Below are 122646 nucleotides of genomic sequence, written 5' to 3'. Positions count from 1 at the left end.
GGTCACCTGGTCCAACCTCTCTGTTCAGGCAAGGTCATCAGAGAGCACGTGGCACAGAACAGTGTCCAAATGGAAATGCTAGAGTCTGCATTCTCAGATGAGAGATGGACTGATCCTTCTGTGAGCTCAGCCAGCACTGGGGAACCCCCTTCACTCTACTTTCATAGTTCCTAAAGCCTACCTACAATCTTCCAGATTTTAACCTTCCTCTTGAGAGTTACAGGCTGTGTTCAATGTCTTTTCAGTTCTCTCAGAAAGCTTTTACTGTAGTGTGATCTATAAGAAACACTGACAATTTCCTCATTTGACCACCTTCACTCCCAAATGCAAGATGGGATGCACCTTGAAAGCAGGAAATTTTTATGGAAGAGTTGGCCTTTGAGACATAAAATCAGAGAATGATTTGTCATGTTATCCCATGGACTTGTTTCAAACCAGGTTTGGGAGGGTCACCACTGTTAGGGGAGAGAATTGAGCCATCACATGGTCATCCCACAGGCTGTTCTTAAGGACTGGAATCAAAGTGGTGATTCCAAGAAAAATTGCTTTTCACCTTACTGCAGCTTCCTAAATAACCAGACTTGCTGTCTTGATTGTTTGCCATGTTACTTGACCTGTCTTTTCATTCTGTACAGTGAATTTGCACTGTTAGTTGGTGCTTCTGCTGCCTTTTGGAAGCTGTTCTCCAGACAGACTTTGTGTCTGGTGCAGCTACACACATCTGCTTTGTGTTCATAAATGCTAAAGGCTTAAACAGAGAGTCTTTGTCACCACCAGACTAAAACTGGCATATGGCTATTATGGGGGAGCTGTCAAACAACAGAGGGTCTGACTCTTGCTGCTCAGATGAAGTTCCAGAAACAACTCTGTCTCTGTGAACAAAGTCCAGTCCACAATTGCACCACAGAAAATAGTCAGATACAAGATCTGCTCTCTGCCCATGTAAATGTGGTTGTACATACCTAAAACACTGTCTGATACTAAATTTTGTGTGCTTTTATTATGGGAGGCAAATGAATGTTTATAAAACTGACATTTTTTAAATTTTAACTTAAGTTGTAGACCAAGAATCTCTTAAGCCAGAGAGGATGTGAATAAGCATAACTGAATAACTGAAGCAAAGTGGTAGTTTTGGTTTTTTTGGTGAGGGGACAGAGCTGTCAAAATCTTGGGTTATATTACACCCTCACTTTTTAAGCAGAATTGTCCTTTGAAATCAAGGACCTGGGGTTTGATCAATGTGTAACAAGTTGCTGCATTTAAAAGTAAATTCACATCAGTAACTAATCTGACATCCTGTCCAGAAGGAAGAATTATTTTACAATTTGTATTCTTTGATCTTTGTCAGGTTGGGCTAGGGTGGCTGTGAGGAGCAGTTTGCAGAGGTGATGGGGACTGCTGGGCAGTAATTCAGGCATTGAAAAACGCAATGCTGAAACTGCTGCTGCTGAAACCTCACATAAGAGACACAGATCTGATTGTTGTGTTGCTCTAACATGTGCAGATTTACAGTCATTACTGTCAAAACAAAAGTCAGCATCTCACAGGGAGGGGACAAAAACAAACAATTTCCATAAGCATAAAAGTAAATGTCAAATATTTCACTTCATTGGTTCTCATAAGGATTAGGGAGGCAGGGAGCATGTCAATGGGATTGAATAATTATGGCATAATTAATCTTTTTGACAATATGTGTTTCTCCATTGGGCAAGGACCACTGAGAAGAGGTGGGCTCAGCTTGTAACTCCAGCCTCCTATTTTTTTATTTCTATGGATATGTTTTCAAACACCAATTGTGGAATGAACCTGAAAGTTGGTGGAATGTTTGTAATTTGGAGGATTAAAGTGGGTGAAGACTTCAAGAGGGAATAGTTCAATCCTGTACTGTACAAAAGCAAAACAAAATCCTTCATTTCAGTGCGTGTGCTCCACTTCTCAGTGACTTTTTTTTATTGCAGAAATTACCATAATTGTAACAGGTCCCAAGTAATAATAAATTAGCATTTAATTTATTCCACAGCATTTGCAAACACATCTCTCCAGGTCTGTTCCATCCCTACATTTCTTACACTAAGCTTATAGCAGATTGCTGTGCCAGTCTGGATAGGACTCTGTATAGCAAATGCCAGTGACAACTTGAGTTTAGTCAAAATTAGGATTTGAACTAACTCTTCCAGAGGTTAACCTGATGTACCTGTAAGCTCTCCTGAGATTTGTGTGGCTTACAAATGCTGTGTAAGTGACCACAGTAGGACATGTTGCGAGTTAGAATCATTTTGCTCCTGTGGAGTGTACACAAAACAGTAATGTCATTTTCCTCAAGTGTTTTAGCAGTCAGGGTTGCAACCTTGTTCCAGTGGGAGACACATTTGTCAAAGCAGAAAAGGCTTCCCACCACATGCAGCAGCCATGATTCTTTGCTGCTTTTTTAGTAGTTCCTGTGATTAGCTTCTACATTTTATTGACAAAAGAAGCTTTATGTGAAATCTTTACTTTCGGATGTCCTTTCATTGTTTGGGGGAAGAACATGTGAGTGTTCCGTAGGATGCATTTGCATTCTGGGTTGATTTCGTGTGAATATGGTCCATGGTAGTGCAGCTCCCTAAGCCCCTGCTTACCTGGTGCTGTGACACTGTTAACAGCAGCTGAGGTTTCTGTTTGCATGTTCCTAAGGAAATAGCAGTTCCTAATGTATTTGGTAATGGAAGTTCTGCTTTGCAGTGTCTTTTTCCAGACTGGTAAAACCTCTGAGGCAAAAGACTGTTTTCTGTACTATTTGTTTGCACGGTGAATTATTCTGAGAGATAAACCTGAAATTAAAACTAGCCAACAGCAATGGGATGTTCTTCTGAAATGAAGTAGGTATTTAATATGTATTCAGAATAGAAAATTATTTGCATGGGTTTAATATCCCAGAGGATCAGAGTCTCATGATATTTTGGGAATCCCATGTTCTTAATTGTGCTTCTAGAAGCTCCTCAAGTGGAAGACAGATGAGGTACTGGCTGAACCTGCATTTTAGCCCCATGAAGTTAGCCGTGTAATGAGATTATAAAGCTGTGGACATTTTCAACTACAGCCATAATGCTAGCAGCAATTGCAAGAGCATAGCATGTCTGAAACTGGAACAAAGAAATTGAAAGCCAGGAAATAAATCTGGGACAAAATTCCCTGGGTTTTGGAGTGTTTTTATTTTCTTTTTTTTTATAATCTAGGCACTTGGTAGACCCTGAGGTCTCTTGAGAGTTGTGTTGAGGAAGTTTGTAAAAACATAGATTGTACCAAAGGCAAATTAAAGTATTTAATGTATAATCACTAATAAATACATTTGTTTTCATCACATATAAAATGTTCTGTTTCAAAAACTGGTTCAGTAAAACACAGGATTAATCTGACTTCTTTGTACACAGAAAAGGCAGAAAGTCCCTTGCTCCTGTTACAACTGCTTGGGTATAAACCCAGTTTATGTAGAGAAATGTTGAAAATGAATGTTTAGATAATGATAAATGATTGGTATTTGCTTATTGCTTCTTTGAGACAGTTGAAAATTGAAGCAGAACTTCCAAAATCATACAAGATTTTTCAACTTATGTATCTCCATTCTTTTCTGGAGTCAAAGTTCTTCCTTGGGGCTTGAATGAAAGACTTGTCAGTTTTGGGAAATGTATTGTGAAGTCAGTTGTCTGTGGTAATGGAGGAGGTCAGATTTCTGATTCATTGGTGGTTAGAAGGGGAAAAGTATTAAAAAACAAAATAAAGGAAAAAATCTTTTTGATGGGAGGAGGACAAGAAGTTATCTGCAAAGGATCTCAATGGAAAATCCTGCCTTTTTAAATATACTGATGAAGCAAAAAAGGACAGTTAAAATCCATACACATGAATGATGGCCCTCAGCCTAAATACAAAGGTACTTTGTTCAGATGTAAAATAGTGCTGCTTTTAATTTTCCATAATCAGAAGCTGCTGCTTAAAATTTGAGATGCTTTGGACTCATGTTTGTCAGGGTCTCATCTTCAATGCTGACACTTTTTTTCTCTAGGATAAAAGCAGCCATAATCCAGGAAAATTCTAGGCTTGCCAAAATTTACAGACACACCATATTTGTATGTCTAGGTGTCCACAGCCCCAACATACTGTATTTTCACATTTTTGCAATACTTGCAAATCTTTACAAGTATTTCCTTATGGAATTGACAAATTTTGCTGGGTGGCTTGAGTGCATTGGAGGTCCATAAATTTTTTGCTACGGTAATCAGCAGGACAATACATGGACTACGTTACAGGCCAAAACAGGTGTCTTTGGATACTTTGAGTTGTTTATGCATTTCCTCTCAGAGAGAATTGTCCCTTGAGACACAGGATTAGTTCTTTTCCCTGTATATTGAGTAGGGTTTTTGGAAGAAAACTTTTTATTACCTTTTGTATGGGAAATTATGTAGAACTTTGGGGCAGCTGCAGGGTCACAGTTTGAACTGCTGAGAGGCAGCTTGCAGGACATGAGGAGTTTCTGCATTATGCTAAAGAAATAAAGTCATGTTTGGAAGGCTTTGTACATTCAGGAATTTGTTCAGCTGTGGTAAAAGGACTTCCTCTAGAGGCTGGAACTGGTTTTCAGAGAGGAAAATCAGTAATTTCTGTAAGCAGCCAATCTTAATGTAAACACTGGTAGTTTTCACAGGACTAATTGATGTATTAAGCTTGTTTTGCTGAGCCATATGCAACAGATTAAGACCAGCAATCATTTTTCAAACAGAAAGGACAAAAAGCAAGTTATATGCAAGGGTAGTTCTAGTGTGTAACTGGAGTTGGTGATAAGTTTCACAATATCTTGCCACTGTGACAGCGACACCATTTAGAGTCCATGACAAGTAATTTGTAACAGAAATCACTACTAATGAGCAGGGCAAACTCAGCTTGGTGAATAATGTGTTCAGGGACTACCAGCATATTTTCTGCTGTGGTCTGTGAATGAGCAGGCTTGGGATGCAGATGCTGCTTGAGGGAATTATGCACATCTGCTCCCGTCACTTCTGTAGTGCTTCTCAATACTCCATAGTGCAGTATTGACTAACATGGCAGCCTGTGGTTTTAAGGGTCTTCTGTAGCTTTGCTCCAGATCTACTGTACTACTGCAAATTGATGTAATTTACTGCTACAGTTTCATCACAGAGAAAACCCCACTTTTCAGACTGATGTAAAGGCTCCCCTGAAGGCTGAGGAGCTGGAAAGAAAGAAGAGTGCTGACATGCTGATTTTTGAATGCTTGCTGGTAATAAAGCCAGCTGCATTGCTCCAGCAGCCATGTGGCTAACTCAAAGTTTGCCTGGCATTCACATGGTAAAAGTGCTTTTCATGATAAATTTCCTCTGCTAACCTCAGCACTTTTTAGTCTCTGAGGTGCACTTCCATCTCTGATAAAATTGAAATTCAGTGCCATTGGAGTTGTTCTATGCCCAGAGAAGAGTGACTGAAAGGAAAGAATTCATGGTTTCCTAGCTGTGTTGAGAAAGAAAATTAGCTGAATATGAAACAGTGGCAGTAAACTTCCTGTGTTCCCAAAATATTTAATAAACAGATATCTAATACTTTCAACCAGAAATATGGCAGCATAGCATGAAAATCTTTGAGATGAAGCACGCTGGCCTAATGCAGTCCCTTGTGAAACACCACATGATCACATGATAGAGTCAGGCAATGTTTAAATATCAGCAGAACAAATGGCCCCTCGTGCAAAGGGCAGGGTTTCTTATAGCAAGTGGAGTGTAGCCAATGTACATCATGGACACCAGATTTGCCCTGAAGTAAGATACAAAGATCTGTCCACCCAAAGATCTGCTGTGCACCTGATATTTTCAGAATGTGAATGCTAAAGTTGGTGGTATCCACTGGGTGGCCAAAATTATTTCACTTCAATTAATCTGCTTTGAATAATGTCATTTATCTATTTAGTCCTTAATGATTACATTTTCTTGCTTACTTTTTCACATGACTGTCTTTAAATGTTTGTTTGAAATAACTATGAGTATGTATTCAGGTATGCTGGATTTGGCTGGAGTACAGTTGTTTTCCTTTGTGGTGGCTGGTATGGGGCTGTGTTTTGATTTCTGCTGAACACAGTATAATAGTAAAAAGACATTTTTGTTATTGCTGAGTAGGGCTTACACAGAGCCAAGGCCTTTTCTGCTGTTCATACAACCTCTCATGCAGGTACCATCCCCATGTGTGAGGAGAGCAGAGCAGATTAGCAATAAGGGCACAGCTTCATATAGAGGTATTTGCAGAGGGAATTTCATTGGCTAAGGAGAATATGTGATGACCACTTGAAGGCATTTTTATGACTCCTTTCATGCCACCTAGTTGTTGCAGGACAAGCTTGTCTGGAAAAGAGCAATAGTAGATTATTAAAGCCAAAAGATAAAGAATAAACCAAGTTGTTGAGCTCTGCACATTTTACATTGTCTGCATGTTACATTTGCAAGGGGAATAAACATAGAGCATATCACTGATGTGCAAGCCTAATTAATTAAATTCAACCAGATAAACAGGACAAAGCATGAGACTGTATTATATCCACCAAAATTCCTGTTTCTCAAAACCTCACACAAATAAATACTGTCTGGCATCATGCCAGCAAATCTGAAGTGTTCTGGATTACATAATTTATCAGGGGTAACCAATTACCTCTTCTGTGATTTCACTTCCTAGTATGAATAAGCAACTTTGATATCTCTGTTTATCCTAAAATACAACTGAATATCATTGCTTTAAAGTACAAGAGCCTTGAATCTCCTCTCCTTCGGGGACAATCTACTGGCTTCTGCCAACTGTTGTACTCTGATAACTCCTCTTTGCAAAGATCTCCTTTTCTTAAAAAGTGCTTTATTATACATATGCTTGGAAATAGGTGTTTTGAACTCAATTATGTAAGCAATCTGTTACAATGAAGACTCTGGGAATTAGCTGTTTAAAAAAAAACAGACAGTGAACCAGCTGAAGGCCGTTTGCTTTCTAGGATACAGAGAGCTGTTTTAACTCTCTTTTCTCTGGCTTTTAATTAGCAGTATAGCTAAGTGTCAGTTTGGGTGTGAAGGAGTTACTTGAACCAGATCTCTGTGTCTGTGGTTGTTCACTGCATGCTTTCATTGCACTCTGCATAGAAAAATGCTTCAAGAACCCTTTCACCTGTGTATCTGCCAGTTTAGAGGATGCTTCTTGTAGCTTCCTAAGCAGAGTTGTGGGATGCACCCATTGTTTAATCCTGTGAATTTAATGTGTGCTGTTCTTTTAGCTGCACTGTGGCTTTGCACAGTGAACAGCAAACCCAGAGCGTCCAGCAGGGTGAGGGTGAAGGTGACAAACACGGTCTCTGCGCATTGGGGGATTCAGGAGCTGTTCCCCAGCTGGCAGGAGTTGTGGTTTCTGCAGCACGTCAGCAGTGTCGGCCTCATTTTTGATGGCAGCTGCACGGGTGCAGGGGGAAGCTGAAGCAATGCATGCCTGTAATTTACCTCTTGCTTTTAGCCTGTAGCATTCCAGCAGAAAATGGTTGCAAAGAATGAAGTTTGTGATGCAGATGTAAAAGGGGTCTTGGCTCTGCCCTCGAGCAGGGTTTGGTTTGGGCATGGGCCTCTGTGTGAGCCAGGCAATATGTTATGTGTTTCATGAGACTTGAGGGAGTTAACATCAAAAAAAGCCTACAACTTTGTCCTTGCCATTTCTAATATAAAATTACTTTTTATTTTCTCTTGTCATTTATAAATGTACCTCCAGTTTCTTATTCTTTCTCTCCCCTATCTAATTATGTTTTTTTTTTTAAATATACCGTTTTCTGTCGATTTTGAGAGGCATTGGCAGCTCCTTTTCTTTTGGCATCCTAAATAAGATGAACACTCCCTGATAGCGGTATAGCAGTGGGAGGTTAACAATCACCCACTTTAATCAAAAAACTTTACATTTCAAATGTAATCTAGATCTAGGCTGGGGAGAGCTTTCAAAAAGATGTGATATTGAACTAAATGGCTGCAGCTTAGATATTATAATTGGCTATTTTGGGTTATATCATCACTAATTTCTTTTCTGTGGATTCTTTTGATCAAATAGGAAGAAAAGATATTTAAAACAACTGCTGTAATTAAGATTAAATACCATCATTTTATTGTATTTTTATCTTCTAATAAGCTATTACATTTTTGGAGTCACTTTCTGTCTTACTGTAGTACCTCCATTCTTGACCATATCCATTCAGAAAATATATTGGCAACATTTTTTAGAATAGAATCCATTTTATTTCTGTTACTTCAGAATTTGCAAACTATCATATTTTTATGGCCTTTTTAACACTTTGGATTTATAATGGTCCTGTGAGCTGTAAATGAGGACAAATGGAAGGCTAGAAAAATCCCTAATGGAAAAATTTGTTAGAAATTCATGTATGGGTTACACTTCACTATGTTCTGTGGCTTGAGGACTAAAGCCTCTGACCACTGAAGCAGGCATGAATTTTGCCACTGACTTTGGAAGGAGTAGCTGGAGTTCTCATAGCTCTGCTCAGACCCTAGTACTTTCAAATTACATTACTCAGTTCCTCACAAAGAGCTTCTTGGTTTCTTCCACATTTTGGCTTTCCAGCAGGTGATTTGGTCACTATCTAGAAATAAAAAATATTTTTCCTTTTGAAAATTAGGAATTAGTCTCAGGAGGTAAGTACTGGCTTCATGCCACTAAGAATGGACTTAGAAGGATTTAGTAAATCCATCCATGCAACTCTGTTTTAATTGCTCCTGCATTGCTAGGAGTAATATTTTACTGAAAAATATTCAAGTGCCACCATTTAATCTTTATGACTTCTCTTGCTAGAATGATATGTGTGCAAATTACATTCTCTGCCTGACAAAGCAAAGATCACTCTATAAGCCTTCCTTGTCCTTCTTATCTCAAAATGCTTTTAGAACCACAGCCAAAAAAAATATGTTCCATAATCGGAACGTAGCTTCAATGTTACACTCTTTTCTTTTAATCTCATCCTGTTCTTACTAGTTCTGAGGCTATGAAGGAGTCAGGGTTCTTTGGGCTGAGGAACAGAGTTACAGACCATGCTACTGCTGCAAGGACTGCTCCTTTCATGCCATTGAGAAAGGCAGCTACTGAGGGACTGTATCTCCCATCCATATTCTGGCTCTGGGACAGTTGCATCAGTCTCATGGTCATGGTGGTTTAATGTTAATAGCCATTTGTCTCTGGGTGAGAGAGATATTGTTCAAAACAAAAGTCAATTAAACTATGTTAATTTTGGTTTTCATTACATGCTTAAAGCAAAAGGGCTCCTGTACTCTGGATAATTTTGCCATTCATTAATCACCTTTGGATTACTCTGATGGCACTTACTTTGTGTGGTTTAATTGCATTTTCCTGTAGGTTTGACTTGTCTAATAATACCAATGTTCGGTTGTGTTTGGGATTTTTTTTCAGTTAATGTAAAATATTCCCTTTATTCTCCCTTTATTCCTAAAGCAACCTGTAGGAAGAATACCAGATACCTTGCAGAAAATACCAGATACCTCACTTTTCTTATTAATTCCCTTTCAGAAATCCATACTGACTATTCCAAATCTCTTGCTTGTTTGTGTATGTCTAAAAGTAGTTTCCAGGATTATTCACTCCATCAGGGATTGAATTGTGGTTGACCACCCGACAGTTCCCCAGATCCTTCTCCTTGCCCTTCTTCAAGAGAGGAATGACATTTGATTTCTTCCTGCACTGGGGAGCTTCCTTTGATCACCATGACCTTTCAAACATAATTGAAAGTGCCGTTGTTATGACACCAGCCAGCACCTTTAGCACTTGGGGGTGCATTTCATCCTAAATACATCCTCATCTTTTCCCATTTTTATCTACAACTTGCAAGTAACACTAGTTAATGAAATATATGACTATGTCCGAATGGCAACTATTTCACAACCATCATTTTCCCCTTAAAGACATAGTTACCTCTCTGCTCATCTATTGAGCTCTTGCCCAATGGTACTTTATCAGGTGCAGAGTTTAAAATCTTTGACAAACATAACAGAGAAAGTCAACTGTTTCTCTTACAGTAAGGAGGGAGGGAAGTTTGCATTTCTAATTTTATGGTAATAATCATCCTACTGTCATTATTCTGTCTCATGCTTCAGCACAGTTGATATCATAAAGTTGATATCATATGCCTCCTAGGCTGGCTCTCTGAGAAGTGGATAAAATTCTGTCTTTTTACAAGCCTGCAGGGGAGAGCTAATTCAACCAGGTTAGTCATGATTTATGAGCATTTATCCTAATCAGCTTTTCTGACAAGCCTCCCATTGGGATCCCACTAGGTTTGAAGCAGACACAAAAATCTAGTTTCATTTCTCATTCTGAGATGTGCAGAACTTTTCAATTCAGAGACTTCCATGTGAACACTTGGTAAAAGTGACTTCAACTGTAACTGCCATGGAAAGTTTCTATCTATTTCTAACCTGTTTCCAGCAGCTTCCCAGGGCCACTGAATATTGTGTATAGCTCATCTGTGCTTAGTGTTAGGGGTGCTGCTGAGCATTCAGGTAGTGCTTCACATTTTCAATGAATAACAATCTTAATGTTTATTATCATTCCAAAATCACCCTTTTGGGGTATTTTTCTCTTTGAAATGTAAAGAAATGGAAGCAAGAAAATGAAATATTCTATCAAACAAGCAATTAAAAAAACAGAATTTGGGGCTGCTCAATCTTTTTATTTTCCCTGTTTTCCTTCAAGCAATGGATTTTTTAAAATAATGTAAAAAAACCTAAAAATCCATCATTGCACACTGAACAGTTGCTGACTTTGGGGGACACTTGACAACAGTTTCACAGATGGAGAAATAATTGAAGGGCTTCTATGATGTTCTGAATAATGATTTTCCACCTGGACCTAGTGATGGTTTTATTGCCTCGTGTCCATGAGGGATATTATCTTCAGTGACATTTTTTCTGGTTACTCCCTTCAAGAGTGACATTTAGAAGGAGGTAAATGTTCATTAGATGGAAGCTGTAATTCTGATGTGCTTAAGTATGTACATATCTCCTGAGAGCACTGGACTTTGTTTTTTGAGGAGGCTGATGAGGTACTGAGCAAATTCAATGAACATCTTACCACTGTCTCTTAATGCTTCAATAATAATTTCCTTTCATATGCTTTTCCTTTAGAATTTGGCTTTTAATACTCATTGTGGCAAGAAGCACTTTTTTAAAAACTGGAGGTGATAACAAAATTCACATGTAAATTGGGAGGGCATGAGGAAGCATTTGTTACTTTGAATTAACAGACCTAGTGAGGTTAAGGATTTTGGCAATATGGTTTATGTTATCATTCCAACCACAGTTCTCCTCAGATGTATATGGAATCTAACCTGGGGGAGACAAGCTCAATTTGAAGGATAATTAATTTGTAATTTTACTTTAGCTCTGAGTCTTCCATGTGCAAACCATGACATTTAAGGAAACACGAAACAATGGGTCAAGTCGGGTGCAAAGAGCATTGTTAATATTCTGGAGAATGGTGGAGATTCTTTGGTGTCAGAGTTATTTTGTGACTCTTACAAAGGAGGCCCAGTTCCAGCAGGTTTCACTGCATCTTGTGTCCTGTGGTGGACAGGCTGGCATCTTCCTCTCCAAGGAAGCCTGAGGCGTTCAGCTCTTCACAGCTCCTTCTGCCTGCTGATGTCTGGAGTTTCAATGCCAAGCAGGGTGGTTGGGATTCAGCTTTCTGGAAGGAGGGCAACCAATATTTCTAAACAGCAGAAGTGATCATCCCTTTAAACCCCTCTAGCTGATGCTTACAGCCTTAGCTGTACATTTTCTCTTAACCTGCACCTGAAAGCTTAGTTGCTTAATAAAAGAAGAGATCTTAATTAATTAGAGGAAAAGCTCTTACTAGCTGGAACAGCTTTTAAAGCAGCAATAATAACAGCATTTATCTGCCAGGAAAACTAGAGGTGAATAAGTTCCTATAGCCAAATGAATTAAAAATAAAAAGGATAATGAAGTAGGTTTAGCCACATTTGCAAAAGTGTATGGAGCATAGGTTCACTGAAAGCCATGTCCTTGTCTAGATTTATACTGCCAGAAGATTTGCTGGTATTATCAGTGTCTCCATGAACACACTTTTTCACCTCATTTGCAGTTCTTATCCTTGATGTTCTTATCCTTGCAGTTCTTATCATTGATGGTATTTTTATTTTCAAAAAAAGCATTGCTGCTTTGTAGTGGGAGAGTATACACTTTAAAAAATGTTTCAGAGAAACTCATGATTCCCACTCACCACTCAGGCAAGGTTGAAATATTTGAACTGCTATCTACTTTTTGAGTAAAATATGTATTTCTTTGGTTTCCTGGGCACAGTGATAAAAGCATTCCAAGTTTTTTATAGCTTATGCAGGCAGAGAGTGTTCCTTCTGAAAACCATATTTAGCTGAAAAAGGGGAGAGAGAATTAATCCACAATCAAAGACCACTTTCAGAGTGTGGGCTTATTTCAATAATGCTTTTTTATATTCAGTTTTCATTTACATTTAGAATTAGCTTCTGCCCACCCCTACTTATTGTCATAAAAATAATTGGTGACTTGTGAAAAATGAAGTATTTTACCCTGTAAGCCTTACAAGCAAATACTTTTTACTGGAAGAAGCTCATCTTTGTCCCTGATGGAAAACATTTTCCTCCACTGTTCTGTGTAGCTAGGAGCATTCCTTTTAACAGGTAACAAAGCATCATGCCAGAGTCCAAAACCTGCCTTAGGACAATGTAAATATTCCTTTTTAAAGAAGAAAGAAAGAAAAGCAGACATTGGCAGGTATTTAGAATACATCAAATGCCCCAAAGCATAAATTTGCAACTCAGGAAAAATTAGTGTCCTGTATTATAAAAACATTGATGTGAATTTTTAATATCCTAAGGTTCAGGGATGTTCAATTCCAGAATTGTGGTTCAGCCCATCAAAAATAAATGAATCATCTAGAAATTGTGATGACAGATTCATGCTCAGAATATTTATACCACGATTGTGATTGATACATGAGTTTAGACAGTTCAGTTTGTAGATTTGCCAGTGCTATTTCTGTGACACCAGTTTGGTGTTTGTGTTCATTATTACAGAGCATGAGGTGTATTCCTGAGTACACAGTGACCTCCTGTTAGCATCTGTATCTGAGAAATTTGCTATGGATTATTATCTCTTTTTTCAACACCTTTTATTCTCCATTGGGGTAGGTCTTTCAAAATGTTGTGCGGGAAGCATGTCCTCAGCTAAGAGTGAAAAAATAACTTGCAGAGCACATAACTTGTGTGTGTTAAAAAGAGCCCAAATAATTTTGGATGTGTTTAATGAAGTAGCCAGCTGATGTCATTGCAGGCAGCAGAGCAGTCCCACCTGGCGTGCTGCCACAGCTCCAAACTTTCTCAGTCAAAGCTGCCATGAGTGTACACACTGATAGACATGGAATTACGTGCTCTGGATGAAATCCTGCTTCTGCTGAAGTCAGTGGCAGATTTACCATTGATTTTTCTGGAAAGCAGTAACCTTGTTTCATACACCCAGCCTGTTTTATGTCTGAATCTCCTGAATTACATTATGCTAATGTTTTCACTTTGCACATACTAAAAATGGCACCTTGTATTTGTAGTCTTTCAATAAATATCAGGTTAGGTCAGCTTGTACACTACAGGTCCTGCAAATTCAGCAGAGAATTTGCCAGGTCAACAGACTTGTACTGACTTGGGCAGTAGCGCCTATAAAAATTTGTGGTCTGTTTATGCCTGAATCCTACTTCCATTGATGTTCAAGCTAGAACAAGCTCAAATTTTGTTCACCACCACTACCAGGACCACTTAGAGGCATTCACTTCATCCACTTACAAATGGATTCAAAGCTTGTCCAAGTTGAAAAGGAATTGAATTGTAGCTGCATGATTCCAGGCTGAGTTGGAAGATTAAGTGTCTCAACCAAGGGTTGAAGGTCAGTGAGTTTGTCAACACTTCAGCTTTTCATTGTTGCCCATGTTGATTTATATCAGTCAAGCCTTGATCTAAATTATTCCTCCATTCTTTGGAAAAAGGCTCCTGTCCTGGAAGTAGTCCTACCTGTACCTGTAATAGTCCCAGAGTAATTTCGTGGTCTTCTCTGGATTTATATCCTGGATGAGCCAACAGGAATGAGTTCCTTAGGTATGATAGGCACAACAGGCAATAAAAGCTGTATACAGGGAGACACACAAAAAAGTCTACAGTTTTATGAAACAGCTTCAGGAGCAGTATTTGTCTAACCCAGAGAAATGAATTGAAGGCTGTCAGGAGCACAGAAAGACGTTTGCAGTGGCAGCAAAACAGAAAGACAAACAATCCAACTATGGCTTTTGATCTATCAAAAGAAAAGTCTCATGAAGAGCAGATGAACAAAGCATATTTTGTGCTTCCTTTCCTTTTAGCACTGAAAAGCAAGGAAGATTTATGGATGCCTGACAGGTATTTTCTTTATGATGAAATGCACCAAGAAATACTTTAATACCGGTTTAATGAAAACACTACTGGTTTTCTTTATTTTACAGTTTGGCCTGTGTTTGCCTTTTGTTCAAGTTTCCAGCATAACTTTTTTGTTTAGGGGTGATGGGTTTGACGATTTGTTCCCCACCCTGAGAAGTTAGATCTACATGAATCGAGGTGTACATTAATTGTAACATTAAAAAAATCAATAGTTAAACTAAAATGGGATGTCAGTGTGTAATGGTATTGAGTAAATACACTAAGCAGGGAAGCTGTCCTCTTTTTGGATGCCACTTATGTCTGGTAACTTAATGAGCATTTCTTACAAAATGCTATAGAGTGCTATGGATAAATAAAAAGTATAACTGACTTAGCTCTTAAGTTCAGTTGTGATATCAGTGGTGATCTGTGAGCAGCATTTTATTCAAAATGAACACTGACTGAAAAAAAAACGCAGTCTATAATGTAAAAATATTAATGCCTAAGCTGGCAGAAAGTCTGGAATTATTGCTACCTCAGTTCATTATATTTTTAGATAAAGTGCTGATCATATTTACTTCAAAGAGGTTATTTGTTACTGTCCTTAACAGCCCTGGCCTACGTTAGGTTAAAAAAAAAAAAAAAAAAGAGAGAGGAAAAAACCAAAAAACAAACCTGAAAAAAACAACAAATCAACAAAAAGACCCGACCAAAAAAGCCTCAGAACCAATCTTTCTAAAAAGGAGCTTTTCCAAAATAGGAGTTGCTGTAAAAAAAATTAAATATACTAAAGTGTCTCATATGTTATAGTTTGAATTATTTTGGACTTAGTTAAGGGAAACATAATTAAAAGAGAAACTTTCTGAACACACCACCTCATTTATTCTATTAAAAATGATTACTTATCTTCATCTAAATCAACTTTACTTCATTTATAAATAATCAGGGTTATGATGTGCTGAAAAGAACAAGAAAAATGTCAAGTTTGGCATCCCAATTCATTTAATTCATTCAAATGAAGAACTACAAAGGCCTCTTTTGAGCTGTAGAAGACAAATACTGTAAAGATAAAAGCAGAAATAACAATCCTGAAGTATTGCTAGGTAAATGAGGCTAGGCTGAGCAATGGTCTTTGTTTCCTCAGTTTGCCACAAACTTTTAGTATTGTTTAAGCTGAGAATATTGGGCATTGTTTTCTCACTTCTGCAGAGATGTACGTCTAAATTTATCCTGGACAAGGGCTTGAGCAGTGCACTCTGAGGTGCACTCCCAGCTATTGGGGTGTGGAAGAAAATATTTTAGGTATCATTAGTAAAATATTATTTTAATTGTGCTTATTTCACCTTTATCTCATTCAATTTTTATTTCCTTTTTTATGTATGTTTTCATAATGAGAATAATATGTTAGTAAAGTAGCACATGTACATTATTTAAAAATGTAAATGTATGGGAGGCATATTCAAACAAGTTTACTGATAGCAGTGTGAGATCAAAAACTATTGATCTGGAGTGCAATTATCCACATGACAGGTCCACCCCAGATATGGTTTGTGATCATACAATTGTCTGGTGGTATTGATCATGCATGGTTGCATGCAGAACGGGTGCAAATGGAATTAAATCAGACTCAGTGCTTGCAGTTTATGGAAAGGCTCCTGTCCATTTTTAGAAGATAAGGCTAAAGATGTTAGAGAGGTGATAGGAAGGTTAGAATGCAACTCAGAAAAACGAAACAGAACTGTTCTAGGAAAAATAATCCAAATAATCAACAATGACACAAGAAATCTGTAAACCAGATGTGCAGATAGAGAGTTATTAGATGGGGTGGGGGGGGAATGATTGAAATTTGAAACAAAACAGCACAAATGGTCAGAAGGATTTTGAGTAGTACTGTCGATACATGCATTATGGAATAGGAATTAATCATTTATGTTGCCTTGGCTCCAGTATGGCTCTGTCTGGAAAATTGCATTTTTCCTAGGGTATTGCTGTATCAGAAACCTATGAACCCCAAAATGGAAGGAGTTTAAGACCAGTAAACTACTATGGGAAAGATCACAATTATGACAATATGTATAGAAATTCAAAGATTTATTAAAACGCACCTGTCTTGCAAAAGAAAGGAGGAGAAGCAGACAAAGGAGAATAGTGTGAGGTGATACGGCTTAAAACATTGAGCGGCTCAGTGAAGAGCAGAAGAAATGAGAGAAGTGTTAAGCAAAGAAAAGTAATGATGGCTTCTATATAAAATTTTTAATAACAACAGGATGGTCAGTTGCTGAAATTTTCATGACATCCCTTGTGCTACGTGTTTTCCAAGAACATGAAAAGGTGTTTCACAGTTTAATGTTTCAAAGATGGACAAGAGCTGAAATAGCACAGGTCTCTGAGATAACAGGGAGTCTGTCTTGGCACTAGATTAATTTATATTTTTGGTTGTGGTGTTCTGGAAGGAAATATATGAGACATAAACACTGAAGTTTAGATGATGGCTCCATGTCATGCAAGGATGACAGAAGCACTCAGTCCATTCCTATGGGTGTGCAGGCACACTGGGATGGTGGATTGTGGCAATCTGTGGGGACTGAGACTGCCTGGAAATGCTTCTGCCTAGTGAGGTTGTTATCCAGGGGCTTGCTATGAATAAGACAAAGCACCTGTGTAATTGTTTGATAGGATCAGCACAATTATTTTTGCATAGGGAATTGTTTTCCAGATCAGATTCAAGGTTGCTTTTTATTAAAGTCAATGATTTGTCTTTCCTTGTCCTCGAGAAATTAACTTTTTTAAAAGAGCAGTTAAGTGCTGATGTATTTTTCAGCATGAAGTACAATTGATTTAAAATATAAAATGAGCAACCCTAAGTGAAGCATTTTTATGAAATGATGTAATCCTTTTCTACTGCATTTAAGTCATGCTATTTCTGTTATTGCACAACTCTCCACAGAGCTGCCCAAGAACAGTTATAATATGGTTTGAAGGTCTTGTGGCTTTTGTAATGTACTAGACAAATGTAGACATCAATCAAACCTAATTTGCTTCTGCCAGCAACTTCTTATCCCTCTGAATAAAAAACTGCCACAAACACACCACAAAACGAATCAGCTTAGCTTCTGCAGTTCTTGTGTCAACCCACTAAAATTGCTCACCAAAGTATGTCTCACAGAAGTGTTACTCTCATGCTGATCCCAAGGTGCTGGTTGTCTTCTATCATTAAGTTGCACATGTTGCCTGTGTCTTAACTGGCTTAAAAGACTTTTTGTGACATAAAATGACAAGACTCCCACTGACACCGTTCTAAACTCAGAATGCAGATGGCTAACCACAGGAAATTTAAGCACTAAAAAACTTCCTGCTGCAGGCATGATCAGGCACTGGAATAGGTTGCCCAAGGAGGTTGTAGAGTCTCCCCCCCAGAGTTATTCAGAACTGGAGTGGACTCAGTCCTGAGCAGCCTGCAATGGAAGACCTTGCTTTAAGGGAGGGAGGTTGGCCTGGATGATTTCCACAGTTCCCTGCCAGACTCAGACCTTCTGTGATTCTGTGCAGAAGCCAAGTATTTCCAGCAAGCAAATGTTCTGTTGTACCAGTTGTGGTATTTCTAGTTTCTGTGTGATCTCTGGTCTTTTACATCTCTCTCACGTAAATCATGTGCTTAGTGCTACCTGAAAACCTGGCTTTGTGTTGAAAATGGTGAATTTCTGTATTCACTTTAGATTACTTCTAGCAGCTAAGCAATGGTCAGAAGACAATCGTGTTATATACACAGAGCTTTCTTATTATTGACTGTGCAGCAGATAAACATTAGTAAAGAACATCCTTCAGGGATATTTTGGATGAAAGAACCATGCAAAGACAAAGTGATATAATAAAGTGCTGACCTTCCTTTCACTGTGTTAAAGACTCTTGTGTGTGTTTCAGGATCTCAGAAAGAGTAAGAACATGAGAGCTGACAGTTGTATTTAAATAAATTGAGTAATAATGCATGCATTTTATATAATGCAATTAAAAAACAGCTTCAGAAATTTTTCTTCTTGCAGTAGATGGAAAAAAAATGCAGAATGGCAATACTAGGAATAATTTGCCTAGGAGGACATGCTTACATTGAATTCCCACTGCAAGTCTTCACGCAGGATTCAAATGCTTTCTTTGCCAGTGCTCTTGAGGCAATTTCCCAAGCCCACAAGCCATTCCAAAGGAAATCCTTTTGGTATAACCCACATGCCCTCAGACTGGATGCATAAAGGAGGTTTCCAGAATTTCAACGTGACATGCCAAAGTCCACACTGGCACAATTAAACTGCCTGGAATTGTGTTTACTTAGAAGAGAATGAAAGCTCTCATGAATTTCAAAGTTTTGTAAGTTCTTGAGATCCTTAGATTCCTTGCAGATTTTAGATATATCCTCCATTATGGCCACAAAAGAACTCATGCCCATACTCTTGCCTGTTTATAGCTAACCGCCCCACTCTGCAGATGCAGGAGGTATCGCACTTATCCTTTTCTGATTTACAGAGCAATATTTTGAGGACCTATTCGCTTCAAAGGGTATTGAATGTGTCAGAGTGTGAATCTTGTGCTTTGATTTTTAAAAAGTGAAAGCTGGATAGAGTGGAAAACCATAAATCATTGTTTACTAAGGGTCAAGTTGGCAGAACTGAATTGTTCAGTTGTACATATGGCTGGAAGCTGCTGGTGTGCCAGTCAGGAAGGAGGCATTGACTGGCCAACTGTTATTTGAATTAGGTATTAGACATCCCTGTTTTTTCTAGCACAGATGTCATGGAGACACACAAAAAAAGATGAGCGCCCTGTAGGGAGAGGGGGAAATGTACACACCCAGAAGCTTTATTTGTCCTACTGCATGTGAAATGAATTGCCTAATGTATCTCTCTTCATTCTGAGAAGGAACAGTACTCCCATTCTGCAGCCTAGAAGTTTAGGACAGCTGCATGAGGTCCCCTCATCACACTTCATTGGCTATGTGCTTCAAAGCAGGAGAGTAAAACCCAGTCTCCAGAGTCCCAGATTACTGTAGGAACCACTTAATGAACTTCAGGCTAGTGTCTCAGTTGCATGGTAATTCTGTCCAGCTCTACTCAAGTCCCATCCTTTGGGTGGTTTTCCATATAACTCTAGCAATGTTTCAGTGGTATTGTTCAGATATCAGCTGATAGACACCTCAAGAACATTGTTGAAAATTGCCTTTCAGGAAAATAGTTGTATTTATAAATGGGGACTATTAATTCTTTCTAAAGGATGAGTTTGTCCACTTAACCTATTGCTAGTGCACTTTGAATATTTCAGTGTCTGCTGTAGACATGTGAGTTAGTTAATGGCAAGGTCAGTCAGCACTTATTACCATTAAAAACTCATTTAGACCTGCTGATCCCCTTGATGGTGCTTTGGTTCTCATGGCACACTGGGTTTTATACTCCTCTTCAGTGTTTGGAACCAAGGGTGTTTCACTGCTCCTTTTGAAAACTGGTAACAGCACTCAAAGGATGAGTTATGTGTCATGGTGCACGTAGATCATTGCTGCTATGTCTGAACTGCTCTTGAACCTCACCCCATATTCCTGTACTCTTTTAACTCTTTCCAAGTCTCTGGAAGGGCAGAAGAGCTGTGAAATGGAAGGGTTTTGATGTGGCTGCCACACAGCTTTCTTGGCTTATTGCCCAGCTTCCAGAGTAACCTTCAGATGCCCTGCATATCATTCCTGGTGGTCAAGTAACAAGAAGCCAAGGTTCAAGTATAGAGAGGGAATCTGGTCTGCCTTGTGCTGTCAGCAGACAGTAGGGGTACAGGCTGTAGAAAGGTATAGCCACAGTATTTCCTGTCTGTTTAGGTTTGTGGGGTTTTTCCCTGCTGTATTTTTTTTTTTTTTTTTTTTTTGAAAAGCTGTTTGCTAAGACTGACAGAGAGATATAATGATGAGACATATTTGTAAACTCTTCTGGGTTAATCAAGCATGCAAGTTACCATGAGGGCAATATGGACTGTTCCAATTCATACCTATTCAGCTGATCTCTGTGGCTTGGAAATGTTTGAAAATGTGGTTTTAATTGTGCAAATTCTGCAAATGACAACATTCATCCACAGTTTCTGTGAACCTGAAAAGTTATGCTTTCTATCTTGTTACCAGAAGTTTCTTTGTGCATTCCCAAGAGAAAGGCATAGTTAATATAGGATATCTGTTTGCTGCTGAGCTGACCTTACTTGGCATTACAAATCAATAAATCACAGACAGACATTTCTGTGTCACCTTTCTGAGGATATGAATTCTCCTACTTGGGAGAGCATTTCTATTTTAGAGCAGTGTAACTTACACAGGCATGTAAATGCCACAGTCAACACCACAGTACCTCTTCCTGAAGAACCCGTAGTGGTACAGGCACTAATACCTGCTGTTTCTGGCTAGTTCACTTGTCTCTTCTGCATTCAGGTACATGAGGTCTGCTTGGTTTTAGCTTGATTTTCTGATTCCATTAGAAAAGTAAGGTTATAATTTCACATTGTGTGAAATATTTAAGCTTGCATCTGCTGCTGTTTATTAATAATAGCATAGTGACATAATTAGCTTTAGGAATATAGGTGTGTGTCTTTTTTTGTTTATTGACAGAATGCCATACATGATTATTAATGAAAACAATAATAAAAATCTTCATTCTGTTTCCAGCAGAGTGGAAGGGTCCTGGTTTTGCCATTTTCATCTGCCATGTGAAAGATAAATAAAAAGATCTAGAGTCTAAACCTAAATTAGTTTATTAGAGGGAAACCCAGTAATGTGTACCTTATGTACATTTTTAGCTGTGTATTTTTAAATCTATTTTTTAATCTTCTTTTTTTCCCTCTCATTTCTCTGAATGTCCAAATCAGTGTTTGGATTCTGTGGAAGCACCTGTATATTGTACAAAATCAAACTCAAATTATAGCTGTCATATCATTCTCATTAGTCTGTGTTCCAAAACAATTCGATGAACTAATAGAGATGCAGACAGCTGAAATTGATAAAGGTTTAATCTGGATGATTTTTGAATTGCTTTCCTGGCAAACAAGACTGAAATAAGCCAAGACTTATTTCTTCCATATGAATGAGTGTGATACTCCCTGAAGGATGGTTTTGGTTTTGAGCAGTTCTATTCCTGATTTATATGTCATTCTCCAGAAACAAAGGATGGGCCAAAATTGGCAATTGCCTTGTTTTAAACTGTCATGTTTCTCTAGCCTTGCTCAGCTGACAGCAGCAGCTGTCTTGCCAGAATCTCCAGGTTTAATAATTAGAGGAGTCACTTAAGATTCCTGGTCTAGGAAAAGGTGTCCCTGCCCATGGTGGGGTGTTGGAACAAGATAATCTTTAAGGTCCCTTCAAACTAAAATTATTCTCTGATTCCTGCATGCATTCTGAAGTAGTATTTGCTGAGTGCTGCCTAAATAGGTATCTTCATCTGCTTAGGTGTGTTTCTATTTTTAATTCCTAAGGAAGTGATTATCTGCTTTTCAGAAATATCTGACCTTAAGCTGGGTTGATGTGGTTGATGTGTGACTGAGATGCACAGATGGGTATCTATCATAGAATTACAGCTTTCAAATGCAAGGACAAGATCTGCTTTCAGAATCAATTGATCACTGAGGTTTGTACTCCTTTGGGGTTTCTCTGGAAGGTTATATTGGTATCACAAAAATGCAGAATGCCTTTGGTGCAAATGACACCCGATTCAGACTGCTGCAATATATGGGCAGAAAGTTTCATGCCTTATTCCATACAACCACTGGATTCTTCTCAATGAATTAAACAGAGGAATTGCTAAGTTTTAATAGGTTCTTTAAAATGTAAATTTGAAAATCCTCATACTATTTGTTGTGTCCTAAAAGGCATTCTTGTTGACTCTGAACCTCCTTTAACTCCTTAAATCTAACCTGCCCTTCATACTGGCAAAAGGGGTCAGTTCAAAATTCTCTGCTTTTATCAGTCCAGCTGTGGAAGATTGAATTAACAACACAAGCCTAACAGAGCTTCTTGAACTGCAAAAACTAAGCCAAATACAGGTTTTATCAATTTGTTTTGGAAAATGGAAACGCTAATTATTTATGGAGTTGTGCAGTATTTCATGACATGCATTTTCATTTCTGGCAGATCACATAATTTTATTATGGGGGATGGGATCTGCAAATGCAGGGTACGTATCTAAGCCCCTTCACACCAAACAGCTTGGATGGTTGATAAGAATTAACTTCAATTTTTTTCTTTTCTGATCCCTCTTCTTATAAGTTTTTATGAATTATAGATATGTTCATACATGTGCACAAGTGTAAGAGAGTGCATATTTGCTTGAAGCTTTTTCATTATGACTTTCATTGAAATGACCTCTATGATCTAGAGTCTTGAAGGGAGTAAAACAGATCAAACTTTCTGTACATATATTGGAACAATGAGGTCTTTAATGTCTTTACTGCTTCACAGTGGTGCCTCTTTTGTCCAGATAAAAAGCTTCAAACAACATGGAAAAATAACTTGTTCTGAAAGTTACTGGTTTTAATTTTTATACTTTTTTTTTTTTTAAATCTCAGATATTCTAACCACCATTAAACCATGTTCCTAAGCACCACATGTACACACCTTTTAAATAGCTCCCAAGTGTGGATAGATAGAAGGTAGGAGACTAGAGGTAGTGGTGAAAGTAATCTCACCCCTAAAGAGTTACAGCTGTGCCAATTATTAAGCATTGAGAACAAGCCTGCCCTTAATAGGCCACAGCTGGATCCAATTAAGACGGGTATTATAAAAGAGCAGGTTGGCTGGTCGAGAGGGGAGATGGAGTTTGTTGGCTGTGCAGAGAAGGTGGAGTCAGTGCTGTGAGGAGCTGCGCCTGAGAAACCACCGAGAAGGTACGGAACCTTGGCGATAGAAGTGGCAACACCCAAGCACTTCCCTGGGCGGCCTGTTTCAATGCTTAGTAACCCATTGGCTGAAGAGATTTCTCTTAATACCCCACCTAAGCTTCCTCTCGTGCAGCCTGAGGCCATTTCATGTCATCACTTGTAGCAGATTGAAGCCCCCATAATCCAAGGGGAAATGGTCAGCATTCTGCTGCCCATCCTTGTCTCCCAATTTAGGAAGCTGAGTACCTGTGCAACAACTGGCCTTACTGTGAAGGACTGAGGCAAAGAACACATTAAGTACTTCAGCCTTACCTATTGTTTGTCACTGTGTTTCCCCATGAATCCAGCATAGGATGAAGATTTTCCTTTTCCATCCCCATGCTGGATTCATGTGAAAACATAGAGTCATTTTGTCTGTCTCTTATGGCAGTAGCTGAATTAAGTTTAGCTGGCCTAGAGATTTCCAGTGCTCTGCTGAACCGTATAGGAACAATTCCACACAACTGTATTTTTCCTTGGTAAAAATCATAGATGGCATGTTTTAAATGACTGTCTCCTTTCTTCCATTTATATTAAGTGTGACCTACCTTAACTTATGCAGTATCTTGTCCCAAGGTAAAACCAAACAAAATAAAAAGAGCAAGAATGTTATCTTTCTAAAGGTCATGTCTCTTATGATTAATGTGCTGTTTTGAACAAAAATATCACTTAGCAATTATAATGTGAGTGCAACCACCACATTTTTAAGAGAAAACCAGCATGCTTGTATATTTATTTAGAGTTATGCTAGCCAAAGCCATTTGGAGAATGAATGTTTCCCACTGGCATCCACACTTTATTTACAAATCAAACCGAAAAAATTGTAAAGGCTGTGAGTTCGTTTGTATTTTTACATCCCAACCTGTGATTTTAACCTGACATTTCCCATCTGCCTTAGATGAGTGGCTTGCTAGCTTTTATTCCATTGCTGAAAACATGGTTAATAATGTGGAAGGTGAAAGGGGAATGCTCACAGAATAAGAATGAAGGCAGAAGGAGCTTTGTGTCTTTGGTGATTGTAATTACTTTCTTTTTTTATTATTTCCCCCCCCCTCTTGTACAGCCTGAAAGGTCTGCATGGACTGTCCTGAAATGCCAACTGGCTGTCAATGTCATCCATCAAGGGTGGAGCAAGGACTCACTGTGACCCTCAACCTCCTAACACTGAAGTAAGCATTGGTTAGAAGGCAAGATGCTTAAGGCCAGCATGGAATCTATGGTTTTACTTCATATTTATTTTGCAGCTGCTTTATTTGCACTTTGCCATATACTGATGACATAAATTAACCTGCTTGCTCTCTTTAGAGAGCCTGAACTGGCTGTACTGATCAGAGTGGTGTTACCTGGCACAACAGCAAACTGCATCCATGTCAGTGCTCCTGATATCGGCAGTCAAAGGAGCACAGGCTTGGAACTCAGGCAGATGGCTCTGTCCCTGCCTCTGGGTGACCTTAGGGAAATTCTTTCTTGCCTCTCTGCTCCAGAGTCCTTTCTTCTACCTAAAGAAATCCAGTGTACCTGCAGCTGGATAGCTGCAACAAAGATACAACACATCACTTGGGACCTGTGATTTAAAACCAGGTTTTCTTATTCTGTACTAATTTCACTGACTATCACAAATCTCTATTTTTTTAGTCATATATTTAAAAATCAGAAGAAGGAGACTGGGGCTGGAAGGATTAATATGTTTCCTTTGATACTAGAATTCTAGTATTTTGGACTGTGCACTGCATTTCTTGTCTCAAAGACTGCATATAAAATGCTATTTGCTGACTTCTCATCTGTATAATTAAAGCAAGCTCTATTATCAGAAGGATTCTTATGAGGCTTAGCTGCTCTCCTACATATTCACTGTTTTACACCCATTAAAAATTATCTTCTAACTTTCCCTTCTAGAGTAAATATATAGAAAAGTTAGAGAAATTGTCAATTTATAGAGGAAAAAATTAGGGAAAAATAGGGTACATTTGATTTATGTTTTTCCAAAATCTGTAGTTATCTAAAGAGCTATAAATTTTCTAACTTGTTTGATCTGTGAATGCAACCAAACATTTCTAATCTCTATCAGATGATGTAAAGCTATGCTTTTTCCCTCTGCACTCTTTTGAACACATCATGGTAATGGTCTCCTTCCTCACAACCCTTAGCAAAGAAACATGAGGGGGCCTGGCCACATACATCCAACTGCAGATTTAATTTTGAGATTGCTTTCTTATCTTAGTGAGGAATTGCATCCTCCATTTGTAGTGGCCATTAAATATTGCACAGCTCTCTGTGAGAAGCCTGCAGCCCATGTTGCTAAACAAAGTGCCTCTGCACAACTTCAGTGTAAGAGGCACAGCTCTGCCTCTGCCTGCCACTGCCTTTCTGAGGCACAGCCACTGCAGGAAGTACTGAACTTGTCAGTAGCACTTCTAACACGTGCAAAGTAAACAGCCAAAAACTGGTAATGCAGTCTGCTTTCATGTTAAAGCAGGATGAACAAGGTTTCTCCTATTTTGAAAACTGATCTTCCACAATAATCTGTTTATTGCCAAATGCAGAGTATTTTTATGCTGCTTTCTCAATGGGGAAGGCCCAGGATGGGTTTTAAAGTAATCAGGAATACAAGAAGACTTCAATGGCACCAAGTATGCTGGATAAGCTGGAGCTTAGCAAATGGTAGAGAAGGCAAATGGCACATGGCACACTCTCCTATGCTCTGAGCAGAAAAGGACCTCAGCTGGACCCAGTGATTGCTGAGATTTCAGCCCAGCAGCTCTGGTGGCCTGGACAATCTTTTCTATATCATTAAGAAGAAACTCTCCAAATAGAAAGATTTGTTATTATGTAAATGTGAATATTTGGGTTGATTAAAAGAAATGAGAAAAAACTTTTCCTGATGCTCTTTCATAGTTTGTTTCAGAGGTAGTTGAAGCTGCCTGTAGCCTTTCTGAACTCTGCCTGTGCCACTTTGCTGAAAGGTGGCTGCATTGTTTGTTTGATAAGACTCCTCTAAGTGCCAAAGTAGAAGAAGCTTTCAGATGTGAGCATAATTCAATTTCTGCATGGAAAGTGCCTTGACTCTTTTTAAACTCTGCTTTAACTTCCTCAGACTGAAATTCCAGGTAGTGGTAGAAAATGCAGCTTCATATTCTCTGTCTTGTCCTCTTACCAGCTTTGTCTGATATTGTACTGGCCTGTGAGGAAAAATGGAAGGAACTGGATTTTAGCCTAAACATCTGAGAGATACAGCAAGCTTTAAATATTTTAAAAGTTTCTGCAAGGAGGAAGAGGAACAAACTGTTCTCTTCAAGTTGTGAGGAAAAATGTAATATGCTTAAACTGGAACAAAAGCAGTTTTAGGAGGAGCTTTGTAGAAAGAATGCTCCAGTGGCAAAGATAATTAAGGACTAGAATAGATTACGTATAGAGGCTGGGGAAGCTGGAGGTTTTTAGAGTGGTTACAGAACCATCTGTCAGAAATGCTTTAGTTGATTTGGGGCAGGTGGATGCACCAGCTGATCCATTTGGGTCTTTCTTACTTCCCCCTAGGATTTAGCAGTAACAACCTAAAGAAAGGGGAAGGACTACACCAAGCATCCACAGCAGGGTGACTTTCATATTCCAGTGTTGAAAATACAGCTGTAATAACAAATTTTGTCACAGGCTATGCAGCTCTAGTCAAGCAGGACAAGTATTCTCTGCCACCTTCCCATCAGGCACTTGCTGATTGCTGGATCGTTTGCTCTAAAGTAATAAGGGATTTTTTTGGAGTATTTGTTGGAGAGATGTGTGTGGGTTTGATTTACATTGAAACATTGTCAGTTTGAAAAGGATTGCCATTATGCACATTTGTATTAAGTTAAGGAATGGCATAGAAATTCTCATCTCGGATCATATGGTTTCCTTTGCTTTATATTTTGTGACCTTTGAGTAATAAAATTACCTGATGGCATAGAGGGTTAATCTAGTTTGCTCTTCCTATAATCAGCAAACTATTTTTAACTGGAGGTGAAAGGGTTAGTTAGTGTGTAATATCTGCATAAGTCACACAGTGTTAATTTAAAAAGTTAATTTATTTCATTTCACTAGAAAATATTCTGCCTCCAGGAATTATCCTTTTGTGAAAAATGTTCTGACTGTTTTCTATTGTCTATTAACATGATGCTTTGAGGATATTTTCTATAGGAATGCTCAGACTTAGAGCTGTGCCCACCTGCACTGATATAACTAGAAAAGCAAATTGCATTATCCTCTCAGCAAGCATTTTAGTTCTTTATTGTTTTAACCTGAGTTCTTGTAAATCAGCCAGAGCAATCAGTTTTAATGACTCCTCTAAGAGAAAAACAAACAACAATGGAAAAGCTCTGCTTTTTAAGTTTAATCCAGAAAAAAAAACCAGAAGCACTGCATTTTCCCCTCATCAAAACCCCTGATAAATAACCAATTCTCCTTGCTTGCCCTGTGCTGGAGGTTGTGAGATTCCTGAGCATATGAACAGTAAAGCTGAGAAGTTGTTTTTCAGTGTTTGCTGTGAGCAGCAGTAATTCAGCAATCTGCTCAAAGGACGGCACCAACAGTAGGGCACAACATGGCCGTGGTCCAAAATAATCTGATTCTGGTCATTGCATATTTAGTGATCCCCAAATAAGTTTGCATCAATTAAGGGCTCGGTTTGTTTTCACTGAAACCCAGTGCATGACTTCTCAGCTTAATTCAGCTGAGCCTTCCCTTCTGCCAGCCATCCCTATAAAAATGTATTTCTCTGAGATGCTTTGGTTTTCTAAAGGAGAGAAAATTTGGAAAACCTTTAAGGACTGAGTATAAAACCAAGATGACTAACTGACTTTCTGATTGCCAGTCTGCTCCTTCCAATTGTGGGGAATTCCCTCAACAGTAGTGTTGCGAGCCCTAAAAAGGAATGGCCAAGCCAATGAATTGTTTCTATGTGCTAGCAATCTCTCTCTTCTCAGCAGACAGAATGTCTTGATTCGTGAATTTTTAAGATTATAAATTATAACCATAGAATCATAAAATAGTTGCAATTCGAAGGAATAACTGGAGGTAATCATCCAAGTCTTATAGGGGTTCTAAAAGTAATGGGTTATAGTAACTGTATTCTAAATCTGGTAGCTTATTTAATTGTTAGATGATTGTAAGACAATATTTTTGACATTTAAGGCCAGGAGCCCTGTTGTAGGGTGAGGAGGGAAAAGTACATTAAAATGACATCCTAAAAGCTGGAAATAAGAGGAGAGGAGAATGAGAAAGGACATGATTTAAGGACATTATTCCACCTGAGAAGTAATAAGGTACAGGGAAAATGGACTTATTCTTTCCAACCATACCAGTTCCTCTAATAATATAGTACCTACTGTGAGCAGTGGTTCCCTGTCCTGAGAGCACTGGTGTTACAACACTACTGCCTCAAAGACAGGGTTTTTAACCTTGCACTCTAACAGTGATTTCCTTGTTGAACAGCCTTATTCAGTAATAGCAGTGTGCGCTGTTGTTACAGAAACAAGCTTGAGGCCCATTTCCTTTCAGACTTCACTCTCCCTGCTTCCTAAGCCTTCTCTCCTGCCACAATACTCCAGGCAAGTCTCCATCTCTAGAGGGGCAGCATTTCTGCAGGTGGTGTTAATGTGTGCATGTGTTAATTGTTAAGCTGTCATCTGCCTGATGACCAAAGCCTGCCTGCCTTGCTCTCAGTGGTGGCAGTGTCTCGAATCTCTTACCTGTTCAAGTCTGGATCTTTACAAAACCTGGAGGAACAGCAGTGGCTGGGCAGCAGTGATAAGAGGTGAATGAAAGGGCTCTCTTTCCAGAGGACATCTTACTAAACATTTTTTAAGAAAAGCATTTCCTCCTAAACATTTAATGTCTGCACTCAATCACAGTTGTTATATGAAATCTGTATTCTTTGCCAATAAAATGTTTTCTATAAATCCAGAACAAATCCACTGGAGGTGGACCAAAGCAAATTCCAATGCTATAAATCAAGATCAGACAGGTTATGGAGGATAATAATTTTTTTTTTCCTAAATTGCTGTTTAATTAAGATATGCAGATGCCAAAGCAGGTCTCTGTGGCAATATAAGAAAATTTTAAATACTAATAATTAGCTGTTTGGTGAAGTTTCCTTCCTATCATACATCTCTGCATGAGCCTGCTATTTATTAGCAAGGAATAAAACACCTGTACACAAAAAAAAAATAGTGGGTACTTCTGTATCTGTAGTGTATTTGTAATTAACATATATATATATGGAGTGTTACTGTTTTAATTAAAATCATCACAAATGAAATTATTTAGAAATTAAAAGAAGAACCTCTGAGATAAAAGGAAATGTGGGAAAATGTACAGAAAAATGTACTTATATTGAAGAGTTCTTTTCCTTATCATGGTTCTCAATACATTTTTTATTTATTCATATGTTTTGTTCTTCAGAAAGGAAATGTCGGTGAGATGAGAGACTGTTTGGAAAGGAAGGGACACTTTTGTGCCCTTTGAGCTACTGAAAATGCTGTTGGGAGAGCAGCTCCCAGATCCAAGGGAGCCCAGCAAGGGAAGCATCATGGCACAGTGCAGACTGGTGGAAGATACAGGGACAGACAACCTGACAAAAGTGCAACGTGTCAGAGACACTTCTCTGGTGCATAGAGGGAACTGTGGAATCTGCTGAAACCCAGAAAATGACTGAATCAGAACTAAGCCAAGCCTAAGAGGATTTATTGACCAAAACCACAGTAAGATCTTAATTTTCTAATTAAGAAATTTCTAATTTCTTATTTCTAATGCTCTTGTGCTTATTGATCGGTTTTCATTTTTAAGGTTTGCCTTCAGTTTGTACTTAGAAAATAACTCATGTTTTCTCCTGAGACCCTTCTGCATATTTCTAGAGGGTTCAGGATGATTTCATGGTTAGATTTGGACTTTCACTGGGTCTTGTTGTGCACTGTTCTGTGGAAGTACTTTGTCAGTTCTTCCAATAACTCTTTCACCCTCCACAAAGCAGCAAGCAGACTTGGCATCTGCTGTGTGCACAGCAGCAACTCCTGCTGAAGTGGTGAGTACAGTTCTAGTGAAATTATGCAAGGAGTGCTGCTGAATTAAGATATTAATTGTCTGTTTTCTCCACTGATTGGTAGTCAGATTTTGCTCTCCTTATGTAATGCTTGGAATTACCATATTTTCTTAGTATGATTGAATTGTGGATGAGGTACTTTTCACACCATTCAAGGTAGAACCAGTATACTATTTCATACTGGTTCAAAAGCCTGGGTTTTCTATAAAGAGTTCCATGAATTACCCAGTTTTTGATATCTTTATATTCTTAAATGGGCACCTGGGAAATTTTCTATGCCTTGAATGGCCAGTGAAACCTCAAAAAGTTCATGTAAAAGCAGTAGTTATTTCAGATGAGCAAGAAATTCTAACCTACCTCAATAAAAGCTACTGGCCAAATACCATAATTACAGCAAAGGTAAGTAACTAGTTGTCAGTCATCTCCAGTTTCTGGTTGGCTTCATCATTAGAAGATAGGAACCTACTCTGTTCAACTGCTTTATTTTAGGAGTGCTTGATCAGCAAAACTGCATAGTAAAATGCAAGTGCAAATTATTGACGGGATTGAAAAGAAAATTTGATTTCAATAAATGTTTTTATTTTTGCTGTGCTGGAGCCCATTTAGATTCAGTTTATACTCTGCTTCCTTCCTTTTACTTTCGTGACTACGAACAGCATCTGTGTCAAAATCCACATCATAGAACTAGGCCTGTGGAGACACTTTCTGACATGTTCCCCTGGATATGTGTAAAAAGAGGAGAGTCTCCACAGCATAACTTGAGATCAGCTAGACAGCTTCCCACTATTAAAGCTGTCATGCCACTATCCATAAAGGGATCCAGGGTTTCCCTCAGACCTCGTCTTTTTGAAAACTTCCCTCATTGTTCCACTGGATGTTCCCTGTTTGAATGGCCTCAGGATAAAAGATGCTTCCAGATGACACTCTGAACTTCTGTTTTTCTACTATGAACTTCTATTATTCTACATGTAAAGACATTTAAAAAATCCTAGCTCTAGCATATCCATAATGTCTTTCTATAGGCAAACTACTTACAATTGAGAAGATACTTGGTTTTTTGCAGTGAGATCAGCATTATGTAATATCACTAGATGTCTTACCTGGCCTGTAAAATGTATGTAATTTAACATAAAATATGGGATATAGCAGAACAAACAGAAATGTTTAAATGGAAACAAAAAGTTTGTCATCATCAAGCCTAGCAAATAGAATTGTTTATTCAGTGTGGTGAATTATTTGGACTGAATATTGTTCATGAACATTTAATTAGACTGACAGTTTAGGTGTTGATGTTCTGCAAATCCACAGCTTGAACTAAGAGGAAAGCACACCCAGAGTGGCCTCATTGGTGTGAATACACCCACAGAAACTATGTGCTTACTGTCTCTGCTGTCTCACATAGTAGCTACTGTTTGAGATGTGAAAGGTTGATACATTTAAATGGAAAAATCTTTCTTGTGAGAACTGTCTAACCTGGTCCTCAGGAGGACTAGCAAAGACTAGAAGGCTACTCAGCATGAGCTTGAGGTTGATTATGACACATATTGGCATTCTGTCTAAAAGCATGTTTGAAGTGAAACATTTTAACTGCAGTAGACTGAAATCTGTCATTGTTACCTGAGCACATGTAACAGTCTCTAGGCAGCCTTTAGAGCAAAATGGTTTGGTTGCAGAAGGCATGGTTTCCTGAAAGCCAGGTTTTTCACTGGAAAAGACTGGCCAGTCCAAACAGTACTGGAAAGTACAATCCAGCCTCTCTTGAATTGCTAAGTAGTAGTTCACATTTAAGCAACAGTTCATGAATAGAAAATTATTTACTGGTTTTCTTTTTCGTTCAGTCTGTCTTGAATTAGCTATTCCACAGTCAGAAGTGGGGGGTGCGTGGTAGTCACAACTGGGATGCCCTGGAAAAAGTACTTTTCTCCTCTGAGATAGTCTTGATTTAGGTATGGTGCTTACTTGCGGTGTTCCCTGTACTAGGGATTTGAGGGCCTGGATATGAGGGATATGAGAACCATCAGACCCAGGGAATGTCTATAGAATCTGCACTGTTAAACCCTGTTAGAAACATGGATGTAGAGCTCTGTTAGGTGGGCATGACTGAACCTGGTGGTGGCATCTGCAGCATAAAACAAATAATGGATGTTGGCATCAAGATGGCATCCTTGATACCAAGAAGGGAGCATCTCACAGAGCACACATGTGGCTTGTTCTCACTGACTGAGTAGATGGGAGTTTTGGTTGCATGTAATATGGATGGATTTGTTAGCCTGGGTCAATATATAATTGGTAGTATTTCAAGCAAGATCACTTGTTTAATAGACCAGATCTCTTATCCAGACTGTGCAACCAGAGAAGAATTATGGCTTTCCATTAGTAGGGGAAAATATAAATATTTTGCACATAGGTGTAAGAATTTTTAGGAGAAAAGGAATCAGAAAACTTGAGATAAGAATTTTTCACTTTCTGTTAATATGACAAAACCATGATCGATTGCTATTTATATTCACCTTGCTATTTATAAAGCAAATATTTTTTCATATTTTTATTCCTCCCTACAAATCACCTGCAGCAGTTGTTAATTGTGAAGCAACTCAGAATGTTAATAATTACAGCAGAGAGAGAGATAAATTCACAGGCCCTAATGCCAGCTCAAAACAGTGAATGCTTTAAATATATCTTAGGTTTACATTTATTCAGACATTATAGATTATGGGGAAAATACAAGACCAAAGAGGTACCTTAGGAATATGCTACTCTGTGGAGGAAATATGTTACATCAGATGTGTCAGACTGCTACTATGAAGTCATATGATTTTTGTTTCCATTGCTGGTTTTTAATTTTACTATTGTAAAAGAGGATGGTACAGCTAATCAGAGGTGTTCAAAACCTATTTTACCTCAACAAAGAATAAGTTTCTAACCCCGTCCCCTATACATAAAGAAATAACTATCTTCCCTTAACACCAGCTTTCTGTAACTTTCTCTTTTTGTTGTTTTTTCAATTCTATGAAATAGAGGGACTAATGTATGGACCCAGTGCTCATTCCAGTGATGTGGTAGGTAGGACCTGTCTTTGAGTGTGTGAATAGACAGGGAAAACTAATAACTGTGGAAGAGGCAGGAAAAGGGAATCTGTTGGGCTGTGTCAGGAGCTGGGTGTCTGTATCCCTAAGATTGAAAAGCTTACCAAGAGCTCATTGCAGTCTGATGATTTTAACAATTATCCACTCTTCTTCTTGAGGTATTTCTGTGGTAGTGTGGCTCTACTATCTAAGAGCAGAGTTCCTCTAAATCTAAATACATTTGCATTTTTCAAGATTCGCCTCCTCTACGTTTCTCTGCCCTGAGCCAGGAATTCAATACAGCTGTGACTTCACAGCCTGGCAGCAGCACTTTGCTGTCCTGTACAACCACCACGTGTCTGTCTTGTCCTTTTGACACTATCAAGGAATCCTTTCAAGAGCTCAGCCCTGTGTGTATGTGACCATGTTCCAAACTAGGTCCTAATCTCCTGCCACCTTCCCTCTTATCTGTTCCAACATGGCTGAAAGATTACTCTGTTCAGCCCAGCTCAGGGCTCAGGTGCCACATTCCTGGCCCTCACCATCTCCCAGAATTCCAGCATTCACTACCAGCACAGAAAAGAGCAGTGAGGAGAAGGGAACATCTCCCATGGCATCCTGGATCTGGTGCTGCTAGTCTTCAATGTACCATGGGCAACCATGGCCCTGCTGAGTCCAGAGCTTCTTCTGGATCTATTCATCAGACATCCCTCATGTTCCATTCTTCCTAGTTCTTTCCTGGTGACAAAAATAAGAAAATGTGGAAACAAAAAGGAGGTCACAAATCGGGAATGCAACTGAATGAAGATGAGATTAAAGTAAAGAAGGAAAAAAGAAGAAGATAGAGTTCTTAATATTTCCTTCATGCTATGGGGCAAGGCATGGATCAGTCCTTATGTTATCCTAACTAATTTGTCTTCCTTTAAAATACAGCCCTTTTATAGAGATAAGCTTGCTTAATCAGTGTTCTTTAGATGAAAATATATCTAGCTAAAGTGCTAATTCAGTGAGCATTTTCTTAACAGTGCCATTGTTTGAAAAAATCTGGTTTAGTCTGTGGTACAGAAAAGGTGGAGTGCCCTGTGGAGATTTCCCTATTAGTATGCCAGGCAGTTGCTTATATTTCTCCATTCAGTAATCCCTGAGCTGAATCCGTAGATTTACCATAGACAAATAGAAATACTCACAATACATGTAAATCAACTTGTGGTTGTGAATAGGATTTGTTTGCTAGCTGTTGATCACTCTCTTTCTTTACTGTTCTTTATGCTATTGCTTTCAAAATTGGTGTCATATAAAGGCAGGAAATATGTATTTTGAATGGATTCTTCACAATATGATACCACTTAAAGGCTAGATATTGTCAGAGGCAGATGTTTAATCAGAGCTTAATCAACAAACTAGAAGAATCAAAATTAGTTGATGATCAAAACAAAATATAAATGTATTCTCTAATTGATTAGAGTGGCTTGGGAGGTTCTGTAAATTAAAAGATTTTGCTCAGCTGGAATGAAAATCAACCTTTCCTCCTATTTCCAACCAGAAATAATATTTAATAGCAGCTCAACAATCTCTGCTTCTGAGGAAAAGTAGGAAGAAGATAAAAGGAATAAAAATGTCTCATAGAAAATACCTGATAATATAAAGAGTGCTACTTTGAATGTGTGCATTTGATCAGGACTGGGCTGGAGGCAGGACGATGGCGAAATTCTTGCAGTTAAGCAATTTTTTGCCATGTATTTTCTTGCCTGCCACAGAAAAACCAATCTGTTAACACTTTATGTGTATTTTTTGAAGGAGGCACAGTAGCAGGGAGGTGGGGAGAGCAGCTCTCTGTGTCCAGAGGTGTTCTCCTTTGCCCTACATCTACCTTTCACTGTGTCCCATGGTAGGACTTGTCACAGAAAGTCTCATCCATGAGAAAAGATGGCCCACGTGCATGGCAAGTGTGTGACACAAAGAGGGACACTGGCCATCCTGGTGGATAAAATGTCTCTGGCAGGTGTGCAGGGTCTCAGGTGCAACTTTTCCAAAACAAAATATTTTGATTCTGGAATAATTTTGATTCTGAAATTCCAAAATATTTCAGATTTCAACTTAAATTTTTTATATGTTTAAATATGTCCAGAAAAAGAAGTTTTTTCATAGACTGGTTGTAGGCCTAGAAGGGCTGAAGGTAAGAAGTGTGCAAAAGATAATTATTTCAGACTGGTGATGCAGAGGGAATGTAACACACTGCATCAAGAGATCAACACATCTGAAGTCTTTCTGCATTTTTATTCCAGTTATGTTCGTCTGTTTGTCAGTGCCTATGGGAAGAGAGGTGTTGACAGATCGAATCTGCACCGAGTGAATTGGCTTTGGCCTTAACATAAGTTAAACAATCCTTTAATTATTTTTAAACTATTTTAAGCAGCTTTTTCTGTTTCCCAGTTACTGCTGCTACCATAGGAAGCCTGAGAAGCCCTCCAGAATGTGGATGCCTCAACACAATCCCAGCTCAGGCAATTGAAAGGCAATTTTAAATGATGAGGTTAAAACAACACTGGCTGGTGCTATCCACAAAAACCTGCACCTATCTTATTGAAATGCAGTAAAGATTTAACCATCAGATTTAGTAGTCAGATAAAAGTCACAGGGAAAGGCCTCATGGAATATTTTGTCATTAGAGAATTAAAGAATAGTATTTTCTCTGGGAAAATTAATTGTAGGCATATTTACAGATAACTTATTTCCATATTTAGTGGGATGGAGGTTATTGTTGGAGACCTTCCCCCTTGCAATTGTATTTGACATAAAATAATTATTTTTCATTTAAGAACACATCCAGTAAAATGAACATGAAAAAGCTGTCAGGCATGCAATTGTAATGGCATAGGATGAAAAGCTGGGAAGCGAAAAAGATGGCATATTGAGAGAGACATCTAATTTCTGAGTCCTGAAGTTTGTCTTGGCTGCACAGTGCACTCTTAATCATAGTAGAAGAAAGGGAGGAAGAAAAGAAATCAAATAGAATTTGCCAAACAAAAGTTTGTGCATCTCAGAAATGAGAAGCAAAGACTTACAGCGTGCATCCAAGAAACTGGCTTTTGTCCTCTGAAGGTAGGGCAGTTTCTCAAATTCTAGACTAATTCTCTGCTTCCCATATCTCAGGGGTGTATGATGACACACACACCTGCAATTCAGCAGCCCAGTAAAAGGAGTGATTTTCAGAACTGTGTAATTTTTCAAGGTGCAAGCAATGAATGCAGTACAGCAGCAGCTGCTGGGTGTGCTGCCCAGCGTGGCACATTGCAAAGTAAATCAGCTAGCCTGCTGCTTGGAAAAACTTGCCAGGAACATTGTTAGATAGAAAAATAAAAAGTAGGAGAAATTGTTTGTGAAAACATGCCATGGAGAAAATAGGAATGCTCTATTAAATGGGGGGGAAAAAAAATCTACTGATGTCACATCAGAATATCCAGCAACTTTAGAATATTATTGCTCTTGTCAGTTCAGCTGCCTCCAATTAAGTATTTACCATATGTGATAATATAAAGATTCTCAAAAATTCACTAGGCATAATTTTTTTTTGGGAGAAAAACATAGTGTTAAGTATATTTTAGATTTTCTCTTTTCTCCTTGCATCCCACCCTCTTGGCTGGAAATAGTTTTCTTCCAAATGCCTAAATCTGGATTTCCTTGCCACATGGAAGTCTAATAAATTAGCTGCCTCTGCCTAGCAACTGTAGCAACACTTCAGGGACAGTTAATGATTTACAACAACTCCAAGTAATGGAAAGAAAACCTCACATGCCAGAGAGGCTCTTACTCTATCCTTGAGAGAACTCATTTGCAGGGAAAGCTGCACCACTGAGAATCTTTTCTAGAACTCAGATCACTCTTTCTGTTGACAGCTCAATGTTCTAGTGTGAAAAAAGGGCAACACTTGACACCCCAGCAGCCCTTTATTGCATTTGCAGCTTTGAGGTCTACTGCTACAATATTTGAAGATCGGTCACACAAAGAAAGTGGGATTTTTAAAAATATATTTATATACAAAGTTGCATAGCCACCTTAACCAAGTATATTTAGATTTATTAATTTTAAATGCCTTAATAACCATCATGGGTTTATGGTTTTCTGAGTATAAGGAAGTGAAGCAGACCTATTCTCCTACCGCTTTGTCACCTCAGATGCCAAAATAGCAGTGGGGAGGTGTGCATGTGCAAGCAAAAGGGACAAGGCAATGACAGGAGTGGGGGCTCTAATGCACTTGGAGGCTGCATGTTTGATGCTTCTTTCCCCTCTTTACTTTGCTGCTGCCAGTGGGATGCTTTCTGACACTTACTTGTTGTCTTCTAGGGCAAGCCTCTGAGTCCCAGCCCTCAGAGTGCCACACAAAGAAACAGATCACTCAAAGGCTATCAGAGGGGATCACATAACTGAGAAAGCAGATGAATGAAGATCATTTGAAATTAAGACGTTCTTAAATAGATCTCATCAATATATCTCTCTTGAGCAGAGGTTAAAATGCTGAACTATAGGAGTCAGAAACATTTCCATTTTAATTAAGTAGGCATTAAGTAGGACATGAGGCAATACCCTTGAATTTTTTGCTACAGTCTTTGTCTTCTGAATGGGAGGGGCTTAAGGACATGAGAGGTTCATATTTTCTGACATTTTTGGGGGAATAGAATCTAAGAAAATAAAGATGGGGTGAGGTTACTTTCTGCACTTAGGAGTTGCAGCTGGGCCAATTACCAAAGATTAGGAACAGGCCTGACTTTAACAGGCCACAGCTGTAACCAATAAGAAGAAGAGTGCTGTAAAAGAGGGGGTTGGCAGGTTGAGAGGGAACTGGAGTCAGTTGGCTGCATGGTGAGGAGCTGGAGTCAGTGCTCTGAGGAGCTGCCCACGAGAAAACACCAAGCAGGTATGAAACCTTTGTGATTAGGAGATAACAGTATGAAACTTTTGCAATAACATGACAACAAACACTGACTGTACCATAGAACATCAGTCAGGGACTAGAACACCCCTGGGACAGGAGTTGAACAAATGCAAAAAACAAGAACAAGGAACCCTAAACCCAAAATAATTATGTGGCTTCAAACAGCACGTTCTCGAAGTTACCATAGAGCAGTTGTATAACAACAGCCAAAAGATAATCAGTAGGATGACAAAGTCCTTCAGTATAATTGTGTCAAGAGCTTTGGAAAGGTAAGCTATGGAATCCTCAATAGGCAGCAGAAATCAAGGATATTGTGGTGGGTAAGTCAGATAAGGCTGAGTGCAGCAGGACCTGACATAGACATATCCCACACACTTTGGCTATGGCTCTTTTCATTACCATTGCTTTTTTAGTAACACTAAATTCAGCCACAGATGTTTTAAAACTGTGATTAGAAATTCTGTGCTAGGCAGAGAAAAAGGAAAAAAAGGAGCTGTATCAGCCTTGTCTTTCTCTTCTAGCTTTCATGCAGCATTCATAGGGGAGCCTCTTGAAAAAGAATCAGATTTCAGTGAAAATGCACTGTAAAAAGGCCTTGATGAATCCTGGAGCTACCCTGTTGCTTTACACCAGCTAAAAAATACATGTTACTAAAGGACAGTAATCATGATTGTATTCTGATGGCATCTTCTTTCCAAAAGGTGTCATATGTCTGTGTCCTATCTAAGAAAATAGCTGCCCTCCAAGCCTGCCAGTAGGTAAATAGCTTGTCTGGGTTGAGCAGCAAATCTCTGAGACTGTGGAATTTTCTTGTTGTGCTGTGCTTCAGAAACACTGAGAATAAAGGGCAAGGCTTTCATGACATTCCATTTGATGGTGCTTGGAAAATAATCAGTGTATGTGTGTTTATGAGTCATTAGGTGAAGCCAGTTGCAGACTTACGTAGGCTGAAGGCTGGTATTTCTGCCACAGTTTCTCTCATGGTATGAGTTAAAGTAAATTCAGTGATGTTACTAGAGCTGACAAGCTGGAGGCCTCAGCACCAAGAGGCAAAATTATTTAGAAAATAAAGGATTTAGTGGTTTAAAACTGGAAACAATATCTAATTTTAAGTTTTATCACTATGATTTAATTTGGTTCAAGCATAACAAAGATTTTCAGTAGTAATTTCTGCAGTCAAAGAACTAGTGTCCTACCAGATCCCACATCCTGGGACACTTCAAGAGAAGAATCAGCTAAAATGGAAAAGGTGTGGGATGGGCCTTCCTGTCTGTGAGCAGTAATCTTGTAATGCTCTAAAATGTTTGTTTCAAATCCTCTAACCCACAAAATGTGGTTATTGTTGTTGTATTTCTTACCTTGCCATCCCTAATGCCACTGCCAACTATTGTTAAGGGTTTCAAAAGAAAAAAAAAAAAACAAAAACACACAAGCCTCAGATTTTGAAACAGTTCCATCTGTATTTGGCAGTAGCCAATTTTTCTTCTTCACAGCTACCTTGGATTTAGACAATGTGTTTAAGTAAATAAATAGAGTCCACCTTTCCAAGAGACTTTAGAGTATGAGCAGAGGCAAATATTAAAGTGCAATAATAAAGGAGTAGGAGTAGGCAAATTTGGGAAGCTTAAGAGATTAATAAAGGCAGAGGATTTTTTTGTAGCTGGAATTTATTTTAGCATTGTGACCTTTGTGGTATCACCATGGCATGCTGCAGGTCCAACAGAACTGGGAAGCCTCGAAGCTCCCACTTTGCATGGCCTCTTGTGGTATGTCAAAGCTACTGGAAATCATAATTTGAGTAGTTACTGCATACAGTTTTTCCTTATCTTGAGTAAAATTCATCCTTGTGCAAAAGGCATTTGCATCACTTCTGGATTGCCAAATTTTCAGTGCTGTAGAGATCTGTGGCACTGAAAAACAGACTAGAGAGGGCTGAGTATTCTGGGGTTTGTCTAGTGCATATAACCATAAAACCTTGAGCAATTATACTGTTTAGCATGGTGTTTTCACATTCTTAATAAATTTTGTTGCAACTTGCAGAATAGTTAGTGTTCACTTACAGATTTATCTCCTGTAGTCCAGGAATTTGGTTTGGAATTTCAGCTTGCTTCTTATTTTCTTGTGGTTTTGCAAGGTTCTAATGACAGGCTGGCAATGAGACTGTTAAAAAAATAATTTACTAAGACTCCAAATAGAATAAAATAGGAGAAAATGAGTCAAATATCCAGCTCATTAGCTTTTGTGAAAATGAGAACTCATTACATTGTATTTTTTGTGTGCTTTTAATAATATATTTCCATATATGTTTGAGAACTATATATGAATGCTACTATATTTCTTCCTCCTTACATCACATCTGCATGACCAGGTGGACATCTGAAGTGCAGTGAAACTTTTCACTTGTGTAGGAATTGCACTGTGTATTGAGATGGGAAGAAGAACTAGAGTGTGGTCACCACTATCCTTTAAGCATTTGAAACCTTGATTCCAACCTTGTCTTGAATTTCAAATGAAAATAAGTAAATATTTCATCTTTAAGCCTTAAGTTTTTAATGATGCCCTCAATGTAAGTATCCATCCCAATAGCTGATGTAATTGTGTGGCTCTTCCTGTGTTGAGGATTTCAGAACCCCTTGCAGTGTTATTAATGATTAAGGAAGAAATGTATGTCTCATACTCGCTGCATAAAAACTTCCACAACAGCAGATTTGTTCAGTCTGGGAACAGGGCACATTTTCAGAGCAGTTAGAAAAAATGAGACCATCGAGTCCCTGAAATGAGCTGCTGGAATCGTTGTCACAGTTCCAGGTTCAGTTTGGCACCCACCGTGGCTGCACCTGCTAATGCCATTATGTTGACAGGTACAAATCACCAGTCATGAAGGAGAAAACCATGAAACAGGCGACAACTGGTGCTGACTGCATAAAGTAATTACCAATGCCAGAGCCCGAGGCAGCAGTACCTAAAAGGAAGCAGGTGGACCACCAGGGACTGTGTGTTTTCTCCCCACCCCTCCAGTACAATAGCAGCCAAACATGCAGAGACATTTTGCAAAGTGCTTGCTAGAGAGACTCCCAGGGATGTGACAAACCCATCTCTCTCTCTTCTTTTACACACATCTTTCAAATGCCTACACGCCTTAAAGAGATTTTCCACTTGTATTTTGAAATTGAATGTATTTTGCATCTTTTATGAATGTGCTGAGTGTAAGCAGAGAAGGATGGAGTTTTTGTGTGATGTTGAGCAGTGTGAGCTTTAGTTTTGCCATGTGTCTAATTAGGTGGCTTTTTTAGTGTGTGCTCTGTATGGGCTAATTAGAGGAGTCTGGCCTGCAGCCAGGCTATTTCTTCCTTAAAGATTTGGTTGCTCTACAGCATTGTTGGAACAGATTTGTCTTTCTGGTTCAGACTGGGAATGAATAAATACCACAGGTGGCAGAATACGAGCACAGAACGTTACCTGCCTTGTTGATAGAGACAGACTGTAAGTCCTAAATGGATGATATTGGCACTTGTGAAAAGTCAGTCCTGTTCCTCGCTGATTATCAGAGACATTTCAGCAAAATGTCCAGCAAAGCTGCAATCACAGTAATTGCATAACAATTGCAATCACAGGTCTGTTTGGCCTTTCTGGAAGAAGAGCAGCTATTTGTTATACAGTGGGTAGGTTTTCAAATGCCCTGGCAGTGTCAGGTTTGTTAGTGAACTGTGTGCCTTGCTGAAAAACTGCCTGGAGATCAGGAATAAGGCTCAGACAGAAATGAATGGCATCTATTTTAGCTGAGCTTGGCACAGCACAGAGGGGTACCCAAACAAATCCCAGCATCTCGGAGGCAAAGAGAAAGTAAACAAGCTTTCAAAACTGAAATCTTTAGAGCTGTTTTCTCTCCTCTTGATTTTCCTGATTTCTGCTTTTACTCCCCATATGTATATCATATTTATTACTTCCCTTCTACTCACTTCGCTGTAATACTAAATAAGAAATGTTACATTTTATTGTCGTAGATAGTGACTATGGTCACATACACACCTCAGAGCACTGTAAAATAATGGCTGAACTTGAGAAAACTCAGCAAAAAAATTATTGTTCCTTGAAAAGTGGGATTTTCACCAACTATGCAAAACGTAAAGTGACCAGAGCAGGAGAATAATGTTTTGTAACTGTTCCTCTATCAGCAGGCATATTCTGCCCTTCTTTCTTACCCTTGATCATGGTATAGCACTCTTTCTCAGTATTTCTTGCAATGGGTGATAGAATTCTTTATGCTACACATAGTCCCAGATGCTGACCTTATGAACTCTAATCCTCAGACTAGAACGGGGAATTGGTTTGCTGGAATATTTACACATAAAAAGGCAGAATCCTTAGTTCAAACTATGCAGCTAAATGGAGCTCATCAATTGCAGAGAGCTGTGAGACCTGACCCTGCATCAAGTCAATAGATTGTGGCCTAGAGGTGCTGAGGCCAAGCAGGCATTGGGTGAGGAAGGACATGTGGTGGTATTACCAGCCTGCAGTAACAAAGTGCATGTGAGCCCTGCACTCACATGATAATTGGAGGAGAACTACAGAGGAAGAAAGTAATTTGGGCAGGTGAGTTTCTCAAGCAACCCCTGGACATGTATTTCAGCTTCCCTCTTCCTCTTGTGCGAACTGGAAGTGCTGCTGCTGCCCAGCTGGCAGGTGCCATCCCTCCCTTGCCTGCTGGCACTCTGGTCAGGTGTCCTGGCTGTTGCCTCCCTCCTCTCCATTTCTGTCTTGTTTTAACTCTGCTTCTCATGTTTTGTGCTTGTTCTCATTTGCACTCTCAGCTGTTTTTTGGCCCTATTTATTTTTTCACCATTAACCATGCTCCTCTTGAGGTATTGAAGGTAAATCAACAGGTCTAAGCCAAATATGAGTTTGGTACTTCCCTGAGGCTGGGAGCAGAGCAGCCATCTGGGCTGCAAGCCCTGCTCCAAGGCTGCAGGGCTGTGTGTGGTTTTGGGGAGAGGTGCTGTTAGAAGATGAGTGGGCAGAAGGCATCAGCTGCTGCTTTTAATTACATTCAGGGGTGTACATGGTGGAGGTCTAGAGTAAAGTTGAATTCTTTGCTGTTTTTACTCTACATTTTTACCTCACTATTAGAGTAATTTCTTGCAAACCTGTGAGGTGCCCTGAGAAAACCTGTCCCAAACCTTGAGGGCCCTTCTCAACTTCAAATCATATATTTCAGTCGGGTGGCCTCAGGAAGAGTTGGGGTCATTGTCCTGTTTTCAGTTGGCTGTGACTAGAGAAGAAGCACATGTAGTTGTGGCGGTGGAGAAAGTTTGGCTCAGTGGGCTTCCAGCTCTTCCCTCTGCACCCACGTGCTGGCTTCTAAAGGGACAGAGCTGCAGGAATGTGCCCTTCTCTGTGGACACAGTCAGCAGGGACATGTAAAGGACACAAGGTGACCAGAGGCAGCATTTGTCACTGCAAAAGGGGAGGGATGGGACAGCCACGGAGTTGTCACATGGGGTCTTTTGGTATAGAGGGAATACTCTTTCTCAGAATGTGGCAAAATATGGGGAGAACCAAGAGAGAAAGTCTATGCATTCCCAATAAAGCAGGCCCTCAGTGTTTAGCTCATGACCTCACAGACTTGTGTTGTCTTCAGTCTTGCCCAGAAAGCTGCATGATTTCCCAGGTGGAAGTTAACTTTTCCAGGTTTCCCACACAGCACAGTGAGGAAGCAGGAAAGATGCAGAAAATAACAAGGGAAATTCCTGTAGGAGTCAGAAGACCAGTCCCAAATAAAGTCAGAGAGCCGCTGTAAGGCACTTAATGGGATAATTCTGGCTTGAGAGCCAAAGGGCAGCATCACTCAACATCATCCTCCTAACTTCTAGGAAAGAGAGTAGGAAAATACAGTGGTGGGTGAGAAAGCTGATTCTGTGGTGTCAGAGTGCAAGAGCCTGCAGTTAGAGCAAGAGACAAGATGGAAATAGAGCCAACAGGGACAGGAAGAGATTGTGCCAGCAGTAGGAGACGAAGCCTAACCTTGAGCAAGGTGTAGGAACACCAGCAACTTCAGCAAGAGCTAGAGCCCTACTCCTCAAGAGAAAAATGAAATGCATGCAGGTTGTCCTTGTGTTATCATGGGGGAATCTTGGCACAAAAATCTTTGTTATTTACTACTCCAGGTGAAGGGGCTGATGCTCTTGGATAGAGCAGTTAACTGAGAGTGGTTTCTCAAGTTACTTTCTGGTTCCAGAAGGACTAAGAAGGTGATCTGTTGTATGTAGGGAAAAACACATGGTCCTCAACCTCACTATTTAGCATTTTGGGAGGGACACAATGCTAGTCCCAGGGAACTTCAGACACAGCTTCTACAGCTCATTATATTTTTCACATTATCACAAATTAAGGTATTTTTCAATGGCTGTTGTTGGCTCTTTGCTCAGCTTGTTTTATGAAGGAAGCAGAATGAGTTTAAATCTCTGAATAGGTAAAATAAGTTGTATTTCATTTCTTGCTGTTGATAATAATAATGTCTGTAATGAGTTTGGGGGTTCAAATCTTCATCTTCAACCCTAAGGAATAAAAAGCCCTTAAACCTCTCAGAAGAGAGTAAAAGCAAGGATGTGTGGAATTTAAAAAAAACAGCCTCAGAGGATAAACTGAATTATGATTCATGCTGCAACATGGATTGGAGCTTGTCTCACACAAGGAATCATCAGGAAGCAACAAGCAGTTGAGGATGAACCCAGAGCATGCCTGCAATTTTAATGACAAGAGCCAATCCTCACCAGGCCCATTTGTTTGTTATGGTGAGCTCATTTTGGATGCTGCCACCCAAAGAGCATCATTCTCTTCCTCTGTGACTCAGGCACAAGCACGTAGGACGGTGATCTTGCACGAGGCTTAATGTTTCAGGCAATGTGTATCCTGTTTGGAGTAACATTAACAGAGCATTTTGGCACATGCAGGCGCACCAACAGATTGCAAAACCACAGCGAACTCCAAGGAAAAGAAGCTGTTCCCTCAGATGGCTCTCCATCCGTTGATGTAAGCCAGCCAGCTCTTCTCCCTTGCATTTCATCCCAAGATTTGTCAGGGTTTTTTTATCTGCCTCCTACTTACAGGCAAGGTGATGGAATGCTGCTGGGTATGGGAATTGTTCCAGAATTGAATCCAGCTGCTCTTTAAGGGCTTCATTATCAATTCACAGCTGTATAACTTAGCCAGAGGAAGAGCAAGGCAAGCATAGCTTCTTCTCTGCTTCTGGTTCCAGGTAGTTAACTTGTGCACATTACTCCTGTACTCCCATTTTCTGAGACTAAGACAAATAATGGTCCAACACATGGAAATGCTAATGTGCCTCTGTTCCTGTGACCAGCCCTGCAAAGCCCTGTCACCCTTGCTGTGATCATGCTGGTTACAAGTTCCAACATGGCATAACCTGATTTGCTGAAGGAGGTGTGAGTGTCCCAGAACTGTGTTCTTGCACTGATCAGATTTGCCTGAGAAGAGATCACACCTTCCTTCCTTGTCTCTGCTGCAAATCCATGGCAGATTGACTGACATTAATGATCTAGGAGAGAAGGTTCTCCACATCCCTTTTCATTAATGGAGAAGGTCCTGCTCTTTGTATAAAAATTGCATTTCAGTGGTTTTAGAAATTCTGTAGTTTAATGAGGTGAATGTTCTTCCTAAGAATGACAGGTTTGCTACTGGTGCTGTTGATTTTTATGATGTTTTATGTCCTTGACGTTTCATAGGTTGGAATAAACTAGGCAAAGTAGAAAGCCAAAAAGCAAATAATGTTTAACATCTGTCAGGTGTTCTGTTGACACAGTGAAAAGAGAATGTGGAGTTACAGGTACTTTTTTTTTTTAAATGGAGGTTTACAAATTGAAATAGCCCAAGTGAAAATCTTGAGATGAAAACTAGCTTCAGCTTAATGGGTTAGGAGTAGGGCAGTGGGTATGATTCCTTCCTTCCTGCCCAAAATACTCTAGGGACACTTAAGCTTTCTAGTGTGAGGTGTATGGCTGGGGCAACAGAGCAAGCAAGAGCCTAAAGCCTTCTTTATCCTCCCAGAAAGTGTCTGACTGAAAGGTGGCAGCCAAAACTTCTCTAATGCTCCATGGAGACATTAGCATTAAGGATGGCCTGATGTAGTAATATTTATCTTTCTCTTACAAGCAACTTTTTGTTATATTGGCTAGCATCACATCCCCAAAATCAGGAAGATCAGGAGCTGTGCTAATGAATGGTGACAGAGAGTGCAGCTGAAGCCGTGGGTCTCTGCCTGCATACAGCTGGTTAAAAAAAAATAAAATCAGCTTGAGAGAGAAATATCCTTATCACCATTTCCACTGGAACTTACAAGATCCCAGAGAGTTTCTGCCCCTGGAGAATCTCCTTCGTGGAGGTGCTTGTCTTCCTTCTACCCTTGTTGTCCCTCAAAATGTGTGCGTTGAGGAGCAGCCAGAGCAGGTGTGGTGAGAGCCTCTCTGCTCTCCCAGCTGGGGAGCACTGCCTGCTTCAACTGGGGGTTGATTTGTCTCCCATCACACCTGTGGCCAAGGTCAATAAGACCCCAAGCACTCTCTCCACTCCTGGTTTTCACTGAGGAACCAAAAAAGGACTTTAACAGGGAGTATTAAACCATTTCCTGCCTGCAGGTGAGTCAGGGTTCATTGGGGTGTTCTCAGCAGGGCGCAGCAGTCCCACAGCTACTCCACAGGACAGGCCCAGTTCTGCTGGGATGCCCAGTACTGCAGGGAACTGTTGTGCAGATCCCATTTTCTATCCATGTGTTGGCCACAATAAGGATGCACCTTGGCACCAGCTCCACATTCCTTGCTGGCCAAGGCTGGCAGCTGTTACTGCGACAGATATGATAGCCTACAAGGGTGTGAGTGAGTAACATTGGAGAAGTAGCTTTATTTCAGAAAAAGATCCATATTGAGCAACTTGACAATGCAAACTGCTTTCTCCTGGCAGAAATTCCCAGTAGCTGGGAGATCTTGGTTTTACTCAGTGATTTTTTTTTTCCTCTCTCTTTGTATTAGCGCTCATTTGTTTCTTACTGATTAAAAGAAAAAAAAACTTTGGAACCAGCAGAAATGATTTACAGTTTAGTTCTTTAGAATAGGAAAATCAATCAAAATATTTTAAAAATAGAAGATAATAACTGGAGCCGCTCATCAAGATTTAGGACTAACTGCAGGCTTGATTGAGGACTCTAAAATTAGCTTTTATTTTATTTTTCATGTAAGCATGTGCAAAGCATAACTCAGTAATTATCAAACTGAAATGTCACTGAAAAATAGCTTAACTGGATCTTTGTATTAGATTAAAACAGAATGTCTTTTCCTGCTGTAAATCTCTTCAGCAAGAGCTCTCTCTCAGAACATGTAGCTCCTTGTTTCAGACTGTATTCACTTCAGCTATTTGGCGAGGCATAAGCCTGTATATATACTCCACTTCAGTAGGAATACTCTGATTTACAGCAGGTGTTGAGTTGGATCTACATTTATTCTTTGCTAGTCCATTTACATTCCTTTCTCCATGGATTTAAGGTCTGCTGAAAACTGGTGTCACCAATTAGCAGACTCAGTGCTGTCCTGAGCTGCCCCTTGTCCGTGTTCTCCTTGAATCTTCAGTGCTTGTGAGCAAGGGTGGAGCCAGCTGAGACATGGAACTTAAAAATGCATTTGCCTGCCCTAAGTTATTGTGCCACTTCTTTCTATAGCTCTCAATCATTCCAAGGTTAGAAAACCATCCAAAAAAAATCACTGTGTGCAGTATGGTTTGCCCCATTCCCATCCCTGCAAATTGAGGTTATTTAATGATATAAAGAACAAAGAAGCTGTGATTGTATGCAAACATGCAGTTTTAGATTTGATTGTAAAACATTCTGCATTGCTCCCAAATTGCAATAAAAATTGAAGTCTTTATGCATCCTGATGAATAAAAACGGGTGATTTCTAAGGTAAGTAAGTTTTGCATAACACCTTACAGGCACCAAAGGGGACTCTGGAGACTGGGTCCCTGTTCCAGTTACTCATAATGCTGGGCTGTAATGAACTCACTTAGCTCTTAGCTGCTGTATTGCAAAACTGAAAATACTTTAATAGATCATCTAAATGGGGCATCTGGGCATCTGTTCCAAATGTTGGTCTCCTTCCTTCCCTCTTACAAAATAATGGTACTTCTCTATTCAAATTACCTTATTTTGTACAGGGCAATGGTGTTGTCATGAGAAGAAAGCAAAAATTAATTGCCTAAAATAAAAGTAGAAGAGTGTTTCCAGTATGGCAGGGATAGGGATTTATGTAAGAGCCAAATTTGCCCTCTCTTGCTGTTTTTAAATTAATATTAAATAATACATGTATGTATGAACATTTCAGAATGAGTTAAAGAGTTTCTTCAAATTAAATCATTGCCAAATTTGGGCTAAAATTTCTGTTCAAAAATTCCTTTAAAGCAGGAAATGCTTTAAGGTAGAAAAAGAATTAAACCTCTCATCCTGGAGGCATCAAACCAAATGTCTTCATTTCAAAGTGGTGTGGGGTTTTTTCCCAGCAGAGTTTCTTCCAGAAGCCATCTGATTAAACATTAGCAAGGCTATTCAGTCAATCAAAATACCTGGACATTATTTTTCTTTGTGGGGGGAAAAAAAAAATCTGAAAATGTTTTCCTAGCTCTCATAGTTGCATCAGGCAGAACTTTGTTATCCTCCTATGACCTCCAAGTCCTGGATGGCTCTTTCAGTTTAGTCTGAGCTTCTTCTAAATAGAAACTACCAAATCCAGGGCTGCTTCATGAACCATAAAGTACATTAGCCATCAAAAGAAATGGAAACTTTCCTCCATTTGCTGAAGAATTAATAAGCAAAGTGCAAGGATGGTTACAGTTTAAGAGGCAGGAGCACAGACCTGGTTGCCTGGAAACAGGAGGATGCCTTTGGAAAGTCACACCAGGCTTGCTTAGGAGAGCAGTTCCAACACAAACTGATGCACAACTTGTCCTTTTTACAAACATTATTTTTCTTATTGCTTTTTAGCAAGTCTTTAATAAGTTCCAAAATTAATTCAGTGTTTACCATGTATTTCAGTGTGAGGCTATATCAAGCAGTATCCAGGAGTTAGAATAGTTAGGACCCTTATCTGAATAAGGGTCCCACATCCAAACTTTGAGGAAATTATTCAGATTTCATAATTGCTCTTTTTCTTTTACTGATCATCAAACTGCTCAGGGGTGCTCAAACCTTGGTCAACCTATACAGCTAAAGCAAGAAGAACTTTGGGTGTTTTGCCAGAGCCATACATGAAGCTGGGCTCAGTTTAAAGCCTGTTGTACATCTCAGCCAAGCTTATTTAAAGCAGTGTGCCTAAAATAAGTTCTGTGTCTGCAGGAAAACCAATACCAAATCCTGACCAGCTGTGGGAAAACCAAAAGTAATAATTGTATTAACATTGCCAATACATTCAATTTTCAGGCATGCTTTCCGTGCAACTTCATCAGCAAAACCACATAAATAATATCCCCTGTGCTAAAAAGACCTTCAGGATCCAGCATATATTATGGCTTATGAGTATGACATTATATTTAAACCACAGCTGACCTAAACTGTTCTGCCAGTTCTCACCTGTGACCTTTTCTAGGCATGTGGAGCTCTGGGGACATCCTCAACAGTCAAAGGAAAAATGGAATTTCTTTGGAATTACGCTCCTGGACTCAGCTTCACAACAGAGCCCCAGCTTTGTGCTGCGAGGACCATGTGAGAAGGAAATGCACGTGTCCCAGGTTCTGGCATCACAGCCCTTTGAATGTGATGACTAACTTGATGAAAGCATCCAGAATACTGGGTAAAAAAAACAAAATTAAAATCCAACACTTTGTCTAAAATATGTCTCCCTTCAATGATTATTTGTGCCCCTGGAAGTGAGCGTGGGAAATATCTTGCCTTTCATGCTGTGTTTTGCAGAACATTTGATGCTCCCAGCATCTGAGTAGCAGAAGTAGACACACTAAGAACAGGCTTTTTCAGAGTTCCCAGGCATGGAAAGAGTTACTTTGTTCAAAAATGAGTTAAAAAATACTTTAAAGGCCAGAAAAGAATAGATTCAGGATACCAGCTTTATCCTTACACCTTCACCCTCTGATAGCTTGAACCTTTCATTACCACAGTTTCTCTGTGTGTTAAGGTGGAGATAATGCATTTTTCCTGGGACTATTGTGACAGCAAGTGCTTTGCCAATTGCTTTGATGTCTTTGAAGGAAAAAATACTCTATCTGCTTAAATTTAGACTGACAGAACATTTGAATCAGGTGCAGGTGGCTTTGACCAGATTTCTGTAGAGGCCTTTATTGCATAAGGTATGGTGCTTTTATCAAACACGGCTTTCCTTTTTTCATTGCTTCCCAAACGATCGTGATGTCCCCCACAATGTGACACTTTTGCTGAGAACTGTTTGTTCCTGCTTAACTCCTGTGTGTGCTGAGAAATAGGAATATTTCATGAGCGTCTTTGTGCCTGGTAATTTTATCAGTTCTTATCAGGTTGCAGAGAAAGAAGTGGCAGTAAATTGGATGTCTTACCTTGAAAAGCTTTCAAAAAGGAAACGTGACATGGTGAATAGATGCCTGGAGGGTAAGGGTTTTTTTCTTCTTGGGTTACAGGAACGCAGACAGGTCAATATGACAGAGCTGTGTTAGTATTCATGAGACGACTTTTCCTTTGCCTCGAGAGCTCACTGTAATGGCTTGAGAAACATGCTCCACTGTGGTGGCTAAATGGCAGATTGTATCCAGCATCACAGGCTGGGGGAATGCTGACAGGTCCCGAATACCAATAAAGTAGGAGCTAGCTGATGATTGCTGCAATTTGCCAGTGGCTGTGAAGGGCCTGAGACAGAGACCAAAACCTTCCCTTTTGCTTCTCTTGTGGGTGTTTGCCAGAGTTCGCAGGGAATACTGCACAGCAGCTCAGACAACTAAAGAATTTTCTTATTTCATTGGGTCACATGGCACTAGGCCTAGGCAAGCATAGCTTCATTCTGTGACCCCAGCATCCTGGAATCTTAAAAGGGTTCTTCCCAAAGACATAAATTAAACCTTGTATTATCAACCAAAAGGAGGAAGGGGGAACGAGGGCAAGGGCGAATCCCTTAAGTATAGCTGGTTGTCAGCAATGGTCTATTTGTATAAAATCTGAATGTTAAAATTGGGTGAACATCCTGCTGTGGTTAGATTAAATTCTTTACCTTGTTTGAAAAAATACTAGGTTAAACATCACCATTTCATTATTTTACCTAGCACTCTTCAGTACCATGGGCCAATACTTAAATTGGCATACATCAACATCATTAGGCATATAACAGCAGCTGAGGCCCAAGAGCTTGTTTGGATGGGTAGATCTGCATTTAGCCTTACATTCTTGGTTCTTTCTCCCTGTGTTGTTTTTGGTTTTGTTCCCAGCTTGTTTCTCTATTTGTGAGATTTCTTCCTAAACACTAGAGAAATAAGCATGTCACATCCATTATGAACAGCCTGCTTACCATTTCTTCAGATCCCTGTGTTTGGGGCACTCACAGCAAATCTGATGCAGCCAGACCTTGGCACATAGTGGTTCCTGTGCCATTGCTTTTCCTTGAGGCAGCATCCCATCAGTGCTGGCACGAGCAGCTCTGGAGGCAGCACCACCTGAGCTCTGTGCACGCTGTGCCCAAACCCAGCCTGCAGGCAGGCAGGTCTTGCTGTTCTTCAATCAACAGATCAGCAAACAGAGGCCAAGAAGAGTCATCAGTCTGCCTGGTCCTGATGTTTGCAGCCTGAGCATGGATAGGTGCCCAACCTCATGAGCTCTCTTTGCTGCTGCTTTGCTGATGAAATTACACTTCGTGACAAGCACAGCCAGAGAGGAGGCAGCTACTGCAAACAAGAAGCAGGCATAGACATGCTGAGGTACGTGTACAAATTATGGACTCAGCGACTGTGGTTTTGTACTGATTTAAATGGAATACACTTGGAGAGGATGAGAGAATCCAATGGATTCAGGATTTTGTCATTTGTCTGCTGCTGGGTGAGGCACAGAGGGCCTGCCTGGAACAGCTCCCTGGAGCAGAGCAGCCAGGTCCTTTCCAAGCAGCTTTCCTTACCAAACAGGAGAGTAGGAATTGTGTCCTAGCTGATACTGGGGTGCCCTACTGGACATAAGCATTCCCCAGGCACTATCATTCCAGTTAAATATGTTACCATGGCACATATTTTGCAGGCAGATGATTTAAGCTTTTTTGTTAATTAATTATTATTAGGCTGTACTTCGGCTGTAGAGGAAGAAGTGTGAAAAGCCCTTGTTGCTTCAAGCCTGGAGGTAATTATTAAAAGCAGACTTTATATGGTGAAAAACACTGAGTCTGCTCCCAGCTCCTCTGCAATGCCTTCACCCATGTTACAGCTGGGGTGACTCACAGGAAAATGCCACAAGACACCCGGGGCTGCGTGTCTGCGAGGAAGGCGACGCCAGGTCCTGTGTCACAGGGACACCTGCTGGAGCAAAGCCTCGCAACAGCTGGAGCCAGAGCCCTGCACTGTGGTTATGGTTTGAAATACAGCTGAACTCTCATTTAAATGCAACTAAGCTCTCATTATTTTCTTTCCTCAGCTAATTGTACTGCTCTGTGTCTTTGTTAAATTTCCCAAGCATCAGCACATATTGAGCAGAGGATTAAAAATTCTCTTTGATTTACATGATAACACAGATGACTGACCTTGTGCCATATTACAGCACTTGTCAAAATGCTGCTTCTGTAAGAGAGTTTCTTGCTCCTGCTGCTTCTGTGAAGAGTCCTGGTTTAGTCCTTAGGGAGGTGTGGGGCTGCTTTGTCCCCTCTGACCAGAATGTCATCTGGAGCTGACACTGCTGCACAACCTTGAGGAAAGAGGCTGTGTGCTTTGTTCTGTGGCATAAGGAGAGCAGCATAATACTCCTTTCACACTATGTGTTACAGTCAACATCCCACGCGTTCCTTTCTCTACTCCTCAGGGGCAACAAGTACCCTTAGAAGCAAATGGAAGGAGCACACCTTATTCCTTAGGATCACTCTGATAACAAGCTTGATTCCTGCCATGCAGAGCAGGGGACACTCCTTTGTGTGGTGGCTATTTCTGTCCCTCTGCTGTGGAGCTGTTAGTACTGGCTTTAAGAGATTTACTGCTTAAGCATTTAGGAATAGTAAGTTAATCACTTTAAATCGCATCTCTAACAAGGAAATTTCATTCTGAATTTTGAAGTGTTGCAGTAATACCCTTGGGAGCAGTATCATTGGGGACTGCTAAGGGCGTAAAGTACAGTTCTTTTCTTGACAACTAAGTAAGCACCATTGATTCACTCTGCTGCAGCTGGGGTATGGTGTTGAAGTATTGATAATTGTGCAACTGATGATACCAGGTCATCATCTCTCTGTGCCTCTAGTGAGCTGTAGGACAAGCAAGGGAAATTGTCATGTTTTCGGTTCCTTCCGTTCAGGTGAGTTTGATGATCATCAGACAATTCATATCCCCAAGTACCCAAATCCTTCTGATTGATCAAAGAGTGGTGATCTCGAAGATATTTGAATTTGAGATCCCTTCTACATGGCTGCTCTCCAGCCATTCCTCCCAATTTATACTTAGTTACTCCACCCTAGATACAGAATTTGGCATTTTGACTTGTTCAGTTTCATCCCAGCTGTCAGCGGTCAGTGAATGCCCCAATCTACTCATATCCCTCTGCAAGGCATCTTGAAACTAACAGCTAATGCAACATTTTCAAAAACAAGCGTAAGATTCTGTGAACTACTAATGTCTAATATTGTGATGCAGAAGTTAAAAATGTGGGGTTGTGTTGATGTGAGTTCCTCAAGGAGAATGGCATTGTCTAGGTCAGGTTTCAGTCTCAATCAATAATCGATGTGCCCTGGGAAAAACAAAGCCATTTGCCAAAGAGGAATTTGGTAAAGCTTCTGCTCTTCCATTCCCATGTTACACCTACAAGGCTGATAACTGATAATCCTTCTGTGGCAAGAAATAAGTGTAAATACATGCCTATTTATGCATACATATAAAACAGGGATAAAATCTAGCATGTGTTAACTATTGTGAGGCCTTTCTTCTCCTCCTGTAGATGTAACCTTCATCCATATTGTAGATCAGGGACAGAGAGGCCCTTTGTACCACTGAGTTCTGCAAACACGGCTCCTAAGTGCTCAGAGGATGGCTATCAATCATTAGAACTTAGATTAGCTCTCAAGTCCATGCAAAGACAAATCTCTCCACTCTTCTTTCTTGTCACCACTATTGATGAGCATCAGTCGGAAGTTTCACTTCCTTTGATAATGTCATTTTAGATGTTTGTTTCAAGCTTTTATGATGCAGAATCTCTCATGGAAAATGACAGGTAATACAGTTCTCTAGTACAGATGCTGAACTGGAAAAAAATGTTTTGCACAGTATTTTCTCAGTACTCCCAGAATCCATCTAGGCAAAACTGGAGCATGTGATGTACTAGTATTTGGTTCTGAAGTAATATATCTACTTACTATTTATGTATTCAGTTCAGGAAACTGTCTGCCTTTAGTACTGCTGATACAGCAGCGTGTTCAACAACTGCAGAACCCAAATCCTATTTACCAGCAGGTAACCAAGCAGAGGAGCTCAGTGCCACAGCTAGCAGACCAGGCATCACCTCAGATCTCTAACTGGCAAAATTCCAGTGTTTTTGCAAATAAGCAGCTTGGGCAGTATAGAGACTGCAGAGCTCACGAGTGACATCAATTCACTGGCGTGTGTCTCTCCCAGTACAGCAGCAACACAAACAGTATATGTAGCTGTGTGAGCAGTGAATCCAGGGAAATTTCTACTGGTGCTCATAACAGGCACCTCTGGCACAAGTAATATTGCATCCCTGTGCTCATTTGGAGCACTAGGACATACATTCACAAATTTCATGTAATGTTTGTACCAGGTTTTTCTTGCAGAACATCCATTTCCAATATATTTATTGTGTGTTTATACTGTATATACACTGTGTATATATATATGCACAACTAGACAGAGCTAGCAGATTTTTCCTGTGTATTTGTAGTCTGTTGAGTATGTGTCCACAGTAATTTTCCATAGGCTGTTCTTTAAACCTGCATCTGGAGTGGCTTGGACCATGTTTGTTGTTTCCTGACTTTCCCTTCTCCCATCTGCCATTTGGGCTCAGTTGACTGGAAAGTGGCTCCACCCTCTGTATTGTCAGTCTGATTCAAGCAGCAAACCCTCTGTAATGTGAGGGGTAATTGTTTTTCTCTGTGAGGTGACCTCAGATAATTTTGCCTGCCATGTTTCCAGACATGTGAAAATCAGCTTTCATAAAACTAGGGTGTCGTGTTCTGGCTGTTTTCAATAGTCCCTTTCCAAACTGGCAAAGTTTATATTGTTAATCTGCAGTGCTTGTTTCAAGTACAAACAAACCTAATTCCAAGAGTACAATATCGTTAGCATCAGCTTGGGAAAGTGAATATAGTATGCACTTGCCTTTGGCTTTCCTAAAGAAGGACTCTTGCACTAATTCTGAGCACACAGTATCCAGACACACTTGGGCAAGCAGTGGGAAGGTCACTAGTCTCATTCATATTTTTCAGGAGTGCAGTGGGTTTGCCAGGGACTGTAGCAAAATACAGGGGGGAAGTAAAGACTTTGAGAAATTTATTTCAACAAGTGAAGCAACACAAGTAAGCTAGGCATACCTGTAGTTGGTGGTAATGTATACAAATGCATGTGAAGAAATTAGCCCATGAGGAGGGCAAAATCACGCTTTTTGGGGGGGATTTTTATCTCAGAAGAGTTTAGCAGAGAAAATGCTACACTTCACCAATGCTGGTTGAGAGGGTTGCTGTCAGTACAGATGAGCTGTCTTTCAGAGAGAAGAGGAGTGCATGGGCTTTGAACTTGGCATGGGCTGGCTCGTGGTGGCTTTGGGCAGAGAAAGAGCAGCAGCAACTCACTGTCACCCTTCTCCCAACTGCAGGAAGCAAAATCCAATTCTGTGGGATGAGGTAGCTCTCACTTGCTGAGTGAGGCCAGCCCTGCCAAAATCGAGCCCCTGGGCTCTCCATCTGCAGAGAAGTGCTTTTACTGATGATACTAAAAAGCTGTCCAGATGCTCTTCCTGTTTTGCATTTTCAGGCTGCTGCCAAACCAACTGGGAAGCCATATTGTACAGATGAGAAAGTCATCTCCTGTATAAATTTGTGTGCAGTTCATAGCCCATGCCTTTATTTTCCAGCAAACTTTCTTTTAAAGGTCAAACCAGAAATTTAGGAAGGTGTTTTGTCTCTCTCAGGGACAAAATGCAGCCTCATTTCAGTTATAGTACCCAGTTGCTTACATGGCATGTTAAACTGGATCCTACTGGAGATTAAATGTTCAGCAAGAGAGAGTTTAAAAGTAATTAGTAACAGGGGAAGTCAAAAAGGTAGCTTTAGTACAAGTCGAAAGTAGTGCATAATAATGATTAACTGGAGAGATAATATGTAAGTGGAGAAAAGAACAGTTAATTTATCAAGATAAACAATAAGATAGTTAAAATTAAGGGGAGTAGAGGAAGAGATAATTAAAATCCAGTATTGTTAAATACAAAACCACTCTTTGCAGGAGCTAGGTATTTATTTTTTAATCGAGCCCAACTGAGCAATGAAGGGAATGCAAGGTATTGGTAAAGAACTCCTAAAAGAACAATGAAGCATCAGTGTAAAGGTATCCTTTAGGAGACGTTTAATCTGCGTATAAACAAAATTGTTTTGCTTCTATTTTGCCATCAGCATAGAAAATTGCAGTTTGTCTCTCTGTCTGCATCTTTGTAACCTCTAATAAGAGGCAAATAGAGAATAAGAATGTGATACTGGCATAAGTCAGAAGTAAGGAATTTTTAGTGTGTTTTAGTGTGTTTTTAGTGTTCAGTCTTACATGTGTGCAACTCATACCAGAGTGATAGATAAAAGATATATAAAATACCCTGTAGAAAAGCAACAAATTCTACTGTATTGCAAGAAGGCAAGCAAAGGAACTGGGAAATAAAGGGGATGTGAAATATGGAACCATTTCCCCTGTCCTGCATCAGAGTTTTGCTTTTTATTTTGTTCATTTGGGTTATTTTATTTGGTTTTTAGCACTTTACTATTAAATATAACTGAATTGCTAATAATATAGCATGGTCCAGAATTTTAGTCATGGGGAAGCAAGCAAATTTGGCCCTCTTTATAGATTTGGGCCTATTTCTACCCTAATTCTTAGTAGAAGTCTATTTGTGAGTATAAATATCTTTGTGCTTTATACTCTCAAAACAGGGTGGAAAATAAAGGAATTATTAGGCCTACTTCATGGCCTAATAAAGATGACTTGAGTGAAATTAGATGGTTAATCTGGGATTACTCTGCCAGCCAATAGCACAATGAAGAAGGGTAGTTTCATTTTCTGCCCAACCACTGATGCTCTGTCATGATGACAGCAATGGCATTTCAGATATCCATTGTAGTCTTAAAATGCTCCCTCTTGTTTCTCCTGAGAATGTCTGGTTGAGGTTGCAGATTTGCCACAAAAAAACTTGGATATTGCCAATTGCAAGGGACTGAGATGGGTGAAGAGAACCCACAGCCTTCACAGGAAACCTCCAGCAAAGCAACCCACATCTATGCAAATACCTGATTTTCTATAGGGGATTCTTCTGCCAGGAGTTTTTAAATTATCAAAACATTTAAAAGGGGAGAAATATAATGCAAAAATGGGACCACAGGTCAGGTGAGTCTCAGAGGTGTATCTGTCATAGCTATGTTCGTGGTTAGCCAGAGAAGAAGAGAGAATGTGGGGGGATAGAATATATATATAAATAAAGATAGTGCAGAAAGTGCACCCCTAACGAGTTGCAGCTGGGCCAATTACCAAAGATTAGGAACAGGCCTGACTTTAATAGGCCACAGCTGTGACCAATAATAAGAGTGCTGTAAAAGAGGGGGTTGGCAGGTTGAGAGGGAACTGGAGTCAGTTGGCTGCATGGTGAGGAAGAAAGAGTCAGTGCTCTGAGGAGCTGCCCACGAGAAAACACCAAGAAGGTATGAAACTTTTGTGATAAGGAGATAACAGTATGAAACTTTTGCAGTAAGATGACAAGACAAGATGATTTAGAACAAAAAAAGAAAATTTCCCAGTGTCTGCTGCTTTGTTTGCTTAAATACCATCAGCCACACATCGTTTGACTGCAACCAGTTTGTAAAGGCAAAAGACATTAAAAAAATATGTCTTTCCTAAGAGTGTTTCTACTCCCTTTCATCTGGCAGCCTGCCTTAGTAATGTTTCCAAGGCAGAACTTCAATGGAAAGCTGAAAACTATCCAGAATTTGGGGCTTATACAATTCTAACATTTAGCATTCAATAAGATATATCAGAGGGCATATGCAACCATCATTTTTTTAAATGCTGTGGATCCCATTGAAAAGAAAGTAATTTTTCCCTGGGTAAAAAATACTTCTCAAATCCTGTTTCATTGCAGCAGGAATTTCTATAATGGACTGAAGCTGATTGAGATCTATGCAGGTGACAAGTTTGAGAAGGAATGGTATTTTCATAACTTAAAAATAATAATGGGCTTTTCTGCTTTGGATGCTAATATGTGTCAGCAGCAAGGCAAAAGATGTCTTAGAAAGTGCTTTTCTGTAGATGAAATATATTGTAAGGAAACACGTTTCCCCATGTCACAAGAGAAAGTGAGAGATGGGCACTGAAATACCATTTACATTTAGATATCACCTTTCGTTCTGAAAGAGGAATAGCTGATTAGAGATTACCCTGGCTAGAGAAATCCCTTCACCCACTCCAGAAATGCAGCCACCCTCAGGAGAGGGATGTAGCAGGTGTTTAACAGTGTATGGCACAATAGTGGGAACAAAAACATTCTTCTGGGTGAAGCATACCGGGGAATTACATTCAGGCAAAGCTGCTGTGTACAGGCTAAAAGTAAGCCTGGGATTTAAATTAAAGAAAAACTGGATCCAGGTTGTGCTCACGTTTTCAGCCTGTGACTAAACATGGCGATGCTTAAATGCAGAATCATTGATCTGATTTTTTTTTTACTCACATCCACTTTTTTATCTGCAGCACATAGATTCTCCCCTCACAAAATAGACAGGCTTTGACGATCAGAGCAGCACTGAACCAGTAGCTAAAAGTGAAGCAGTAGAATTCAAGAAGTGATCAGAGGCTGTGTCACTGGAAAGGTCATCCACTTGCTGCTCTGTGTTTCCTTTCTCTTCCTTTTTCCCTTCTTCCACATCCCATTATATCTCCTTTTGAAATGGGCTCTTACTCCGCTTCATGCAAGGATGGCAGAGATTCTTTTTACTGTGTTGAGTCACCTAAATGGGATGTCTGGACATCTTCCTCATGTCAGGTACTCCCAGACAGATGAGACATCATGAAAAAGATCTGGTGCCTGATCAGCAGAAACATCACAATAGATGTTTCAAGCATTCATTGTTGGGTTGCTTAGGACAAAATCTTGCCGACCATGGTCTATTGTTAAGGCCACCAATATGAAGTTTTGCTGCTTCTTCTGTAGAGGTAAGGCACAAGATATTTGGAGCAGGATGTGAATTTCAGCTGGAAATAACAGCTATTTCTTACAATAAAAGGCATCTGAAATGTTTTAAAATTATTTATGTACATGATACTGCTTGGTATATTGCAAGTGATCCCATAAAAATCCTGCAATATTAAAATGCCTGGCTAATTGCAAAGACAGTTTAACGCTCAGGTGGCCTCTGGCTTCCTGGGACTGCTTAGGGCTGACCTGTCGGGTCAGAGCTGCAGGTGGGCAGCAGGTTTTAGCCACAGCCTTCTTTGTTCCAACCACTGAGGCTGCAGGAACTTGGCACAGTAACTTGCTGCTCCTACTTTTTATCCACAGAGAAGGTATTACTTTTCTTCCACACATTGGAACACCGAAAGACAGCTAACAAAATGCATGTCTGAGAGGATCTCTTCTGAAAAGAATTGCACTCTAATGGCACTGATGTGCTAAACTTGACATTTTCTCCTCTTATGTAATTAATTTTCATATCTCCTAAGTTAGTAACCAGTTCCAGTAATGGAAAATTAATTTGCTGATGTACCAGCTTGGTGGCTCTTCATGTGTGCACACACAGATATTCTCAGCACACACCAATGTTAGAAATGACATTTAAAAAGTCATATAGGGAATCAGTGGTGCAATGAGGAACAGACAGAATCTGACTTATTTGTTACTTTCCTGGTAACTTTCCTGGTGCTCTTAGCTGATGGATATCTGCAACCTCAATTAACTCATTCTCTATCCTAACTGTTGTGTGCTTTCTTCAGGGAGCTGCAAGTTCAGTTTTTCTTAACTTTGCTTTAGTACACATCAAACGTAATCAAATTCAAGCTACTGTCTATCAGGAAAGAATGAAATGAAATTAAAAATTACAGCTAGGACTCAATTTGCAGTAATTTGTGATGCTAAAGGCTATGCTTGCTATCTTCCAAGATGTAGCCCTTGCTCCAAGAAATTGAAACTTTTTTTTTTTTTTTGGCATTTTAGCACTAGTAGGAATAAATCTATCCACCTGGAGGTAAGGAGTTTTCAAATAGTTCAAGAATATTTATGTTTCTTAAATCCAGTTCTGGAAAGGTAGAATGCATGCAGCAAATATGTGAAAGAAGTGTTACAGCTGCTTCCCAAAGTTCTTACCTTTTTTTAACTGCAGATGGATGTTTCCTTGCTTTGACATAACTATGACAAATGACCCATAAAATGTCTGTCCATTCACCTTATTCACAACACTACCTGCTCTGAAAATTACCTCTGGGGAGGGGGAGAGAGGAGGGAAAGGAGTCACAGCTCTTTTCAGCAGCAGACACAGCACTGGTGCTGGTGTGGCTGTCACCATCACAAGTGACTGATCTGGAGCTAATAAAAGGGCAAAATTCCTTCCCCCTCCTTCCCAGGAATTCTGGGCCCAATCACAATGATAAAATATCCACTCTACAGGGGAAAGCTTTGATATTTTTCATGACAAATTGTGCCAAAATATGGTTGTAAGCCTAATGCCTTCCCCAGTGGTAATGTCTGGGAGAAATTTCTGTGCTTTCAGTGATGAACTGAGGTAATGAAACTCTTGCCATGCAGTAGCTCTAAACTGAAGTGGGGGTGGTAGGTAAACTGCTCTCTTCCTTGAATGCTACCTGGTGTTTTCTGTTCAGCTAATGGTCACAAATGCCTGTGACTGTTATAGAAATGCCCTTGTTTTTAAATCCTCCCATATAAAACTACAGGAATTCTGTCAGGCTGCATTTCTCATCTGTTCAAATGAGTGGGCTTGGGTTTGTTTTGTTTTTTCCACAGCTGTGCTGCTGTATCTTGCACACTAAAGTGAATTTTTACCCCATCAACACCAAGGAGGCCATTTTGGATTTAATCCAAAATATGAAATAGGAGTTTGTGGGAAGAGATTAAGGATAGGAGTTTGAATGCTTTCTTGAGTCTCCCCAGCTCAACCATAAAAAACCCACTTGGCAAAGAGATAAATTACCAAATCTACACAATCTATTCTGAAACAAACATTTGTTGATACAAGTTATTACTACCTATATGATTTCAATTCTTAAAAAATATACTCTGCAATTTATTTCGCTCTTCCCCATTAACCCAATGATTAATACTTTTCCAATACTACCAAATCAAATCCATTTGGCCAAAATTTCCACTGATGAATAGAGGACTGAGATCAGGAAAATGATTGTGAAAAACACTGAATACATTTTAATATTGATGATGATGGTTTATTATTGTTGTTGGTTTTGCTGTTATTATTAGTAGTATTAATTTTATCATTATCCTGTGGCATTAGGTCACTATAAACTTGCATGTGTCCTTGCTGTATTAAGGAATATTCATGATTTATATGGGGGGTGTTTGGCAACTGTAAAAGCAGATGAATCCACTTCTAGTTACTTGTTTTATTACAAGTGCTGTAATAGCTAATGTGAGGAGAGGTTATTTCTTTTACTGGTAAGAAACATCAAGAATAGCAGTTGGTTTATCACTCCCATTGAAGAGTGATAAACCAGCTGTTTATCCTTTACAAGTACCATTTAAGTGTAAATTGTACCTTTATTTCTGTGCTATACTTTTAAAGATGTAGGTAAATATTTAAGGATTATTCAAATGGACTTTTTGATAGGAGCTTTCATTGCAGGTTGCAAAACCACGTGGGCAAAATGGCCAGAACACTTCTAGAACAGTCTCATTAAATGTTGAACAAACCCATCTGGCATGTGAGAGTCCCCTCTGGGTGATGGGTGCTAACACCTGTAACATGTGTAGTTCAGTGCTGGTTTTAAATGGTGGGAGTCCTAAAAGTAGCCTCAACAAACCTTCTCTCTGGTAAGAAAAAAGCCCATCAGGTCTTACTAGATTTTTTTTTTTTTTTTACACTGGGGGATACCTGTATGGTTTTGAGAGTTCTCTACTGGTGAGGTGGCAGTTCTTTCCTAAGCCTATTAGAAAACACTGGTGGTCCTCTGGAAACCTTTGCTATGTGTTAATACTTAACATGTTTCAGTAGTTGCCTGAGTGCCTGTGAACAGGAGATGTCAGTGGGGATCAGAGACACAAAATTCTTGCAAAATGAAAGTTATCAACAGTGAGATGTTCATGCTGCAGAGGAAGAAAAAAAATTATTTTTATTAGGTAAGAAGTTACTTTCCTTTTCCCGGATTAGTAATCTGTCATTTCCACAGGATACAGCAGTCAGACCAGGGGCCCAGTGTGTCATCTGGGAATATCAGTCTGCTCTAAGGCAGCTCATGGGTGATCCTTTGTGACCTCCCTGGGCCGGTGGTAAGAATTGCTTAGTACATGCTATAGGTACACTGAAGAGGATGCAAATAATTCTTCACAATCAGCAAAGAGTGACTGAGATGTACCTGAAAATACAGTAACTCTCTGATGATGACCTGCTGAGGGCACTGCAGCTGCCTGGGGTCCTTCTTTAGCTGAGTTGAATTTTACCACTAGTTGAAAGATCTGACTTTTTATTGCAACTGGTATGTTCAGGAAGGACAGGGGATCCTGAAGTGTTCCATGACTCCACAAAGCAGAACTACCACTGACTTGCAGAATATCTGCTTGCTGCTTTTCTGGACCAAATAACATCATTTTTGTGCTTGTATAGCACTTACCAGGTATCAGCCTCAAGCTGAAGGAACCTTATCAAGCTCACACCCAGTAAGGAAGGCATAGAAATATTAGGAAGATCATGCAGATGGCCTGAGTGCAATCAGCTGTAACTCAGAGCTGTCCTTTCATCTTTGGTTTTCTGAAGCTGGGGATTGTTGTCAGCAAAAATGAAAAATGTACTAAACTTTTAGTTTAGAGTGTAGCAAAATGAGGGACTTTCAATTTGGGAGGAGGAGAATGAGAGAAGGATCATGGTCTTCTCTTTTGGTATGCATGGATAGCATTGCCCTGCTGAAGCTGTGGGTCAGCTCTAGGGAAACATGGGAGAGCTTGCTGTGTGCAGGATCTGCAGCAAACTTTGGCCTGGGATCACTGCACATTTGTAAGCTGTAATCACATCCTCAGCAGGGTATTAGACACGTTTGCCTTCATGATGCACTGCCTTCCTGAGCCAATATACCATTTCTCAGCCCTGGGACTTGGTCTCCAAGGCAGCTAAAACTGGAGGTTTACACAGTGATTCTGCAGAGGACAGTAAATCAAAGAGGGAGAAGAAAACTCAGGATTTCTCTGGCAGCTTGATGAAAAGCATGGTAAGACTAAAACTAAACTTAAGAATATCTCACTGCCTGGCTTGTTTTACAGGTACTGGAAAAATATAATCTCTTTCTCCATTTTGCTTAGTTTAGGTTTTCCTGACAGTTCCCTCATTTCTGGTTGACCAGAATATTGCTTTGTAGCAAATTTGTTTGTTTTGTAGCACAGAAGTACCTCTTCCATATAGGCAGTAAAATAAACAGCAATTTTTGCATCTCACAGCATGGAATTCTTATTGAAACAATATTTTTACAGTTAAATTTCACTTTGGTTGACTCTGCAAATATACTAAGCCTCCAAAATCAGATGTCCATCTTACCAGTATTTTATGGAGAATCTTGAGGGATCCTGGTAGAGTTCAGTATGGAATTTGCCTCATCCTTTCACCTAAGCAATTAGTAATTAATTTGGTGGTACTTAGTGTATTCCTTCTGATAGGAGTCAACATTTCTTCAAGGATTCAGGCTGGCTTTCAAAACAGCTGCTACAATGGTAATGGAGTTCTGTTACTTAGGTTCTGGCCCCTGCGGCACACAGGGTTTTTTTCTCATCAAGTGTGACATGAGATGAGCAATCCCCCACGGGTCAGTTCTGGAGCAAGCTGGGGGCTGGCTGCCCAGCAGGTGAGGGGCGGGCAATTGGAGCACACTGCAAAATCGCTGAAATACAACCTTCCCCCAAGGCACAGGTGGATGCCTTCAGCACAGAATATTGCCAGTCTTTCATTTTTGTAGCACATCTTTTATCTGTTTTCTGAGGGAAAAATAAACAAAATGTGTAAGACTGGATCCCCATCAACCTATCTTTCCAACCTAAAGGAGAGAGCACAAGTTTTTGCTGTTTATTTTTTTTCAAGAAAAATATTTCAAAATAGTGACTCTGACTTACAGAGTAGAAAAATTTAAAACTAAACATGCAAGAAGCATCACACTCAGCACCCAAGCTGCTGCCAGTTAAGAGAAATGTGTTTAAGAGCCATGTGTTGATTCATCCTGCAGAGAGGTGTAGGAGCCCTTGGGAAGTGCAGAGATCCCCCAGCAAGTTCTCACTGCCACCACCAGAAGCCAAGCTTGGGACACCAGAGTGGTGGCTGGGTGAGCCCTCAGGGACTTCAGGCAGCCAGCACTGACATAGATATTCTGGCATATGTTTTGTGACATGGCTTAGCACAGATAAGCCCAAGGGCTGGTGGAGTGCAAAGCTGGCTGCACACATTGAGCTGCACTCAGGACATGCCTGCTTTGGGATCTTCCAGGATCTGTAAATTTGTGGTGCTTAAGAATTGGACTTGATGATCCTTGTGGTCCCTTCCAGCTCAGAATATTCTGTGATGCTGTTGGGCACAGCAGTAATGCTCAGGGAGACACACCCCTGGCTTTGATGGTGCCTCCCTTCTGAAAACCTTGGTCCCAAACCATCTGCCAAAGCTTCGAGCTTGGAGGAGATCTGGCAGGCAGGAAGGAGGGGGAGAAGCACTGCAGTCCCAAACCCATCAGCAAGCAGTTAAGGTCCAAGGAGAGACTTCAAAATCCAAGGTGAAAAAACATTGCAGTGCTGTATTACATGACTAATAAAGCAGACAAACATCATCAAACACCCACAATACATTTATAGGCTTAATTTTGAGTTTTGTAAAGCGGATTAGAGACATTTTATTCATTAAGGAGATAAAAACCCTTTCTCTGGAACTCAAGTGTTTTATTAAAAAAGTGTGAGTTTTATAGGTAGTAAAAGAACCATAAACAGAGCAATGAAATTGTCAGAGAAAAAAAAAGTCAGTTGTGTAAACTGCTTTAAAAAGAGCAAGGGCATTTCTTTTGCTTAAATCCCTTTTTAATGGATAAATGCATTATTAAAAAAAAAATTATATACATGGATGGAAAAAACCCCATGGGCCTTTGAGTTCTCTCTTATCTTTCTTTCCTACTTACTGCAATTTGTCTCCCAGTAGTATGTAGAGGCTGTGAGACTGAGACCTCTGTGCATGCTGTAAAGAACCACTCCTGAACTGGAGAAGCATCACTTGGATGAAAAACTTCATGGAAAAGTCAAAGGGAGGGTGGGGAAAAGGGAAATAGGGTCTTGTGTTTAAAATGGGCATGATGGTTACAGGATGTGAAGTCATAGAGCTTGAAGCAGCCCCTTTTGTTTTGGTGGATAGTATGGGCAGGGCTACTGGGCATCTAACTTTGCTGTCTTATTATTCACTCTATTTTCATGTCATTTTTTCTCTCGTCTCTAGTTTCCTCCACTATATCTCTCTCTTGCTCCGCAGTTTTTCTTTCCCTGGCTCACTGTCCTTCCCTCCTCTCTTTGGTTTTCTCTCTGTAGCACTCCCTGCACTTTCCCTTCAGAAGCTGTCAGCCTTTTTCTATCCTACTGTCTCCATCCACCCTCTCCATGGCATCTCTTTAGAATTATTTGCCAGCTTTGAAAAAGGGCTTATAAAATAAATGACATTTATAACTTAGCACCTGAGTAATTTGCTAAAGGTCTTAATTACCTGCCAAAAAGAAAGCGAATCAGGAAGATTCACTAGGGATTAATTGTTTTGGGAAACCTGGGCAATTTTTTCTATTTTCTGCACTTGATTGGACCTTCCAAATGAACTACTAGGTGCCTTTTCAGCAGGCATGTGAAATTGTGGTTTAAAGGAGATTTGTGCTAGAAGCAAGGTATCTTTTTTTTCCTTAAATGAGGACAAAGAGGTATGTGCCTACAGCCAAGTTACTGCTTTGAGAAGCATCTGTTGCAAAAGGTGCAGAACTGTGTAAGATGTTTTGTAGCAGAGTTAGACCATGCACAGGTTTTTGACAGCACACCCATGGATTATGCCATACCAAGACAGCCTTCCCCATGAACAGGATCTCTGACCTTGCTTAGAAGCTACTTCTGAGATGGAGATCCAAAATGACATTATAGGTCTTTCCTCAACCCATTAGCCCTGCAAGTGTGGATCTGACAACCCTAACAGAAGATAGCTCTGGAATTAATTTCCACCAACCCTTCTTGGTGAAGGATTTTATCCTCATTTCAGTGCTGAAACTGTTTCCTTTCACATGCATGTTAAAAATAGATAGAAGCCAGGATATTGAGCAGGTGCCCTTGAAAAGCAATTTTTAAATTTTTAACAGGATAGTATTATTAATCATCAAGAAAGAGGGGATGAGCATGAGATTTCTGAGCATGAGATTTTCCTGCTGTATAGCACAGGCTCTTTCTGAACAAATCACTGAATCTCCTAGTCCCTGTGTGACCATCCTTCAAAATGGAAATGAAGCATTCCCTTTTTCATTTTGTGTGCCTTGTGTACTTCAGTTGTAAACTTGTTGAAAAATAGTCTGGTGATTTTCACTCCCTCATTGTGTACCTCACTTTTGTAGTGCAAAGGGGAAACAGTGTTAGAATAAGGAAAAGCAAACTATGTGTATATTATTCATTTTTTTGCTTCACTTTTCATCTTTAAAATGCCTTCCTCCTGAAGTCTGTGAATTTAAAACAAGAGCACAGACTCTCACAGCTCTCTCCAGTAAGGAGGAAAGACTGTGATCCCTGTGTAACCTGGAATTAAACCACAGGTACGACTGTTGTTCATCCTGGTGCTTTTGCAAAGGAGGTTTATTTTTGCTATTTTTTTGCAGTTATTCCCAGGGATCTTCTATTGCAGGTCACAAACATATGCCAGCTCAATGGTTCTTCAGTTTATTTTTGTCTTCCTGCAAGGTAACCATTCATCCATAGAGTAATTTCTTTCAATGAGGCATTTTAATCTAAATTGCCAGTTAATACCTGCAGGGTCAGCTTCCCTCCTGATCAGCTCTGGAAATTAAGGGAAGCTTCAAAAGCAGCTGTAAAGTTTTGCTTGCAGAAATTGTGAAGGATTTCTGAAACAGAGCAAAATCAGTAAGACAAGCTCTGAACCTTCAGACAAAATGCAAAACTGTAGGGGGAAAAAAAAGTCAAGCGTCAAATTAGCTCTTTGTCCTGGTCTCCCAGGTTGTGTGGGTCTGGGCTGGGATCTCAAGGACTCTGTAAGTAAAAATGAGGCTGGAGTTTCACTGCACTTGTTCATTGATGTAGACTGAGCAATGTTATGCTCTTCTGTGCTTCTTCCTCTTGAGCTGATTCTCACATTATCTGTGGTATCATAAAACTGAATGATCATTCTAATTTTGTGTGTTTACGTAAAGGCAACTACTGTAGTCCCCAGTTAAAATTGAAGAGAATGGGGCAAGGATCTGTCAAATTATGTCTGTGGAAGGGTATATTTTTAAAAAAACCTAAGCCAGACATTCAGACCATCACCGAAGCAGGCTTCCATATCAAAGTACCTATGGAATTTGAGGGGAAACTACACCCTGTGTATTTACATGGATTTGTCTTATTAATAAATACTAATGGACCCCAAGTGCACAAAAAAATACTCAACTAGAAAAATCATGCAGGTCTTCTATTACATCTTCCACTGGAGTAGCAACTGAATCAATAGGTTTCTCTCTGAAAATTACAATGTGGTCATTAGAGCCAAGTGTGATAACTCTTGTAAATGGTGGTGGCTGTCCCTGTAGTGCAGTACTGAAGGGGAAGAAAAGCATATGGACACAAGCCAAGTTCAAATGAAACTAGCTAAACCCATGTCCTCTAGCTTGTTGGCTTCTGTAATCTGTAAATGGGAGAGAAAGCTTCTGAACTTTATTCGAGATATTTTTAAGGTTTTAAGTTTGCAGACCCATAAAAAACCTGTGTCCATCCCCCTGCTGTTTCCCACTCTGTGCAGTCTCTTTTGCCTGCCAGCAGATGCAGTTTAGCAGTCAGCTAAATTAAAGAACTAATACAGAGAAGAATTAAACAAGAAAAACAACACCTGTAATTAAAAAGGCTGTAAGTTACCAACCGGTGCTGTATAATTAAAAATGTCAATAATTGTAATTGTTCTCTAGTTATTCATTCATGGCTTGTTCCTTTTAGCTTTATTATAAAAGCTACCTGTTGATAATCATGGCACAGTCAAAAGCCTTTCTACACCATTAGATGGAGGGGATTTAAAGCTGTTTATAATTTCTTATAAATACTACAAACCATGTCAGAACGTGGTTCCATTTATTGGACTCAACCTTTAAGCAATCTGTCCATAATTGCACTAGAAAATGTTCAGAGCAATTTGCCAAGCACCTATGTGGACAGTAAGTATCCTGAATAACATATGATTGTTGTACCCTGAGCACCAATAATAAGCAGAGCACTGAATGTTCCTGCTTTTAAAGCAAAATGTAATTGTTTCTGGAATACTTGCGTTTGAAAAATCATCTGAGTGTTTTCACTGATTATAAATTATTATTATGTTTTGACTTTGGAATAATGCAATTATATAACACAACTAGGAGGAAGAAGTGGGTTAAAGGGAACTGTAATTACACTCAAAATTGAAAAAAAAAAAATCTCATCATATGTTTTCCATCAGCCCAATTAATTTAGCTGCAGTTGTACAAATTCTGCCTTCTAAGATGGCATTGAGGCTTAGGATGGTTAAGAGCTGATTGCAGTTGTGCTTAAGGTTTTGCACAATATGGAAGTGCTGCTTAACCCATCCAAATTCTCACAGTTTTCAGCAGGTTCTAGCTTTCATTTCCTCTTTTTCTCCTCTACAAATAAAACTTCAGTTACAGTACCTGTGCAGATGATTGAGACTGGCCATTGTGATACACATGATTCGGTCAGTCCAAGTCAAAATCTACCATCCCTTGTTGTGTGTCTTCTCCAGCAACTCTAGATGATGATGGCTAAAAGAGAATTCTTAATTGCCCTCTTTAAAGCCTTCCTACCTTTTATTTAAACTTTAATTAGGCATATTTTGGTATTGGCTACTTCTAGAACCTGCAGATATTTATTCTGAAAGATCTTAAAGAGATGCCCTTCTGTGTGCATCCTAACAACTGACATGCTTTCTTCTAAGTTCTGCCCTTCTCTTTGTATTTTTGTTTGCTACAACACTATTTTCTTTGTTCTCTACAAATATATCATTCCCCAAACTGCTGCTGCAAAGTTTTTTCTGTCCAATCCATCAGCTGAGTATGTTCTATTCCACTCTGCATCCTGATTCCATCTTCCCTAGGCTGTAATTCCTGTGTGGCTTTCAGAGATCCTCTCTGCACCCATCCAGTGATTAAAGTCCAGTTCCCAGTCCAGAATAATCATTAGCCCACATATTAGAGTTCTAAGCAAGTATATTTATACCTTCTGCCATCAACAGGCTTTGGGAGGAATCCCTCATAAGCTTCTGCTGGTTTACCTCATTATTTGCCTTCAGGTGTTTCTTTCAAGCCAGTGACTCTCTGTGTGTGGGAAATGGCAAGATCCATTTTCACCTGGGGGCAAGCTACACATTCACCTCTGCAGGAGGCATGAGCACAGGCAGTTCCCATGGTTCAGCTAATGTGCTGGAAATCTCCCCTCCAGCTTTTCTCACAGTAACTTGCTCATAAGTCACACCACCAAGCTTCATCTGTCAACCTCACACTAGCTTTGAGCGAGGCTGATTTCTCTTGTTCTCCCTCAGTTCACACTGCAACAGAATATTTAAACTGAAAGGAGCTTTCTGTGCAGGTAATTGTCTTGCCATGATGTTTCTCTTCAATTTTTATCATAAACTTTTTCCCCAAATAAAACCTTAAAGGGAAAGGTAAAAAGTAAGCCCAAATGCTTTCAATTGCTGAAGCAAAGAATCTGCAGTGAAGCTCCTGCCTAACAAAGTGGAAAATAAGAAAGCATGTTTTATTCCATCATTTATTAAAATTAAGGGAATGAGGGCCTCATTTGCTTAAAAATTGTCTATTAGTATTCACCTGATGGCAAGCAGCCTTAATCTCACACCATTAAAGAAAACAGAAGATCATTAAATAGTAATTCTTTTTAATAGTGACAGGAGCTTGGGTTTGAGCAGCACTGCTCTAAGTTCCCATGTAAATTGTTCATGATGATCACCAATAAGATAATTTTTTGTACCTCTCCCAGGAGCTTTCATTCCATATGTAATCATTTACAAATGCCAGACAGGGAAAGAGCCTTGCATCAAGGGAGAAAACTTTCACTGTCAGACTTCTGATGTTACAAAACAGGAAAGAAGCCATTGGATACAAAGCAGGGAAAGTAATTCCTGAACAAGGGAGGAGTGTTCTGAGAGACACGAGAGCTTTGGGGGTCAGTGAGGGTTCTTAGCTTTTGGCCAGTACTGCTGTGGGTTTGAGACAACAGGAGGCACATGTTGAATTTTTCTGTTTGACCTGTCATACCAGACATACCAAGCCAGCATCCTGCTGATGATCTCTCTCTGGCCATTGCTATGCTTTCCCTGCCTCCAAAGGATTTAGCCATTAATGCCACCTTGTTGCTGTGTGGGTTTGTTGTCAGCACTACCTGACTATTTACATATTAAAGCCCTACTGCAGTGGACAGGGTGCTCTTATATTATTTTAAATAATTTAAATTTAATTTAAATTATTAGTATAGCTGAAATTCCCATTCTACTCTGAATGTTATAAAGTGTCCTTTGCTCTCATTCCAGTCCTCAGCAGTTCCTCTGCTTTGCATGGCACAAATCCCTACCTTCATGTAGCTTGTGGCTCTTCTGAAAACAGCTCAGGCCTTCCTTATTTAACACCATTCTGTTCTCTCCCACACCATTTCCTGTGCTAGGGATGTCTCGGCCAGGCATTGTTTGTTTTGGGTATGTGTGTGGGAAGATTGCTTAGTGCTGCTCCTTAGACACGCCTAATTCAATTACAGACAGATTTTCTAGGCCTCTTGACATTGCTATATATAGCTCTTTAGTAATAATATTATCAATTATTTAAATTTTAATTTGTGCTTGCAATAATTACATGATCCTTTACTGCAAGGGGAAAGAGATCTCGCTTTCCACAATTATATGACCATGGTTTGTCCTCCGAGGCCTAGGTTTTATATAGCATCAAATGGAATCATTGCTAATACTCATCAACTAGCCACTATCCTATGGGAATGCTCCTGTGGGTCCCTGCTGTCTCAGGACATAGCTTCTCTGAGAAGTTATTTAAGGTTTCTCTCCCTGGACTGGCTGTCAGTAGATGGGAACAGACACACTCCTAAACTCTGTGGAGGCAGTTCTGTTCTCCTGCAGCACAGCAAAGCTGCCGGGTGTTTATTCCCTAACAGAGCTGCTGTCTGACTCCTTACACACACCCCATCTTCCTGCCCACACTGCTTGAAGGGCTGGCCAGCGAAGGTCCTGGGGGATTATGTGCTTTCTTGCTTCACAGATCCTCAGAAAGATATTTCCAGGAAACCAAGATCTCATGTCAGCACACCGAAAGCAGGAGCTGAATTCTGGTTGTGCTTGCCAGATGAGACAGCTGGCTGAGAAAGGTTTGTGAGAAGACTGGAAGAAGGTTAGCATGACATCCTCTTAATGGCCTTGTTAGCTCTTCTGTACTTCACTCGCTGTTGCAAATAGGTTTTTACAGTTAGGATTTGCATCAGCATTCATACTTCTGCTGTGTTATTACTACTACAGTTGCTTTGGGTGACAAAATCTTCCTCTGTGTTTAGCACTTGCTATTACAAGAGGTAGATTAGTCTCCTGTCGTGTGCAGCAGCAAATACTGTGGCCTAGTGCAATGTATACATTTTCACTAAATGTGCTGTTAGTGTTCCTGTACTGCATAAACCCTGGGTTTGTTATAGCTTACATGCTGGGGGAATTCCTTTCTGTGACTCTGTCAAGCCAGTGGGTTTTTGTTTGGTTAGGGTTTTTTGGGATGAAGTGAAGGTTTTGATTCTTTTCTTTCTGCCACCAAGTTTTTAACTAACTCCAAGGGTTTAGACGTTCACTGTTTTTTCTTTTGTTTGCTGCTTGGCTGTTGGAAAATGGGTATCTGCCCACAGAGAAAGAAGCACAGAAAATTAATGTTGCATCACATTTTCTGTGTACAGAGCATGGTAAATAAAATGTTACCCACTGAAGGTTAAAACCTGCTGGAAAAAAGGGTTCTCCCCTCAGATCAGAGAAGCAGTGCAATTCATTCTGCCCTGGCTGCCCTCCTGCCTACAATGTGCTATTTCACTGAAAAAAGCACCTGTCAGTACTTAACAGAGAACAGCTTTTTGCTGTAACTGAACTAAGGCAAAAAAATTAAAATCATTTCAATTACAGCTACTCTGTTGGTTTGGGGAAAAAATATGAACAGTGGATTTATGGGATGAGCAGTAAAGGAGCTATATCTCTTCCATTCTATTCCTTGTCATTCCTACTCCCTGGACTTCATAGCCATAATGGTAGTCTTGATGGTAACTCTTTTCTGGAAGACAAAACCAAATTCTTCTTGTTACAAAAGCGTATGTAATTTTATAGCTAATTAAAAACAGGAAAATAGAAAACCAAGCACAAACATAGATGCAGGGAAAGCAGTAGGATTATCTTCTTTCACAGTGCTCCATAGAAAGGAATTAAATGTATCCAGGATATATATGAGGGTTTTCTGGTCTCTTTAGCAAAAAAAAAAAGAAAAAAGGTGGGATTTTGCAGGGGATCTTTTTGCACATGCTAACCAACATTTGTACTTTTAATTTCACTGGACAAATCTGCTACTTTGGTTTGGTCAGATGCAAAATTTTGAAAGGTCTGGCTAGAAAAAAAAATTAGTTTGGGCAAAAATCTAAACTTTTTGTAGAAGAGCATGCTTTTCTGTACAATAAAATGAAAAAAGGTAATCAAAGTCTTGCCTTTCCTCCAAAAGTGGTTCCAACAGATGATGTTGAACAAATCCTTTCTCAGCTGCCTGGAGCCAGTGATGATCATAATCACAAAGGGAGTAAGAACATGAAAGAATAATCACAGCATCATAAAATTGCTTTTGGAGAGATTTTTGCTGAATTCTTACTAATTTGAATGGGAACCACAACCTTGGTTTGTGATAAAAATGTAACCAGAGCATAACTCTCATTGCTAACCCCTTTCTTCTGAGCAAGCAGTGGATGTTGTTGTTCCCCCTTACAAGTCCTTTCTTGTAATGTTTAAGCAAAATGTCAAGTTGAATCTGCCAGTTTGGGGTCAGGGACTCCACAAAACTCAGATGTAAACACTAAATGCAAACTAGAGTTGCTGCACTCTGGCTTAGCCTCTCTGCACTAAGGCATGTTGTTTTATAATTCTATAGGGTTCATTCCACCATGCAATAAAAGCATGAATTTTACAAGCATGGTATTAGATCTTTCATGTGGTCACGTTTTGCATTATTTCTGCAGAAATACATGATATGCTGTGATCTGCAAAGCGTTGGACACGTCCATTAAATATTGCATGAACACCAACACCAAGGGGAACATAAAATATTGAACCTGAGCAAATGGATAGCTCAGTGTAGGGGAATGCAGAGATTTTCACCTGTAGGCCACCAGATAAAAAAAAAAAAAACAACAGTTCAGATTAGTGCCAACACCACACCAGATATAACTTGGCAGTTGTCCATTGGCTGAAATTATTTATATTCTCCAGCATCTGCTGGAAAAAGGGTTATATCACACAAGCCATGGTTGTTTGTGGCACCCATGAGACAGATCATTGTTTCCATAGAACAGCTAAGGTTTAAAAAGACCTGGATACTGTGAACTTTCCAGGCATGTCTAGGACAGGGTCAGGGTCTTAAGGCTTGAAAATTGCACAGGGGCTTTTATTCTCTCTGCAGAAAAAAGCAGTTTTCCTTCTCCAGGGGGAGACACAGTGATGTGCAGTCACATCACTGCCTCATACTCTAGAGGATGTGCCAGCCCAGCTTCCCTCCAAACCCTTTTCTCTGCTGGCCACCTGATCTTTTCCCAGGACAGCACAAACCACCTGGGGCTGTCTGCTCAGGCCTCCCATGGGGAAGCATTTCTGGACCAATCTCACTTTTGCTGCTTCTCTGCTTTTCCCCCACCCCCTTGCTTTAGGTTTTGTAGCTGCTCCTGCCTGCAAGGCAGCGATCACTGATGTGTTTGTTAAGCTCAGGAGACATAAAGCAGATGTTCCTAGGGCCTTGACTGGGGACCCATGAAGAGACTATTTCCCTAATAGCAGCTCCCAGTCGGACTCATTGCTATTTCTTCCTCATTTTCCTGGTCTACAAATTCCTTACTCATCTCTTCAGCACAAAAGCACTGTTCTTTTCTGACAGATACCATCTTTACTGACTTCCTAATAGAATCTATTTGATTCTTTTGTATGAATAGATCCTTATCTATCTCTGCATTTGTCTTCAAGAACATGCCTGGTCTATTGTGGCTCTTCTGTGGATGCCATTTTGTAACAAACAAAGCTCTCTTTTCTCCAAATCTCAACTACAGTAACAAGTGGAGCTGTCCTGTATCTTTGTTGTGGCTTCATAAACACTGTCCTCTAGGCTGAAATGCAAAGGTTGAATTCTGGGATCTAACAGAATAAACTGCTGTGATCTATGACACCCACGTATTTTGGAAAGTACAACAGTCTGTGCTAATTGGTCTCCTACCTGATAATGGGGAAACTGAAGCTGCAAGTACAGTTGCTTCTCTGAAGATCTTAGTGGAGGAGAAGTACATAGGATTTGATGTCCCTAATAGGAGTGGTTTCTAAAAATCCCTGAGAAGTCAATGTGAGGGTTCTTGATCATTTGGAAGCAAGATTGGAAACAAAATTGTGTGGTTATATGAGTAGGAAAAAACTTCTTCCTTCTAGCTCCTGCTGTCTCTTGGTGACTGACAGGGAAAAGCAATGTGCAAACTGGAAGACGAGGAGCTCAGAGACAGCTCCTAGCTGTCCCCGAGGTCTGGGATAAGTGGGAACTGATACCCTGCATCTCTTAGCACAGCACTGCCTCTGCTGTAGGCTTTCAGAGCTCTGCTTTGAGCAGTGCCCCATGGCTTGGAGAGGGCCAGCAGAGAAGATCCCACCCTGTGAAGGCATCAAAGCACAGCCTGCCCCAGCTGGACTGCCCGTGCTGCTCACATGGGTCACACAAGGAGGGGAGGGGAGCTGCAGGGCATTCACTTTGCTGCCCTAAAAATGAATCCCCATTTTCCAGGAGCTGTGGGCACCCATCCCACCTGCCTGCTCTGCGTGCTCTGAGCAGCCAGCCTGTTTGGGACACAGCTGCAGGGCAGTGCTTGCTGCGGAGCCGCTGCTCCTCACCCTAAGAGTGCAGCATAAACCTCTGCCTTCTGTGCCCATCCCTTGGCATGGGAGGAGCTGAAACCCCCTCACTTTGTTCTTCTGACTGAAGGGAGGGGTTGGTGGTGTCACAGATGTTGGTGAAAACACAGGTGAAAATGCCCTTAAACAGCTGGATAAGAGCACTGCACTAAATATTCGTGCACTTTTTTTGTGTGAATCCACACCTTACAAACCTAGGGGAAGTAACTGCGTGTGGAAAAGCCATGAAGGAAAGGAAAAGCCCATCAGAGATAGGTGATGAGTGGATTTGGCCAGCCCAGCAGACTGGGTTTTGTAGGAAACTAAAACTCAGCATCAAAACAGCTGGCTTATTTACTCTGCCATGCTCATAAGCAAGGGAGGCTATTCCAAGGCATGCCTGCAAAACTGCTTTTTCAGAAACTGCAAAACTGCTACACCTGTGTTTTGTGTCTATTTTGTGGCTAAAAGTCGCATTTGTTTAATGACTTGGGAGAGAGCTGGGAGAGATAATGGCAAACCCACACTTGATTTCTCTCTTTCAAGTGAGCCTGGGCAGGCAGAACTGGACACCTCTGCTGTTTATTGTAGCCCAGATCTGCAGTGGCACAAAGCACTTTGGCATCTAGCACAGCCACTGCTTGCCTGAATTTACAAGCAATGAAATCTGTAAGAGCACTACAAGGAATTCTGAGTGGATCCCATCCCTCTGCTGTAAAGTCATTATGCAGCACAAAATGAGGCAGGCTCAGCTAACAGCTGATGTCTCCAGCACACATGAGCCCCACACATGGCAGAGGCTGGAGGATATCCCCCTGTTATATTCTAGATTGTGGGAGTACAACCACAACAACAACAAGGTAATAAAATGTACAACTCAGGACAGGCTGGCTTGCAAATGCATCTTTTCAGTGCAGTACAGAAACCCCTACTGAAAATTAATTTGCCCCTCCTGCAACACACTCTCCTTAAGGTGTGATGTCCAACATCATGGATTTCTCTGCAAGATCAGGAGTAGAAATTACAAGCTCTAGGCAGTAACTCAAATTGATTATCACATTCTTGCCTCTTCACACCAGCATCTTGGTTTTGATACCAGTGTTGCACAGCTGCTGAGAGACAGCAAATGCTCTGGCATCAGATTTCAGTGGAGGAGGCATTGGGCCATATTCTAAGTGGGCATTTCAATTGCCCTTGTTTTAATTAAATGAACTCACCTGTGCTAAAATGAGCTGGTCAGAGAGCATCCTGGGAAAAGCAATGCCTGCCTCCCCTTTGCAGGACTAAAACCACCAGTACTGGGGCTTCAGCCTCCCCTTTGCTTCATGTAGCACATTCATCCTGAGAGGAAAAGCTCATCCTTGTGGAAAAGTTCTTTTCAGGACAGAGGACAAACCACCAAATCCATCTTCCCAGAAGACATGGAGCTGCTTCAGTGCTATGGAAGGTATGAAAGCTAGGATGTGTGTAGTTGTGCTGTTTCTTAGTCTCCTCTTGAAACAGATCACTTTTAATATGGAAAGCAGTGTGCAAACTCTCCTTTTTAAAGGAATTTATTTATTTTAAGTGTCTAAAGGAAAGTTTGTCTCCCCTTCTTCCACTACAACTCAATTGCATCTGAAAGCAGAGATAGTCCCTGTTGGATTCCTGTGTCTTAAAAATGTTTTGAAGTTTGCTGGTTTTTTGGTAGGAAAGGAATTGTCTGGATTCTGTTTTCAGTCATGTTTTCTTTATTTATTTACTTGTACTCTGGGAGTGTTGACGTTCACTTGAGGCTACAGGAGTCTGAGAATATTCATTGTGTGTCTTTTTGAATACTAGATGCATTTTTTCAAATGAAAATCACATGAAAAATGTTTTAATATTTTATATAGGGAAAATCTCCAAACTTCATTCATCCTGAAACCTAATATTTCTTTTTCTTATTTTGTGGTGTTTATTTCAAATGAAATTGATAAAATTTTGAAGAAGTTAAAATCAGAAATTTAGTAGGTTTCATTTTGAAAATATATATTTTTGTTCACTACTTTTGTCAATGATGTTGAATATCTTTCTTTCATCAAGGAAATGTTCAGAAGAGCTGTTTTATTAGGCCTTATTTTTAAAGCTTTTAAAAGTTTATTTAATGTTTCATAGTATGCAGAGCTATAGATCGTTAAATCCTTTGGACAGAGACTGATTTCATTTTGTTATCTGGATCAGGTTGATTTTGATTAAAATGGGGAGTAGACTGGAAAAATGCTTTTATGAGCTTTCTTTGTGTGGTCACAACCACCTGGAAGGAAGAGCCTCATCAAAAAGATGTTCTTTAGCAGTGCTTTAACCTCTTCTTAAAATATTTCTTTACCAGTTAACAGTCATGAAATCAATAGTTTTGTCTATGTATAAAAGAAAGGTTGTGAAAGTTGGTTTAGAGTGTGGGGGGTTTTTTTATGACTAAATATCCCCCAGGAGAAAAAAAGAAAAAAAGAATGATAGAATTATATAAGCATCCAGGTCTGAATTATTCTGTCAATTGTACATATGGAGATGCTGGTGTTTTATACAAAAGCTTTAACAAATAGTTACACTGTTTTGACTATCAACAAGTATTGAGGTGAATATTCTGTTCTCCTCCAAAATTTGTAGCTTTACACTAGGAAAAAACATTCAAAGGGAGTGCCTGTTGTACTGCTTTTATTTCAGAAGCATTACTTTTGTGGTATCGTTGCTCTGTAATAGTGAGCCTACATGTTAAAAGTGTGGAAGATTTAATGATACATAAAAGCTGAGGTGGAATGATAACGGCAGAGAGATTGATTGAGCCATGGTTGTTGCTTCTTTGGATTTTTGGGTTTACTAGATTTTTTGTTTTGAACAATGGATGGCAGGCAAATAATAAAAGAGAGTGACACAATGTCCAAACTGTTTCCCTGGGCTGGCCAGATAAGCTGGAAATGTGATCTGTGGGATTTTTAATTGACTTTTCATGAACAGAAAAACCAATTAGAAAAGGGAGCAGCGAATTTTTAAATAATGACTCTTAGGACTTCAAAGAGTTACCACACTTTTCAACTTGAAGGAAAGTAACATAAAAATAAAAGTAGAAAAGTTGGGAATTTAATGCTTGTTCTGGTTTAATGATGTTTTGTAGTTCCTGGACTCTTTTAATTGTTATATCGTGCTTGGCATTTTGTGTTGGGCTGAGCTATGAACGTTGATAGTGGTTTAACCCCCCTGGGATGTCAACTACTGGCATGTGTCATGTTATCTTGGGACTCCCACTCAGTGAGTAAATAGGAGAACATCTCTTTCTTGGAAGCACAGCCTGGGAGGATCTGTGTGAATCAAGTTCTGCTTTAAAATACTCCAATGAGTACATCTCGTTCAGCATGATCTGTTTTCTAACCTAGCTGGGCAGTTAGGTTTGTGGAAGAAAATAGGATGAATGCATATGTTCTTAAGCTTCAAATGTGAATAAAGGATGTCATGAATTGTTTCTTCTTATATTCAAAATGTAACAGGAAAATATTTTTATTTTTAACCTCTTTTGATGTTGTTAATTTGAAGTAGCACAGGTATTTTTACACAAAAGAGCTGGTTTTCCTCTCTTTTTTTTAACTTCCAAAACTTGTCAGAAGCCACCCCATTCCTTTTTACCTTTCCACTTCTAAATTCATTTAGTGTCCGTAAAAATTGTCAGATAAATAGTGACACACATCAGAGCAGAATTTGGGCAGCACATAAGCTTTCTGCATCTTGCCTGAGGGTTTGGGGGGGTTTTGCCACTCTATTTCTGGCAGCAGTAGGGGAATTATTCACAATGAATCATTAGTCTGACAAATTTTGCCTTTTTCCTGTTAGTCCAGAAATTGCCCAAGTAATTTGAAGCTCTTGGAAGCTAATGCAAGTTCTTTTTTAAGCTATCCACTGAATGAGATATGGGAATAGCACTTTGAAGATTGTACTTGATAGTCAAGATCTGAGACTTATAGTTTAAATACTGTAGATCTAATAGTTTAGACTTGAAATTATCTAAAAGTTACACAGTGACTTGGATATGTTAAAATTCATGGTTTGGGTACATAAAATTCATAAATGTCTGAAGCACAGCTTGAGAAACTAAGTCACAGTATTCTTCTTTACTATCTCACTCTGAATTACTTCAAAAATAAAATCTGGTTTAGTCCTAAATGTGAACTGTAATGTTTCAAGGAGCTTTCATGTGGCTTTTTCACCTTTTGCTTTGTTCAGTTAACTTTGCTCAGAAAAGGGCCATTCTGTTTGTTTTCCATGAGTGCCCTTGGTGACAATCACAAATCCCTGAGCTGCCCAAGCCCCTGCATGTTGAAAGCAACAACAGGAATTTTTGTCAAGGGGGATTCAGGGAGCTCTTCAGGCCTCTCCTGCACAGCTCAGTTTGTGCTCTTAGGCACAGAACACAGCCCCACAATTCCCTCTGCACCTGTTGCTCCCTCCCTTAGGTGAGCCAATCCCAAATGGAATGATTGCCATGGAGATGTGCATTGGCATGACTTCAGGCCAGCCTTTATTTTGATGGGACAGCATGGGTGCCTCTAGCACCTATTTTTGAGAGAAGATTTGACAAGTGCTAATCTGAATGCAACTGGTTTCACCTTTATATTGCACTTTATCGTTTCAAATCTCCTGAAGTTCTTATATCTTTGTCTTTTAAGTGCTGTGTGAATAGCTAATTAAATTAATAATCTACCTAATATAAAAACCAGGTTTTCCTTAAAAGTGAAAAGCTGTTTCCTAGTTCTTCTTTCATTACAGGAGAGGAGAGTAATAAATTTAGAGATGTATAATTAGAAGGACTTTAACTTGCTTGGCTGAAGGCAAACCCTAGTGTTAAAGTTATTTCAAGGCCTGTAAAGACATTTCCTGAGCATTGCCTTGCAAAATGGAGTCGTGTCATGTTCTGCTAGGCAGCCAAACCTAAAATGCTTGGTGGGGGGCATGGCTGCTGGACCCCTTCCAACAGCCAGAGCAGAGAACTGGAAACCACAAATTAACCTGATGCTTACAAGTCATGGCTAAAGCAGGACACATCCAGTATAATTTTTTCCACCATTCTTCTCTGAATCTCTGTCTAAATTCTATTCCTACCCGTAGCAATATTTCTTTACTTTTATTTGTTTGTATTGTACATTTGCAAGGGCACACACATTAAAAAAAAAACCTCTTTTCTTCCTTTTTTTCGCTCTCTTTCTGTGGTGTCATTATATCAGAGGGAGTGATCTTGGACTAATCAAAACATATAAATAATCCAAAGAGGGGAAAGAAGTTAAAAATTAGTACAGAAATTAACTCTTCAGCAATGTTATGTGAATGGAAGAGGATTTTCAGGTACTTTGACAGTGTCTAGCTAAATCCTTAAGCTGTCTGGAGATGTTAGGGAGTGTTTAAGGATCCTTTTCTTAGTTATATGCTTCAATTCAACTTGAGAAATCCGTTTTGCACATTTAATAAGAGCTGTCAAACTATTGTCAAATTATACTGAGGCAGCAGTTGGGGATAGCAACAGGTGGGCTGAGATCAGCAAGGACTATTTCTGCTCTCCCCTCCCCATTGCTGCCACAGGAGACACTCGGGTTGAAGCCTGAGAGGCTCTGCAGGTTGTGGAACAGGGACCCAGTCAGCCCTGGCCAGCGTGGCCACTGGGGAGAGGCAGCACAGGAGCTCAGCGATTGCTAAAGTTTTTAACAGCCAGCCTAGGAATGATGTGGTTTTGACAGCCACTTCTACTGAATCAACTAAGCTAACACAGACCTGAATTACCAGTTTTATTTTTAAATTATATAATTGTTTTCTTTTCAAATCCATTAACATGAGTGCAACTATGCCTTGAGCGAGAGAGGGAAATTGGTACACTAGAAAGAGACTAGTACAGTGTAATGTGTGTAATCTGAGACAACAAAACACAATGTTTAAGGAAGTCAATGAACAGGTAAATAAACCTTTTCATTTGCTGGATGCATTGGAAGTCTGACTCCTGAAGATCTTTGCACTGCCCAAATTGAGGTGATGCTCTCTAAATGACTGATGGCTCCTGTTAAAACATGGCTTGGTTAAATGATTATGTTGGAGGGCATGAGTGTGCCCTTGCTGCACACAGAAATGAATTGCTACAAAGTGCTGCCTAATCCAGCCAAACACTAAGGCATGGGGACAGATGACATGTTTGAAGTGAAGTGCTGGTCCAGAAGACTGAGTCAGCTTGCTTGAGATGTGTCTGCAGAGACACACTCCTATGGTCTTTTGAATTCAAAACCCCCAGAAAGTTATACTTCACTTCCTCTGATTTCCTTTTCCTTGGCATTTCACTGTTGTTTCTTTTCACTTTTGCTATTATTCTGACCTGCCAACTGCAGATTTTCTGAACCTTGAACAATAGCTGTGACTTTGCCGTGAGAACTCAGAAACTCATTAACAGAAGGACTTGGCTTTGAGCAAATGTCACATCACATTAGTGTAATTCTCAGGCACCAGCTAGCTCTCAGCTTGGCCCATTCATTTGGGCAGAGTTCAGAATGCCTCCTTGCTGTATCATAGAGATATTCTGATGATGCTGATTACTTTTGTCTCCATCTGTTTTGATTGATAACTCAGGCAATTATTAGCATTCTGAACACAGCAGGAGCTTTTCTCAGCTCTTGTCAGTGTAAGAGGACAGTGACAAGGAGGAAGGGAATTTCTAAGCAGTATCCTGTGGAAAATAACCTCCAGGGTCAGAAAGGATTAATGAGAGAAGTGCTGCTATAATTAATGCTGTGCATGTGTGCAGTACACACATCTTGCACTCTGCTCTTCTTGGGGTGCAGCCTTGGGATCTTACAATAGCCAAGATGAAGATAGCTGAGGCTTACTAGCAGCCCTCCACAGTGTTACTTGCATCTGCCTTTGCAGGTGAAAGGAAGGGTAACACTGGGCTTAGGAACCAGCAGCCATGTATGAGATAGCCCAGGAAGAGCCATTTCAATGGCAAACTGATAATTCATCATTTACCACAAGGACTGCAGAAACAGCACAGAATATTAGTTTGTACTGCTCTGTAGCATTACCCTCAGAGCTCATCAGAAGGATTTATCTCAAAATGCTACAACAGCAAAGGGGGATGAAGCTGATTTTAGGCATCCCCAGTGCACTAGCAGGTACATTGGTCCAACAGTGCTTGACATACTTCAAAGCCTGCATCTGCCTAAAAAGCCTCTTCCTCCTCCCCACAATTTACATGGGAGGCTGTATCCATTTCCAGTGCCAACACTCTGGCAAATATCTATTCCATCAGAGTGTTAAAAGAGCATTAAAGTCATTGTGGCAGAAAACTGAAAAGCAAAGAAACTTTATTGTGGGTGATGTATGACTCCAGGAGTCTGAATTTCAAAGCATGCTAATGATTTTCCAGAATCTAGATGCTTCTTTTGGGCTGGGAGCACAACCAAAAGTGTCCCTGAGTTCCTAGTGCAGGGGAATAACTGAGAAAAATTAAAAAGCTGCTTGACTACATAAATAGGTAGACAGAAAATGTAGCTCTTGTTCCTGGATGACAAGTAGTAGATTAAGTAGTGAGTGTGTGTTCTTGGCTGTAGTTGGTGTGCACAGTGAGCAAATATGAAGTGAAAGCAGTAGGGTGAACTTTTCTGGGGATTTCAGCAATTACAGAATATTGAGATTATTCCTAAAAGAGAGCTTAGTTTTTTCCCCTGACTGGAGGAAGATCTGCTGCTTTTTATGAAGATGATGGCCGTGGTTGTGCCATTGGGTGGGCATGGTCATCTGGGAATGAAAGCAGTTCATTTTACCTGCTTACTGACTGGCACAGAGACAAGGTCTGTGTCCTCAGGGAGCAGAAACTCCTCTGTGGTGTACGGCAAGCTGTGGAGAAGGGGGAAGAACAGTCATCAAGGAAAAGGAGATGTGGCCTGTGGAGATGTGGCCACGGAGCTTGCTCTCAGCTCAGCAGCTCCAGAGTGAGCTGAACAGAGCTCAGTGTGTGTAACTCACACAGCTCCTCACGCTCTGCCTCCACACTTCTCAGTGTCTTCCTGGCAGAACTGGCCTTGAGGGACGCACCAGGGCTCAGCCTGGAGCACAGGCTCTGCCTCTCATTTGCCATGAGATGTAAATCACCGAGGCTGGAGTTTGTGTTCATTGCTAATTCAAATCCTGGCAGCTCTGGGAACGCCAGATCTCATTTGAACCTCTAAAGCTCACTGACAAGGGTACTGCTAAAATCCATAGCTGGTTTCATGGAGTGCAAAAGGATTTAAATCTGCAAACAATCTGGGCTGCACAGGGGCTGATTTGAGATCTCTTGGCCAAATGCAGTACACTATTGTTTTCTATAACGTTTTGGGGGTTTTTTTTCTTTTTTTCATATATAACTTTGCTCATATCTGGCTAGTGATAATGATAAAAAGACATAACAGTGTAATTTCCTTTTAAAATACAGGACTTGCACTAGAAGGGCAAGCCCAAATGAGGGTGATGCCTGAGGTATTGATGGATCTCTACTGTTACTAACTGGATTATGTCGGCTGGGCTGTCAGCCTAAAGTTAATGGAAGGGTAATGAGGACCTAACCATAAACAAGCTTCCTTGAGGAGAGGGAGTGAGAATGTTTGACACTGGACTGACTTTTAGGGGTCTCAGGTGACAATTTGAATGAGTCATTGATGTGCTGTTCCACTAGGGAAATTCACTCAGTCCACTATCAATTTCCCCTGACACAACCCTCATAAGGGTTTCTGCTGTTGGTTATTTGTTACCAGGCAAAAAGAATTTGATTTTCATACTCCTTAAGTGAAACAAAGTTGGAGAAATTAGTAAGACAAACAAGGTCATCTCCAGTGCAAGGTTTTGTAAGATAGATTCCATTTCATGCACACACAAAAAAGGTAATAGCTGGTTTTCTTATTTCTTTGCAGCTTTACTTTCCCTCAAAGTAATGTGTGGGTTTATTATTTTTTTAAGCCAATATAAAAGACAGACAATAGATGAAGCAAGAAAAATGTACAGTTCTTTTCAGAGGGGGCATTAATCTCATGATACAGGATTGGAGCTCCTAGCTCCACAGCTCAGTACTGAAATGTATTTTGGGGGCCATTAACACCATTGCTAAAGAGCTGTTTCTGAGGCTTTTCCAAACTGAAATTCTTATGTGCCAGAGCAGCATTCTTTATCATTTTACTGTGTGATAGCTAATGGTAAATCTACATGAAAAGCAGTTTTTGGGATGGCTGCCCAGCTCTGTAAAATGTACCCATCTCAACTGAAAATCATCATGTGGCAGCTCTCTTGAGGAACATGGTAGTTTGCAGTGAAGTATGAAGCACCCAAGTATTAATTTCAGATTAGTCTGAGTTACATTTTCCTGAAACAGGAACCTGGAAGAAAGTAGGTTCTCATCTGAGTGGTGCTGTGCTCACAGGTGGGGAGGCTGGCTCCAAACCTTGTGTAAGACTTTCCAGGCACCTTTCACATAAGAAAATAACTTTCTCAAAAAGTACTGAAAGAAATAAATGTGTCCCAAAGAAACCTTAACACAAAAATATTAGGCTCATTATTGTGAGATATTGAGGTGAACCACTTCTTCAGGTGAATTGAGGGATGTTAAAGCTGTGCATCTACTCTGGAGAGATTGAGAAAACTATCTATATTAAGAATATGCTTGTAAAACCACAAAAAGTGCTCCTGAAATATCTTTGAAGTGCAGCATGGTAAAAATTTAGAAGGAAACAGCTGTCTTCTGCAATGTTTTTGGATGAGGAGTAAAACAGGATAATGTTTCCTCCCAGAATATCCAGAATTTTTTTAAGCAAAAGCTTCCTTTAAGGTTGACTTTCACACTTGATGCTTTTTTTATGACAACGTCAGGTTTGTGAACCACTGCATAAGATCAATGTAGATGAAGACATACAGATGAGATTTCTGTGAGAGCCTGTGTTCATTTTAACTTCTAATTTCGCTTCTATCTGCTCTGTTTGTCAAACAGGGTTTAAATAAAAATTCAGGACATCAAATAACAGATGGCAAACAGTAGGATAGTAAAAGTAAAAAGCCCAGTTCCATTTCAGTTCATATTTCCTTGGAGAATCTTTAATTTTAATGTTCAGTAAGACATTGCTGGCCTATCCCTTGTACAAATCCATGAAATGCAATCAGAGCAAGGCTTCTCTTGGCATCTCTGGTTGTTCTCTGACTGTGCAGGGACACCTGCTTGTATTGGATCAATCTCAGCCAAAAAAACAATCTTTGCTACACTTATGCTGGCAGAAGACCAATAATATCCAGGAACAATGGCTCATAAAGTAGGAGAAGGATTTTTTTCTCTGTATCCTGTTATGTCTTTTCCATACCTTGCAAAACATGGATGTATCTGAGGTAGTGAACAGTGGCATTTAAGTGGCAGTGCTCTCAAGAGAAATGCAAAGTGATGCATTTGGTACCTCAGTTTCTCAGGCTGTCTTTTCACTTGCCACTACAAGGAAACAGTCTTCAGTCTTCCAAATAAACAAATTACTTTAATCTGAAAAGTGCCAAATAGTATTAGGCTTTTCTTTGGAATTAATCTAGGCAAAAGGAAGGCTGGCCCTCTAGGCAAGGGAGTTTTGTATCTGTAAACTACTGCTGCTCATTCTGTGTGGAGCACTACAAAATTAGTATACTGCTGATAGCTTTATATTTTCATCTGCCTACTCAGCAGTTACATTCCAGTAGCTTCCCCAAATTGGATATTAATGATTCACACTCTGCAATTTGTGTATCCATGAAGTGGAATTGCATAATCCAAAAAAACTAAAGACCATACCTAGGCTCTAACAAGATCTTCCTCTTGATTTACTGGCTGATCTTCCATTCAGCCTGATTTTATGGCAGTTAATGGATTAGCAAGTTCCATTGCACTATCAGCTTAAAGGAGGGGCCCACTAATAGCCCTGTGTGCAGCAGTGGCAGAGGAACTTTTGTCCTGAGGCTCCAGAAAGCATTAACCCTTTTTTTTTGAGCACCCCGTGATGATGAGCAGGAGGTGTGGCGTGCTGGAGACAGAGCTGTGACACAAGGGTGAGGGCAGAGATGGTGTTGACAAACCTCTAGTGGTTAATTCTGCATGGGGCACTGCAGGAGCAACAGCATCCACTCTCCTAGGGCCTCTGGGAAATGTAACTTTTTTTTTTTTTACTTTTTTTTTTTTTAAACTTTTTTTTTAACGAGCTTCTAAGCGCAGCAGCTTGTTTTCCCTCTTGGTTCAACTGAGCTCAGTTTTGTGCTTCTGGGTGTCTTCACTTCCAGGGTATCCACTGCTAACAAAAAAGCCAACCTCCCAGCACTGAGAATCAGCCCTTGCCCAGGAGGGCAGTGTTAAAATTGAGAAGGATAATTATGCACTGCTTTGTTCCCTTGCCTTATTCCACATGCCATGAGAAATTGTGCAAGGAAATGAAGCAGCAGCCATGAACTGCTGTTATTACCATTACTTATACAGTCATGAAAAGAAAGAGCCCTTGCAGAGAGCTCTGCCATTGATTTGTGATCCTTGGTCACCCCTGGGCCTGGGATTGTGCCTTTGTTCCTTACCTGCAGTCCCCTGTTCCTCTTCCTTAGCTCAGCACTCTGATAAATTAGACAAAAATTATCTCTGTTCTTGCACAGCTTGTGCTGAATCCTTAGTGGGCAGGAGGATCTAGATCATTGCTGGAACAAGATACAGGCTGATAATAACCCCTGCTATTAGTCCATTTAAAATGGGTCAAAAAGATGACCTAATTGTGATAATTGCCTTCTGGCATTGCTTGTGCAACAAACATTTTGGCTGCATGTGTAGGTCTGTGCCCAGCAGTAGGCAATCCTGTCTCTAATATCTGAGCTCAAAGATTAAACTTCCATTCCACAGAGCTGCCATCTGCTGCAGCTTGAGTCCAGCCACTGAAGAACCTTGATCACTGATCTTACACACAGCACTGGTGTTGTCTCTGCTTTTTCATGCCACCTTACTGGGGTGATGTCCTCTGAGTAGAGCAGACTGAATAAACCAAAATAAACTAAAACAACCTAGTAGGTGAACATAGGCGTTAACTAGCTCATTTAGCCGCTACCTTGAGGCAGGATAAAGTAAAAAGTGAAACAGTTTTCAAAAGATATATTTGTCCGCTGAATGGCTAAGTACAAGTTCTGCATAATGGCACTGACAGAGTGTTTCAGGCTTGGTGCTGTCACCTGCAGCCACTGTGTGTGTGACACTGCTCTGTTTATGCTGCCAGTGAACTGAGTGAGGCCATCGTTGCCCTGATCTCCTGTGGTCCCAGCATGTGTGATAAGAAGGTAGGATGGCACTATTTGAACTGAGCCAAAAGGAGCCCAGGCTACATTTGCAGTCCCTTGTGCCTGTTTTTGTTTGCTGTACTTTGGTGGGAGAGAGACATGCTGGTGTGTAACCTGTCACAGGAATTCTGGACTGCTCCCATGACCAACAGAGCTGAAATGCAGCTTTTTAGCAGACTGTCATAAATTACATATTGGCATTTTAATTAATTTCATTTACTGCTTGGAGATAGTTAAACTTGAAATGCCTGTGGGCATGAAGGCTGCCTTCTATCAGCCCTACAGTCCAGCACCAGGAACTCTCTGGCTGCCCTCTGGGGCTAGCTCAGGACTTGCAGAAGTGATGTGCAGAGCCCAGGTCTGGGAGGAGGTGACTGGACTAGGATGTTTGAAATGGGTTAGTGATGAGGACCACCTAGTGCTCTGGACTGAGTGTTTTGAGCGGCAAGTATGTGGCATAGTAATCTTTGAGAGCCAGATGGAGTGGATTTAATGTCAGGAGACATTTTCCAGGGATCAAAGCAGCTTATAGAAATAATTTATTTTTACCTTTAAATTAAGAGAAATATGCTAAATGTTAAAATGGCCCTTAATTCATGAGCTTCATATCCCTGGGGTATGATTAGCACCAGATAACTGGGTCTCCCTGCTGTGCCTTGTTGCTTAGTTACGCTACACAAGTACACTGTGCTTTCATTTTCTGTCTTATGTGAGCAGAAGCAGCATGATATAAAAGTTCAAAAAACCTGAAAGACTCTGAGAGTACTCTCAGCTGTATTCCAAATCACTTGGGCTTCAGCAACACCACATGCCCCGTGAATGGAAAGAAGCTTATGCTGATGGTGGGTGTAAATCAGTAGAGACCCCATTAGCTGCAGCTGCTGGATTAGAGCACTGCAAACAGAATCAGAATCATGCCCAAAAGACTCATCCTTCGTGGAAGTAATTTGTTTTCATTAAGAGAGATTAGCATCACAGTGGTATGATAAACTTAAAAGGCCTTGGAAGTGCTATTGTTGTTCTTAAGTAAATACTGATTAGTAAAAAAAAAAAATTAGCAGATTGCATATTAATCTCCTGAACCAGAATTGCCATGAAGAGCTAGATACTTGAGAAGTGCACAGTGTCTTCCTTTTTACTGGCTTTATTAATGAGGATTTGGTTATTTGGTTGTATTGTAAAAAATCAGAGCTGGATTATGCTGGGTCTCATAAGAGCCATTGGTCTAGTGCAGCTGGGAAATCTGGGGAAAGCTAAATGCAGAAAAATGTGAGGACCTGCAATGGAGAGAAGGACATCAGTGGGTTGCAGAATAAGGCTTCTGTTCACTTTGAGATTTTCTGCTGACTGCATGGAGAACATGTCTTTCACAACTCTTTTTTACTTCAACATACTTATTTTCCTATTTTGTTTGTACTGTTAATGGATTCTTAAATACAGGCACATAAAGGTCTCATAGGAATTAAGAGAAAACACAGTTTTGCTTAAAAAAACTATCCAGCAATCCAAATGGTTTTACAAAAGTTCTGAAACACCTCACTCTAAATACATGGCTGAGTGATAACAGCAGTTTCCTTGGGGGACTGCTAATATTTCTTTGCCCACAGTGACTACAAAGTCTGTTAACACCAGCTGCTATTGATCCTTCTATTTCATGACTGGGTCTTCAACTACACAAAGATTAGAGAATAGGGAGGTTAGTAAATATGGTAGTTAATTCCCTCAGACTGGAATGGGTCAAAGATCTTTAGATTCTTCTGTATTATTTTAGTTAGCTGTTAAATTTTACTTTTTTGGGGGGGTTGTTGTTGTTGGTTTTTGGTTGTTTTGGGGTTTTTTTTGTTTGTCTGTTTTTTTTTTTTAAAGAGGACTATGAAAAATATGCCTCAAACAGTAGTTCAGCAGCAGTTTTAAATGGTGATTTAATAAGTGTATGTTAAAAATTAATTTTCCGCTTTCAGTGGGGGAGGTGAGGGACATGCTAATGTAGTAAGGCAAAGAACTGGCAAAAGAGGGGATTCTCATGAGTTGGCAGTTCTGTTCTAGGTTTTGGAGGGTGAACAAAAGATGCTGTTTTCTGGCAGAGAGCAGCTCTCTTGATTGCCTCATTCATTCTTAAGGATTATGTCAATCAGCCATTGTTTTTTCCAGGGTTGGGAATACCCAATACTACTGTTGTTACATGGACTCAGTGGGAACGTTCTCTTGCCAAGGCCAGAGTAAGCAAAGAGTGAGGAAATGTTGATGTGACCAATTACTATAATTTTCCTTCAACTGACTTTTGACAGATGATGGCTCCAAAGTGGTAAAACCAAAGCAGCAGCTTTGCCAACTTTCACTGCTTTCATTTTCAGTATTTTTATGTGATTGATAGATATCCTCCTCCCCCAGATATGTTCTGCTTATTCTAATACACATTTTACTCTGTGATCCCTGCTTTTAATATCCTTCTATTTAGACAAGCAGCCAGCCTTTCTGTAGCAGCAGAAAGCTGTATAATTTACTGAGAAAACAGTTCCTTTCCCGGATACTTACTAATATGAAAGAAGTTTTTATCCTGGGGAGCCAGTGGTTGTTCTTCTGCTACCTGTGATAGATAAGATATTGCATATTTAACTAGAAATGAATAAAGACAAGAGACCTAATTTTCACTTGTAATATCTCCAAGGCACTCATCAACAGTTGAGAGCTTTTGCCTGGTTTTCAGCTCACAAGCCAATACAGTTGCAGATATGTGGGAATGCAGTGGGCTGACTTGGTCCACGTGGATTTTACATATTCATCCCATTAGTAAGGGACAAAGGAATCTTCCCTTTTATATTTGGGTGGAGGATTTTTTTTTCCTATTTGATGTGAACACATGCAGTCAGTAAGATAGTAACCAACCCTGTAAAATCCTTAAGTGAAAGAAGAGAAGGAAAATGCATGACAGAACAGATTTTTAATTCTTTTGCCCTGAAATCTATATATTTCTTTCTCACTACTTTAATATGTTTCAACACAGTGACTTCCTACTTAATGTGGTAGAAAGTATGGATGCTGGAGCATTTGATGTATCATTAGAAAACATAACAAATAGCTTTGAATTAAAAAACTCAACTAGGTGTTAAAGACAACTCTTTTTGAGCTAGTTGCACTGGAGAGTGGTCTCTGTGCCCTGCTGCCTGCAGAGAGCTTGGGGGTGTACTCAGACCACATCCAGTGACTGCAGGCTGTGCAGGCAGGGCAGAGGCACCTCCCTTCTGCTGCTGTTCTCTCTCTGGGTCAGGTGAGCTCCAGGGGTGAAGGGCACTTGCTTGCTTCACCTCACAGGAGCTCACTGCTGTGTGCTCCATAACTTTATTACCCTACATTACCATAACTGTAATTTTTACCCAAGAGAGATGGCAAGGCATAATTTTGAAGCTATATATCCCCTAGGATAATACATATGCTGTCCAGCAAATACTTGGTTTACCTTCCTGAGGAAAAGTCCTTCCATGGGAAAACCTGCCCTGCTTGCACAGTGTGAGAATGCTTACTGCAGAAGGGATAACTTCTGCCTCATATTTTTTCTGAGTTCAACATCACTGCAGTTTGAGATAGGTTTAAATCAATGTGGATGATAGTTAAGTATTCTGGTTTAAAAATGAAAAATTGATTTTCACCAGGAGGATATTTCAATAAGGTCAATAGGGGCATGGCGATTGAGTAAATCAGCTTTTGTTCACAGTTTACCAAATCTCTGTCACAATAACTTAAGCATGTAAACATTTGTAAAACTAGTTTCCCTTGAGGGAAAAGTGGTTATCAGGGCCTTTTCCTAGAGACAGAGGAGCTTGGCTCTACTGCTTATATCAATAAGCATTGATTGACTTCAAAGGAGCTCTGTGGATTTACATATCCAGAAGTCCTGCTCAGGAGATTTGACACCTCTAACCTGTTTTGCTTGCTACCTCTGATACAATGTGGTTCAGATGGTGCAATTTGGTGACCTCTCTGCCCTGGACAGGTGTTTTAAAGGCTTTTTTAAATTCTCATTATCTTCTGATTCTGTTAGTAATAAATTCATGTTACAACTTTAGGTTGAGACTGTTTTGCCCTTGCAGTGGTTTCTCTCCCTCCCTATCTCAACTCAGGAACCCTTTGTTGTGTTTGGGTTTTTTTGGTTTTTTTTTTCTCTCCTCTGCCCAGCTGTGGCAGGGGAGGGTGAACAAATAGCCTTTGTGGGCACCTGGCATTGGGCCAGTGTCAAACCACGACAGATGGCTAATCCTGAAATTCAGCCTTGAATAATGTGCATGGCTTTTCTGCCTGTAAGCTTGTGATTGTAGTTTCTCAACTTTCTGACCCACCTGAAAGTGCCACAAGCCTGATGTGATCTGCTGAGGTGGGCAGCTGTGAAGAGCTGTGTCAGACTCCCAGGGTCCCACACAACTTGAAGGGTTCCCATAAAGAGCAGCCTCTTACTGGGTCTGGACAGCAGGGTCATGCATCTGGAAGAACCTGACTGGGAAGATGGCTGCCTTCTCAGCCCTGTTTTCTTCTGAGGGGTGGGATCTGTTGGGATGTGTCCATTTCCCATGCCAAACACTCAGCACAGTCAGTGAGAGATTCCCTGAGCTCATCCTGCTGTTGGTCACAGGATGCTGAGAGCTATTTCTATCCTTGTTGCTGTCCTGCTGCTTGAGACCATGAGTGTATGCACTTTGTACACAGGCAATACTGGGTCTAAGGTCTGGTAACTGCTGCAGCAAGGAACAGGTAGTTCTATTTCCCCTGGGCATTTGCACAGATCTGACAGCCATGGGATAAGCAAGGTATATATTCATCCAACCAAGCAGTGGGAATAAGGGGAAACATCCCAGATTTTCATGAAGCAGACTAAACCCTACCTTTTCTGGCTTAGCTGTCACAAAAAGTCTCTAGGTTTGCTCTCTTTTCCTAGAAACTGTCTGTTGTCACAGTCAAAGTGAATTTCAGGTTTCATGAACTTCCTTTCACCTGATTAGACATAAGCTGTTCTAGGAAGCTGTTTTTTCTTTTATCCAGGAAGGTTTAAAAATGCAAGGATCAGTAATAGAAAGTTGTAGGTATCATCTTCAGAGAATATTGTGTTTCTGAGTGGAGCTGATTGATATGGAAATGCTGTGCAGTGTAATATTCATACTATCTCTGTACACATTTTACAAGTGGAGAGCACAGTGATTTTTATTTTCTTCCTGTACAAGTTTTGACAGGAGAAAACTCTAAATGCAACTTCTCTAAAACTTCAGCAATTGTAGCATGGGGAATGCAAATTATGGGAGAAAGGTTGTACCCTGTTAGCTTCTTTTGCCTGGCTGGGGTCTGCCAACAGTAGGAGTAGAAATAACCTGTTGTAGCAGGAAAGCAGAGTAGGAATTGACTCTGAAGGAAGAGATTAGCAGAAATCCCAGCCAGAGACTATTTGAACTGATTGACTGTGCAGTTGAAACCTGAATTGACACCACTAGATGAGGAAGTTGGAGCTGTCTCCAAGAGCCAACCTGTGTTTTAAACCTACAGTGCAGTTCTGCAAAGCTGTCTTTGTTGGTCTCCTGATAATGTCTTCCTTACTTAACATATTGTGAAAAAGTTTAACCTTCCCTATCCAAACAGACATACACTTAACAATTGAAAGAGCCTCCGAAGTTCCTAGATCAGATCAGTTTTTTGGTGGCAACTTGAGACTTTAAGCACCTGCTCAGGGAAGTGGATCGTCAGCTGTCCCAGCCATCAGTGCACTGGGGCTGTGGGGTGGAGCTGTTTGCACCTCCTCGTCACTGACACATCCTCCCCACCTCGAGGAACAGTCATACGAGGCAACCTCTTTGTGACACAGGTGCTCATTTAATTTCAGCAGTTGCTCACATGCAGTGAAGCCAAGTGTGGCTCCTGGGGAGTTCTGTTGACTCCGGGAGATTTACCGTGGCGTAAATCAGAGGCCAAGTGACAGAGGAAGCCCATATGTTCTCCCGGAGTGCTGATTACGGGGGAAAGGAGCTGGATCAGAAGAAAATGATTGCACCCAGATTGTTTTCAGTGTTTTAATGACTAGCTTAAGGCAGCAAATAAAAACAGAATCAGAGGTGATTTATATTTTTGCTGAAATCTAAACAGGTCTGGCCCTAGGCATTTGCATTTGTTCCTGTCTAACACTGTGGCTGACTTCAAACCTCTTGAACTGCAAGAATTGCAGAAAGAGTGAAGGGAAATCTGCTCGTATAAGTCAGTGTCAAGGCTCTCAGAGACAACATAAAGGGCAGGAGGGAGTATAGGTATGGGAAGAATTGGGCTGCAGAAAGGGGGTGCAGAGGAGGAATATCATATTTGTAGGGAAGGCGCTGCTATCCATGGGAAATACCCTCCACTCCCCTCCCTGATTAGCAATAGCTACTCTGATAGACCTGTCTCATTGAGATCAAGAATTATTACAGGACCACAAAATATGCTGAGTTGGAAGGGACCCACAAGAATTATCAAGTCCAACTCCTGGCCCTGCACAACACCATGCCCAAGAGTCACGCCATGTCCCTGAAAGTGTTGTCCAAACACTTCTTGAACTGTGTCAGGCTTGTCCTGTGACCACTGCCCTAGGGAGCCTTTTCTGGTGCCCAGCTACCCTCTGGGTGAAGATCATTTTTCTAATATCTACCCTGATGCCCTCTGGGACACAGTTGGCCTTCCTGGCTGCCAGGGCACTGCTGAATCATGTTCAACTTTCCATCAGCCAGGTCCTTTCTGCAGTGCTGCTTTCCAGCATCTCATTCCCCAATCTGTCCATGCATCCAGGGTTATCCCACCCCAGGTGCAGAATCCAGCACTATCCATTGTTGGAATTCATAGGACTGGTGATTGCCCAGTGCTCTAACTTGTCAAGGTCTCTCTGCAGGGCCTCCCTGCCTTTGAGGAGTCAAAGGCTCCTCCCAGTTTTGTGTTCTTTGCAAACTTGCTCAGTATCCCTGCCAGTCCTGCATCCAAGTCATTTATGAAGATGTTGAAGAGCACAGGGCCTAAAATAGAGCCCTGTGGAACTCCACTAGTGACAGGCCTCCAATTTGATGTCACCCCATTATCAAATCATAATACATTTATCTAGCTCTGGACATTTTGTCCAGGAGGATCCTGTGAGACAATATTGAAAGCTTTACTGAAATCCAAGAAGATGACATCTGCTGGTTTCCCTTGGTTAACAAGAGGGTTACCCTGTCATAAAAGGAAATCAGGTTTGATAAGCAGGACCTTCCTCTCATGAAGCCATGCTGGCTGTGACCTACAGCTGCATTATCTTTCAGGTGTTTTTCAATACCTTCCAGAATCATCTTCTCCCTAACTTTACCAAGCACTGAAATGAGACTGACAGGCCTGAAGTCTTGGGGTTTCCTTCTTGCCAAGTGGGATCATTCCTCAAGGGCCTGGGTGTCTTGTGTTGTATCCACTCCACAGCTTTAGCTGAGTAGGAGAGGAAAAGGAGCTAAGACTTCAAATAAGACTGAAAAGTTTTGCAGCCTCTCCTGAGCTTTCATTTTTTACTCCCTACTCAAAGTTCCAAACAGAAGGCTGCTTCCAGAACAAGCAGCACCAGAGTGATTTGCCCTATGCATAGCCAAAACCAACTGCCATATAGGCAGCACCTTGTTAGCTAGAAGGAGAAAAAGGTGACCCAGAGCCCTGTAAAATAAGGTTTTTGCTGCTATTAAGGGAAATGTGGGACAGCAGCCACTGATATACATTAATAGCAGAGAAGCACTCCCTGTCTTTCCACAGGCAGGGCTTGCCATTGCACTTCATTTTTCTCTGGTCACAAGAGCAGCCTCCCAGACTTCCCAGGGTTGTTTCTGGATCTCTATCCCAGTTTTGTCCCTCCAGAGTTTAGTTTTGCTTACATTGTAGAAAAGCCTTTGTCTGTGTCTGGCACTAATTCTGAGGACCACAGTCATTAGATCAGCAGGCTGGGACCCAGTTCACGCTGTTTGGGTATATCAGTGTCCTCTGGGATCAGGAAGCTCAGAAATGCCATAGCCAGAAGTCCTGAGCAAGGAAAGAGGGCTGAGCCCTTTCTACATAGGCATTGAGGCTGTAGCAAAATCTGCATAGCAAATGGCTGCTTGCTTTATACATGGCATAGCCCCTCTTGCATTCAAATTCACATAAAAGAGATGGTGAAGTGTGTTCTCCCTCACTCAGTGATGTGCTGTGGGTGTTTCAGTGACACACTGAGCTCACAGCACCATTTCTCAGCTTCTTGTTAATGCTTGCCACAGTAGAAATCTCATTCATGGATGACACTGATCTTATCACACATATTGATTCATCAGCCCAAGCTGAGTATTAGCAATGAATTTTTCCTACACAGTTCTTTGATGGTTCTGATGTCTGATACCAGTGTAACAAGTTGGTGTTGGCTGATGTAGAGTGGGTGGTCTCAATGGAGGGTTTGGTTTTTTTTGACTGAGAGTTCTTTGTGAGTCTGTGAGGACTTGATGTGTGGGTTTGGATTAAGTATTCTGCATCAAAGGGACTCTTAATTTCTTTTTCTAGCAGTTTCCACTGAACTCCAAATGTCTTTTACACAACAGCAGATCAAAATGGGGAGGAAGGGTGAGGTGAACTGTTGATATTTGCTGGTATTAATTGGAATGCATCTTCCAAATGAAATCTCTCATTAAAAAATTCCATTGTAAAAAGAGTCCTGGAAACTGGAGTTTGGGGTGTATTGGAAAAAGCAATACCAGGGAAGGGAAAGTTTAGCTGTTGGAATAATTTATGGTCTTGTTCTCGCTTGTCTGTTCTCATTCTGTTTTGGGGAATATGGGGAGAAAGCAATGGAAATTCATAGAAACCATAAGGCATTTTAGATGCTTTAGATGGTTTTGTGATCTCCAGATTTTCAAGGTTCAGTTAGAAAACAATAGCCATTTCAGGGAAGGTTGACAGTTCCCTCTTGTGCAAGTCAAACCTGCCTGAGTAGGGACCATGGGTACTCTCGAGTCCTCACAAATCTTGTTTCCCAGGGGACATTTTCCTGTGCCAACACACTGTTTAATCATCCTCAGAGTTTTTCAGGATTGAGTTTTGATGCAGTTCATTCATCTACTTCTTGCAACTATCTCTGTGCCCAGATAAGCAATGTCCTGGGCATTGTCTGTTCTCTTCAATAGTATTAAATATATATATATATAAAGCCATGCAGCAGTTCCTGTCAGAAAACTGCAGGACATGGGCAGAGAGAGAGATGTGAGAGACAAGGTGTTGTAAGGGACAGCACCATCTGCTTTGCTGACAGCCACTTGTGCAGAGAGGACAAGGCACTGATTAATTTGTCAAGGACTGACGTGAAGATCTGTGAAAGGAGGCAGATATGTGTATGCACAATGCTCCAGGAGGTGTGGGGGGCAATGAGGTGGCTGTCAAGATGAGAGGGAAGGGTGATGGAGCCTTTCAAAATGGGTATTTGGACACCTCACTTGGAGAATGGGACAAAGGCATTGACACAGCTGGCTGCAAGACCACAATGAGTTGCAAGTTGTTGCTGAGCAGCAGAATATAAGTATAGGTAGCTATTTATGGTGCACAATGAGATGTGAAAAAGAAAGTGCAGGCTGGCTACTAACCCTAGGTTGATTTATGTATTTTTTTATCCTTTTTTCTTTTTTCTTTCACTGAAACCTATGGGCTAGAAGGTCTGCTAATCTCCACTAATTGGCAGTGCTGCTGCCAGCTCATGCACAAGGGATAAAGGAGCCAGAAGAATGAGGGACTGCCAGGGACATACAGTGGAGGGATAAGACACACCAGTGGTCAGTGAGAGTTTTCACAGCTGCAGTCCACTCTGGGCTTTTCCCCAGGCTCTGTGTTCTCCTAAAGCCATGCTATAAAATCCAGACAAGTTATGTAATTAAGCAAATTAAAACCGGTCTAGAGGCATTTCTGTCAGCCTGGCTAACAAATACAAAAATTGCTTCTTTCACAGAAAAGCTGCAAAAAAGAATTATCTTCTAACAATAGGTGCCAGTACTTTAGATGAAAAGAGAAGTATGATCAAACATGGACAGCAAAGACTGAAAAATTTAGGGAGAATTTTTTGAGGGAAGGGAGTTTCAAGCAGACTTGTAATAATCTCATCCCTTTTATCAATTATCTGTAAAATACCTGAAAGATAATGAGGGACATTAACCTTTGGGCAATTCAGCGTTGCCTATTTGTGGTAGTAGTTATCTATGGATCAACAAAAATAACAGGTGAAGACCCCTAACTCACAATAGCTCAGTTCTGGGCTTCTCAGGTCTTACACTGACAGTCAGTTTATGGCAAGGGTCCATTGCTGAAATAAATCCATCTGGCATGGCATATTTGAGTCCTCTAGAGAAGCTTCCTTATGGAGTCAAAGAAGCAAAGAGGAATGCTCTCCCATCCTCAGCACTGCATTTTTGAAAATTAAGAGATTAATACCACAAGTACCACTCCATCCTCTTACAGAGACATGCATATACCAAAAAAAGACAGTAAAATTGTAAGAATAGCTCCATTTTTAGGGATTCCATAGCAAAAGTGTACAGACCTCTCAAGACAGGATGCTTTGAACTGGACATGTACCATTCTCAAATCTAATCCAGTTCAGTAGAAGTGAGGGTGAGGAAGATGAAAGAGTGGAAGTATTGAAGGTTCTGCTGCTCTGGAATGCTCACACATTCGTTGCCAATCAAAGTTATATGGATTGTGTGCAGAGACATTAATCACAGAACAGGTATAAATTAAAGGAAAATTCCAATTTTCTGCCAATTTTAAGGGCACCGTATGCTTAAAGAAAGCAATTCCATTTTGAACTCATTGCAAGCAACCCAACAGAGCAATGCAGTCTGCTCTTCCACAGCCAGGCAAAGAGGGACTGGGGCACAGATCCCTTTCACTTCCACACCAAGCCTTTACTAATCCCTTGGTTACAATAAAGATTTGTCTCAGTTACAAACTCCTAGTCAGACTTCTAAAATACTGCCCAGCAGCAGGATTGATGTTGGAGCTGTGGAGACAGACCTCTGCCAAAGTATAATTGCAGGATTGGAGACTTATGTTAATCAGAAGTTTGTTCCCAAATCTGCTAAAACCATGAAAAAAATTCAGTGGCTTTGAATTCATTTATGCTGTTTAGCTACCATGTACCAGATTGATTTCTAACTGGCTGGCTTAGAAGGTTTTAAGATGTGAATGTCCACCTCCTTCAGGTTTTAGCCTGGAAGATTTGAGTCACTTGGGAAAACTATGTCATAATTACTGTGAATCCTGTTTGTAAAAAAATTCATCTCATGATAAATGAGTTTTTCTTGCTGATTTTTCTAGAGGAAGGAGGAGGAAAAATGAAGTTACTGGGCAAAATTTTGGAGATATTTTTAAATAATCTGTGGAGAGTGGATTTTATTCTATGTTTCAGGGTGGCAGGGATTTGGGAGTTTTTTGGGGTGGTGTTTTTGTTTTAGTTTGTCTTTTTTATTTGCTTTGGGTTGTTTGTGGTTGCTTTTCTTAAATTTTTTTCTTTTTTTTTTCTGATGTTTAATAAAATTTTGGCTGATAAAATGCCTCGTGAGACATCCCAGGCAATTCACCCTGTGTTTTACATGCTATCAAAATATATGGCTGCAGCCTGTGCAGCTGCTTGCTGTCAGGTTCATTACATCCTGAGCATCCATGGCCCCAAGTGGTTCCTGCTGCAGCCTCTGTCACTCATTCATTGTGGAAATGACAGACTGAGAGAGCTGATCCTCGTGGAGGTGGGACTGGGGCTGCCTGATTGATTGTCCACAGAGGACAGCAGGCGCTGAGTCAGTCTGCAGGGAAGGAGGATACAACAGGCAGTTGGTTTTGTCTTTCTCTGGAGCATTTCCTTCACGTTCCTGCACAACATGTGCTTTGTTTTGCTTTTTATTCCACATAATAAGCTGACAATGGCTATGGATTTTAAATCTTTTTTCCTTTTGTTTCTCATGTGTTCCTAGAAATTGGAGAGGAAAGTGATGCTGTGTGTTTCAGACAAAGCCAGTTTGTCCTCTACAGAAATGCTTTACTGCATCCAGTGTTGAATCATCTAGAAGTGCCATCACAAACAATTACACCTCGGTGCTTTACATTCCCAAACAGGGAAGTGAGAAGGTGGACTTTTGGAGCACACTTCTCCTAAATGCATTGGTTTAACTCCACAGCTTCAGGGAATCACTGCTGCCTGGCACAGGGTCAGCTGATTGCAGTGGAGGGGTGTGTGTGGCACAGGCATGTGAGCTGTGCAGTTTGCTGCTCAGCGCCCTGTTCCAGGGCACACATGGCACCCCCGCCATCCAGGGGACACCAACAAGCCAGTGGCACTGGGAGGTTGCCAGCTTGGCCCCAGGAAAGGCTGACAGGAGCTGCCACAAAGCTTCCCCAGCAGGGAAGGACGTTGGCATGGCTGCAGCAGCTGCCACTTGCTCTGAATAGGTGGAACCTTTTACCTTAGGGGACAAGCAAGGCTGTGAGGTGCACAGGCCAGCAGGATCAGCAGTGACCTGGGCTAGTGACCCATGGTGAGGACAACCAAGGCACCTGGATCTGGGCCAGCACTGCAAGGGCTTCACCTTCCCATCTCTCTGCCAGGCTGCTGATTCAAGTTTGCCTGGAGCAGCATGTGGTGTAACTTGACTTTTAGTGCTTGTTTTAAAGTCCAACTCTCTCCACATGGCAGGATTTTTAAATGACAGGTGTGTGTGCTTCTATGAAAACATTGCCCTATTTCCCTAAACCCTTAGCTAAGTGATCTTGTCAGGTGAACAGTCAAAAAGAAAGGCAGGAGAGGAACTGTTGTCACAAAACCACCATTTACAAAGGATCTCTGTGTCGTGCACAGCTCATCCAGGCAGCTGATTATTTAAGATCATTGTTCAATTTAAAATGTCATGAGAATTTGAGCAAAGAGTAATATGATTTTGCAGTTGCAGATAGACAAATGTGGGATGGGCAAATGCAAATGTTGATTCTGAAATTAAGGAAAAAAGTGCAGTGTTTACATCTGAGCACTAGGGTCAAGGATTTCCCTGTCTCCCACTTCATTGCAGCATTTAATGCCTTGTCACAGAAGGGTTCTCTGTGGGCTGCCTTTGTGATCACAGGCTGAGTTGTGTGGCAGAACCCAGAGAAATGCAACTTTGTATTGCATCCCCAGCAGAGATTTGAGCTGGTAACAGTTGTGTTTGTAAATTTAGTGCCCTTTTGTGTTACCCTGCATACAAAAAAATGAGCAAATAACACTCGTAGTGGATCACCATGAATCCTTCCTTCCCATAGGAAAGACTTCATGGACTAAGCAGAGCAGCTCTGATCTTCACTCTGGCACTGCCATACTGAAAGCATTTCAGACATGATGTGCATTTGCTGTCACCTGAGCTGGAATGGCTGTTTAGCACAACACAGAGTCTGGTGCAATTTAAAGCCTCTAAGCCAGAACCACAGAAATTCCCTTTCCTAACTGGGTGCTGGCTCAGGTCCCCAGGTGGCTTCAGCATAGCAGCATGTTAGATCAGACCCAGTCCTGCCTCTGCACCTTCTCTACAGAAAATCCATGGGTCCAGATTATTGTTCCGCTAGTTGGTGGAGGATTGTTTGTGTTTGGGAGGTTTTTTTCGTTGGATTTTATTGTTGCTGGAGTTTGTGGGATTTAGTGGGGGAGGATGAGGGGTTAGATATTTTTCTTTCCCCCCCTTAGGTCATCTGACATCCTTCATTTTTCTGTGTAGCTCTTCCTCATGTCTAAATGTGTTTTAGTAAATCTGTTCCTCCCCCCTCTATTTTGGCAGCTGCAAGTGGTTTGTCTTCCTCACTCCTCAAAATATTAATAATTGATTTTGAAGAGATCATATTGTTTACTTTCCTTTATAGCTATTCATTGCCTCTTCCTTGTAATTCAATAATATGCCTTCTGCTTACATTTAGGTTAGTAGCAGCTCTTAGCTTGAATACTTTGGCCATCCCTAATGTGATAACAAATTGCTGATTATCAAAGGAGTGGTAGCACTTACTTAGACTCCTCCACACACTAAATCTAGATTAAGGAATGTGAGAAATGAAATGTAGGCAAGAGAATGGTTGGTTCCTTAATCAGAATGCTATTAAACAGCAGAACACAGCCCATTAGTGAAAAAGAAAATTAAAAAGAGATGTAATTGAATATTTAATATGACGAATATGATGAAATGGACATCTGGAAAAAAAAGCTGATGTTATAGCTATCATGTTCTAAAATAATCAAAGAAGAGGACAAGTGAAGAGTGTGTTTCTCCTAATGGTTATAGGAAGAGATGAAAACCTGCCTTTAGTTTCTGACTGTTTGCCTTTATGGAGAGTTCTGTCTATTGTTCCACTGTCCCTCTGCAAAGTGGCTGTAGTGACACTTGGCTCCTAGCTGGCTCCTTTGCTGCACCAGCTCAAGCCACCCAGTCTGTGGAGTCCCTGGGATTTTTTCTCTCCGTTTTTCCTTCCAAATGAATAATAATCTGATCTTTTTCCCTGGGTGTTTTTCACCTTGAGGACATCTTAAATTGAAGTTTATATTTAAGAAAGGATTCTGTTTTCATCTCTACAAGTTCATTTATAAGAATGACCATTTTAGGAAAGCAATTCCTGTTAATTTAAATCTATTCTGTGCCTTAGAATTTATCTTTAATTTTGGAATCAAGAAGTCTCTGGATGTAAGAATCTCTTCTTATAGAAACACACATTTTTATTTGCATACAGAAACATCAGAATATCTGAAAAACAGCAGCAGTGTATATGTATGCTAGGAAAACAAAAACTTGCAAAATAAACCATGTGATCTGGTGGTTGGTGTGAGGATAAGAAAAAAAGGATAATGTCTTTTGAATGATTGTGTTAAGAATGAGTTTCAGGGTTTTGTTTGGAATTAGTTTTGGAGGCACTCCTTTTTGCTTCTAGCTTGCCACAGAGCAGTACTAATTCTTCCTTCTGTATTTTTTTTTCCTGTCTGAAAGAGCAGAAAGAGGCACTTCTATTTATTTATAATCTCTTAAACTGAGATACATAGCCTGGTGTTCTTGGCAGATTGCATAAAAGACCCATCTATGAACCAATAAAGAAATGCTCCAGATTGATTGGGCACTGGATAAGGTTTAGGCTGAGGAGAGCTGGCCCAAATCCATTTTAAGTCAGGTACAGGTCTGAGTTATGCTTCATCCCTGCCTGCCTTTCCCTGCCTTCAGCTGCAGTTCATTGGAGCTGTTGTCTAGGATACAGGCAGGCTTAGCTTATTCAGCCCATGGTTCAAATGCAGAAAGAAGGATAGTTTGGGGGCTGATGCAAACATCCATGTGGCATTTGAAAAGTCACTTACCAGAGCTGGTTTCATCTTTCATGTGGGAAGGTGCGTGTTCTTAGGGGGGGACCTTGGAATTACGGTGATAGAGACCACAACAGGTAAAAGAGAGAAACAAACAACATCCTGAAGTCTGCATCCTACAACTGCATCCTTCTGGGTTTTGTATTGGTGCTGCACAGCTGGCAGTGGGGATGAAATCTTCCACTTTATTCACTTATTTCACTCAAGTTTAACACTTCCCACCATCCTGGATAGTCCTAAGGACCTGAGAAGCTACAGACAGCCTCCAGGGACCATCCCAAGCTGCAGGACACAAACATCTATGCCTGTGGCCATCCATCATGACTGGGTGACAATTTCAAAGCCACATTCTGTATGCTGTGTCACCACTGAGCAGCTTTCCTTGGCTGTAGTGGCACAGCCAGCATGTGAGGAAGAGGAAGGGTAATGTTCTGCTCATGGGCTTTCCTTGCTAGATAATTATGGTGAGGAAGCAGGAGCCCACCATTTTCTGCTTGCTTCTGTCACAGAGAATCATGGAGCTTCTGCTATGACCACTTCCATTAGGGAGAGCCTTCATTTAAGGAAATTAAATCCCCTGTGTCACAAAACATCATAAAATTAATAAAAGGTGCTACTGCAGGTGGTTGATTTGGAGACATGGGATTTTCCAAAAAGTTGGTGGTGGGTTCAGGCTAATATGTAGGGCAAGTCAGCCTTTCCCTTGCTCCAATGCAGGAGTTTTCTATGGCATGCTAAACAAACTTCCAAACAAAGCAATTAGCCAGTGTCTCTGGAAAGCAGTGCTCTGCCTCTCAAGAATGAGCACACAGGAAGAGTCTGGTAAGACTTTCTGAGTGGCAGGGCTTTAATCAACATCCTGCACAGAGGAAACTGCAGGGAAAAGTATATTATTTTGCTCCATTTCTCTAAAGATAAGCGGGGGGGGGGGGGGAAATAGAAAAAAGAACAAACAACAAATCCCCAATAATCACAGCTCATAAATTCTTCATCGTGTGAACAGTCCTTAGGTAGATACATCCACCATGGGAGGTGTGTGACAGCTTCTAGGCACAAGCTGCTGCCCTCTGTGTGGCCTACAAATTGCTGTGTACACTAGCTAACACTTTGCTGATGGGCTGGGCTGTTAAACAGGAAGAGCTCTTGACTGAAAACAGGCCATTTTTCTCCTTCAAAGCAGATGTATTTTCTCATCACCACCTTTCATAGTAATTCAGTGATACTGTTTGCTGTGCCAGCATCATTTTCCCTGGCTGTTTAATAACCATGCTCTGAACCAGAGCTGCAGAGTATCTCATTATTCTGCTCCAAAGGTAGGAGAGGAAGGGTAGATGTGAAGAAAAACATCGGTTTCTGAGCATGTCATAAGTAAGGTTATGCTGCCAACTGCAGTATGGTAGCTGAGATACTGCAGTCAGTATCCCTGCAGCAGCTGTAGGAGAGGAATGAAATGAGAGGGAAGAAAAATCAACATGGAAAAGCACTATTGATTTCTTTTCTGCAGCACTGAGTTTAACCTGAGTTTAATATTACTTGAATTTAAAATATTTGGGAGCTGCTGCTTGCTAATCCATCTGCAGAGTCAGATGAAAGCTCCAATTCGTTATCTCTGGAGAATTTGCAAAATCAAAAGAGCTAATGCTGGAGAAGGCTCTCCTTATGTTCCCAGTGCCTCAGAAAGGAGACCCATTGATTCACATGTCCACGAGTGAAATCAGAGCATTTTGAAATGTTATGAAAGCAGCATCCAAGGCGAGCTTCACTGCTGAGAGAAATGTCCTTCAGAGCAGCACAGGTGCCTGAAGCACAAGGAAGAGCACTGTGGAGTATAACACCCTGCAAAGACTCCTGAGCTGTGGATCAGCTTTCCCAGTACAAAACCTGGAGCCTGGGGTTTGCTCTTCACAGTGCTGGTGGCCCTGTCTGTCCCAGTCTGGCCACCCAGGGCCAGAGGTGTAGAAGCAGCAGCTCAGAGAGGCCGTGGGGTAAAGGCTGGAGGGGTGGCACTGCCATCAGCTGGCACTGCTGATGTGCTCCAGCAGGGACCAGAAAATCAACAGGTGCTGCTGAAATGTTTGGCTTTTGCCTTTTTGCCTCTTGTTCCTCACAGTTTTCTTCAGGGTGCAGGTCCAGCCTTAATTTGCTCTCTGGGAGAGAGATTAAGTCTCTCTATTAAGAGAGATAAAGTCCAGGAAAGTGCTTGGACATGACACCAGGTCTTTCCAGCTTCTCTACGTAAATCACCCTAATTTAAAATAGACTTCTATTGGGAATATTTGACATAAAATTTTTCAGCTGGCAGAGCATTGCCCACCACATGCTGTGTCTTTCTTCTGGAAGCTAGTACCACAGGAGAGCCTGAAAATTACTTTCTTGTAATGGGACTGCCTTCTTTTCACTAGGTTTGCATTGATTTTTCTATAATTTTCAGCCATGAGTTAGAGGACATTGCAATCCTGCCACTCCAGCATCTGAAAAGGTAAAGCACTCTGCCTGTGGTATTGCAGTGACTATTTCAGTGTGGCTAGAGTTAGTTGACAAAAATTATTACAAAGGTGTTTTAGGATGACTTTGATTTTTAGCTGCCTCTTTAAAAACAAACGAAATATTAAAAAAATATTAAAAAGTAATATAAAAGGATGACTAGGGAAAATGTGGACACTCTGGAAGGAAATGGGAGGTGTGGTTACCCAGGACACGAAGAAGTCTGAGGTCCACAAGGACTTTTTTTCCCCCTCAGTCTTCACTGGTCATGAAGTTCAACAAAGCCAGGACAAGGTCCTACACCTTGGTTAGGGCAATCCCAAGCATAAATACAGGCTGGGGGGAGAAGGGATTGAGAGCAGCCCTGAGGAGAAGGTCTTGGGAGTGTTGGTTGAGGAGAAGCACCTGGCAGTGTTTGCAGTCCATAAAGCCAGCTGTGTCTGGGGCTGCATCCAAAGCACCGAGGCAGCAGCTTGGAGGAGGTCATTCTTCACCCCACTCTGCTCTGCTGAGCCCCCACCTCGAGTGGGGATCTCTTCACTGAGATCTGGGGTCCCCAGCATGAGAAGATGTGAACCTATTGGAAAGAGTCCAGAGGAGACCAGAGGGAGGGGGCACCTCTCCCATGGAAATGAGCTGAAAAAAAGTAGGTGTTACCCTGGAGAAAAGAAGGCTCTAGGGAGACTGTGGAGAAGTCTTACGGCACCTAAAGGTAACCCACAAGAAAGATGGGAGAGACTTTTTACAAGGACATGTAGTGATAGGACAAGAGGTAACAGCTTTAAACCGAAGGAGGGCAGTTTTAGGTCAGATATGTGGCAGAAATTCTTCACTGTGAGGGTGGTGAGGCACTGGAGCAGGTTGCCCAGGGAAGCTGTGGTGCTCCATCCCTGGGAGTGTTCAAGTCCAGGCTGGATGGAGCTTTGAGCAGCCTGGTCTAGTGGGAGGTGTCCCTGCCTTTGGCAGAGGGGCTGGAACTAGGTTGGTCCCTTCCAAAGCTACCATGCTGTGATAGACACACCAGTGCCCTTCAGCCATGAAGCTGCACAGCAGCAGCACAGTGAGGACAGAACAAACCCAGCCAAAAAAACACAAGGTCAGGGAAGACTTAATGGTGTTCAGCCTATGGATTTTTGACTTGAGGAAATTTTGTCATGAGATGCATCATATTTTGGCTAAGATTTTTATCTTTTTTTTTTTTAACATCACAAAATATTTGAGATGAGCAGAAGAGAAGCTAATAGGCATCTTAACCAGGTGTTTTAATGAGTAGTAAATTAAGTAATTACAGAATCAAGAAGGAACCTTGCATTTTGCAATCACTGGTTCAGTCCCTACCAAGACCAGCAATACCGTGGGGTTTCTACTTGCTCTTTGTTTATTTCTCTGCATCTCACTGAGAAGGTGGAAGAGATTTTTTTTTTTTTCCAGGTGCTTTTTCCCTCTTGTCTGCTAGCAGACTCTGTTGAGAGCCCAGGGACCTGGCTGGGGCTGGCCATTATTCCCACTGCTAAGCTAGGATATGGATAGGATAAGTTGCTCCTACACTGAAGCCTTTGTACCTGACTCCCTTCACAGCTGGTGTTCCTCCCTTCATTTACTTACTTTCTTTAAGATCAAGGAAAAAAAGAGTTACTTTCTATTGCTAAGACAGTAAGGTGGGCATGCAGTTGCTTAGTATAGCTGAGGGATTCAGGAGCATCATTGAGCAGGTCCAAAACATTGGTACTTTCATAACACCTGTTGGAATATTTAAAATGGAAAATCTTGCAGCAAATGAGATGAGCCTCTTTCAAAAGGTCTCTTTGTTTTTTAAAGCTTTTGGAAGCCTCCTGAGACATGAGCCCAGAAGGCTGCCCATTTAATAAATGAGAGACCAAATTTTGTTTAATATTGTCTGTTTCAGAGAAGGTGCTCCTGGCAGATGCTGTTTATTGAAACAAAAGCTTGATGGCTTTTGCTAATGATGGTGTATCCTACAAAATATTTATGTTCTGGGAATACTCTGAGTTGTGATCTTTTGGTAGGAGTTTTTATTGATGGAGTCTAGTACCCCATTATGGCGAATTTATCCTTTCCTCGGAGTTATATATATAAAACCTTTTCTCTGTCATTAGTTTTCCTGTCTCCAAAATGAGAATTAGCATTGCAGGATATTATGGTATGGGTGAAAAGATGAATCGTTACTCTTTGGAAAGGTAATTAACCTCCAAAGGCATCTGCCAGAGAGCTGCCATTATCCCATCAGCTGCACTCTGTTTCAGTTTTAGCCTTTCCCTGTCCTCCTCCAGCTCTCAGAGGTGTGTTGTTTATCAGCTCAGCTCAGTGCAAGCAGGAAGATGGATACCTTCAGCACAGCACCTGCGAGGAGCAGGGTGACAAATGCGGGGCTTTCAGCAGACTAACACCCTGTGCTTTGCTCTCTCGCCATCAGGATGCAGAGCAGAGCTGTGACCTTGGCAGTGCACCTGAGCAGGTGTTGGCAGCATCCAGGGATGCTGATTAATTGTGCTGGCTCAGTGCAGGGAGGGCTGCTCGTTAATCCAAGCCTGTGTCAAGGAAAGAGGAGACCCTTAGGACAGGGCCCTTAGGTGAGCCCTGCTGGTCTGTGTCAGGGAAAGACAGCTGTACAAAAGGCACATTGACTTTGTGCGAGAGAGAGGGAGAAGAGCATCTCTCTCACTGGCAGCTCAGGTCTGAATCCTTCTATGAGTGTGCTGTAGCACTGAGAGAGAAATACCTAGCCTGTCTACAGGCACTTGTTTGGTAGTAAACAAGAAACACTGTTCCAAACAGAGATGATTAATGGCGACAGAAAAATTTAGGAACTGGGTGGAGAGCTTTATTCTGCCTTGATCACAACTACCCATTATGTCAGTAAGTTCTGATTTTTTCAGACTAATGGTAGGTGTACACTCATACAAACATGCAACTGTGCACTGATCTCACCCTCAAGGGACTGTGGATTTATCTTTAATGCTGTCAGATTTATTTATAAAAGATAGAGTACACTCACAAATGCTCCATTGTGCTCTGTTATTTGGAAGAGTGAAACCTGGTCCCAATGGATAAGGTAAAATGGAATAGGGTTTTTAAGTCTTTGCCCTCCCAAATGAAGTGATTTTTAATTGAAACCTTTGAATTTTTACCAGCATACATGGAAAAAGGAAAAGACAGTGAGGATTTCATGCAGACTTCCTGCCAAAGAATTTTGTCACAATGCTGGAAGAGTGCTCAACCTCGTGTGACGATAGCAATAACCAGTCTTCTGCTGCTACTGCTGCTTCTGTTGCAATGCATGTTTTCCTATTAAGACAGTTTGGGTCTCTGTCACTCTTCAGTAACCAAATTGTAGTTTAGCTTTTCCATAACAAAGAGCTAGAAAGATGGTGGAGATGATCAAGACACATCTCAAATAGGAAAGACTCTCATGCTTCCTGGGTGTCTTGTCTTCCTGGATGCCCCTGATCTTTTCCTAGACACTTATTTTTGTTATTGCCTACCTAGGTTTGTATGTTTAGTCTCCAGTGCTGGAGAGAATATCCTACTAGTTCAGGAAGGATTTCCAGAAACTTTGTGGGTTTTCTCCCTCCTCTTATATGTCTGTTGCAGCATGTGTATGCAGATGTTGTACCACAGCTGTACATGCCTTTGCCTTCCCCATCCATAATGTGGTTGGATTTTTGTGCAGATGGGCGTGTGAATATCTGTTTGTAGAAAAGAAAGCATGGCTTCTTGTATAAAAATCTCTGCTTTCATAAGAAGCACATTGTTCTCAGCAGATAGTGAGATCTCTTTAAGCCTTGACTCTTCAGTGAGAGCCAAATGCCACAGTGACAGAATTAAACTCGTCTTACTGTAAAGACACCAGGAATGCATCTAAGCAGTGCTTGAAGCTTTCAGGTATGGGCAAGTGCTGCTGCATAAAAACCAGCAATTGTTTCCAATCTCTGTTAGTGATTTTTATTTCACTGTTTATATTGCATTCAAAGATGAAAGTATGCACCTCCTGAAGTGCAATGCTCATTTAAATCCATGGGTTCCAGCCTCTCAGTCAGTGGGAGTCTCTGCATTGATCTTGGCAGGCTCTGGACAAGTGTAGGCAGAGAAGACTGATTTTGTCACCAGAATGATGAGCAGGCTGCACCCCCTCTTCTGTTTGTGAGAGCTCAACTCACGCAGGCATTCTCCTCAGGTTCTTGTTCCGTTCCAGGTAGTAATTCGATTTCACATGTACATCCTTGCATCCCTATGCAATCCTTGTCTGGTAGGTAATGCTTTGTAAACAACCATCCTTTGCCAGGGAAGTGCTTTCCCAGATCTTTGAGCCTGGGAATTTCTGCAGGGGAAGCATTTCCTCCCAACAAACTCTTTTGTATCTCCTGACAAATGGCTCTACTAAAAGAATTGTGAATTTGTGTGGGTTTGTTTTTTCTTTGCTGCCTCTGCTGCTTGAAGTAGTCTCAGGAAGGTCAACTGACCTTTATCAAGCCCTGGCCACTGGCAAGATGATATCCATAATGAATGTACTCCAAGCAGCCAGTGCTCCAGCATGAGTGCTTTAACATCTGACCCCTTCAGTATAAACAGTGCAAGACACAGAAGATACTTGACTCCTTTTCCTAGAGGAGAGCAAACTCCAGCTGTGTACCAGATAGGGTGCAAAATATCACATACTTATGACCTAGCTAGAAGAAAAATGGATGCAGTCCTTCGCTTGGTTACACGTAACAGTTCCAAGGCAGCTTGGTTTTTCACTATATATGTGACCTGTACTGCTGTCTGGAAAGATGCAAAGGTTGCTAATTTCCAGGTATTGTTTAGGTTTCTTTTGATGTCACTTGCTGTACCCTCTAAAGGAGAAATACCTTAGTTAAATCATTAATATATGGAAAAGCAAAAAAGAAGGCAAATAACAGCCTTGAGGCTGTAACACGTATTTTTCACTTTCTGTGATACAGGACATAACATCACATGCTCCACACTGACCAGGTTTTTTAGTAACACTCGCCTTGTGTTCCTCCATATCATGATGGAAATTTTTTCCCAGTCAAGCAGAGGTGGAACACCAAAGGCAGAGTGTGCACTGTGTGATGAGAGCTGACTGAAAGGTGCCAACGTGGCCTTGAGTGAATACAGTGAGGTGCAGCATAAATGAAGGGCTTCCTCACTACTCCCACCTGTTTTAATCCATGGCTCTTTCCTTAAAATTAAGAAAACAGCCCATATTAAGCCAAGTATAACACAAACATGTTTACTGAAGTAACCCTTTGTCTGCCTTAGGGGTTTTTCCACATGAGCTCTCCGGCCAGCCAGACACAGAGTGTACCACAGGGAAATGTTTTTGGGAAATCATTGTTCTTCCCTGTGTTTGAGGGAACAAAAATGGGAAGATCCATTCTAAAAGGGAAAGGCTCATGCATTGGCCTTATAATTTTTAAATATGTATGTGTTATGTCACTTTCGTGGTAATAGCATGGCTTTCTGCTCGTTGTGAGGGGTGTTCATTGCACTGCCACTGAGGTTTTTATGTCTGATTGTCTCCCTGGAGAGAAGCAGTTGAAGTTTTGAGGAGGACTGATCTCCTTTTGAATAACAGGCGTCTTTGCAGTATCAGAGAAAGCTCTATCTCTGTTAAAGCACAAGCTACTGTCTGTTCTGCATTCTGGAAACAGCAGTTTGGGGTCTATGGAACTTAAACCTCTACTGGATATTCTTATCTCAGCAGCATTTGCTGGGATTTTGATGTGTTGGGGCTTTGGTGGGGGTGAATTTGTTCAGGAGGCTTGTTAGTTTTTCTTTTTGCTTAGGAGTCAAGTGGTTCGTCATGTGAGGGCACAATAGCCCTTTTTGTAGGGATTTTACACTGACATTTGATCATTATGTGCAGGTAGATTTATTGTTGGGTGTAATTTTAAGGACAACTAGGCTTTGAAATACTCCCCTCCGTGACCAGAGGATACACACGAAAAGTAATGGTAATATTTCAAAGCAATCATTTGAAATACCTTCTTATACTCAGAAAATTATGATCATTTATTCCCTGTTTCTAATTCAGTACTCATCATCCTGATTTAGAGATTTTAATTTTACTTGTAATGTTATTACCAGTTGTTAAATTATAGAAGTCTATTTTTCTTCTGTACCTCTGATCTAGATAAATGCAAAATCAGAAGTTACTTGAACTCATTTGAGATTAAATAAAAAAAATGAGAGAGAAGCTTGAGGAGGTGGAAGTATTTCAGGATGTTATCACATATTGCCTGAGCACTTAGATTCCAAGATGATACATACCTAAAAACGCCAAAGACAGATGTATCAGGCATTATCTCACCCTCTAAGTGCTTGGCAAAATTACAGAAAAACTGAAACAATAGAGAAAAGGGGTTTTTTCTTCTTTTTATACCTCCACCTGTGACAGTTACCCTTAAGAAAGCCTGTCACATCTTTTGATAAAAGGTCCATCCTCAGTTTTAAATGGGAACTGTCTATGCTGAAGCAGAGATTCAAAAGCACTTTCTCTAAGCAGTCCCTCAGGAGCCTTTAGCTCCCTGCTAACACAACAACAAGAAGAAAAGTCAGCTCCTGAGTCAGGCTGCCCTTGTCAGAGGAGGTGGGGGGAGCCTGAGCCCCTGGCAAGGCGCTGCCACTTAGCCCAGGTGGGCACCGAGGCACGTGGGTTCATTGGCACTCACGGGGCTGTTCCCAGCCCTTCTGCACACACAGGAATCATTCCAGCCCGTGAGCAGCCAGGCACAGATTCCTCTTCTCCCCTTGAAAGTCTGAGGCAACACCCTGGAAGTAAATGAAGCTGCACTATGCTTTCACAAGCAGTTTTAGGAAAATGTCAGATAAATGTATGTGGCTCCGAACAAAAAGAAGCAAGAATTAAGGGCAGCCTCTCACCAGGTGGTGAGCGTGGTGCAATGCCTTGCGCTCTCAGGGAACTGTGACCATTTAGTCCATGTGAGGATCTGTCCCCAAGCCTGCTGTGAGCAGACAGGCACCTGTCCCTGACCTCTTCAGGAGTTTGGATGAGAGAGGAGCCTGTCATGAGCCCAGACTTCTCTGGCCCCTCCTTTTGGCACAGACTGTTATCCAGGACACAGAAAATGCTTTTTGTTTAGTGGTGAAAACTCCCTGAATGCTGCTGAAGGACACTGTTTTTCTCTACCACACATGCACTGTGTCCAGTAGAAATTGATTTAAAAACAAACAAACAGAAGAAACCTATCCCAAGAGCCATCCAGGGTGAATTTACTCAATGTTCATGTGGGAGGGAACAGAAAGGTCTGCATCCTGCTGGTTACTTTTCTGCAGCACAGGAGAAAGGCAGTGATGGACACAGGCATGTGTGTGAGCAGGAGGGAACAAGGATCTCTGTGTGGCTGCAGGATATGAGGAGAAACAGTGAGTAGCAAGAACCTCTCCTTTGAGGCAGAAATACTTTAAAACGTTTTTCTGAAAGGGGATGCCTTGTATAGACTTGGTGAGGGAGGGTGTGGGAAACAAAAAAACCCTTTCAATAATAGAGCTACTGCAGTGGTGAGCTCGATGGTGCCACCCAGAGTACCTTTTTGCATAATATATGATGCTCTGTGTGGGTCTGGAAACTGGGAAGATTAAAGCAGATGATCTTTCTGCATGCAAAGCAGCCAGAGACAGCATGATGGATTATTACTGAATACATTTCTGGCCGTGCATAATTGTGTTCTGATCTTTCTTGTTGAAGTTCTACCACCATCCTCTGCCAGACTATGCCACTTAACTCATAAGAGCCAAAGATACTCTTTACTTCTCCATGTTCTGACCATAGCTCTCTCTGGGGTCACTTGCATTTGAAGTAGGTTACTGCCAGCTCCAGTAAAACATTAAAATGGCATCAGAACAACCAGAGCAGACCAGCAAGGGAAATCAGGGAACTGGCTGCATGTAAGGTCTGCAAAAAGAGTGTGTGTTCAGATTTTGATAGGCATGAGCTTTGTTTAACACTTTGTGGTTATTTCTGCACTGTCTGATGTCTGATTTGCACTGAGAATATTAATGCAAAACAACAGAGGGGGATTGTTCTCTCATTTACTTTCCTGTCATTTCTATTTGATGTTTATCAGAAAAATACTGTGCAGTGTGTTTACTGAATAAGGGTTAAATAATCCTTAGCACATGGTGGTGAACAGTACAGAACAGTTTCTTGCTTACAAGTGAAAAACAAAGTCAGAATGAAGGTGGCTGTGTGCACTGGGAGTTTCAGGAGCCCTGGGATCCAGCTGCTGAGGGACAGGTCTTGGTCTGCAGAGCTGAGCTGCAGCTCTCCTGGGCATCAGGCTTGTGGTGACAAGGCTTGTGCTGCTGCCCTCTGCAGTGGTTAGAAGAGCTTTATTGCAGGTTTGTCAGTGTGGATCATTACCTGCCTTTACATCTGTGGGGTGTCACCTACTTCAAATAATCTATAATTAATTTATCCCCTGTGTTCAACAACTTTTCATTGCACATGGTACATATGAACACTTAGGTGCCTTTTACTTCTTAATAAATACAAGTGAGAAAAGCAGAAACTGCCAGAAAATGTCCTCCTCCTTTCTCTTCCCTAGCTCAGTAAAAAAAAAATGGAAATTTAAGGAAAGATTTAAATCAAACTTATGTTTAGATATTTTTTAATCAGAAATAAATAGCAAAAGTTATTTTGAAGCAAGATTTAAAAAGGAGATACTACTCCTTCACTCAAATCCCAGAAGTATTTCAACAGTCTTTATTTCAGCACTTACCATATTGGCAATTACTCTCTATATATATATATATACACAGATATATATATGTAAGTGTAGATATACCCACAAGCAGTCTTCAATTTGCATTCAGTATTACTGCTGGTCCTTAATATCAGGCTGTGCTAATTAAGTTGTAATGAACAAATGTGCATCATTTGCTTTCCAAGCGTTTTCATCTAAAAATGTGAGACTTTTATGTTCATTATGACATTAATTCTCCACTTACATACTGTTACTGAGCCTCTTGGATATAACCTTCAAGAATATCGATGCTTTCTATTTTCAACATTTTAATTTCTAGCTTTGAAAAGAGGTGTCAACAGGTGAAAAGTGTACTTTAATGCTTTATTATACTGCTTAGCTCCAACTCTAATACTATGAATATTTTTCATTTATTCAAAATTAAAGGATTTGTGCCATAAATATACCCCACAGTATTTTTATGTGATAACTTATACAAATAATACATTTTTTCACTCTCAAAGACATAAATATGGTTTAATTTGGATCAGCACATAGCTAGTAGGGGTATATAATTTTTTTTATGCTTCCATTTTTCCTTTTAAGATGTCTAGAACTGTCCCCTTCCAACTCACACAGGACTCAATACAAAATGACACGTTTATAGAAGGCAACTGGTTGCCTCTAGACAGCAAAAGCTTGGTTTTTCCTTACCTCAAAGTATTTGCTCGTCATGAGTTGCAGAGAAAGGAGCCATTTGGCTCGGCTCTGGTTTTGGCTCCCGTTCCTCCGAGCTGCTCAGCGAGGCACAGAGCTCCTCCCTGTCCCTCCGCTGCCCTGCAATATGTTGGAGTTGCAGGAAATTTCACGGCAGGAGTTGTTGCATGGCCCAACAGAGAGGCCCTGAGCAATAACTGCAGGCAGATTCCATGGGACAGCTTCTCCAGGGGTGCTTTTGGCCAGTGCCAGGCCATGGTGTGCCAGGAGAGGCCAAGCCCTGGTGCTTCCCTGCAGCTGCACCTTGCTAACAAACTGAGCTGGTTCCTCCTCGCTCAGGAGAGTCAGCCCAGTAAGCGCAGCTTGTGAAAAGAAAATCTGCCTGCAGGATTAGTTGTATCTTGTGAAATCAAGCACTTGTGATGGTTGTTCCTTTTAAAGCCAATTCTCATCCCTAAAAGGATTCTGAGATGCAGTTTCCTGCCAGGCACTTGTGCTCCCATTTGCAGACCAAACCTCAAGGGCTGGCATCAGAAATAACTCCATGGCCCATGGCCTAAAGCAAACCTGTACTGAATCCTGTTAAAAATGCAGGATGTGTGCAGCTCCTCTGGAGTTGCAGTTGTTTTCCTGCCTCTGGGTGACTCGTGGTGAAGAGCAGCTTCTCTTTCAGGAGTTGTGCAGCCTGTTCCTGCAGCTGAGGGAAGTTGGGGAGAGGTGGCAGCAAAACACACCTGAGTGCACATCAGGGCCCCCAAAGCCTCTCCTGAGGCTCCAGGAGATCAGGAAGCCTAGAAAGAGATCAAGAGCTGTGACAGCAATGTCAGTGTTGAGAGGGCAAGAGAAGCGTGAGGTTGTGTTATTCCATCTGAGAGGCTTCAGGACTTTGTGGTTCTCTTTCCACACCTTTCTATCCCCTGCTAGGTGCATGTTTCCCCTCCATGGCACTAGAAAGTTGCAGGCAGGAACTTCAGGGATGGGGAAAAAAATGGAAACACAAACCTGTCCTGCAACCACAGTCTTTTTTTCCTTTTTTCTGTTGGCAGCATCCTACTACTGCCTTGCTGGGCTGTTTTCCCTTTGGGACTTCTGGGGTTTTCACTGTTTTTACTCTTGTCTGTCATCTATGTCTTAGGCATAGTCCATTTTTCCTCTAGAGAATTGTTTAAGACAATGCCCTGAGGAATTAGTTCATCCAAGTCATTCCTGAGCACAGCCAAAAAGCCTTGAAAGTGATGAAATGTGTTTGTGTCATCTGTGAATGCATTGATATTTATCCCTATTATCCTTCACATTTTCAATTCAAGCAGCACATAATTTATCAGCTCTGTTGTCAAATGCTGCATGTAATTGTGTTAAGTAGAAAGCTTGGTGGGAGAGGAGAGAGCAGATGGGGGGACATAACCATTCACTTTTTCCCAGGAGAATTGCAGAGCAGACCTTACTTTGAATTTGGTGGCCATCTACTCTTTTCAAGTACTCCCATGGCACATGTTGTAAAAGTGGAGCAGTATATCAAATGTAAGAGTGTAGTTCAGCAGGGGCAGCACAGGTAAATGTCTCACTGAATGATGCAGAGCATGAGACTGGAAATGCTTCAAGGGTTTGCCAAGCTCAACAGTTGCATAGCAGCCCCTTGCTCATTGACATCACTGAAAATGAGGTCCCTTGGATACAAGATGCCAGTGCACTGCAGTGGTCTTCTTCTTTCAGTATCAATATTATGCTACTTTGAGTAGAATTTAGTTTAGTTCTTTTAGTCTCCTTCATGAAAACATGTATACAACAAAGTTAACAGATGGCACCACTTAGAGTGGAGATGTCAGCTGCAAAAGAGGCTGGAAGAAAGCTACTGACATGCTTTAATTTCTGCAGGAAGACAGGGCTCTGTCTATGTTCCCGGGTTGTTCTGTATTCAACAGCTGTGGAGCCACAGCAAAGACCTGACAGTCAGATCCCTTAATGTGCTTTGCAGAGCTGCTGACACACAGGGAGCACACCAATAAAGTATGTCTATGAAAGTAGCAAAGGGGACAACTTGTGGACAAGGGCCTCTGCTTTATTCCCCACATTAAGGCTATTGCAGCCTGTGTGACAGTTGATTCTTCTGTGGCTTCTCCCCTTCTCCATTTGTCATTGTGGCCTCTGGTGTGTTGACAGAACAGTCCTTTGGAAAGTGTTCTTGCTTATGTCTTTGTCAAAGACGCATGGACAGATTCTCACCAAGATTTTTTGCATCTTGTAGGCCTAAAAAATGTCATTGAAAACATGTAGATCTTCCTGTTAGCTGTTCTCTTTCACTCTGGAGGAGCTGCAGTGCAGGGAGCATGTTGGGAACTGACAGACATCTTGATGGGTTTCCCTGGACCTGGTAAACCTGGTGAGGAGACAGCCCTTCTGCAGTTTTCTTTTTCCAGCACACTTAGTAAAGCACTGAGGAAGTACACTGCTGTTGGAAGGAACAGACTCATTGCCTGCAGTGTGGGGCAGTCTAGGGTAATAGGGAAATAAATCCTTTTCTTTCTCTTTTTTATTCTTTTGATCATGAATGGAGATATAGAAATTGCAATAAAACTCTGTGCTCTCCCAAGGTGCTTTGCTCGTAGGAGGAGGGAATGTTGTTATCTGGAACCTCAGCACCTTAAGAACTTTACCATTAAGCCTAGTTTATGAGTGGGATGTGTTTAAAAAGAGGAGATTTCTTCAGTTTGGTTTGGTGTCTGTCAAATGGACAGACACCAAACCAAACTGAAGATGTTGCTCCGGTGCAGAGCAGTGCTCTGCTATTACTCCATTGGTAGAAACTTGTAAGGCTTTGCCTTTTCCTCTGTTGAATGCTGAATCTGTGCTGTGAACCTTAGCTGGCATTGCCTGCTTGAACAGGACAAAACAAGGCAGCTACTGAGCTGTCACAGGTTTGGGAGACACCAGCTCCTACCACCCACAGAACCCTTCAGCCAGCCTGGCAGGGAAAAGCTTTTCCTGCTGTGATGAAACCGTGCCCCATGCACCGACAGCCCTGTGAGGGAGAAGTTGTGTGCTGTGGCTTGAAAAGAAAAAAGGGAAATAGGCTGTGGTCTGCTCTGGTGTGTCAGCCATTTGGGAGCACTAACAGTGACACGTGCCTGTCTCGGGCAGAACAGGGGGCGTGAGGGATTTGAGCAATAAGGGTTGTCAGACTGGTAGCTGGATGTCAGCCCTCACTGTGCCAGAAGAGCAGCTTGTCCCCTGTTAATAGATTAGCAGAAATTTCTGTGCCTCTCTAGCATATTAACAGCAGTTTGCCTCTGTTTTTCTACATAAATAGATTAAGCTTTAGCTGTCCTACTATCAGACAAATTTTCTTTGCCTTTTTTTTTTTAATAATCGTCAGATATTCTCATCAGTTTTGTCCTACAAGCAAAGCTTTGAAAAAACCCTGAAGAGCTGACTGAACAGTTGCTTTTCTTTCAGCATCTGTAGCTGTTTAATATTTTGCTTGTCTGTCTCTTCAGGTGCACAGGGGAGAGGGAGCTGCTCTCTCCAGTCTGTATCAAGACAAGCAGAACTTGATCAGCTGGGGAGAGAGGACGAACTGCCACAGCAGTGCCAGAATTTCTGGCTCATGTTCTCGAGCTCTGCTGTTCATGTGTCAAAAATTGAAAGTGTAACTGGGTGAATAATCCTCAGGCCATGAAATTCGTAAGTGTTTGGGTTTCAGCCAGGTATTTAATGGGGATTTTGTGAGTCTGGTTTTAAGTCTTCCTTCCATTTGACATGGGAATAGTGTCATTTATGCAATTCTGCAAGTGTGGAACCAGGCAGTGCTTTCTATCATTGCTACTTTATTTATTAATTTATTTAAGTGTTATGGTGACCTGTTACGTTTTTTATAAAATCAGAGTTTTGTAAGTATTTAAAGCAAACTGACATGTGAAGGAGCTTTGTATATTGTTCTGGATACTCACTACCACAAGCTAAATGGACTTACATTTGCTGAAACAAAAAAAATCCTGATACTGCTGTTGTAATATAAACACCTGCTATGGTGAGGTCAGGCATCAGTGACCCCAGTGACAGAGCTTTCTTTAAGCAATTTTGCAAAGAGCGACTGTTTCTTTCATGCACAAATTGCTTTTTGTGTTAAATTTCTGCTTAAGAGCCTCATCTAAAGTCAAATCACTACAATACCACTACATTGGCATTGTCTCACAAACTGAATCCTTTGCTGGATTTAGTATCTCCTATAACTTTAGCCTAATACTTACCTCTTGGCAGACTCTTCAGGCATAGCCAGTAATGAATTCAAGAGATATTTCATGCCTGAGCCAGGAATTTATTTATCTCATTTCTGTGCATCCACAGAGTGGAAAGACAGGGTACCAACAGTGTTTCTGGCTGGCATGTACTGAGAATGCTGTTGAAAACATATCCCTAACTATTTTATACATCTGAATCATGTGCAACAACTTACTCTAATTGTGTCTCAAAACGTGTCTGACCTTCTGTGGTGAAACTGTATCAGCATGAAATGAATCTTCCTTGGACAATGGTGAAAGGAGTTAACTGTGTTTGGATCTTTTTCTTCTTTTTTCTTTTTTTTCTTTTTTTGACAGACTTGCGTACCTGGATTGAGGTTCTGGTGACGCTGTAGGCTTTTTGTGTGATGTTGCAGAAATATATTAGTATTCATGACCTAACCTAGAATGTTATTAATGCTCTCCTGCACTCTGCTTGCAGTGTGAGCATGTAGACAACTGTCACTAATTCTCCAGAGCCAGTAACCCAGATTTAGTCTTGCAGAATTTGCTCTTGCACATGGTAATAAAGCATGGGAATGATATCTGGCTGTGGTCATCTTAGGTATAAAAGCAGTACCAGCTCTTGAAGTCTGAGCTACAAGTTATTTCCATGAGGTTGAAAAGGCTGCCTAATTTTATTCCTCCTTATATAGAAAAGAGCAATAATAAGAACAAAAGCTTTTGAAAGTAGCAGGTGAAGTTTATTGGACATTTTTTCACCTAAATCAGTGACTTCTGTAGTAATCAGATGTTGCTCATTTGCTTTTTTTCTTTTTTATTATTATAAAAGTATTGGGTTGGTGTGTGTTTGGTTGGGTTTTTTTAATCACAGCTGTGTCAGCCCTACTTCCACCCCCTCATTCTCTCAGCAGTGGATGAGAATTTGCTGCAGTGCATTCTGATAGCCTTAGTGCTTGTCCTTTAAGTCAGTTCTGTGGTTAAACAGATACTTTGAAAAAGCTGACAGACTCCAAAGAGGATGAAAAATCATCCCAGTTTTCCCTAGGGAAATAATATCCTTGATGTAGAGTCTGTGCTACTCAGTTTTAGTCCTGTATCATTTTTGTGCTGTCTTATTTTTCCCCTCTTAGAAAGACACAGGGATCTTGCCAGGCACACAAACTACAAAGGGCCCTAAAATGCATCTCCTATGTGCCAGGAGAGCAGAGTAAAATACTGCAGCTTTCTGTGAGAGTCCATTTTGTACCACTGGATTACAAGAGAGTGTCACATAAAATTTATTTCTATTTTCTGACCTAGAAAGACAGATGAATAATGTAAGATTGTCATAAAAAAGAAAACTAGCTCAAGATTTATTCTTTAAAAGAAACAAATACTATTAATTTCTTCCTCTCTGGTTCCTTCTTCTTGACTAGCTCCCTAGCAATCACTTCTAAATTTCAGATTTGCATTTCTGCCAACTTGGCATGCTATATAGAAACAAAGCTTTTCAATAATATATGTGCTGTGCCTGCTCTGAAAGCATATTTTGGCAAGGGCTTTTCTAACTCGAACTGGTATCCACTGTCAGAGATTACTTTTCTATTACTATTTTATTTCAATACAGCCTGAGAGAGGCTGCTATCCAAGGTCCTGGAGAGCAGGCAACTGCTTCCTGCTGGAATTTAGGGGCTGTCAAGGAGCTGAAGAAGCAGCCCTGGAAATTCAAACCCTGCATGCAAAGAGCAGAGCTTCTCACTTGACTGTACTCCAGTGACGTTCAGAGCTGCTGTCCCTCGGGGCTTCTGGGGATTCATGAACTTGCTGCATCCCAGAGAAGCTCGGTGCTAAAGGTCTCTGCTGCTGCTGATCACCCCTAAGGGCAGGGCTGGACACTCAGGGCTCTTAGGACCTACATCAAGAACCTTTCCATTTCCAGCACTCCACGGGGAGGGTTTTTAAAGAAACAACGGGTTCCTACTCATTTCTGCCGAGCCAAAGACAGACTGTGGGCCAAAACTATTGGTAGTGAGAAATCAGTAACTAGGGCACCCTCACTTCACTTCTACAGGGAGCATACCCACAGATGTCAGTCCCATGGGTGTAGCCATGATATTTTATGAAAAATCCTTTGCTAGGATTTTTCTCCTGTTCTAGCTGAGAAGCTTCAGAAAAGAAATGTAAACAGTAACTATCTGATGGCTGTGGAATGTGGTCTGGACATTGTTTACCAACAGGTGCATCTGTGATTGGTCCATGTGAGTTGCTTCTACTTAA

General features: G+C 40.8%; 3 long non-coding RNA genes across 5 annotated transcripts; all 3 read right to left on the bottom strand.

Annotated features, from left to right (window-relative positions):
- Positions 1 to 10749: 10749 nt before the first annotated feature.
- Positions 10750 to 34006, bottom strand: LOC135306392 (uncharacterized). 2 transcript variants are annotated; one of them, XR_010367207.1, is made up of 3 exons: positions 33688 to 34006; positions 24772 to 24960; positions 10750 to 11757 (listed from the first exon to the last, which is right to left on the bottom strand). It is a non-coding gene; the product is annotated as an uncharacterized LOC135306392 (long non-coding RNA). The 2 variants fall into 2 exon arrangements; XR_010367208.1 differs by lacking the exon at positions 10750 to 11757 and adding an exon at positions 20872 to 20985.
- Positions 34007 to 34085: 79 nt separating this feature from the next.
- On the bottom strand, positions 34086 to 116463 carry LOC135306395 (uncharacterized). The gene is made up of 2 exons (XR_010367211.1): positions 116147 to 116463; positions 34086 to 34300 (listed from the first exon to the last, which is right to left on the bottom strand). It is a non-coding gene; the product is annotated as an uncharacterized LOC135306395 (long non-coding RNA).
- Positions 89985 to 94604, bottom strand: LOC135305853 (uncharacterized). Of its 2 annotated transcripts, none has more exons than XR_010366835.1 (3): positions 94547 to 94604; positions 91382 to 91433; positions 89985 to 90123 (listed from the first exon to the last, which is right to left on the bottom strand). It is a non-coding gene; the product is annotated as an uncharacterized LOC135305853 (long non-coding RNA). The 2 variants fall into 2 exon arrangements; XR_010366834.1 differs by lacking the exon at positions 94547 to 94604 and adding an exon at positions 93721 to 93865.
- Positions 116464 to 122646: the final 6183 nt, after the last annotated feature.

The sequence above is a fragment of the Passer domesticus genome, chromosome 8 (genome assembly GCF_036417665.1).
Source record: "Passer domesticus isolate bPasDom1 chromosome 8, bPasDom1.hap1, whole genome shotgun sequence".
In the NCBI taxonomy this organism is placed as follows: Eukaryota; Metazoa; Chordata; class Aves; order Passeriformes; family Passeridae; genus Passer; species Passer domesticus.
Note: the sequence above shows the minus strand (reverse complement) of the source record. Positions and strands in the feature narration are given on the sequence as shown.